Genomic DNA, 143,398 nt, shown 5'->3' with positions numbered 1-143,398 from the left:
CGTATCAGTTAGTTTATAAAGAATTACATATTTTATGGCTTAAGAAAAAACATTGCTGTTTTTGTTTGAATGTCATGCTCTTAAATCACAAATTTGAAAAAGTGTATAGATTTGTTAAAAGCATACTGAAGTTGGCAAGATGTTTTAAACTAAAAGCTATTGTTTTATTTGAAAGTTACTCACTTGGATTCCTCAAGCTCTTCAGTGCGCTGGATAGCATCAGTTTCATATTTAGTTCTCCACTGAGCCACCTCACTGTTGGCCTTGGACATACCACGCTGAAGCTCAGCCTTGGCCTCCTGCTCTTCCTCAAACTGCTCCCTCAGCAGATCACAGTCATGGCGGGCTGATTGCAGTCCATGGGCAAGAGCATTCTTAGCCTGGTTGAAACATGAAAATGAATTAGTAACATTTCTAAATGACAAACAAGTGAGAGCAATACACACTTAAATGTGTCTTACCTTGACCTCCTCCTCAACCTGCCTCTTCAGCTCCTCAATCTGCTGTGTGTAGGCCTGTTTGCCTCTAGTCAGCTGAGAGACGAGGGCCTCTTTCTCCTCAATCTGGCGGCTGAACTCACCTTGTGTGAAAATGGTCATCAGAGATTAGTTTGTGTACATTTTTGTGGTCATACACTGAAGCTGTGTGCAGTGAAACATTGTCTGGTGCATACCATTTTCTGTGAGGAGACGAGCTTTCTGTCCACCCAAGTCATTGAGCTGACGAACATTCTCATCAGACTTGGTCTTAATTTCGCTAAGTTGGTCCTCAAGAGTACGGCACATCTTTTCAAGATTACCCTAATGTGGAGGACAGAAATGGAATCAGTCAGATTTTACCTATACATGTCTTAATTTATTTGATTTAATAAGTACAAATGAATGCATTGTGTACCTTTGCTTTAGCAACAGCCTCCATGTTGCTGGAGAGGTCATCGATCTCCATCTTGTATTCACTCTTTTCTTTCTCAAGCTTCTGCTTGACACGCTGCAGGTTGTCGATCTGTTCTCCCAGCTCAGCAACGCTGTCAGCCTGCTTCTTGCGCAGAGCTGCAGCAGTGGCTTCATGCTGCAGAGTAGACTCCTCAAGGTCACGACGGAGCTTCTGGAACTCAGCTTCACGCTTCTTGTTCATCTCAATCTGAGTTGCAGTGGCGCCGCCGGCCTCCTCCAACCTCTCACTGATCTCCTCGAGTTCTCTGGACAGGTCGGCCCTCTGCTTCTCAACCTTGGCACGAGCAGCACGCTCAGCCTCGATCTCCTCCTCCAGCTCCTCAATACGGGCCTGTTGGATGTGGATATATTGTCCTTCAGTAATCTTTGAACTTTCAATACAGAGTACTGTGGGATTCAACACAATTAATCAGTCACCTGAAGCTCCTTGATCTTCTTCTGAAGCTGAGCGCCCAATGACTGCTCATCCTCAATCTTGCTGAGGAGCTGGCTGATTTCAAAGTCCTTCCTATGAAAATATGAATGTGCATTGTGAGAATTCATACATGTCGAGAACCACGCTGGAGTTTGAAGAAAAAAATCTACTCCTACTTCTTAATTTTCTCATCAGACTGCTGCTTGTCATTCTCCAGATCCATGATGGATTCCTGGGCCAGTTTCAGATCACCCTCCAGCTTTCTCTTGGCTCTCTCAAGGTCCATGCGAAGCTTTTTCTCTTGCTCCAGAGAACCCTCAAGCTGAAAAATGATGTGGGATTGTTGTTATCAGGTTCAATAAGAATCTTGTTTTGCCAATCTAGGAAACTTTAGAAACTTACATCATCAACTTGCTGCTCAAGCTTGGTCTTGGCTTTGGTCAGAGTGTTGACTTTGTCTTCCTCAGCCTGCAGGTCATCCAGAGTCTGCTGATGAGCCTCCTGAAGGGCTTTCTTCTCCTTTGTCAGTTTAGCAATGCTCTCATCCTGAGAGGCCATCTCCTCAGTCAGGTTCTTCACCTACATGTCCAAGAAAGATGTTGTTATCACTTGATGGCACTCTGTTCTATCTGATCTGCACGAACAGTTAAAAATGTCCAAACCTTGTTCTCTGTGGCATGTTTCTCCTTTTCCACTTTGGCCAAGGTAAGCTCCAGGTCATCAATATCCTTTTTGAGCTCAGAGCATTCATCCTCCAGCTTTCTCTTCTTGGCAGTAAGCTCAGCATTGATTTCCTCTTCATCCTCCAGTCTCTCAGTTGTCTCTTTGAGTTTGGCCTCCATCTGAATCTTGCTCTTGATAAGTCCCTCACATCTCTCCTCAGCATCTGACAGATTCTCTCCTTCCTAGTTTACATTTGAAAAAGTAGATTTGCACATTAACATTCCACAAACACCATAAAAAATCACAGCTCCTGATTGATTTCTACTCACAGATGCAACTTGCAGCTGCAGATCGTTCTTCTCCTGCAGAAGAGACACCATCTTCTCCTCCAGTTCCTTCTTCTTGGCCAAGGCAGTAGCCAAGTCGTTTGTCATCTTCTCATAGTTCTCCTTCATATTTTGCAGCTCCTTCTCAGTCTCAGCACTCTTCAGGAGAGGCTTGATCTTGTAGTACACCTTCATCCATGGCCAGTGTTTCACATTCATGAATGAGCGCACGTTGTACTGGATGGTATAGATGGCCTCCCTGTGGACACAAAGTTTCTGTTATAGACAAATGGACTTGATCATTTCAACATGACTGAATGTTCATAGTTTTCTGTTTTCCACATGCCTCCTCTCCATCATCTTGACAAACTCCCTCCTCATGAGGTAAGCACGGGCAAGAGCTTGAGTCATTGTGACCAAAGTTGCCAGCTTTTCATCTCTCATCTCCTCAAGGACACCCAGAAGACCAGCCTTGAAGAACACCTGAACAAACAAAGTATTGAAACATCTTGTGTCTGCTATATATACTAAACAACAAAAAGACTCAGAGAACTTACACAATCAATCAAGAAAACATTTTCAGAGATGCATGCAGTTGTGCTGAATTCTTGTCACTGTTTGAAAGGAAACTGCTCCTGGCTGGACCAACGAGAAAAATTATTTCAATTCATTTAAATTTTGAAGCCCAGCCTTTTAGCACCCTCCGCATCTTTTAATTTGCTGTCCCTCCTTTTCCCCATCTAACTTTTCAGTAAAATAGATTGATGCTAAAAGAAGAAAAAAAAAGGGATTTTGACATATTATCCTTTGTAACAAAATATTTATTGAAAAACTTACCTTGGTGTGTCCGAATCTGTACTCATCATGATTAACATCAATTGATCCAAGCAGCTTCTCTGAGGCCTTCTTGTTGTCAATGAACTGTCCCTCAGGGATGACGCTGGCATTCAATACCTTGTATCTTTTATGAGAGAGTTGATGGTCTCGGTTATCATTTCATTTTTATAGTTTTTCAAGAACAGAAGTGTAGTAAACATAGAAAGTGTACCTCTGCTTGAAGTCACCGTAGAGGATTCTGCTGGGGAAACCTTTCCTGCAGATTCTGATACCCTCCAGCACACCGTTACACCTGAGCTGGTGGATGACCAGGAAGTTCTCCATCAGACCTGTAGAATCAGATTTTCTCCGTTAGTGCAAGTATAAAAAACAAAATTAAATGGATCAAACCAGTACACACCAACGATAAAAGAATATATCTTTCGTACCTGGAGTCTTGGACTCATTGGGAATCAGGCAGCGCACAAAGTGAGGATGGGTGCTCCTCAAGTTTGTCATCAGCTTTCCCAAGTTCTCCTGTTGTATGTACAAAGTTTTTGTCATCAAATCCAAGAAAAATGGATGTGAGCATCAAAAGACTTTTAATGTATTTTTCAAACCTTACCCTGAACTGTGAAGACACAGTCTGCATAGAGCCACCCTTCTTCTTGCCTCCCTTCTTGCCAGCCTCTGTATTTCAGAATGTGATATCAATTGGAAACTTTGTGTTAGAATATGAGACTCCAAATTTACATTGAACACACACAAAAATGTAAAGTAAGTAGAATCTTCCAAGTGTGGTTTTACGTTATCAAAAATCATACCCTCAGGGGGAGGAGGAGGATAGAGAACAGCCAGCAGTTTGCATGAGGACTTCTGGTACAGCCCAATGACAGACTCGTTCAGTGGGTCCTTGTTCTTGTCCAGCCAACCAGCGATGTTGTAATCCACAGTACCAGCATAGTGCACCAGGGAGAAGTGGGCCTCAGCCTTGCCCTTTGCAGGCTTTGGCTTCTCAAAGGCTTTGGTCTTGCCAAGATGCTGGTCATACAGCTTGTTCTTGAAGGAAGTGTCACTAGCTTTGGGGAACATGCACTCCTCTTCAAGGATGGAGAAGATGCCCATGGGCTTGAGTAAAGGAGAAAGAGATAAGGTGTGTCATGAATCAACAGTACCCCTCTGTCACGCTGTAGTAATACCTTCACAATATAGAATCATGAGCTTAAAGTATACCTTTTCAATCAGCTCAATGCAGGCAGCCAAGTCCATACCAAAGTCAATGAACTCCCAGACAATACCCTCCTTCTTGTACTCCTCTTGCTCCAGGACAAACATGGTGTGGTTGAAGAACTGCTGCAGTTTCTCATTGGTGAAGTTGATGCACAGCTGCTCCAAGGTGTTGAACTGTGAATGGACAAATCATTAGTTTTAGTAAGAAAACCCACTGTCATGAAAATTATTGGATGTTGAATTAGAGGAATAAGGCCTACATCAAAGATTTCAAAGCCAGCAATGTCCAGGACACCAATGAAGTGGTTCCTTGACTGCTTAGTGTCCAACATCTGGTTGATACGGACGACCATCCACAAGAACATCCTCTCATAGATTGACTTGGCCACGGCAGTGACAGAGTTCATTACCTAAAGTAAAACAAGACCATGACTTGATGAATGTCGGCCAACTGTTTTGTAAACAGCAAGATCACCAAACCTGCTTCTAGGCTTGTAAGATTCACATTATATATATTCTCTATTAAAAAAAGCATCTCTGATGGCAGTTGATTTGTAATGAATGCACTCAGTGTTCAGTGGAAAAGTAATAAGTACGAGTAAAGGGAAAAGTGACATTGCTGTTATCTACTAAACTTTAATGTTTTATCTATATGGAAGTAGCATCAGTAACATTTGACTAAATAATGGCATTATTGATATGAATTGCTCATGTTTACCTGAGGCACTGTCTGTCCCTTGGTGACAAACTCATTTCCGACCTTCACTCTGGGATAGCACAGAGCCTTCAGCATGTCAGCGGAGTTCAGACCCAACAAGTAAGCAACCTTGTCGGCCTCTAAAAACATTTTATAGTAAACATTTATAATAAATGCATACAGAATGACACAGTGATTGTCTGTTATGAACATATACTCATGCGGTTGCAAATATTCAGAGCAGATATCCCACATGTCTTTCTCACCTTCATTGCCATCTGGCTCAGCCTGCTCCTCACGCTGCTTCTGCTTGAACTTCATGTTACCATGGTGAAGAACAGCACCAGTCATCTTGTAGATGCTCAGCTTCTCCTCATTGGTGAAGCCCAGGATATCGATGGCATTCTGTTGAAAAGAACAATCCACGTGAAATATAATCATTTAACTTCCACAATATAACTGATGTTTGAATGAAGAAGATCACTCACATCAGTGGCGTCCAGCTCTTCCTTGTCATCAATGCTGGCCACAGTGATCTGACCCATGCTGCACATGGGGAAGTCATAGGGGTTGGTTGTGATGAGTGCCAGATCTAAGAATCAAAAAGGGTGAAATTGTCAACACGTTGTTTTATAGGATGACTGAGATTCCATTTGACACGGCAAGAACTCAGCCTGCTTACCAATCAGCTCAGGTATGTGGGCTGTCATCATCTGGTAGAAGATGTGGTAGCCTCTCTCATCAGGAAGCTGGAATGTCACTCTAGACTTCTCCAGCAGATCTGTAAATTTTGTTCATTAGTCTCATGTTTTGCTCATTTAAGACTGTGCTAAATGGATTCACCTTCATTATTACATGAAAACTACTTACATGTCTCAATATCAGCACTAGCCAGTTTGCCGGTTGTGCCGAAATGAATTCTGATGAATTTACCCTATTTGGAACAAAGGAATCGTTAAGAGTCCACCCACATGGGAAATGTTGAACAACATGGAGAAACAATTCCATACTTACGAAACGTGAAGAGTTGTCATTCCTCACAGTTTTGGCATTACCATAAGCCTCCAGCAGGGGATTGGCTGCAATGATCTGATCCTCCAGTGAGCCCTATAATCCAGTTTTAAAGAAATGACATTAGAAAAAGATTTTCATCTGTAAGTATTCTGTATTTTTAGAAATGTTGTCATAACACACCTTGAACTTGCTTGGTTCTTTCTTTCCGCCTTCTCCTCCGCCAACAGAGATGGTGGCAAAGTACTGGATGACACGTTTCGTGTTCACAGTCTTTCCAGCACCAGATTCTCCTCTGGGTATAGACACAGACTTGTTAGTATTTGATCAGGATATTCAGTTAATATGAATAAAGTCAACGAATGTGAGACTTACGTGATCAGGACAGACTGGTTTTCCCTATCTGTTAAAAAAATAAATGGAGATATTCACTCTGTATGTCAGCCAAAACCACCAAATTCTGTATGAACAAATTCTTTCATGTTCAGGACATACCAGTAAGCATGAACTGATAAGCGTTGTCAGAGACGGAGAAGATGTGGGGTGGAGCCTCCATACGCTTTTTGCCTCTGTAGGCAGCGACAACTTCAGAGTCGTACACTGGGAGCCACTTGTAGGGGTTCACAGTTGCACAGAACAACCCAGAGTAGGTCTGAAAGAAATAATAGACATTTTAAGTTAATAGGGTTTAATATTTCCTTCAACTACAGTGACTCTCAATGTTTCTGTTTGCCTTTTAGTGAGTTTGTCTTACGTAGATCATCCATGCTGCATAACGCTCTTTGAGATTATACAGCACAGAGGCTTCATTGAGATAGGTCATCATGGCCATGTCCTCAATTTTGTCATACTTGGGAGGGTTCATCTGAAAGACTTGATCCTCTTTAACTTCCCTCTCCTACAACAGGAAATCCATCACGATTAGAAGGGATCCCGATTAACACCCATTGTAATGTGACCTAAATGTACCAACCTCATCGGTGATCAAGACTTTGACGGTGACTTTGTCACCGTCTCTCTTGGTGATCAGTCCCTTCAAGTACAGCTCTTTAACATCAGACACATAGCAGGCGTTTTTGGAGTCGAATGGTGCGGCTTGAGCCTCAATCCTCTCCCTCTCTGGCTTACGAAGGTAAATGGCAGCCTTGCCATATAAGGCCATCTCCGCGTCTGTACTCATGGTGGTAGCGTATGTCTGAATCAAGTCACATAACAACAGTCTAAGAAGTTTCTTACTCACCGAAGTGTTCTGCTGTTGTCACTGACCAGAAGCTATGGGCTTGTTCTTTAACTGTACAGTTAACTGATCTTCATCAAACAAGGTCTTATCAGAATTAGTATTCAGCTGATATATGAGAGACTGAGCCTGTGGTTCCTACTTTATATGCCATTTTTTTTTTGTAATTTGGAAATTGGAGATGTACACATTTGGCCCCTGATTAAATATACATATCTATGGATTAGAAATAAAAAAAACTATATTACATACCTTTCCTTTTCCTTATGTAAAAAGAATGTTTTAGTTCCTCCACCCTGTTAAAAAAAACATGTTTCAGTTAATAAAATAAACAACTAAAAATTGTTAAAACTGTAACCGTGCTTACTTTATATAAGAATGGCAGGAAACATAGATTTTTAGTTTCAAGTTGTGTGAAAAACAGAATGCATTAAAGTATGTATTACATTTGACACTCTTAATTTATCAAACTATGAATACTAGTTAATGCTTTTAGTCTTAATAGTTGTGAACCTCACCACAAGCAGTAACTTCACTGGTCTTCTACCACACTCTGAGGCTTCTCCTCTACTCCTTATATACGATCTATTTTGCATACAGGGCAAATATTGAAGCAGGCTATCTGGCCAAATAAGGTCAGAATGACAAATGATTTCTGAGACTAAAATAAATCCAAGCAAAGTAAATAGCTTATAAATTCTTTTCAAACACTGTAGAGGGACTCTGGGTTTCACATTTCAGGAGGCAAATAAAATGATAGCATCAATCAGGATCGTTTGGTGTAGCCAACATCTGATATAAACACCTTTGAAATAAATTCAATGAATGTTACTTGTCTACTCTGACTTCTTAGAATTCAATTCTCTTACATCAGAACTGATATTCTTAATCAGTTCAGTTCACTATTCAGTTCAGTACTACAATTTACTAAAACAGCCAACGTGTTATAAAAAAACTTTAATGACAAAAAAAAAAAAAAACAGCCAACGTGAGCCAGGAGAAAACCTTTGGTAACTCTTAGCTTCTATTTCTCTTTACTTTAGTAAAACAACCCAAAGTTCAGTGGCACTGAAACAGCCAAAGAGTTTTGTCTTTTTTTATATTTTTAAAAGTTTTATCCATAAGAATTAAGTGAAAATTGTTGGCAGCTAACATAATGGTCCTTATACGTACTGAGCCAGGGGCTCATAAAATAATTTTTATAGCGTGCTCTAAATGAAAGGGCAAAGAGGAGCTCTTTCTATTTTCATGTGTATAAAGATTCCAGTGACTTAAAATCTTGTTTTGACTCTTACAGTAAAAGTCAGATCAGGGTCTCGGTCAGGCAATTGTACACATTCATGGCTTACATTTATATTGGGTCACAATGTCTAAACGTCAGTAAAGTAAGAAACCCTGGCACATTTGAAACATTTTAACTGTTTACTACAAAGTATCTGTAATAAATGTGTCTGCAAATATTCAGTTGAACATAAAAAGTCCTGAATATTAACAGGTTATAGTATATACTATAGTTTTGTTTTCTGAGCCCAACCTATGTGAGGAGTTGTACATTTATTAATTTGTCAGATAACTTGTGATAAACTTGGGGACATGTGTCTTGTCTGTTCAGCATTTGTTAAAGGCCTATCATACTGTATCATGTAATTTAAGAAGTTGTGAAGGGTGTGGGGAAGCACAGAGTGTGGGGAAGCACAGAGTTTGCCCTTCAGTAGAGGACTTCATAAGTTAACATTGGTTAAACAAGAAGACTGTTATGATCATAACAGAAGCTTGATTTTGGGATTATGACACATAAAGGAAACATTATTTAGGTATTTGTAGGTCCATAGTTTTATTTCTTCAAAAGCAAGGTTATATCCTGGTGGGTTCTCTCACTCTCCTATAGAAGAGGTACTACAAGACCCTGAGCCCCGAAAACTGATAACCAGGTTATATGTGCTCTGTTGCCCCCAACTCAGATAGTGAGTGGGGTGATGTGTGGTTGAGCTCTCTCGGTTGTTTGTCCACTAACAAAGTTAAGGAATTTCAATTCAAAATTACCCACAGACTCCAGATTACACCAGTGCTAAGGAACAAATTTAACCCCACACTTTCCAAATACTGTAATGAATGCAAGATCTCAGAGGGATCATACTATCATTGCATCTTTGACTGCCCCTTCATTAAAGATTTCTGGAGAAAGGTCTGTAAAGACCTGGACCCAACCCCACTGTCTTGTATTCTTGGTTAACATTCTGCACTGAACCTAAATTCTTGTATGCTGAGACTGCTCGATGTTCTTCTGTTTGGTGCTAGACAGTGTTTCCTACTTCAGTGTGTCTCCGACAAACCTCCTAAGTTTTCACAGTGGTTGCAGAGTATAAGGGAACATATTCCCTTAGAAGCAATGACCTACTGGCTTAAAGGATAAGACCGTTTTTTTGACATTGGGCCCTTGATTTCACATTATAACATGATGTTCTACTCACCCCTGCTTGTTGTTTGTCATTTGGAGCTGTTCCGAAGATATTCGCGAGGCGTCTGGCTGCTCTCTTGAGATATTCGGCCATGAAACGGTTTCCTATGGGCAAGCTCATACAGGCACAAACTATGCTGTTTATAATTTATTAATTACTCTACACCAGCACTGATAACGTGGAGGTGCGTCGCTTACCTAAAAAAAATCCGGGTTACTAATTTTGAATTTTAGCCGAATGAATAAATAGGCAGCAGGTCTGTGGGCTGTCTGTGGCAGTAGCACGACGATGACGTCAGTAACACCCACTTTACGACAAAAAAATCAAAATTACAATAACCCGGATTTTTTTAAGTAAGCGACGCACCTCCACGTTATCAGTTCAGGTGTAGAGTAATTAATAAATTATAAACAGCATAGTTTGTGCCTGTATGAGCTTGCCCATAGGAAACCGTTTCATGGCCGAATATCTCAAGAGAGCAGCCAGACGCCTCGCGAATATCTTCGGAACAGCTCCAAATGTTCAACAACACGCAGGGGTGAGTAGAACATCATGCTATAATGTGAAATTAAGGGCCCAATGTCAAAAAACCGGTCTTATCCTTTAAGGACAAACCTCTGTTACAAAGTTTATAAAACTTGGAATCCACTTTTAGATTATATTGGTATGGAGGGTGCACAGACTCTACAGAAGGGCCTCTATGGACTTATCTGGTCTGACATTCCCAGAGGGAGCCACACTTGAGTTATGAAATCAACAAACATCATAATAACACTGTAATACCGGGATATCTGCTTATCCCTTTAACTGATTAACAAATTTGAGCTTTTAATGTTGTTGTATGGTTTCTTTTTGTTTTGGTCCTTGTCTGTACTTAAAGGTAGGGTAGGAGATCCTGGATTTTGAGTCCAGCGAAGCTGCATTTTGAAAATACACAGGTAAAAAGTCCCAACCCTTTTCTTCACTTTCCCCCCGAAGCCACGCCTCTAGAGTACATGAACGCGCACGAGCACGAAGGTGCACGAGCGCTGTTCTGACAGCAAGCATCGATCGTTGCCGTATTTAGTATTTAGTATATGCTAACTATATGTTTAATAATGCTAGGTGCTAGCCAAACTAGCTCTAGTTTAGCTTCCTGCCAAGCTTCTGGACGCGTAATTCGTTCACGGAGCAGGGTACGCGCACAGGGGGAAGGAGGGGGAGGGAGGAGCAGATTGCAGTTTGATAGATGGCATTGCAGTTTGTGAACGGACCGTTCACAATGATTGGATACTGTTTTTCTAGATTGTACGTTCTTGAGGCCACTAAAACTTTTCATATTTGTGTCAAAACTTTTAATTAATTGGTTGCAATGGGGGTGTGAAGAGTATTTCAAGCAATATGTAAAAAAAATGTTCCAGAAAAAGATCCCCAACCCCACTTTTAATATTGATCTGTTTTTCAAGTTTTCCTGTTTATTTTGTTTTGTTCTTTCCTTTCTTTCACTGTGTGGGTTTTTGCTGTTGTATGGTTGTTTGTTTGCTTGTTCACCATGTTCTGTGTAATCTGAGGGGCTTTCATGCTTCTGTACAAAGCTTTTTGTGTATAATTTGAAAAAGCAATAAAGATATTGTTGTGTTGGTTGTTCAGCAGAATCAGACATTAAACCACACAGTAGTATACGGAACAGAGAGCTTCTTTACTTCCTCACTTAAATTTTCATTAAGCCTTTTGATACAGCGCATCCCACAAGCGCCACCCCGTGTCCTGGATCCTAACAACGCATCACATTGAATATATGCATTAAACACATTGCATATGGACACAACATCTTCCCTCTTTGAACAAAGAATACTTCTAGTAACCTAGATGAACCTGACAGTATTAATAATGTATCAGTAACGCTTAACCAAAACCTGAATATTGCAAGCCACATTTCATCTCATTATTTCATAACAAAATCTTTGGTCCAGCTAGGTGCATTTCTAATCCTGACAGGTCTGGACTAGCTATCAGAGTCAGAGTCAGCTATTTGGTCAGTCCCTGTATCAATACAGTCCATTGCCCTATCAGAATCCGCATCTGTGGTCACTTCGGGAAGTACGGACAGATGTGAGGAATTCCAGGTTCTTCCATCGTCCAACAAGTATGTATCCGGTCCTTTCTTTGTCACAACAGTTCTGGGTTTAGAAAACTTCAGTTCTCCTTTCTTCACTTTCCATGGTTTTCTCACCCTCTGAAAGTAGTACATTAAATACCCCAATACAAAAAAAAATGAGTTCTCTAGGTCCCCTATATGTCCCGCTAGGTCCCTCCAAAGCCAGCAGGTTTGTTTACAAAATTGCAGACCGGACCGGTAAAAGGTAACCAATCAGGTTTACGAGCTGGGCTCTGCTGCCTGTCAATCACCGATTGTGCACGCGCGATACAAGGTAGGCTCGTCCCCACGCTTATTTATCTGGACTATTAAACTTCATTACGGGCTAGTCTACTTACTGTGTCTTCCATGATCGCAAATGACAGGTGAGTTGATGAATGAGGAGTCGTGTAGGCGCATCTGTCTACGTGCACGAGTTCTCATGTGTTTTGAAGGGGCGGGACAGGAAGTTGAATAACTTTTTATTTTTCGGTTAAAAAATAAGCATTTCTTGCATTTTGCGACTACGGAGGTCACCGTTTTCAACTTCAAGCGTTCTGATAGATCATGTAAACTCTTAAAATGCCAAAAAGTAGGACTTTACATATGACAACAACAAATCTTGCAGACTGCAGCTTTAATGCACGTTTCTATCTGAAAGTCCATTTTGGGCCACCAGTACAACTCCCTGAGGCGCTGTTTGGTACGCACAATACCCTGGTGGGTTTCATGGGCTAGAACAATGAGTCTTTTCTGCAGTGACTCGGGTACGAGCAGTCTGTGAGACCGTCTGACGATGCATTCATTCATGACAGCAAGCTCATGGCGCATTTTGAAGTATGGCTGTAAGTCAGGATCGAGTGTAGACATCCGTGACGGCCAGCCTCTCCGTATCTGTGCACGGAGTTTAGTGAGCACTGGACAGTCATTGCATTTTGAACGAAAGTCTTCCTCAGACACAGCACTCAGGTCAGTGAGTATGGCAGCCACTGACTCAATCTCTTCTGCAAATGCATTGTCAGTTTCAGGCAGTGGAAGTCTCGACAGGCAGTCAGCAACCTGGTTCAGTGACCCAGTTCTGTATTCAACGTCGTAGTCAAACTCCAAGAGACGAGCAGACCATCTGGCAATGCGGAGACCAGCACGGTTGTTGCCTTTGGTAGTCAGCAGCGTGGTAAGTGCTTGGTGATCAGTGCGTAACAGGAATCTTCTTCCCCACACCCATGTCCGCCATTTTTCAGCAGCCCAGACGCAGGCTAGCGCTTCCTTCTCGACGATAGAGTATTTCCTCTCCGCATCAGACTGCGAGATGCAAAAGCAACAGTCTGCTCTGCACCATTACTGTCCATCTGAGTCAAGACTGCACCTACCCCATAATCTGAGGCGTCTGTTGAAACGATGGTTGACTTACTGGGGTCAAACATCACCAGCGCAGTGCTATGCACAATCAACTGCTTGACTTTCTCGAATGCTGCTTGAGCTGTCTTGTTCCAGTGGAATGAGCAATTTTTTCGAAGAAGAACTCTCATGGGCTCAACGACAGTTGCATAATTTGGCACAAACTTGCTGTACCATGCACTCAGGCCAAGGAAAGAGCGCAAGGTTGCAGGATCGGAAGGAGACGGTGCATTCAGGATAGCAGCAACGTGAGAGTCATCTGGCAGCAGACCTTCTGGTCCAATCTTTTGGCCAAGAAAGCTTAGGGTCGTTTGACGGAGTTGGCATTTGTCAACATCGAGTTGCAGTCCAGCATCGTTGATTCTGCGCAACACCTCCCTCAGGTTGGCATCATGCTCCACCTCTGACGATCCATACGTGAGGACATCATCAAGATAGCATTGCACCCCCTTTGTGCCATTGAGACTCTGCATCATCATCTTTTGGAAAGCTGCTGGGGCTGAACACAGTCCATAGGGAACCCTGCGGTACTGGTACAGTCCTTCATGTGTAATGAAAGCAGTGAGCCCCCTACTCTCTTCATGCAGTGTCAGTTGATGGTAGGCAGATTTCAAATCCAGAGTTTAGAACATCACTGCACCACGCAGTTCTGACAGAATGTCCTCGATCAGTGGCAATGGATGGCTATCCATGATCACGGCCTTGTTGAGTTCTCTCAAGTCCTCACACATGCGTATGCCACCATTTTTCTTTTTGGTGACCACAATTGGAGAGACCCATTCAGACGCATCAATTTTCTCAATTATGCTGTTTTTTCCAGGTACTTGAGTTCCTTGGAAACAGCCTCACAAACTGAGAGAGGTAAATGTCGGAGACTCTGTCGCACTGGCTTCACATCAGGCCGAAGCTTCACTTTGTGCACAAAGTTCCTCGCACATCCAAAAGTGGCAGGTGACTCACCATCATGTTCACGATGAGTAGGTGGAGCTTTGGCTTGGTGGAGCGTTGCACAGATTTTTGACGCCTGTGTTAGTAACTGTCCTCCTTTCCATGCCCAGTATAGGTGTCCCTGTCTTCACTATGTAAAAGTCAGTGGAGACAGTACTGTCATTGTGAGTAAGATCAGCTCTAAGACACCCCATCACATTCAGTTTCTCCTTAGAATATGTCACAAGCTGCACCGTTGGACTATGCAACTTAACTGAGCTAAAATTAGCATTGTAAACACTCTCAGGTAGTATAGAAACACCAGATCCTGTATCAACTAGCAATTTCACATGACATGCATTAGCAGTATTTGGTACAGTAATAGTAACAGGGCATATTAGTTTAGTTGCATCAGCAGTGAAATTATTGTCAACACTTAAGACACACATTTCAGGCACAGTCACTTCATTAACTGGCTTTTGGGAAGATTTGCATACCCTTGAAAAGTGTCCCAATTTTCCACACGAGTTGCATTTAGCGTCATTTGCAGGGCACGACTTGTCATTTGCTTTGTGCTCAGCAGCACCACAACGGTAGCATGACGTAGCGGCATCAGTTTTACGAGCAGGTTTTTGTTTTGGGTAACGTGCCTTCTTTTGCACTTGCACGGCAGCAACGGGCCTTGTATCAGTCACAGAAAACGTCTTTGCATCGGCTATGGCAGCTTCAATACGCCTGGCTACATCCAGAGTTTTATCCAGTGTCAAACCCTCCTCCATTAGAAGTCTTTCATGGATGCGGGAACTGTTTGTTTTCTCCACAATTTGATCCCGGAGCATTTCATCCTCCATAGCTCCAAACTGACATTTTTGTATGAGCTCACGCAATGCTGCGACATAATGATCAATTGACTCACCGACAGCTTGTGCTCTTTGCCTAAAGCGGTATCTTTCGGCGACAATGTTCAGTTTCGGACTGAAGTGCTTCTCCAAAGCCTTTACAGAACCATCGTAGTCATCTTTTTCGAGTGGTAAGGTGCTGTAGATTCAGTTACCCTCCGTTCCCAAGCAGTGAATAAGCAAGGCTCTCTTCCTCCCGGCAGGAAACTCGCTTCCCCCGATAGCAAGCAGGTAGTTATCGAACAGCTTTTTCCAAGTAGCAAATGGAAGTTTCAGTTCGCCTGGGCAGTCCAGGAATGCAGCAGGAGGTTGTAAGGACAGCAGAGCCATTTCTGTATTTTCACTCCTCCCCTCGTCGCCACTTTGTTGTGTTGGTTGTTCAGCAGAATCAGACATTAAACCACACAGTAGTATACGGAACAGAGAGCTTCTTTACTTCCTCACTTACATTTTCATTAAGCCTTTTGATACAGCGCATCCCACTAGCATCACCCAGTGTCCTGGATCCTAACAACGCATCACATTGAATATATGCATTAAACACATTGCATATGGACACAACAGATATGTTTAAAACAAAAAAAAACAACTGGTGAGATATAATATCTCCTGTTAGATATCATCAAAACTCTGGCTTCAGCATTTTGGATCAGTTGGAGGCTTTTCAGAGAATCTGTGGGACAGCCCAATAATAAAGATTTACAGTAGTCCAGTCTTGAAGTAACATATGCATGGAGCAGTTTTTTTCATCACTTTGAGACAGGATGTTTCAGATTTTTTAATAATAATAATAATAATAATAATAATAAATTTTATTTTTAAAGAGTCGCCTTTCTGGACACTCAAGGTCACCTTACAAAGTGGATAAAAAACATCAAAATAAAACACATCAATATTAAAAGAAGTAAAACACCAGAAATCAATAAAATTAATAAAACACAGAAAATCATTTACAACAAAAAAGGGGGCAGGGAATTGTATCAGATGGAATAGGCAGTTTCTTGACGATATTATGAAGGTGACAGAGGGCAGTCCTATAAACCTGTTTTATATGTGCATTGAAAAACAGAGCCTGGTCCGAATTAACTCCAAGGTTCCTCACTGTTGTACTAGAAGCCAAGGAAATTCCAATCTAGAGTAATTATATAACTAAACAGTTTTCTCCATATCAGTACTAAAGAAAACATCTTTAGTTTCACCTTTTTTCTGAATTTATAAGCAGATAATTCAGTTATCCAGGTTTGTATATCTTTGAGTCATGCTTGAAGTCCACCAGTTTTCAATGGTTGATAAAGTTGTGGAGAAAAGTTAAATGATTTTTATGAATAAATGCATTACCAGGCTCGTTGCGTTAAGGTAGGCAATGTAGGCAATTGCCTAGGGCCCCCGAGTAGGAGGGGGCCCCCAAAGGACGACAGGTTATTTTTTTTATTTATTTTTTGTTTATTTTTTTAATTGAAAGAAAAGTCTGATACAAATGCAACATGAATCAAACAACATGCATACCAATAAGACAGGTTATGTATTCAACAGCAATGACGATTTTAAATAGCTTCATAATAATGCGCAGTCATCTGTATGAAGGGCTCTGCTGCGAGGGCAGCAAGAGCGCCTCCCTAGAGCATGTGATGGCCGAAAAGCTCAACGACAGTGTAGTCGAAATACCCCAGCAGCTGGGGCGGTTCTAGGGGCGGGGCCACAGGGGCATTGGCCCCAGCTGAAATCTGATTGGCCCCCTGACGTGCCCCTGTCCTGTCACTCATCTGTCTTTTGTCCGGTTCAGTTCCCGTCACAAAAACCAAAGAATAATGCTGTTTTAGAGGAGTGAAATGTACAGTAGTCACCCACATGCAACTTTGTGTATGTTTGTGAGAGAGATGATGTGTCACTTTACCATCATTAAAATTGCACTAACGAAGCTGCACTGTTGTTGCTCTGTATATTGGATACTGTGTATTGTTGTACACACCTTGTACATTTTATATACATATATTTTTATTCTTTATTTTTTATCATTATATCCTATGTTACATGTTTGCACCTTACGCCGCAGCAAATTCCTAGTTAGTGAACACTGTTCACTAACAATGGCAATAAAACGAATTCTGATTCTGATTTTGATTCTGATTTTGAACTGACAGTATTTGTGAAAAAGTAAAAATGTTTTAAAAAATGAAATAAAATGCTGGATTTTCTCACATGCTATGTGTGTTTGAGAGCATTTTGTCTATGTACAGTAAAAATGCATGTAAAATTGGTTAGGAGTTTTTTTTTTTAATTACGTGTTTAATTAAGTGTTTGAACATGGTGTGACTGGTGAAATATACAGTACCTTACTAAAACAGGGAATTGTGTGCAAGGGTGTTGGACAAATACTTGGCCCCTCTATGAACACTGTGGCCCCTTAATGGCCCCTTACTCAGAAATATCCTAGATCCGCCACTGCCCCAGCTCGAGCCGGGGGCCCCTCATTCCCATTGGTTGGCTGCATCAGCGACAGCGTCAAGTCAAGTGCAAATACCTAGAACTGACAATGAAGCGAAATTATCTCTCTGGGAACCAAAAAAGGAAGAAGAAAAAGGAAGAGGAGGAGAAAAAAAAACATGAAAATTCGCTCTGTGCACAATATGGCGACCGTTGACGTTCAAACTTTTGTGTGTGCGCCAGTACTTCCGGTGAAAACTTCCGGTGATTTGACAGCTATCGCGTCAGGTTAGGGCCAGTGGCCATAAACAAAGGTTAACTTATAGCCTAGAAGAAAGATGATAATATAACATAGCTAAAAAGACTAGCTTTCTTCAGTAACCTAATGCTTACCGATTTAGCAAGCCTAGCAGCCTAGTTGCGAATGCTAGCCGCAGTAACGTTACCAACCATACCCGACGTCAAGGAGTTGGCTAAGCAGGGGCAAGATTATGGAGGGGCTGGCAGAGTTAACTTCATAATGGGTGAGTGCAGGTTTCATTCGCTTGTTTTCATTCTTTCACAGGATTGATTAACTTCATTGGTTTATCCGATTGCTGGCCGCCGAGCCATTATGTGTCTGGGTTTGTGTAGGTTACTGATAATCAGAGGTGTCAAGTAACAAAGTACAAATACTTCGTTACTGTACTTAAGTACACTTTTTAGGTATCTGTACTTTACTCCATTACTTAATTTTCTGCCTACTTCTGACTTCTACTCATTACATTTTCACACAAGTATCTGTACTTTCTATTCCTTACATTTTCAAAACAAACAGCCTCGTTACTCTTGGCTTCAGTTTTTTTTTTTTTTTACTCTTGGCTTCAGTTTAATGTTTATGTATTTCACGTCATGTGCGCCATCCAATACAGATCAGTGGCGCCATCCACACCTAGTGAGAAGAACGAGTGTAATTGGATGAATCATATAACGCAAACACTCATCGGTTTGGCTATTCGTCAAATTTGTGCTGACACACAAGGAAATCGTCATTCGTCAGAAGCAAGCAGGTGTTCTACAAACTGCAAACGCCAAGCTCCGTGAAGTGTGTGCCACGCATCAATGTGGGATTCAGAAAAAGATGGCGAAATGTCTGAAAGGTCGGACACAGGCGAGAGCGTATCGGGAGATGGAGACGGAGACCAGCAAGACCTTCCTCATCCTTGGCCCTATCTCAAAGAATTTTTCAAAATAGTTGGGTGCAAAAATGACTCGTGGAAAATGCAATGATAACTCTGCACACCCAAGACCCACGTGTAGAACTAATCAGTTTTCAAATTAAGCTTGCAATTCATATAGTGGCATCTACCTTTTTGTGTGGGTTTTAAAAAAAAAAATATATATATATATTTTTATTTAAAGGTTACTTTATACTTTTATACTTTAAGTAGGTTTTGGAACACATACTTTTTCACTTTTACTTGAGTAAAGAGGTCAAGTTGATACTTCAACTTTTACCAGTGTTTTTAAACTGCAGTATCTATACTTCTACTTAAGTAACAAATGTGTGTACTTTTGACACCACTGCTGATAATGGTTGTTAGCAGTCGATAGTCAAGTTGTGTGATGTGTGTGTGAGTGTGTATTTTTTCTATGGGTACGTGCCATTGACTGTATGAGCGGTCTGTGCTCGTTTTTTTTTTATTTGATTAGATTGGAGATACTTTATTAATCCCGAAGGAAATTAAATGTTGTCGTGTGGTTTATGCAATGCAAAGTCACTGTCCATAGTCTGTGCTTCACGTGAGTTGTCCAAAGTTCTGGTTTAAATTAACTTGGGTAGTAAAATCGTTTTGGTAGTTGTAAAGGCACAGTAGACATAACTCGAAAATTAGGTTCAATTATGAATTTATTTTGCTCAGACAAACAGACAGACAAATGGCAGCGAAAACACGCTCCTTCGCAGAGGTGCGACAATCGGGCACGATTGTCCTGTAATGTGTGGTGTTCCCTTGTGCGTTCGAATCTTATGCGATCATGTTGACACACTGAAGCACACATTTCACACTGGACTTTTTTTCAACACGGTACAGTCGATCTGATGACAGTCGATCTGATGACAACCTGATGCACGGACAAGGGTGGTAAATAATTTTGATCGCGGCCACTAAAAATCTTGATCGGAGTCACCCCTCAGAAAATGTCATACTACTTGACAGCTGTCAAAACTTAGTGTCCGATAGCGATAGGTTATGTTTTCTGCGCCTGATTGAATCGTTACCTCTAGTTCTGAAAAGTTTGTACTTTTAAGGGTGCTGCGTTTTTGTTTAGGTCATATACACCTCAACTAAAAAAAAAAATAGAAAACTATTGATAATTCTACTAGTCTAACGTATCTACAGGACACAGTACATAGTTACTACTATAAATATCAGAGAGAGCGAGAGAGATCTATCTATCTATCAATACATACATACATACGTGTCTGGCTACTGCTAGCTAGTTAGCGATAGCACTGGAAGGAGTGGATCACACACTCGAGAGAGAGAGCGGAAGTAGAACGGAAGTAGAGTCTTGCACGGAGCGAATTGTGCCAGGGTATACCGTATTTTGCAAGAGTAGCGAGGTTGTAACGACGACTAGCTAGGAACTGTGGAAACTAGCTTACCTGAGCTGTCCCACAGCGTGGGAAAGTTCATGCACTTGTAGCATGGGACGTGCTTATCAAAAATGTCAATAGGAACTAAGGTATTATTCATTGTGTGCATTATTATAGCTCGTGTCTTGTGTTGAGGGCACATTCAAATTGCTCCCATACCGAGCCAATCATAACTATTTTAAACAAACGGCAAATAAGTTTATGACCGTGGTCAGATATTACCAATCTATTACCACCTATTACCATCTAAGTCGGTTTTAGTTCTGTTATACAACAGGACTGCATGGTAGGCTAATAGTTTTCTGGTAAGCTTTATTTGTTAGCAGTCTTTAGCAGTTAGTGAACACATTTCTTGTGACCCTGTTGGCTTTGTAATGGTGCGTCTGATCTATGATCATGTGACCAATATCTCGGCAATTTCAAGACAGCCACATCCCTATGAAACACTTACTTCTGTCAGGATTTGGGGTGAAGGTGGGGAAGGTAGGACACAGATGCGGATTTCAAAAAATAAAAGCTGATTTATTAACAAAAAAACAAAGTTCAAACTAAAAGCGCGGCTGAGCCGGATTCAAAAACATAACTGTGAACAAAACAAACAAACAAAGAACTTTCATGGCATAGGATAAATAAATACTTAGCTTCGCAAAGTCAACGTGGAACATGGATAGCAAGACGGGTGGTACATGAAGGGCATGAAACAAAGATAAAGATCCAACAAACTGACAGGGGAGGCAGGAAACTAAATAGGGACAGTGATCAGTGACAAGGTGCAGCTGGTGGGGAATAACGCAGGTGAATTGAGTGAACCTAATTAACAAAGTGCAGGGAAACTAAGGCATGACTAAAAACTAAACATGGACTGAAAAACAAAAGCATAACCTAAAACATGAAAACTAAAAACGAGTCCCTGGGTGTGACAACTTTTTTTTTTTTTTTTTAATAAAGGCTACTTTTCAGAGTATGTTTGACCTCTTTTGTGATTAAAATGCACGAAATTGCATGTAGGAAATACAAAATTTCCCCAGACCCCCCGTAAAAAAAAAAAGCCCTAGGGCCCCCAAAATCCTAGAAACGGCCCTGGACATATGCCAGACCATAATTATCCCCACTCAATAATTCCACTTTGCATTCCATATTTTCAAAGTACTGGCACCTAAAGGCTTAAAATTTGGGCTAAAAAGTTCAAATTGGCAGCTAAAGGGTACATTTTTTGAAAATAATTGAAAACTTGGTAGTTCTCATCAGAACTGAAGTGGAATAAAAGATCTATGAAAAAAAAGTGGACAAAAATATTAACATATGATGTTTTTAAGTTGTTTTAAAAGAGGACAAAAATGTCCCCTTTCAGAAATTAAGTTGTGTTTTAAATCAGGTATGAGGGTTAAACAAACATAAATATTTAAGCATGTACACAGTGTTTAACTGGCTGTTCAGGATACTTAAGAACAGCTTTAATGGTGCAGCTGATGCTATTTTATCTAATTAACTTCATGTGGCACAACTATAAAGTTAGAGTAACTCATGTTTGACTGAGATGTTTTAGTAATGTCAGTTTTGTTTCATATGTTCATGCAGCTGTACAATTTCTCCTTCAAACTTTATTTTAGTCAACAGACTGAAACTTGGACAAAGAAGTAATCACAAGTGCAATAACCATGCAATTATTATTTTTTTTGTTTGTTTGTTTTGTTCAAGGATAGCCCCTTGAGATGCATCATCTCATTTTCGAGGGGATCCTTACAAAAACATATATATAGTCATCAGTAGTATGAGATCATTATTACAGGTAAGTCCAAAACAAGATAAAAAACATTTAAACACAAAAATACCATACTACACACACACATCCACACACACACACACACACATCCACAATCACTCACACTTAATGCTCCCCTCTCTATTATGTATTGATAAATACATAATAGCGTGCAGCTAATGCACATGACACCATTTTGTTCATAGTGTAAAAAAAAACAAAAACTTGCATGTGTGTATGTTTGTTTGCAATATTTATATTTTTATTATTCATACTGTTGTTGTTACTTTAGCATCTCTAATGCAGGACTGTAATGAACCAATTGTCCTGCTTGAATTCAGAACATGTATCTAAATCATGTTGACTTGAATATGAACTGACAGGTTTAACCTTTTTAACCTTTTGTATACCCAGCTTAATATAGTTTTGGCAACCTCTTTTTGGTTTTGTGGCTGAAATGTCTCTGATCAAAGCCCTTTATTTAATTAAAGGTAATTAATGATCTTTTTTTCATTCTTATAGTGTTTTTTTTTAAGTTAAGTTCATTGTCACACATTTCATACCACATTTATCTCAGTAAATTGTTTTACAATTTTCAAATCATGTGGTACAATGTGTCGAAATCATTATGATTTATTTCTCTAATATTTGGTGTTTCTCCAAACAAACTAATCTGTATTTCTGACTGAAAATTATTTGGTCATGTAACCTAAAATGTTATTGAATTATTTTGGCTTGAGTTCTGGGCTATTGAATGGAAAAGAAAAATATAGTAATATAGACAGCAGTGTGAGAGCAGCAATATTCTTTATTGTTTCAGAATGAATGACATCATATTATATGATACATTTCTAAGAAACACAATGTGCTTTACTCAGCAACCTCCTTTCCCTGTAAAAACAAAGAAAAAGAATGTGGATCAGTGATGTTTAAGTTTGACATTGTTTTAGATTTAAGTTTGATTAGTTCAAACCTTACATCAAATATAGCTGCAAGCAGCAATGTGGGGGTCCTAGCAGAATGGCACAATAGGGAAGGCTTGGGCTTCTCAGGAAGGGGTCGTGAATCCATGCACCAAGTTTGGTATTGATACATCAATGCATCGCAGAGATACGGCCAAATGTCCCGTTTGTGCGTCGGCGTAGAGTTTGATTGGCTGCCGCGGTTAAACGGAAGTGAAATAAAAAAATCCACATGATAACTTATGTGCGGCTTGGTCTGAAGATTCTATGTGCCAAGTCCCGTGGAGATTGGACAATCTCAGTGGCCTGAAATGCTTTTTGAAGGTTTTCAATTAAATTCAAAATGGCGGAAAATCCAACATGGCGCAGATGACTTCATGAGGTGCGTTGACCTCGTCTGCATCCAGGGATTCCATTGGTACCTCATTTGTGAAATTTGGCCCAAGGGGTCCAAAGATATGAGCAAAAATGCATTTTTGCTACATATAGCGCCACCTATACGCCACACGTCACCAAACTTCTTGGGCCTCTTCTGTTAGTCTTGAGTCTGTGTGAGAAGTTTGACGTCATAAAATCAAATGGTTGCCAAGATATGGCTTCACTTCCGGTTTGGCGGCATCAACCTCGAGTTTGATTGGCTTTTATGGAAAAATGGAAGCCTAATTCAAAATTCCACACAATAACTTTTGTGCGGCTTGGTCTTAAGAGTCTATGTGCCAAGTTTCGTGAAAATTGGACAATCTCTGTGACCTGAAATGCTTTTTTAAGCTTTTTGATAAAATTCAAAATGGCAGAAAATTTAAAGGTGATAGAGAATGGTTGAATGGGGCATTAATCCTTGTTCTGTGATGTGATATGTAGCCCAAAAAAAATTGGTTGGGTCTGTAATGGCTCAGAACCTCCCTAAAAGGCTCTCTGAAACAGCTGTTACTATGCTGGGTTTAGAATGCGTCTTTTTCCCTTATTAGCGTCGTTTCAGAGCTTATCTGGCAACTTCATTATGAAATGCAGGTTGCCGTTGCTTGATTGGCTGCCCTTGCTCTCACTGAAAACAGAGCTATAGAGTAATACACTGACTGGAAAGAAAGCTCATCAGAATCAGAATTCGTTTTATTGCCATTGTTAGTGAACAGTGTTCACTAACTTGGAATTTGCTGTGGCGTATCCAATATACAGAGCAACAACAGTGCAGCTTCATTAGTGCAATTTTAATGATGGTAAAGTGACTGGGGCAGGTTATGAGGTGATTATGAAGTGTTCATAAGTCCAACTGCAAGGGGGAAAAAAACTGTTTTTGGGACGGGAGGTTCTGGTCCGAAGGGACCGAAGCCTCCTGCCCGAGGGGAGCGGTGCAAATAGTCCATGTGCAGCGTGAGAAGGGTCAGCTGTGATCCGACCTGCTCGCCCCATAGTCCTGGAGACGTGCAGCCGATCACCTTCTCAGCGGAGCCACAGCTCGCTGCAGTCTGTCTGTCCCTGTCAGAACTGACCATCTACTCTGATGCTCGGAATCGTGCAAGCTTTGTGAAACTGTACTCTGTGAAATGCGAAGAGCACAGGAAAAGTCGGCGGTTGGGGATGCTGATAAAAATAAATAAAAGATCGCGAACATTGCTTTCCGGGGGAGGAATATGTAACGATCGTAGTCCGCTTTCACAGCCTTGGAAGGCACACCTGTTCCTGTTTCTCGCCGAAGGGGCGTGTCTGAAACGTGGTGGCTGTGGACTTGGGTGCGGGGGGGCGATTGCTGAAAAAGTGACGTCACTTTTTCACAAAAACGGATTGGGGGATATTCTGGGGGCTATTCTAAAAAGGGGAGTACTTGAAACCGAGGTTATGACACTTGCTGGCACTTCGTGTGTACTCCCCACAGCGGGGAGACTCAGAACTAACACCAAAAACGGGAAAAAGACGATTTTGATTCTCTATCCCCTTTAAGTATACGCAAATTGACGCCATAGTGTGCGTTGGACTCGTCATCATCCAAGGATTCCAACGATGCCTCATTTGTGAAATTTGGACAAAGTAGTCCAAAGTTATTAGGCTAAATGCACTTTGAACTTTGGCGTGTTGGTGGCGCTAGAGAGTAGACTCTTGGGCCATGAAAATTCTTGAGTTTGTGATTGGCACTTGGCTAATTACGTGTGCCAAATTTCACAACTTTCTCGCATTGCGTTCATGGGGCTGCCATAGACTTCAATTGCAGCAGAAACTGAACAATAATAATAATAATAGGAAAAGCTACGATCTCAATGGGTTCCTGCAGCTTCGCTGCTAGGACCCCCAATTAAACAGGACACAAACAGTTTTGAAACAAAGCCTGAACACTGAATTCTATCTGCTTTAACAAACTTACATGCCCATTAAAGTGATATATATTTACCTTGCCAGAGTCACGGCTCTTTGCCCTCAGCTTGTTGACCTGAGACTCTGCAATGTCAGCACGCTCCTCTGCCTCCTCCAGCTCATGCTGGATCTTCCTGCACTTGGACAGATGAGCATTGGCCTGCTCCTCCTGGAATACACGACAGAATAAAATGCTTAACGTTGTAGAGGAATTGAAGACCGACAACATATGCAATACATCAAGTAGTCGTATGAAGACGACTTTTTTCCTTACCGCCTCCTCAGACTGCCTCTTATAGGCCTTCACTTTGAGCTGCAGCTTATCAACCAGATCCTGCAGCCTGGCAACGTTTTTCTTGTCCTCCTCAGTCTGTAATAGAAAATGTGAATTTAAATGTTTCATTTTTGTAAAGACAAGGATGGAATTAGAATAATATGTACTGTTTGTGTTCAGTGTTAATGTGATTGTAATGTGGTTACCTGATAGGTGAGCTCCTTCACTCTCCTCTCATATTTGCGGACACCCTTAACAGCATCAACACCACGTCTCTGCTCAGCCTCAACCTCTGACTCCAGCTCACGAACCTTCAGAAAATGAAAAAAAAAATGTGTGAATTAGAATCTGTGAGTTTTTGTATGTTTTTTGTATAGATTTGTTCCACCTCAGAAATCTCAACATAATCCTCTTACCCGAGACTCAAGCTTCTGGAGCTGCTTCTTGCCACCCTTCATGGCCAGGTTCTCAGCCTCATCCAGACGGTGCTGCAGGTCCTTAACGCCAACCTCGAGGTTCTTCTTCATCCTTTCCAGGTGAGCACTAGTGTCCTGCTCCTTCTTTAACTCCTCAGCCATCATAGCAGCCTAGAAAATAACATTTATGGATGAAATGTTTTCAAAGCTTAATAGCAGTTTAAAGGAAAACAAATTGAATTTAAACTTACATCAGTGATGGCCTTCTTGGCCTTGTCCTCGGCATTTCTTGCTTCCTGAACACTGTCATCTACTTCACCCTGGACCTGAACCAGGTCAGACTCGAGCTTCTTCTTGGTGTTCAGAAGACTTGTGTTCTAAAAGATCAGATTTAGCCAAGTTATTTTTTGCTTGACTGAATGGTTTAGATTTGTGAAATTTCAGAGAAGTTGTCAATTTTTTTACCTGAGAGTGCAGGAGTCCAACACGCTCGCTGGCGTCCACCAGTTCCTGCTCTGCGACTTTGCGGCTCCTCTCTGTCTGTTCCAGAGCAGCTCTGAGTTCCTCAATTTCAGCCACCATCAGACCGTTCCTGCGCTCCACCATAGCAGCTTGTTCCTTAATGTCTTCCTGGGCTCTGACAGCATCATCAAGGTGCAGTTGAGCATCCTGAAAAAAAAACAACAACAACATTTAAGTCCCATAATAACCAAAATGTCATCTAGGTCCCTGCCACGGCTCTGTGTCTGACAATACCTTGAGCTGTGCCTGCACATTCCTCAGCTGTTTCTGGGACTCAGCAGCCTGGCGATTGGCATGGCTCAGCTGAATCTCCATCTCATTCAGGTCTCCCTCCATCTTCTTCTTGATCCTCAGGGCATCGTTCCTGCTCCTGACCTCAGCATCCAGAGTGCTCTGCATGGAGTCAGCAATCCTCTGGCTGTTCCTCTTGATCTGCTCCATCTCCTCATCTTTCTCTGCAAGCTTCCTGTCCACCTCACCCTTAATCTGGTTGAGCTCCAGCTGGACACGCAGGATCTTAGACTCCTCGTGCTCCAGAGTTCCCTAACGATATCAAAAACAAAAGTATTTACTCTGTCCGCAAAGATTTTACAGAGGGTGTTGTCAGAACTGGACATTTCTTTTAAGAAGAACTCGCACAAAAAATTTACCTCAGCCTCCTCAAGAGCTGTCTGGATCTCAGACTTCTCTGTCTCCACCTGCTTCTTGGACTTCTCCAGCTCATGGATGCTCTTGCCAGTCTCACCAATCTGTTCAGTCAGATCTGAGATCTCCTCTGCAAAGACATGTTTGAATAGTTTTTAGTTTACATGTAAAAAAATATAATAATAACACAATGAGCAGACACAATCTGGTCAGAACTCACGTTGCAGGTTCTTGTTTTCACGCTTCATTGTCTCCAGCTGATCCAGGGATTCCTCAAAGGAGTTCTTCACCTTGAACAGTTCAGTGCTCATAGTACGAGCCTCTTTCTGAGCTCCCTCAAGCTCTGCCTGACCCTCCTCATACTTCTGCTTCCACTCTGCCAATACCTAGATAAAAACAATTTGTACACTTGAGTTATTTATTGATACAATTCATACAATACATTGATAAATGAATGAATGGGTTTATATCTTTGTCGCCCAAGGTCATTGATGCTACCTTGTCAAAGTTCCTCTGCTTCTTGTCAAGATTGGCAGCGAGCCCATTAGCTCTCTCCACATCAATCATGAGGTCCTCCACTTCACCCTGGAGCCTCTGTTTGGTCTTCTCCAGGGAAGCACACTTAGAGTTCACAGCCTCAATCTGTTCCTCAGCCTCCTGAAGACGCTGGGCCAGCTTTTTCCTTGAATGAAGAATAGCAAGATTGATCTTTGAGTGGATATACGTATCAGTTAGTTTATAAAGAATTACATATTTTATGGCTTAAGAAAAAACATTGCTGTTTTTGTTTGAATGTCATGCTCTTAATTCACAAATTTGAAAAAGTGTATAGATTTGTTAAAAGCATACTGAAGCTAGCAAGATGTTTTAAACTAAAAGCTATTGTTTTTTTTTAAAGTTACTCACTTGGATTCCTCAAGCTCCTCAGTGCGCTGGATAGCATCAGTTTCATATTTAGTTCTCCACTGAGCCACCTCACTGTTGGCCTTGGACATACCACGCTGAAGCTCAGCCTTGGCCTCCTGCTCTTCCTCAAACTGCTCCCTCAGCAGATCACAGTCATGGCGGGCTGATTGCAGTCCATGGGCAAGAGCATTCTTAGCCTGGTTGAAACATGAAAATGAATTAGTAACATTTCTAAATGACAAACAAGTGAGAGCAATACACACTTAAATGTGTCTTACCTTGACCTCCTCCTCAACCTGCCTCTTCAGCTCCTCAATCTGCTGTGTGTAGGCCTGTTTGCCTCTAGTCAGCTGAGAGACGAGGGCCTCTTTCTCCTCAATCTGGCGGCTGAACTCACCTTGTGTGAAAATGGTCATCAGAGATTAGTTTGTGTACATTTTCGTGGTCATACACTGAAGCTGTATGCAGTGAAATTTTGTTTGGTGCATACCATTTTCTGTGAGGAGACGAGCTTTCTGTCCACCCAAGTCATTGAGCTGACGAACATTCTCATCAGACTTGGTCTTAATTTCGCTAAGTTGGTCCTCAAGAGTACGGCACATCTTTTCAAGATTACCCTAATGTGGAGGACAGAAATGGAATCAGTCAGATTTTACCTGTACATGTCTTCATTTATTTGATTTAATAAGTACAAATGAATGCGTTGTGTACCTTTGCTTTAGCAACAGCCTCCATGTTGCTGGAGAGGTCATCGATCTCCATCTTGTATTCACTCTTTTCTTTCTCAAGCTTCTGCTTGACACGCTGCAGGTTGTCGATCTGTTCTCCCAGCTCAGCAACGCTGTCAGCCTGCTTCTTGCGCAGAGCTGCAGCAGTGGCTTCATGCTGCAGAGTAGACTCCTCAAGGTCACGACGGAGCTTCTGGAACTCAGCTTCACGCTTCTTGTTCATCTCAATCTGAGCTGCAGTGGCGCCGCCTGCCTCCTCCAACCTCTCACTGATCTCCTCGAGTTCTCTGGACAGGTCGGCCCTCTGCTTCTCAACCTTGGCACGAGCAGCACGCTCAGCCTCGATCTCCTCCTCCAGCTCCTCAATACGGGCCTGTTGGATGTGGATATATTGTCCTTCAGTAATCTTTGAACTTTCAATACAGAGTACTGTGTGATTCAACACAATTAATCAGTCACCTGAAGCTCCTTGATCTTCTTCTGAAGCTGAGCGCCCATTGACTGCTCATCCTCAATCTTGCTGAGGAGCTGGCTGATTTCAAAGTCCTTCCTATGAAAAAATGAATGTGCATTGTGAGAACTCATACATGTCGAGAACCACGCTGGAGTTTGAAGAAAAGAATCTACTCCTACTTCTTAATTTTCTCATCAGACTGCTGCTTGTCATTCTCCAGATCCATGATGGATTCCTGGGCCAGTTTCAGATCACCCTCCAGCTTTCTCTTGGCTCTCTCAAGGTCCATGCGAAGCTTTTTCTCTTGCTCCAGAGAACCCTCAAGCTGAAAAATGATGTGGGATTGTTGTTATCAGGTTCAATAAGAATCTTGTTTTGCCAATCCAGGAAACTTTAGAAACTTACATCATCAACTTGCTGCTCAAGCTTGGTCTTGGCTTTGGTCAGAGTGTTGACTTTGTCTTCCTCAGCCTGCAGGTCATCCAGAGTCTGCTGATGAGCCTCCTGAAGGGCTTTCTTCTCCTTTGTCAGTTTAGCAATGCTCTCATCCTGAGAGGCCATCTCCTCAGTCAGGTTCTTCACCTACATGTCCAAGAAAGATGTTGTTATCACTTGATGGCACTCTGTTCTATCTGATCTGCACGAACAGTTAAAAATGTCCAAACCTTGTTCTCGGTGGCATGTTTCTCCTTTTCCACTTTGGCCAAGGTAAGCTCCAGGTCATCAATATCCTTTTTGAGCTCAGAGCATTCATCCTCCAGCTTTCTCTTCTTGGCAGTAAGCTCAGCATTGATTTCCTCTTCATCCTCCAGTCTCTCAGTTGTCTCTTTGAGTTTGGCCTCCATCTGAATCTTGCTCTTGATAAGTCCCTCACATCTCTCCTCAGCATCTGACAGATTCTCTCCTTCCTAGTTTACATTTGAAAAAGTAGATTTGCACATTAACATTCCACAAACACCATAAAAAAGTACAGCTCCTGATTGATTTCTACTCACAGATGCAACTTGCAGCTGCAGATCGTTCTTCTCCTGCAGAAGAGACACCATCTTCTCCTCCAGTTCCTTCTTCTTGGCCAAGGCAGTAGCCAAGTCGTTTGTCATCTTCTCATAGTTCTCCTTCATACCTTGCAGCTCCTTCTCAGTCTCAGCACTCTTCAGGAGAGGCTTGATCTTGTAGTACACCTTCATCCATGGCCAGTGTTTCACATTCATGAATGAGCGCACGTTGTACTGGATGGTATAGATGGCCTCCCTGTGGACACAAAGTTTCTGTTATAGACAAATGGACTTGATCATTTCAACATGACTGAATGTTCATAGTTTTCTGTTTTCCACATGCCTCCTCTCTGTCATTTTGACATATTCCCTCCTCATGAGGTAAGCACGGGCAAGAGCCTGAGTCATTGTGACCAAAGCTGCCAGCTTTTCATCTCTCATCTCCTCAAGGACACCCAGAAGACCAGCCTTGAAGAACACCTGAACAAACAAAGTATTGAAACATCTTATGTCTGCTATATATACTAAACAACAAAAAGACTCAGAGAACTTACACAATCAATCAAGAAAACATTTTCAGAGATGCATGCAGTTGTGCTGAATTCTTGTCACTGAAAGGAAACTGCTCCTGGCTGGACCAACGAGAAAAATTCTTTCAATTCATTTAAATTTTGAAGCCCAGCCTTTTAGCACCCTCCACATCTTTTCATTTGCTGTCCCTCCTGTTCCCCATCTAACTTTTCAGTAAAATAGATTGATGCTAAAAGAAGAAAAAAAAGGGATTTTGACATATTATCCTTTATAACAAAATATTTATTGAAAAACTTACCTTGGTGTGTCCGAATCTGTACTCATCATGATTAACATCAATTGATCCAAGCAGCTTCTCTGAGGCCTTCTTGTTGTCAATGAACTGTCCCTCAGGGATGACGCTGGCATTCAATACCTTGTATCTTTTATGAGAGAGTTGATGGTCTCGGTTATCATGTCATTTTTATAGTTTTTCAAGAACAGAAGTGTAATAAACATAGAAATTGTACCTCTGCTTGAAGTCACCGTAGAGGATTCTGCTGGGGAAACCTTTCCTGCAGATTCTGATACCCTCCAGCACACCGTTACACCTGAGCTGGTGGATGACCAGGAAGTTCTCCATCAGACCTGTAGAATCAGATTATCTCCGTTAGTGCAATAAAAAACAATATGAAATGAATCAAACCAGTACACACCAACGATAAAAGAATATATCTTTCGTACCTGGAGTCTTTGACTCATTGGGAATCAGGCAGCGCACAAAGTGAGGATGGGTGCTCCTCAAGTTTGTCATCAGCTTGCCCAAGTTCTCCTGTTGTATGTACAAAGTAGAGAATTTTTGTCATCAAATCCAAGAAAAATGGATGTGAGCCTCAAAAGACTTTTAATGTATTTTTCAAACCTTACCCTGAACTGTGAAGACACCGTCTGCATAGAGCCACCCTTCTTCTTGCCTCCCTTCTTGCCAGCCTCTGTATTTCAGAATGTGATATCAATTGGAAACTTTGTGTCGAATGTGAGACTTCAAATTTACATTGAACACACACAAAAATGTAAAGTAAGTAGAATCTTCCAAGTACAATTTACGTTATCAAAAATCATACCCTCAGGGGCAGCAGGAGGATAGATAACAGCCAGCAGTTTGCATGAGGACTTCGTGTACAGCCCCAGGACAGACTCGTTCAGTGGGTCCTTGTTCTTGTCCAGCCAACCAGCGATGTTGTAATCCACAGTACCAGCATAGTGCACCAGGGAGAAGTGGGCCTCAGCCTTGCCCTTTGCAGGCTTTGGCTTCTCAAAGGCTTTGTTCTTGCCAAGATGCTGGTCATACAGCTTGTTCTTGAAGGAAGTGTCACTAGCTTTGGGGAACATGCACTCCTCTTCAAGGATGGAGAAGATGCCCATGGGCTTGAGTAAAGGAGAAAGCGATAAGGTGTGTCATGAATCAACAGTACCCCTCTGTCACGCTGTAGTAATACCTTCACAATATAGAATCATGAGCTTAAAGTATACCTTTTCAATCAGCTCAATGCAGGCAGCCAAGTCCATACCAAAGTCAATGAACTCCCAGACAATACCCTCCTTCTTGTACTCCTCTTGCTCCAGGACGAACATGGTGTGGTTGAAGAACTGCTGCAGTTTCTCATTGGTGAAGTTGATGCACAATTGCTCCAAGGTGTTGAACTGTAGACAAATCATTAATTTTAGTAAGAAAACCCACTGTCATGAAAAGTATTTGATGTTGAATTAGAGGAATAAGGCCTACATCAAAGATTTCAAAGCCAGCAATGTCCAGGACACCAATGAAGTAGTTTCTTTGCTGCTTAGTGTCCAACATCTGGTTGATACGGACGACCATCCACAAGAACATCCTCTCATAGATTGACTTGGCCAGGGCAGTGACAGAGTTATTCACCTAAAGTAAAACAAGACCATGACTTGATGAATGTCGGCTAACTGTTTTGTAAACAGCAAGATCACCGAACCTGCTTCTAGGCTTGTAAGATTCACATTATATATATTCTCTATTTAAAGAAGCATCTCTGATGGCAGTTGATTTGTAATGAATGCACTCAGTGTTCAGTGGAAAAGTAATAAGTACAAGTAAAGGGAAAAGTGACATTCCTGTTATCTACTAAACTTTAATGTTTTATCTATATGGAAGTAGCATCAGTAACATTTGACTAAATAATGGCATTATTGATATGAATTGCTCATGTTTACCTGAGGCACTGTCTGTCCCTTGGTGACAAACTCATTTCCGACCTTCACTCTGGGATAGCACAGACCCTTCAGCATGTCAGCGGAGTTCAGACCCAACAAGTAAGCAACCTTGTCGGCCTCTAAAAACATTTTATAGTAAACATTTATAATAAATGCATACAGAATGACACAGTGATTGTCTGTTATGAACATATACTCATGCGGTTGCAAATATTCAGAGCAGATATCCCACATGTCTTTCTCACCTTCATTGCCATCTGGCTCAGCCTGCTCCTCACGCTGCTTCTGCTTGAACTTCATGTTACCATGGTGAAGAACAGCACCAGTCATCTTGTAGATGCTCAGCTTCTCCTCATTGGTGAAGCCCAGGATATCGATGGCATTCTGTTGAAAAGAACAATCCACGTGAAATATAATCATTCAACTTCCACAAAATAACTGATGTTTGATCGAAGAAGATCACTCACATCAGTGGCTTCCAGCTCAACCTTGTCATCAATGCTGGCCACAGTGATCTGACCCATGCTGCACATGGGGAAGTCATAGGGGTTGGTTGTGATGAGTGCCAGATCTAAGAATCAAAAAGGGTAAAATGGTCAACACGTTGTTTTATAGGATGACTGAGATTCCATTTGACACGGCAAGAACTCAGCCTGCTTACCAATCAGCTCAGGTATGTGGGCTGTCATCATCTGGTAGAAGATGTGGTAGCCTCTCTCATCAGGAAGCTGGAATGTCACTCTAGACTTCTCCAGCAGATCTGTAAATTTTGTTCATTAGTCTCATGTTTAGCTCCTTTAAGACTGTTAAATGGATTCCCCTTAATTATTACATGAAAACTACTTACATGTCTCAATATCAGCACTAGCCAGTTTGCCGGTTGTGCCAAAATGAATTCTGATGAATTTACCCTGTTTGGAACAAAGGAATCGTTAAAAGTCCATCCACATGGGAAATGTTTAACAACATGGAGAAACAATTCCATACTTACGAAACGTGAAGAGTTGTCATTCCTCACAGTTTTGGCATTACCATAAGCCTCCAGCAGGGGATTGGCTGCAATGATCTGATCCTCCAGTGAGCCCTATAATTTATAGTTTTAAAGAAATGACATTAGAAAAAGATTTTCATCTGTAAGTATTCTGTATTTTTAGAAATGTTGTCATAACACACCTTGAACTTGCTTGGTTCTTTCTTTCCGCCATCTCCTCCGCCAACAGAGATGGTGGCAAAGTACTGGATGACACGTTTCGTGTTCACAGTCTTTCCAGCACCAGATTCTCCTCTGGGTATAGACACAGACTTGTTAGTATTTGATCAGGATGTTCAGTTAATATGAATAAAGTCAATGAATGTGAGACTTACGTGATCAGGACAGACTGGTTTTCCCTATCTGTTAAAAATAAGAAATGGAGATATTCACTCTGTATGTCAGCCAAAACCACCAAATTCTGTATGAACAAATTCTTTCATGTTCAGGACATACCAGTAAGCATGAACTGATAAGCGTTGTCAGAGACGGAGAAGATGTGGGGTGGAGCCTCCATACGCTTCTTGCCTCTGTAGGCAGCGACGACTTCAGAGTCGTACACTGGGAGCCACTTGTAGGGGTTCACAGTTGCACAGAACAACCCAGAGTAGGTCTGAAAGAAATAATAGACATTTTAAGTTAATAGGGTTTAATATTCCCTTCAACTACAGTGACTCTCAATGTTTCTGTTTGCCTTTTAGTGAGTTTGTCTTACGTAGATCATCCATGCTGCATAACGCTCTTTGAGATTATACAGCACAGAGGCTTCATTGAGATAGGTCATCATGGCCATGTCCTCAATTTTGTCATACTTGGGAGGGTTCATTTGAAAGACTTCATCCTCTTTAACTTCCTTCTCCTACAACAGGAAATCCATCACGATTAGAAGGGATCCCGATTAACACCCATTTGAATGTGACCTAAATGTACCAACCTCCTGGGTGAGCAAGAGTTTGACGGTGACTTTGCCACCGTCTCTCTTGGTGATCAGTCCCTTCAAGTACAGCTCTTTAGCATCAGACACATAGCAGGCGTTTTTGGAGTCGAATGGTGCGGTTTGAGCCTCAATCCTCTCCTTCTCTGGCTTACGAAGGTAAATGGCAGCCTTGCCATATAAGGCCATCTCCGCGTCCGTACTCATGGTGGTAGCGTATGTCTGTATCAAGTCACATAACAACAGTCTAAGAAGTTTCTTACTCACCGAAGTGTTCTGCTGTTGTCACTGACCAGAAGCTATGGGCTTGTTCTTTAACTGTACAGTTAACTGATCTTCATCAAACAAGGTCTTATCAGAATTAGCATTCAGCTGATATATGAGAGACTGAGCCTGTGGTTCCTACTCTATATGCCTTTTTTTTTTGTAATTTAGAAAATGGAGATGTACACATTTGGCCCCTGATTAAATATACATATCTATGGATTAGAAATGAAAAAAACTATATTACATACCTTTCCTTTTCCTTATGTAAAAAGAATGTTTTAGTTCCTCCACCCTGTTAAAAAAAACATGTTTCAGTTAATAAAATAAACAACTAAAAATTGTTAAAACTGTAACCGTGCTTACTTTATATAAGAATGGCAGGAAATATAGATTTTTAGTTTCAAGTTGTGTGAAAAACAGAATGCATTAAAGTATGTATTACATTTGACACTCTTAATTTGTCAAACTAGGAATACTTGTTAATGCTTTTAGTCTTAATAGTTGTGAACCTCACCACAAGCAGTAACTTCACTGGTCTTCTACCACACTCTGAGGCTTCTACTCTACTCATTATATACAATCTATTTTGCATACAGGGCAAATATTGAAGCAGGCTATCTTGCCAAAGAAGGTCGGAATGACGACTGATTTATGAGACTAATTATAGAAAAATCTAAGCAAAGTAAATAGCTTATACATTCTTTTCAAACACTGTAGAGGGACTCTGGGTTTCACATTTCAGGAGGCAAATAAAATGATAGCATCAATCAGGATAGTTTGGTGTAGGCAACACCTAATGATATAAACACCTTTGAAATGAATTCAATAAATGTTACTTATCTACTCTGACTTCTTAGAATTAAATTCTCTTACACCAGAATTGATATTCTGAATGAGTTCAGTTCACTATTCAGTTCAGTACTACAATTTAATAAAACAGCCAACGTGAGCCAGGAGAAAACCTTTGGTAATTCTTAGCTCCTAGTTCTATTTACTTTAGTAAAACAACCCAAAGTTCTGTGGCACTGAAACAGCCAAAGAGTTTTGTCTTTTTTATATTTTTAAAAGTTTTATCCATAAGAATTAAGTGATTATTTGAATAATTTTTTAATCCTCTAAATGTTCAGGCTACATGTTTGAGAGGAAATAGATATTGCAAATTGTTGGCAGCTAACATAATGGTACTGAGCCAGGGGCTGGGTACAAATACTTTGTATAGCGTGCTCTAAATGAAAGAGCAAAGAGCAGCTTATTCTATTTTCATGTATATAAAGATTCCAGTGACTTAAAATCTGGTTTTGACTCTTACAGTAAAAGTCAGATCAGTATTCCTCATTTGAAATGTACTTTCAAAAATAATCATCATTCAGATTTGATTATAGTGAGGGTCTCGGTCAGGCAATTGTACACATTCATGGCTTACATTTATATTGGGTCACAATGTCTAAACGTCAGTAAAGTAAGAAACCCTGGCACATTTGAAACATTTTAACTGTTTACTACAAAGTATCTGAAATAAATGTGTCTGCAAATATTCAGTTGAACATAAAAAGTCCTGAATATTAACAGGTTATAGTATATGCTATAGTTTTGTTTTCTGAGCCCAAGCAATGCCCTGAAAACTAATAACCAGGTTAAATGTGCTCTGTTGCCCCCAGCTGAGGGCATGGGTCGTCTTAAATTGCTCTGGGAGGCTGATCTGGGGGTATCAATCTCAAATGGTGAGTGGGTGATGTGTCGTTGGGCTCTCTCGGTTGTTTGTCCACTTACAAAGTTAAGGAATTTCAATGAAAAATTACCCACAGACTCCAGATTACACCAGTGCTAAGGAACAAATTTAACCCCACACTTTCCAAATACTGTAATAAATGCAAGATCTCAGAGGGATCGTACTATCCTTGCATCTTTGACTGCCCCTTTATTAAAGATTTCTGGAGAAAGGTCTGTAAAGACCTGGACCCAACCCCACTGTCTTGTATTCTTGGTTTACATTCTGCACTGAACCTAAATTCTTGTATGCTGAGACTGCTTGATGTTCTTCTGTTTGGTGCTAGACAGTGTTTCCTACTTCAGTGGGTCTCTGACAAACCTCCTAAGCTTTCATAGTGGTTGCAGAGTATAAGGGAACTTATTCCCTGGGAAGCAATGACCTACTGGCTTAAGGACAAACAGAGGTTTGTCCTTAAGTTTATAAAACTTGGAATCCATTTTTAGATTATATTGGTATGGAGAGTGCACAGACTCTACAGAAGCACCTCTATGGACTTATCTGGTCTGACATTCCCAGAGGGAGCCACACTTCAGTTATGAAATCAACTAAACATCATAATAACACTGTAATACCGGGATATCTGCTTATCCCTTTAACTGATTAACAAATTTGACCTTTTAATGTTGTTGTATGGTTTCTTTTTGTTTTGGTCCTTGTCTGTACTTAATATTAATCTGTTTTGAATAGATTTTTTCAAGTTTTCCTGTTTATTTTGTTTTGGTCTTTCCTTTCTTTCACTGTGTGGGTTTTTGCTGTTGTATGGTTGTTTGTTTGCGTGTTCACCATGTTCTGTGTAATCTGAGGGGCTTTCATGCTTCTGTACAAAGCTTTTTGTGTATAATTTGAAAAAGCAATAAAGATATGTTTAAAACAAAAAACAACAACTGGTGATATATAATATCTCCTGTTAGATCTCGTCAGAACTCTGGCTGCAGCATTTTGGATCAGTTGGAGGCTTTTCAGAGAATCTGTGGGACAGCCCAATAATAAAGATTTACAGTAGTCCAGTCTTGAAGTAACAAATGCATGGAGCAGTTTTTTTCATCACTCTGAGACAGGATGTTTCAGATTTTTTGACAATATTATGAAGGTGACAGAGGGCAGTCCTATAAACCTGTTTTATATGTGTGTTGAAGAACAGAGCCTGTTCCGAATTAACTCCAAGGTTCCTCACTGTTGTACTAGAAGCCAAGGAAATTCCAATCTAGAGTAATTATATAACTAAACAGTTTTATCCATATCAGTACTAAAGAAAACATCTTCAGTTTTTTCTGAATTTATAAGCAGATAATTCAGTTATCCAGGTTTGTATATCTTTGAGTCATGCTTGAAGTCCACCAGTTTTCAATGGTTGATAAAGTTGTTGTAAGTTAAATGATTTTTATGAATAAATGCATTACTTCACATTAAATGAAGTCCGATTTGAGTCAAAAAGCAGGTTCTGTAAAACTACATTTTCTGGTGAGTCGTGGCACTGGCTGGCAGCGTGGCACAACACTTTTCAATCGGTCTTTAACAATGATCATAATTAGCTGGTACGACATGTCTCTATTCTATTTCTCTTGGAAACGTATAACCAGCGTGGCTAATAATCAGTCATAGCAAGCCATCGAAATCAACCAAACTTCTCCTCATTGTGCCCCTGCAGCAGTGGCACCGGATCGGCTACTGCCTAAAAACGAAACTAAAACAATGTCCCTCTTCGCAAGGTTTCGTTTTCAAATAATAAAGAAGACTCTGGCTGCAGTGCGATGCAGTCTGCGACAACAGTTGTTGGTGAGTCCTTATTTTACGTCTGTCGATTCTTTGCACATATAAAGGAATAGCAGCTGTAGCCTGGGCTGCTTAAAAATGCGTTTTACTGAGCTGCTTACAAGTGACGCGGATGATCGTTACCTTAAACGACCTCGGCTATAAGTTATTTTAGGACACGGTGTCGGAGAGCAGGTGACAAGCGCGCAGTCAGCCCGAAGAGATTAAAAGCTCAATGTCTGCATATCTTTTAGAAGAACTAAAGTAAGACATGTAAGTGTGAATGTACATAAACAGGAATTAAACGCTGCTCTGACGCACAACGACTAAATATAGGTTGAACGCACGTTGATGCACGCATTCATTTTTCACTTGTCGAGTCTTCATAACCAAATAACAAATACATGTACCCTGTGTAATTACTGAAACTCTTCAACAAGAAAAATATAAACTTATAAGCTGATATTTTGTTAAAGTTGCAAGGAAGTCAGTCGATGCACGTGTTTCATAAATTATGACAAAAGATGCATCTGCCATTTGCCAGATGCTCAGTGAAGGATTCAGGGGCATGGCTGCTTCCTGCTTCTTTGGTTCACTTTATTCTGCCTAACTCCACTTTGCAAAGTGTCCCTCTCAATGATCTCTGACTTTGTTTTTTATTTTATTTTAGTTCCAATAAAAATAAATGAATAAACATTAGTGGTCATTACAATCGTTTATTAAGATAGGTAGCCAAATTTAAAAAGGTTCTTTATTTGTGAAATCATTTTCTTCATTGTGATTCAAGACTTTTATTTATATGTTTGTTTTTGTGTGTCAGCTGATGGAGTCTGACCATGGATGAGGAGGTTGACCCTGATGATGGAAATGTGAACAACGTCTTGGCTCAGGAATCCCTAGAACTGTCCCACATCCTTCGGAGTCAGTCGCCCTCAGTCAGAATGAATCTGTACAGGGAAATTGGGTGGCACAATCAGCAAGCCTCCAGCAGCTCTACAGCAGCATCAGGAACAGACCATATTGAAGCCATGTTAGAGTACTACAAGAACGCAAATGCTACAGATTGCCGCAACTTCCTTCAGACTGTTTGGGCCCTTTGTGACCTCCCCATGCGTCTGGAGTTGAGGCTCTTATCAGTGACTGGATATGCCGGCAGTGAGTACGAAATGATGCTATGAATGTTGACAAGTAATGCTGATCTTCGACTGGAAGGTTTCAACACAATGTCTGTTCTTTTTTTATGTTACAGCAAACAATTCACAATAACTTTATACACATATCTCAGGGTTTAGCAAAACAGAAAAAAACTGCAAAAGATTGAAAAAATATGAAATCTTTGCACTTTAAAGGGCATAAAATGGCAATATATGCCATGATATTATGACCACCCCCCTAATACTGTGTGTGTCTTCCCCAAAAGAACTCAAACCAGTTTTTGCATGGACAAAAAAATATCTGAGGTTGCCTGCTACCGGTTGCTATGTTAGCAATATATCCTTTGGGCCCAATGGGTTGAGGGCTGGAGTGTTTGATGATTGGGCCTCCTTTCCATGGATGCCTTCAGATCCCATCAAATTGGTATCTGAGGAATATGGAGACTGGATGAACACCTCAAACTTTTTTTTGTGTTCGTTTAGCTCTTTCTAAGCAAATTTAGGTCTAACTGATGTTCTGTTCTCTTAGTAGTCCTAAGTTGCATGGTATTTGCCACTTAAAGCCACAAAGACAGTAGCCTGGCGACGCCATCCTACGTACTTCCGCCCAAAGATTTTGGCTCCGCACATAGTCTGGCCAAATCCCCCTACCTCGGTTCGCTCAGTGTTTTGCCAATCAGCAAACAGTTGCGAGTGGTGACGCAGAACTCACGCGCGGAGTCCATTGTAGTCCATATAATTGTAGTTCAACCGCAGCGGAAATAAACATGGCGACGGAAGAACGCTAGAAGCTACCCATGAAGTTGTCTCAACTCTGGAGATCATTACACAATTAAAACGAGAGCAAGAGGAATGAGGAATGTTAGTGGCAAGGATGTCGTAGCTCTCCTTCCAACTGGCTTTGGGAAAAGTTTGATTTATCAAATGGTACCGGTATAATGAAAGCGGATGTGGGAAGCGTGATTCGCCTCGCGAGAGTAAGCATGAACCTCGGCGCATAACCAACGTCATTTCTAAACATTATGATTGGTTAAGGGAACTCCGTTACTCCAATGAATTTAAGTTTCTGGGTAAGGTCCCGCCCTCCATGGAAACGGATTCCTCTTGGGTTTTCCCAGACTGTTTGACAGAGTCAACAGTCGGCTTTCGCCCAGGCTACAAAGACAGTGCCATTTGCACACTATTGATTGTAAAAATGATAATGTTCATATTAATAATGACTCTCACTGTGATTGTGCTTGACTTGATTATTAACAGCATAAATTTCTGTTTGTGTAGTTGACGCTGCGCGTGCTGTACAGAATCCATCCTCAGAGTCTCTCACAGGTAGTACAGATTCTGTACAACTGTATAAAATATAGATACGATTTTGAAAATATGTTAAGATACCTCTTTTTATTTGAGCCTGGTTTCACTTTTTTTCACGATTTACAAGGTTTTTACAATGAAAGGCAAATATGGGAATTGTCCTTAATTGCCAAAAGAACAAGAAAGTTATGTTGAATATTTTCTTCAGTCAGTTCCTGATCTGGGGAAATGCCCAAATATTTCATAGCCTGAGATGAGATTCAACTTGATTGTTATTACACATATACAAGTATAGCATAACGAAAAGTAGTTTTTGGCATCTCACCAGAAGTGCAAATAGCAGCAATAAATAAATCAAGTAATGTGCAAGTGAAAACAATAATATAGTTCATTTTTACAGATTAGTAATTACAGATAGTGCAATGAAATACAAATAAATATACGGTTTAAAGTGCAGTGGTAATGTATATATCTATATACATCTATATTGAGAGATTTGGGAGCAGAGTTCAAAAGGCAGACAGCTCTGGGGAAGAAGCTGTTCTTCATTCCGCTGGTTTTGCTCCGGAGGCTTCGAAGGCGCCTACCAGAGGGCAGGGGGACAAACAGTCTGTGCGCAGGGTGGGAGGAGTCCTTGAGGATGCTGCGAGCCCGACGCAGGCAGCATTTCCTCTGGATGTCCTCAATAGCAGGGAGCGGGGACCTGGTGATGTGTTGGGCGGTTTTCACCACTTCCTGTCTGTGACGGAGCAGTTACCATACCCCACAGTAACACAGTTGGTCAGGATGCTCTCTATCACACAGCTGTAAAAGTTTCTGAGGACATCTGAACACAGGTGGTGTCGCCTCAGTGTCCTCAGGAAAAAGGGGCGCTGGTAAGCCTTTTTTACAAGACTGGAGGTGTTAGTGGTCCAGGAGAGGTCCTCCGAGATGTGGGTCCCCAGGAACTTAAAGCTGGAGACACGTTCAACAGCCATCCCATTTATGTGAATGGGGTTGTGTTTGCTCCCTCTTTTTGTCCTGAAGTCCACAATGAGTTCTTTTGTTTTGCTGGTGTTGAGGTGCAGGTTATTTTTTGAACACCAGGCGGCCAGATGCTGTACCTCCTCCCTGTAGGCTGTCTCATCGTTGTTGCTGATGAGGCCGATCACCGTTGTATCATCTGCAAACTTGATGATGGCGTTAGACCCATGTACAGGTCTGCAGTCATAGGTGAACAGGGAGTAGAGGAATGGGCTCAGAACACAGCCCTGTGGTACGCCTGTGTTGAGTGTGGTGGTGGTGGAGCAGGTGTGTCCTGACCTAACAAACTGGGGTCTGTTGGTCAAAAAGTCCTTTATCCAGTGACGGAGGGAGGTGCTGTAACCCAGGTCTCTAAGTTTGCAGTTTAACTTAGAGGGTATGACAGTGTTGAATGCTGAGCTGAAATCAACAAACAGCATCCGTGCATATGTGTTATTATTGTCCAGGTGTGTGAGCACAGAGTGTAGCGCAATGGAAACTGCATCCTCTGTGCTCCTGTTGCTGCGGTGGGCAAACTGGTATGGGTCCAGGGTTGGTGGGAGACAATTCAGGTGAGCCAGGACCAGTCGCTCGAAGCACTTCATAATGATGGATATGAGTGCTACAGGGCGGTAGTCGTTCAAGCATGTCGGTCTGGAGTGTTTTGGCATTGGAACAATGGAGGTGGCTTTGAAACATGCTGGCACAGCTGCTTGGGAGAGGGACAGGTTGAAAATGTCCCTCTCTTATCTACTTTTTCCTCATGAATCTAATTCTAACTTAATCCCCATAGTCTCCATTTTGTGGTCCATTTTGTGAAATAGTCACTATTCTGACGAATACAACTGCTTTAGGATATTTTTTATATGAGCTGTGTTTATTTATTTCACGTTAGTTTCATCTTTGTTGTTTAGTTTTATCGTAAAGGCCTCATAGCAGATATAATCACACGGACAAACAAGTGAAATTGAAAGTAGTAGATGTTCTGAACATATTGGCACACATGCAGGAAATAATTATGAGTCTCTTTCTGTTTCTTTTCATTCTGGAAATCCCCATAATTTTCCATGCTTAAATTCTTTTTCAATACAAAGATAATTTGAAAACTAGAAAAGAGAAAATTGAAGATGATTCTTGTGGTGCACCTCTTGTCTTGATATTTTCCATGTTCATAATGCAAAGCTTGTTTTTCACATGTTCATCTTTACTGTAGAAGGGTGCGACGATACTACTCGCCCTGCGATGGATCTGAAGTCATCAACACCACCTTCAGACGAGCAGCTCATCAAACGCCCACGGATAGGTGGAGCATACACGCAACCTTTTAACCATGTGACATTTTAGCTACAGTCACTTGCGCAAACCAAGCTGACAAATGGCTATAACTACCTAATACTTATCCTTCTGAAAGAATGAATTATACCGTAAAGAAACATTTTCGAGTAAGTAGTAGTTGTACAACTATCACTGGAAGGACTTTGTCTGAAAATATTGCATCCAGTTTTCATAACACATTAGGCAAGGCAAGGCAAGGCAAGGCATCTTTATTTATATAGCGAATTTCATACCACAGGCAACTCAATGTGCTTTACATAAAGACAAGGCATTTAAAAGAACAGCAAAAAGCAGCAATTTAAAGAAAAAAAAAATATAGAATAAAAATTAAAAACACAGTTAAAAGCAATCAAAGAAGAGGGGAAAAAGAAAGATATAAACTCAACCATAAGCACACCGAAAGAGAAATGTTTTTAACCTGGATGTAAAAGTGCTCACAGTTGGGGCTGATTTCAGTTCTGTTGGTAGTTTGTTCCAGTTGTGTGCAGCGTAACAGCTAAAAGCTGCTTCACCGTTACATTACATTACATAGATGTTCATGTCAAATTGGGTTTAACTTTTGGAGCCCATTTTATGCTATGCTGTCCCTGATGCCTGGAAATTATTACAGTTTATATACTAACATACCAGTATTAGGACTTGATGTTTGCTGCCAACATCAATATGAAACCACAAACCACAACTAAATTTTCTCACTATTAACAGTTCACTTTTATGGTGTTGAAGTCGGGGTTAACCAAGCATGTCATCAATGTTTATTTGATTCAGTACGACATTAAGATGGCCAGCTAAGTTATCAGGTTTAGATGTGTGTGATTCCAAACAAGCTGACTTGAATAGCTCAGAATTTGACTGGCTTTGTTTTTTTGGAGGTGTGCCCTAGATTACATAAATGTTTTTTTTATTTTATTTAAACCTTTCAAACAAAATTTCTTGTGCTCAGAGTTTTCTAAATGTTGGGTAAAAATAATATGAACTCCAATTAATGAGTTAAAAAGTAGCATATCCAACCTTCATTAAATATAAGAGAGTGCATCTGTGAAGCTGCTCATGGGGCATGCACTCTATTAATAGTGTATTTCTATAACTTTTTATACCCGCAGATCACTGGGAGCAGTATATTACTGAGGTGGTGAGTTTATTGCTGAGGCGGTGGAGAAGACTGACAGAGCGGCTGGTGAAAGAGGTTCAGCTGGAGAAAGTGTGGGTCAACATAAGATCTGCAAGCAGGGGCAGAGACAGGCCTGATCAGACCCCTAGCTCAGCTGACAGAGGGAGTAGAACACCAGGTCAGGGTACTTCCTCTTCATTTTATTGTACAACAGGAAATTTGCTGAATTTGTGAAAAAACCTGCTATTCCACTTCATTCATTTGAATTAAACGAATTGAAAAGCTGAATATGGAATTGAAATGTACATGTTAAAATGTGTACACGATAAAACTGTCTGCTGTTTTACAATAAGAACCATTTTTTCACCAAACTCAGAGCCTGATGGTGATTATGGCTATTTGGAGTCCAGACTGACTTTGGAGACCTTCCTACAGGGTTGTGCAGGAAAAGTGACAGTTCTTGTTGGAGAGGCTGGATCAGGAAAAACGCTGCTAATGTCTTGTTTAGGACAGCAGTGGGCAAATGGACTCGTAAGTCTTAGTAGTCATTTATTTCACCAGTATTATAAAAGATTAATCTGCATTTGAAATGATGTTTGTGTTTAGCTGCTAAGATTTAACCTCAGGGTGTTGCTGAATAATGCCACACACATTACAACATAACACCTGCAGTGCTTTTTTAAGATGAAGGATAAAAAAATGAAAGTAAAACTGAATGTTACTGTCCACAATGTAGTTTTACAGTAGCTGTGTTTTTATGTTTTTGAAAGAGCTTGATAGAGAGTGATGTGTAGTTGTAGAATATCAGGGAGGATTCAAACACAAAAAAGCATTTTTGTTGTTTCGGAATAACAGCAAGGGCACAAACATTGGGGATCAGTAATTGGATGTTTAATAAACATAAAGATTGCTCACCTGAATATCATACTTTAGTTTTTAATCAACTTCAGACCCAAGTTACTAACCAGGTTTCGCACATTGAACAGTTCACATTTATTTTCTACATATTTGGTGCTCTCTAATACTTGTAAACAGATTTTTTCATATCCTTGTGTCTCTGTTATTATCCAGGGTCCTATCCCTTCTTCCTACTTGTTTGTCCTGCTAGAGTTTCGTCAGCTCAGCTTGTTGTCCTGCCCTCTCTCCCTGTCTGAGCTGATGTTTCAGCACTACCTCCCTCCAAACGGGGACGAATATGCAAAGGTAAGTTGGTACTTTTACTGAAATAGTGCATTTACAAATATGTAATAGATAGTAAAGTTTTAAACACCTGAAAGCATTTAGAGCAACAGCTACTGCAGGATAACTCGGCACTAAAATCAATGTTGAAACCCTTTTCAGTTTGATTGAAAGGTCATATGGGTCTGCGTTCATTAAGCTAATAGTAGTTTAATTCTCGAAGGCAAGGAAGAAAAGTAGTTGAGCAGATTTTGGGGTAAATAATAGCAGTATTTCACATTATTTTTGTGTTTAAACAGGAAGGTATTATGGACTACCTCCTTTCCAATCCAGAGCAGAGCTGTTGGGTGCTGGATGGCTATGATGAGTTTCACAGGAAACTCAACAGACGAGAAGTGCAGAGTGAACCACTGGACTTCGAAAAACCTCTACCTGTGGCGGACCTCATCTCAGGGTTGTTGAGTCGTCAGCTTCTTCCAGGAAGTACCATACTGGTCACCTGTCGTGTACGTGATGTTATAGATTTGGATGGCTTTTCAGACAAAGTGGGGAACCTGCTGGGATGGGACCACCATGAGATCAAGGAGTATGTGGGCAACTTCTTTGGTGAAAACGGTAAAAATGGTATTCTGCTCGATTTGACTCTTTTTCAAACATAGTTGCTCAGTTTAAGTTTTCATGTTGTTACTGTAGAAGCGGACTTTGTAAGTGTAAACGTCCAAGTCTACCTTAAATTTTACACTTTTTTAAATTTTTCACTCGACAGACGGTCGTCTTGGAGCGCAGGCAGCAGATCTCCTTCTTTCCAATCGATACCTCCTTGCCATGTCTTCTCTCCCTGCCCTCTGCAACATCTGCTGCATCTGTCTGGAGAATTTACTGTTGGAATGCAGAAATGAAGGACACACGCAGATGCTAGAGGAAACAGGAAGTAAGCCAATGAAAAACACTCCAGAAAAAAACGAAGAAAGAGGGGGAGATGGCAGCAGAGGGGAGAGTCATCCACGAAAAGGAGAGCAAAGTAGAGATGCTGAAGGAAGCAGAGACATAAGAAGTGATGGTACAAATGGCCGAGCAAAGTCATCTTCTACATCAGTCCAAGTCCCCACCACCCTGACCCAGGTCTACCTCGCAGTTGTGGCTGCATTCCTCAGGCGTTACCCTGAGCAAGAAAGAAGAAATGATAGGCCAAAGACCACAGCGTTTCCTCAGAGGTAAAGAATACTCAGCAACTCATGCACAGCACATCGTACATAAGAATACATTTCAGTGTCATAACCAATGGTTGTTGCTTCGCAGCTTCACACATCTTTGGTTCCATGACAGCAAACGTTAACATATTTGTTGTGTGTCTCTATGGGCAGCACTGTGGGTGCACTCACCACACTGAGCCAGCATCGATCTGAGCTGTGTGAGCTGAGTCGGCTGGCATGGGGGGGCTTAGAGGAAAACAAGATCCTCTTTGTTGAAGAAGACATTCCAAAGCATGTTTTAAAGTTATCAATTCAGACAGGGATCCTCTCACAGGTCAGTCACACATATGTCATTGTTCTCTATATATCTGCAGATGTGCTGGTGATTTATTTTATACTAAGGATGTTTGAATGTATATAAGGGATAATGCCCGACAAAGTGTCCATTATCAGAAATGAATGGACGATGCAGAGGCATGAACCGTCCGACGCGAAGCCCTCGGAGCGCATTATCCCGCTTATACCATGGTCACTTATGAAAGAAAGAAATATTCAATCAATCATTAATACTTTACTGTGTTTTAGAGTTAAAATCGTGAGGTTTTTTTTTTTTTTTGGTTACAAGTCATAGCTGAGCGGACTATTTAATGTCTCCCTACCGGACAGTCGCATAAAATAGTAGCAAAATGTCATTGAGAGTAGGGGCAGTGTATCTTTCAAAGTTGATGTCCATGTCTTTGTCAGCCAGGAAGACTCTTCGTGTTTTAACTGCCAATGTCATGGTTTTCTTTGTGTTTATCTCGTCCTTGTCATCCTCTAATTTGTTCAATTCCTCTGGTGTCACCTCCTTGTATCGCTTCTCCTTTTTCTTTTCATATTCTCTTCTCTCGTTTTCTTCTGCTGCATCCCAGTCTTCAAAGTTACCAAATTCACTAAATAAGTTCAAAGAAATGATAAAAGCACTCATGTTTTTGTCTGTCTTGCAAAGCAGGTCAGTCATATAAAAAGTGTTCTGACAAATGGCCCTTGTGTTGAAATCCAAAGTGGATTTTCATTCATTAAAACCTTCACTGTAAAATGTATAGAAACATATCACTGAAAATGTGATAAAGAATAAAGAAAAATGTTAAAAGTTTTTTCGTTGTTAAATATAGTAATAGATAAAACCAAATTGCACACAGTAAAATTTGGTTGATTTCTTTATGCAGAACATGAGCAGTGTCATGGTTCGGTAAGGGAGGACCCAGGAGCAGACACGAACAAGAGCTAGAAATGAAGTTAAAGGATTTATTTTTCAATATAAACAAAAGGCGCAGCAAGTCTGGAACACTGAAAAACTACACTGAACATAAAACTAATAAAATAACAAAACCAGACTGAATACTTGTGGGACAGGACAGACGAGGAAAACCATGGACCAGGGGCATAGGACAGGAGTGAGACGAATAAGACGAGGAACTCAGACGAGGATCCGGCGAGGAGTGGTGGAACTAGAAAGACATATATACTGGGGAGGTGATTACTGGAGCAGGAAACTGATTAGTAACAGGTTGCAGGTGAGAGTGAAGAGAGCAGAAGGCAGGAGACAGACTGAGGAGAGAGAGAGATGGCAGAACACAGGGAGAGCACGCTAACTTTGAAAATGAATCTAACACAAAGAACACACAAGGAGCAACAAAACACAACTGAATACCGAGAAACAGAACCAAGGTGAAACAAAGACTGGGCCAACACAGAAAACACCAAGAACACTGAACAAAAACAACACCAATAACCAAGTCCAAATACCCAGATCCTGACAAGCAGAATGTTTGAATGAATAGTTACTTTTCTAAAACAGTTGTGATTAGATAGTGAATACAGCAGAGAGGAAATAAATGTTGCTACATCTAGTTAGAGATAAAGGAGGACAGAAAGTTTCGTAATTTCTTAGTTGATAGAAAGTAGTTGGCCTTGATCCTGCAAATGAACAATAAATTGAATAATTAAATGGAAAGAAATGTTGCACATTCATTTTCATGCCTAAGTGGTGAAGTTATGCTAAAAACTAAAGCTATACAGTAAACCTATAATAAAGTTTGGTTGCAGGTGCTGTTATTTTTAGCTATGTTAGCAACATGAGATATTAACAATGTAATTGTTCATAGTTACTGACTGGCTTGATGTTTCCTGCTGTCTTTTTTAACATTCTCATGCAATGAAGGAATCAATGAAAAACTACTGCAAATACTTTCATACTCACAATATGATATATCACTTTTAGTCATTTTACGGTGTTTATAACATCTGCTGAGTACGGTTGGCCTGATTGTGACATAGCTAATTCCGTGTAAAACCTCGTCTTCCTGTCAGGCGGAGCTCAGACGTCACGATGGGGTGCTTGTCGATGCCTTCTGCTTCATTCATCTCACTGTGCAGGAGTTTTTGGCAGCACTAAGAATCATGACAAGTAATGATGTTAGTGACGCACAGCTCAAGAAAAGGTAAAAAAACTGATCAAAAGAAGGGAAATGCAACTTGTAAAGAGCATGGTTAGATTTTCAAGCGGACTTCTTTTTCATGTAACCTAATCAGATCATAATTCTGAGGCACACACATTGGATCAGAGTTTGCTCCTTTCATTACTCCTTATTACGCAATCTTCAAAGTTTTATGTTAATATTGTCAAAGTCAAAGTCAAATTTACTTGTATAACACATTTCATGTACAAAACAATTCAAAGTGCTTTACATAAAATGATTATTATTGTGTTTATATAATAATTTATCAGTTTACTGGAGATTAATTTATTTTTACTTTACAGCATGTGACCCGAATATATACAGTGTCTTAAGTACCAAAGCCTTTCCTTATACTGCGATGGTTGAATGAAACTTGACCTTTTCACACCTCTCCTCCTGCTTTGCATGGTACAGTCTGTGCTTGGTCCCAAAATACCAAACATCTAACTCTTGTCCATTTAGGTTACTGCCAAATTTGATACAGCATGAGAACTGCTGCCAAATTATAGAACTACCATGTAAGGATGAAGAAAAGAAAATCTCATTTGCACAAAAAAATACGGTTAACAGTCAACCAATCTTTAAGCTTCAACTCAAAATAGACTCCTCAGTCTCATCAGCAAATGACACCAGGTATAAATGTGGCCGTGTAAGCAACATGAGCAGTGTAAGTTGAGCAGACAACCATGTTTCTGACGACCTTAAAAGGAGATCAGAAATACACTGATGTAGGCACAAAGTATAGCATCCAATCACAGTTGTGCTGGCTCGGGTATCTGTTGACCTGGGGAGACATAAAATGAGGCATGGCACGACAGATCGTTCAAGTGAGACGGGGCATTCCCAGGAACTCATGAGACGCATGCACATAGATGTGTGTTAAAAGCTGTTTTACCTACCTGTCTTTTATTTTTTTAAATGGTATCACGTTAAGATTGCTGCTGCTTCATTAGTCAACTAGGTGTTCAGATGACAGGAAAACTATTCCAAGCACAGCTTACAAAGACTCACTTTTGGCTATTAACAATTCAAAACCCAGTCTTTCTTTTTTTAAAACATAAAATGGTTTTATTCGGGGACCAAATGATGTTTAAAGGTGTTTGCTGGACCAGAGGTTGCAGCTGCTCTGCCTTCTGAAATCAAGTCGTACCCTCTCAGGGCTTTGCTCTGTCCCTCAGTATCAGTATCAGTATCCCTCAGTAACTATAACACTGCTTTTCCACCACATGCACCTCTATAGGGATGTGGTTGTTCTCCGTCCACACAGCTTCACACCACGCCGCGTTTAAACTGCATGATATTACTCACCTTCTACTCCCAAAGCTCCTGCAGTTAAATCCCAGGCCTTGATTTTTTTCTGTTTTTTTTTTTTCGCATTTTCATGGTGAAAAAGTAAGTGCTTGGCCTGTGCCATCGTTTATGTTCGTGGACGTGGAATATGATGATATTTGAAGTCGTGGCATTACTGTCAGCCTGCAACTGCTACAAACTGCTGCACCAATCCTATTTTAGCCCCATATGAAACCCAATATTTGTCGAGTTTAACCCTTCATTTGAACATATTTACTCTCTGAGTGTCTTGTTGCCCAAATATATATTTCTTGCTTTGTGTGCTGGCCAAAAGTCAACCTATAATGAATACTGATGTAAAAGGTCTTATTTAATCCTTTTATTATTTATTCATAATTTGCAAACAGTGCATAGCCAAATAAAAAAAAAACATTTATTTCTTCAAATACATCTGGACTTTCTAAAACCACCGGTTTGTTTTTCTGCTTGTGTCATTAACAGTGTATTAATATAGTGTCAAAGCATTCCATTAATCATATCATGTAGCTGGAAAGTAAAACAGAACAGTGCACCTGTTGTAAGACCATGTGAGTGTTTCCTTCTGACCGGAGTACCTAGAAGCTGCTGTCAAGAGAGTCATTAACAAAAGGATTGTGCCTTCATCACAAGCTAAATGTAATGTTGTTTTTGTCTCTCCCACTTCCTCTTTGCTCTCTCAGATTCAGTCTGAAAACTCGCTGGACAACCAAATCAGACCAGAAGACAGTGTTCACTGACTCTCTGTACCTGTATGTGTGTGGTCTGGCGTCCCCACTCTGCACTCAAGCTCTGGTTGAAATAGCCAGAGCTTCTGGTTTAAAAGGAGTTCAAAGTTGGGTCCAGAAACGACAAGCCCTCGTTCTTAAATTACTGAAACCGTTGTGTCAGAGTAACACTCTGACTGGACCAAAGGTAGAACATCAAAATAAAGCCTGATATACAACAAACAGATTTTTTTCTGTCTCTTTTCTACTGAACTTTCCTTGTTACGTTTTCACAGATCCTGCAACTCTGCCACTATGTCCAGGAAAGCCAGGACCAGCAGTTGGCGAAGCAGGTTGTGAGTGTGAGACCCACTCTGGAGCTGCGAAACTTCGGGCTATCACCCAATGATATTGATGCTCTGGCATTTGTAATAAACTCAGTAGGGGATAATGGCATTGGTTTGGACTTTGGAGCATGCTCAATGGAGCTGGAGTGTTTAGATGTCCTGTCCAGGTGTCAGTACATTCACTACCTCAGGTGGGTGAACAAAGACAACTGACACATACAACAGTATTCATATTTGAATCAATAGATATTGGGTTTTTTTTCTCAAAATAAAAATCTGTATGTAGAATTTGCCACTTAAAATGGTTTTATTAACTATATTTCAACAGTTCCACTGCATTGCCTGACTTTACTCCTGACTTTGAATTACTGTGTAGCCAGAGAAGTGGAGCAGCATCGGTGCAGCTTTAAGCTGACATTGTTGCACGGTGTTAAGTTGTGAAGAATCTGAAAACCCACGTTTAGCCTTTTGACATTTATTGAGAGTCCAATGCACCGTGAAAGTGAATGTGGCTCCGGAAAGAGCTGCTGCGTTGCCTTTGACATTCCTTAGATGACCGGCTCGGATGACTCCACTCCACCTGTCAGAGTCCGGACTCCTTATAATTAAATTTTATTTGACCAGCTTAAAGTCCAATGTGCTCCCACACATTGTGCACATTTCCATGTTACTTAAAAGGCGTTCTTGGTGTTGTGTGTGTGCACATGTGTTCTGGACAGATTACACAACTCCTTGAGATAAAACTTTTACTTGACTTTCATTTGGCAAGATAAACTAAATGTTACTGGTCAGATACAAGAACTTAGAAGCAAAGGCACCAAAGTACTCAAAGTGCTCAGTAAAACAAACTGAAGCGTTTGCACCAACACTTACTGAATATTGTCAGAATAGTGTGAAAAACTAATTTTCAGTGAGCAGAAAATGGTAGTGGTAGTGAGAGAATAAGTAGTCACATTAGACTTACTATCTATGAGTTCAATGCACTTCCTCCTTTAGAGGGTGAGAGATGTTGACAGGTTGCAAATCTAGAACTGAAACAAAACAAAGAGACAAACAGTCAACCTGCAATTCTTGTCTTCTGAATGTGGGACGAAGCACACGGAACAAACTTTTTATAGGAACGTCTGAACCCTGAAACTTCTTGTTGTTAGTTGGCAGCTCTAACCTCTGCTTTATCGTTCTGTACCACATAAGGCTCAGTAAACTCCTATAGCAGCATGCAAAGTTATTCAAGTGTGCTGGGCGCTATTTTGGCAAGGCTTAACATGACGTAAATCAAAGATAATGAGGAGAACGATCCAGTCGAGGCAAGCTGCAGATCTTGTTAGCAGCTGTCCGTGCTGTTGGTTTCAGTGTCAGTGTCCATGCTTACTTTGTTTGCATTTGCTATGCCAACCAGAGACAAGGAAAGCACATTGTCAAACTGACAAGAAGCCTTGAGCTCTGTTTATGGGACAATCCCATTAATTGCTTATTTATTTATTTATTTACCATATAAGCACAGCAACATAAGTAAATATTCCATGGATATATATATTTTATTTGTTTGAGTTTTGTTAATCAGAAAATATATCAAGATTTCTTTAACAAGCGTCTGAAACAGGCAACATCGTAGGTTGACCTTAACAAGAAACTAATTCTCAGGTTCTTTTACATCTTTTTTTGTGCATTTAACAAATATGTTGTATTTATTGACAGTTTTCTCAACAGTTATATTGATACGTTCTGTATCCATCTGTTTTGTTTTTTTTCAGTTTTCGCAGCCGCAAGTATGGTGACAAGTTTGCAGAAAAGCTGTCATCTATTTTGCCTGAATTCAAAATTCTGAAAAAGCTAGAGTAAGTTTCAGACTTTGTTTTCGCGCTGAGAGAAATGTAGAACTAATCTTGAGTTGAATGAGTCAATCTTTTTCTTTACAAGGTTTTGTGGTGCCAGTCTGACGGCTTCAGGAGCAGTGAGTTTGGTGTCTGGCCTACAGAACTCTCCCCACATCACTGAAATCAAGTATGTTTTCTGTCTTTCACCCATTTATAAAACTGTGACAGGTGTGTGCTCGACTAAAAGTTAACACGGCTAATGTTTGTTGTTTGGTGTGTGTTGCAGTCTTAGTGACAACAATTTGCAGGATGAAGGAATCATGCACATAGCTGAATTTTTTCCCAAACTACAAAGCCTGGCCTCCGTAACGTATGTTCATACTTCTCATGGACTTTTATTTCAGTACAGTAGCACAATTCTGCTGCTTCTGGAAGATTTGCATATGCTGACGTTCTTGTGTTTGTCCAGACTGGGACGAAACAACACTTCACTGAGAGCACTGGACTGTCTCGTTAAGAAAATGTCTTCCTGTTTTCACATCCAACATGTTCATGCAGAGTACGACTACACTCACTCACACATACACACACATATGCACAGTGCCGGTAACAGTACATCATACAAGCTCGTTTAAAGCACCGCAGCAGTTCAGCCACAAATATCTTATCAGTTACAGATTACAGTCTGTCAAAATCATTTGTAAAAATGAAATCTAGTCCAAACACTTATGATGTAACGGATATTTCTGCCTTTGCCTTTCGCAGTGGGATGAAAGAAATGACAGTAACTTTCTCTCAAAAATCAGATATAAAAAGGTGAGTTTTGTGGTTGGAAAAAGCAAATAAAAAGATCCAATGAGCATAAGATGCTGACATTTTTGTTTTCCCATCTGCAGCCTTAAAACTAAGCAAGCGTCAACGATCAGGTAAGATAATACACACTAAGTTTCTTATCACATGTTGATTGCTGTATAAAACTTTGCTCCTTTGCCAGTTTCCTTAAGGAACTTTGCTCCTTCTTTTATGTTAAATGGATGTAAGCAAAATAACAGTTACCTTGAGTTTTGGGAATCACCTAATCTGAACTAAAAATTAACCTGTGACTTAAGACAGACAGAGTACTTTATTCATATGTGAAAGGGTGTTAAACTGTGTTGCAACACTGATAATACTAGCAAAATGTACTTTATACGAAAGTCTGCTTAAATTTCAAACACACCTTTGGCCATAATTCCTGTGCTAACATGACAATATTTAACACAAACAACCTGGGTTGAATAAAGTAATCCGATGATTGAATTTTGCATTCATATGATCAAAGCTCAACTTCAATGTGACATAATTTTGTCCAAAAACACTTTTATTGCTGTTTTTCAGTTCCATAACACAGAAAAGGAGCTTTAGATGGATGTGAACCCACCGAGAGTCGTATAGCTGCAGGTTTTTATAGTTCGTTGGGGATATTTTTATAATTATGGTGTCATTTTTTTCCAGCTTGTTGAATCAGAAGTGGAGTAAGTCTGAGATGAAAAACCTTGTCAAGTCACTGGCTAACTGTCCTGCCCTCTCTGTCCTGGAGTAAGTAACATTAAATAGACCTCCTCAGTTTCAGTAAACACACAGATTAGAGTAAATCTGTACTAAATGAAGCGGACGAACACTTCTGTCCTTGGTTTACTTTCTGCAAAATGACTTTAAACTATTGAATAACTGTAATGTAAGCAGGTCACCACAACTGATATTTTGCACACTATTGTCTGACTATCAGCCTATCATGAGACTTTGTGACAGAAATTGTGTGTATGTGTTGTACTTTCTCTGTGTGTAATGCAGTCTGTCTGGAGGCCAGTGGCATGAGGAAACTTTGAGGGTATTGACTCAGTTTGTGCCAAAGTTCAGCATCACTGAAAAGATCATGTAAGGCTCTAATTCTGCTATAACTCAATTATACATAGATACACATCAATTATATGAGATATGAGAACAAAAATCTCAACCACATTTGGTGCACTGGTTTATTTTTAATGATTAATAGACACATTTAAACAACTGTGTGAAGCATTTAGAGTTTTATCAGCAGTAAGTGTTCACTGTCTTTTCTCAGCTTGAATGACAGCTGCTCATCAGTGGACTGTTTGGTGGTTCTGACTGCTCTGCTGTCTGACTGTCCTTCTGTGATGGAGCTGCTTGTCAGGTACAAAAAATACACATAAGGAACACTGCAAACCACATATGCACACATGCACACCCTCTATAGTTGCAGACACATTTAAGCACACTGTATCAACAAATTCATTATTACATTATTGCATCCTTGGATTACAAGTATACATTATTTAAATTTGGGCTGCAGGGGGGTGTGGTGGTTGGCACAGCAAGAGGGTTCCTGGTTCAAATCCTGGCAGGGGCCTTTCTGTGTGGAGTTTGTTTGTTCTTCCCGTGTATGTGTGGGTTCTCTCCGGGTACTTCAGCTTCCTCCCACTGCCAAAGAACATGCATGTCAGGTTAATTGGTGACTCTAAAATTGTGTGGATTGTTGTTTGTCTCTGTGTGGTCCTGTGATAGACTGGCAACCTGTCCAGGGTGTACCCTGCCTCTCGCGCAATGACTGCTGGGATAGAAAATGGATAGAAGGATTATTTGAATTAATAAAAGTAGTGTCACTTTTGCTTTTTAACTGTATTTTTGCTCTCTGTTTCAGACTACAAAAACCTCTCCAGGTGTCTATAGTGTTCCCTGGAGGGACAGAGAAGCCTGCAAGTGAAATATCTAAAAAGCTATGGTTTGTATGAAGTGTTTCACCTGTTCTGCTAGGAATGTTGTTAAAGCTTGTTTGGTAGGTTGTTGAATCTTATTAAAATTGTGCATATACTCACGAAGCTGTTGCCCTTGTCAGTCTAAGCTGCTGCAATCTGCTGCCTGCTGATCTCGAGAAAGTTTGGAGAAGTTTGGGAACCTCTTCGGATCTCACTGTCCTGGAGTAAGATACACAAAAAACATGAATATGCAAATACAATCAGAAACAAAGTAAAAAGTACACATTTACAATGTAAATATAGTCTAGACCTTCCCTTTGTTGTGCAGTTTATGCTGAGGGTATATTCTAACTCCAGGGTCAGAGAGTTATTGTACTGAAATGCAAATGGGGTAGGAACCACAGCCTGAAAACAACAATACTTTCTCAGAGTATAATCAGTGTGCATCATACATGTAGCTGTTGCTGCTTTAATGAGTCATGTGACTCATGCACTTTATGTCATGAATGACAGTTTGTTGTGCATAAACCTGCGTTTTCATACGAAATAAATATGATTAGCTTTTTCTATATTATGCTAAAAGTGTTCTATTACCGTGGCAACAGCCACGTTAAATGACTTTCAATAAGATTTGTAGTGTTTTTATTTTTTTCTGTCCAACTTTACTCAAGTGTTTGGCATTTGGAAGCACTCTCGTGTTGTACAGTGAACCCTCGTTTTTCGCGGGGGTTACGTTCCAAAAAGAACCCGTGATAGGCAAAATCCGTGAAGTAGAAACCTTTTTTTTTTTTTTTACAATTATACAATGAAATACTGCATAATGCATCGAAACCAAGGAACAAAACCTTTTTACAGGCCCAAGCATTTGTTTAACAAATAAAAGTACTGTATAAACGTTTTTTTTTTTTTTTTTTTACAAATAACTACTGTAGCCTACTGTAAAATAATCATTTTCATCATCAATACGAACTGAAGGCTTCAAATTGCGGAGATCAGCACCGCCCCACGGCGACCCGAGTCATTGAATTAGAACGGGAGAAAATGAAAAATGATTATGCAAAAAAATACAAAGCACAGTGGGACAAATAGCGACTGACGTGTATTTCACTGCTCTTCTGACTGAGCAGCTGCTGACTCCGCTCTGTAGCGTTTTTTTCTTCTAAAGCCCGCGGTGCAGGTGTGTTTTTTCGAGAGAAGAACATAGTTATCGGTAGTTGTTGTTGCTCTTTTTTTTTCTTCTGGGCAAAAGGATTTATATATACCGACATGCCACCATCGATTATGTTTGAGAACTGTAATGAACGTGTACGTGTACATATTAAACCGCAACGTTATTGACACACAGGTAGAGAAGAAGCGGAGAGACTGTTTAGCCAATCAGAATGCAGAACACAATGCACGATGCAAATCCGTGAAGCAGCGAGACCGTGAAAGGTGAACCGCGTTATAGCGAGGGTTCACTGTACTGTATAATTCTTCTAGGTCTCTGAAAATAAGTACTTTTTCTCTATTTTCAGCTTGTCCTTTAACCATTTGGGCGACAAAGGTCTGAAAAAGTTGTTGGATGTGATGACTTGTTTCAGCAAAATCCAGGAAATTAAGTAAGTTCACCAGTTATAATGACTATATTGTAACAGTTATAAAACCTACCTGAGAGATCTTTAGCTAAATGAATATTAAGATACTGACATACAAGTATAAGGAATCTAGTATCTAAATTTCTTACCATTGCTGCTTTACAGACTCTGCTTTGTGTTGTTAAATATGCAAAGTCATCTGGAAAAAGCATCACGGGTGTTATCTCACCAAACCGGTTCCAAACAGACACTTTGTTTACACTAAAGCAATCTACGACATGAATGTCTTATTTAGGCAAAATATTTTGTCCTACTGACTCTTTGTTTTTGTATTTTTCAGTTCCAGCAACAACAACATCAGCATGGAAGGAGTCTTTATGCTGGCTGGTGCTTTATGCTCCCATACCAGCCTAACACAAATTCACATCAGGTACTAGTTGATTTGCATTTCAGCCATTAAAGGATTTTATCAGAGCAGCAACAGCTGTTTCAAATGTGGCAGTTACCAAATGCTGTTCAGCACCCAAGTGTTTATGTTTATATACGAAAAAATGTACAATTAATTGATCTGTTGTTGTCCTGTTGTTTATTAAGTAATGGAGGCAAAGACCAGGTGATTCTGCACAAAAGGTAGAAAAACTCATCTTAACTTAACTTAACTCTTTATTTTGATTTGCTTGTTAATGAGTTGCTTCAGAGTTAAACTTCTTTTTCTCCTTTTTTAGTGATGGCAAAGAGCAGATGAAGATGTTCAGGTGCAGAAAGCTGATAAATACACAGTGGTGACATACTTCAGTCTTCTTTAAAACTCTTCTGGTATCAGTGTAGTGAAGAATTATCCTCCTGTTTTTTTTTATAGAATGCAGAACAGCAGCCTCCTACCATCTGATATAACCACAGTATGCAGAAGATTGGTCCAATGTCGCTCCCATTTGGAGTTGGAGTAAGCTGATTTGTTGTATGTTTTTTAAAATCTATGGTTGAACAGACATACATTTATGTACTCGTGTTGTGTCAGGTTCTCTCACTGCTCATTTGCTGACAGAGCAATTGAGAATCTTCTCAAAGTGTTGCCAAAGATGTCGTCGCTGCAGAGACTCAAGTAAGACTTACACAACTTCATGGACATTATACAGTATGAGCTGTGTATGGACAACGTTTTAGTTTGAGCATGAGCAGTTCTCATAACCTCATAAGTTACATGATGGAAGTCGTTTTTGTTTTGGAACATAATATAATAGATTTCCAACATTATGGAAAGGATGCTCACAGCAAAAACACACAAAAGTTTCTCCTTTTCCAGTCATTATTGTTGAGTAATATTTTTTAAAACATCCAGTTTTAATCAGATGTAACCATTTATTTGGGTCATCACAGCTGCAGGAAAACCAGAGCTATTAGTAGTTATCTTATTAAACCTTTCAGCACTTAATGGTCATTTCATCTGATGCTGGAGTATTTAAAAAGTTCAGTGAAATAGAGAATAACAACAGCCGGAGGTCTATCTGCTCTTGGAACAGCATTTTTTTCTTCCAAGAAAAGACGCTGTTGGTGTAAGATTTCCTTTGTGTTTACACTGATTTGTAAAGTTAGCTTGTGAAAGCTTGTCTGAGTGTGGCTCGACTTCAGCTTTGGAACATTACTCCCCTTCCCAGACATCGCCCTCTTCTCAGTTAAGTTACACTTTTTATTTATGCCACACCTCACTTCTCATGAGATTTTAGAGAAAGACGCAAAGATTGATGGCATCATGGCATTCTTACTCAATATGGAAGGAAAAACTCTTTGTCCTGGTCAATAATTGTCACCTAAATACAGGTGAAAATAGGACACAGGTTGAAAATTTCCAGCCTTTTCCTTCATAAAGTTATTTTATCTGGCAATTACCATTTTTGTTGAAAGCAGTTGCAATGTTGTATGAATCTTAACTGATAAAACTACATCAAGGTTTTTAGGATAACTGAAAAGATTTTATCAACACCTGCTTTATTTGTGTAAATGAATCGTCCCTTCTCTTTATCCTCAGTGTCAGCAATAGCATCACATCCACAAGCGATGCACTGATACTGATCAGCTGTTTGATTGACAACCAGAGAGTCACATCAGTGGAGCTGAGGTACTGCACTCATCTTTAAAAGTTTTAGCTTTTCGTTTCAGTCAACCACAGCTAGTGGTATAACTAACAGATAGATCACGATAGTATTTCTTCGAATCTTGCATGTTTATTTATATTTACATCTGTCATTGATGACTTTTTAGTTAAATGCTGCTTTGAACTCTCCCTTTAGTCCACAGAGTGAATCCTTCATCAGTTTCAATGGAGTGACAGCACAGCAAGTGAGCTGCAGGTCTGTTATCACGACATCTTATATAATCAGTCTGCTGATATGTCTTAAAAACACGAAGTGTGTTCCCTTCTAAGACTGTCTCAGGCTAAACAGCTTCAGACTTTTTCTTATTTTAGTTTCTGTTTTAATCCAGCTGCCATGTGGTTTGTATGACAATTATTTAAAATGAACTACGGCTGCAGTAGGGGAGGTAAAGAGGAAGGAAGAAGTTTGAAAGTAACTCTGAACCACAACTGGTAACTAATCAGCTGAATAAGTAATATGTTTTTCTCTATCTGTGCACACAGGTTAACACATTTTTGCTTTCAAAACTTTGCTTTAATGAAGAGACTCCTTGATATCCTGCAGCAGGGCCAGCAACTGTCTTATCTTGAGTATGAGACACACACGCACAAAAACACGTATTCTTTCTCATAACATTACAAACCGATGTGCACATGCATAAATATGTGCTTTCATGTTCTGAACTGATGCGTTGCTTGTCTTCCTTTTGACTGCAGTTTATCAGATAACCAACTGGAAGATGAACGAGTGAAGGTGCTGGTGGATTTTCTACCAAGGCTGAAAATCAGCACTTATCTCAAGTAAGCTACATGGATACTGATGCACTTCTTTCAGTTGCATCTTAAGTTGTAGATGAAAAGTAAAAATTATACTGAGATCAACTGTGATGTACTGTAGTTGTACCTGTGACAATAAATATTTTTTTCTTTTTAATCTTAGTCTCAGTAACAACAGACTGACCCAACAGGGCATATTGGATGTGGCCAGCACACTGTATACCTGCACTAATGTTTCTGATGTGGAAGTCAGGTGTGTCTCGGTGCTACAGTGTTCATCAAGCAACAGTCAACACAGATGGACAATCAATGGCTTTTTGAATGAATGACATGTCCATTTCTGTCTATTTTTGTCCATGGTGTGTTTGCTGGTAGTTTGGGAGAAAACAAAAAGTGTCTCATCTGGTTCAGACAAAGTGGAGATTGTGAAAAAAGTCTGAGGTAAGAATTTACTGTTACCACAATACCGCTGTGTCTCTTTGATGTGCTGAGCACAGTGTTGTGTGTTTCCTTACCATGTGACCTATTTCATCAAAAATCCCATCACTATAACTAAGATCTACTAAGATTAACTAAATATTAGAACTTCTATGCAGTTTTCAATCACTGTTGTTTTAATGTCATTAACTAAAACAACTAAAAAATTGAGGCATGTGCAGATGTCTAAACCCTCATCACAAGCATAGACAATTAAAGTATGTGGAGGACATACCAAACAAGCCGTAGTCATTTTGTCACGTTCTATGGACAGATGACGTTAAGAATTAGACCTTTGACAACAATACATTTTATTTAGTTTTCTCTTTGAAGTCAAAGGGAGGTTGTAAAGAAATTTAAGTTATGTGTTCTGTTTGAGTGGAGACATAAACAAGCTGCATCTGATGAAGATGTCACACGCTCCGGTTTTCACTAAATATCAGCAAAGACTGAAGCTTTTTTTTTTTTTTTTGTACGTTAAGAAAGCTCAACCACAACAGGACTTTCAGCAATAGGCAAGGCAATTTTATTTATAGAGCACAATTCGTACACACGGCAATTCAAAGTGCTTTACAGCTACATAAAATCACAAGAAGGCAATAAAATCCTTCCACAAAAAACATAAAAAATAATCATTAATTAATTAATTTAGAAGTGAAGAGTGCAGATAAAATACTTTCAGGTGTCATATGCACAGCTAAACAGAACTGTTTTCAGCCTGGATTTAAACATTGTCAGAGTTGAGGCCTGTCTCACATCTTCTGGAAGACTGTTCCAGATGTTAGGAGCATAAAACTGAAACGCAGCCTCACCTAGTTTAGTCCTGACTCTGGGCACCAGCAGGAGACCCCTCCCTGAGGTTCTCAGAGCCCGAGTTGGTTCATATGGCTTTAACATGTCAGAGATGTACTTTGGCGCTTGACCATGAAGACACTTGTACACAAGCAGAGCTGTTTTAAAGTCTATTCTCTGAGCGACAGGAAGCCAGTGCAGAGACCTGAGCACTGGACTAATATGGTGGTATTTCCTGGTTCTAGTCAGGACTCGAGCAGCAGCGTTCTGGATGTACTGCAGCTGTCTTACAGCCCGTTTAGAGCCCAGTGAGCAGGCCGTTACAGCAGTCTAACCTGCTGGAGACAAACGCATGGATAAGTCTCTCTAAGTCTGGTTTAGACACTATTCCTTTGATTCTGGCAACGTTTTTTAAATGGTAAAAAGCTGCTGATGTTACTGATTTCATATATCACACTATCACACTATCAATATCACTGAAGCAAACAGGAAGTGATAAAGCTCTTCCTCATAAGCAAGCATAAGCATTCCCCAGATCCCTCTGTACCCGTGGGGATTTTCATGCAGCTACATGTCAGAGCAGTTTCATATCCTTTTCTGGCATCAGAGAGTCTGCTACTGTGCAGTGTGGTGTTACGATAAAAAGGTTTCAGTGCACATCAGAATGAACAATTATGCTGTTCAGCCTTTAGTAATCTGTTGTTTTTTTTTCTTACAGTGTCAGAGAAAGCAATTTGAAGCCTGATCATCTGGTCAGATTAGCAGAGCTTGTGTCCAGCTGTCCCAGTCTGACCAAACTGCAGTAAGAACATCCTCACATTCATTCGATTTATTCGTTTCTTAGGGTGAAATGCAGGAAATGATGTAATTGCAGTTTCCCAGTGTTCAGTGAATAAATGAATACATATGTAATGCTTAGAAATACTATTTTTTTAATGAGCTTTCAGTAACAGAGGTAAATCCACTGATTCGGGTCCTGGCTCTATAGCCTGAGTGTGTGAAGTTGTTCAGTGTTTTTTTATTGTGATTGGTTCAGGTTGAAGAACAATTTGCTGCAGTCGGAGTGGATTGAAGACTTTGTCAAAGAGTTAAAGAGCAGTCAAAGGGGCTACACTGTCAGGTGAGTTATGAAGCAGATATACTCCAGATTTTTATAGAAAACGTTTCAGTCTACTTTACATTTCAGTCTGTTAAACAAACTATTAAACAGACTAATGTTGAACGGATGTATAACACTATTAAAATAATGTGTTGCACTTTGCTTTTTTGCATCAGCGTGGAGGAGTGCTGGATCAGTGCTGAGGAAGCTGTGCGCTTATTGTGTCGCTGTCTGGAGCTGAACAGCAACATTCAAACTATCAGGTGATGCATAAAAACTCCAACTGAATGCCCCAAATCATCATATACAGCAGGTATGTTCACACTGTCAATGTGATTCTTTTAGGGTTCACCACGGAATATTGCACCTGTCATTGGTGAAAACCACTGAGCTGACCTCACGCAGGTTAGGACTTTTTGATTCAGCAGACTCTGTTCTTCTTTTTCAAATGAAACTGGAAGATGTTCACAGCCGTGCTCTGTGCAAAAGGAAACACTCTGATGATGCTTTTCGTTTGTTTGCTTTTCTCCAGTGTTGTATCTGCACTTCCACCTCAATCAATGGCAACAAATATAGGGTACTTTTTCATTTTTAAATGTCATGGGCTCCTTTAGCCTTTGTTTGCCTCAAAGACAGAAAATAAATGTCATCTTACACAAAGGTTGTTTTTATGAGGATAGTGTTCAACAGTGATCTGTCTTCTCCTCAGCCTTGTGGACTGCGCTGTTGTCGGGTACCAGCTCGTATCTATGGGGAGCATCATCCAAAAATGTCCTCTGTTGGCAAAACTGGAGTTAGTACTTTCTATTTTAGGCATAAACATAATATGAACACCACAACATTCAAGGAATAATTAAAGTTCATTTTTGTTCCAACTTGTTAAAGGTTTTCCCACAACAGACTAGATATGGAAGGAGCTGAGTTTCTCTGTTCCCTTCTGCCCAGCTTGCCAAATCTCACCTCTCTCAGGTGAACATTTTCACACGTAACTCTTTAACCAGCATGTTTTTAAAGGTTCTTGCATGATAAGCACCTTGTTTTGCCCTCTGCAGGGTTGGAATCAAAGAGAGTACCGTTTCTGTTGCTGAGGAGATCTCACAGACCCTCCTGCAGTCTGCATCCATTCAGTGCTTAAAGTAAGAAACAAACACAAACTTGTTCTGTTGTCTCATTCTTTATCATTAGTGCACCATGAGTTGTTCAGGGACCTGGGAGATCAGAGCATTAAGGCTTCATTTACACTGCAAGTCTTGATGCCCAGATCTGATTTTTTGCCTAAATCCGATTTTTTTTTTTAACGTGTACTTTAATAATGTGACTCATATCTGATTAACGCGATTACACTTGCCTATCACCTGAAACATCGCGCATGCCTACTTAAGTGTTTACCAAACTGCTGAGGCAAATGGACGACGTTGACATAGGTGTGGTGCTAGACGTTCATGAGAAGTTCGCCCAACATTGGCAGGATTTTAAGGCAGAGAAGGAGGAAAAGGGCCATTATCGCATCCTGTGCACACACTGCAATTATTGCCTCCTCAGCTGTTCAGAGGAGTGTCTGGGTGCGTGACCGATCCCAGGACTGGTGGGAGAATGTTGTGGCGGGCTTTGATGAAGAGCAGTGGGTCAGCAATTTTAGAATGAGCCGACAAACTTTTGATATGCTGTGCGAGAGTTTGTCCCCATTCTTCTCCTACCAAGACACCACATTTCGTCGGGCGATTCCACTGAACATCCGATCTGCCTGTTTACACGGCGGTCGCATTGTCACATATCCGATTCGTATCTGATAAATTTCCACATATGAAGGAGGCCTGTATCCGATCTCAAAATATCCGAATGCATGCGTCCTTGTCCTATTTACATGGTCAAAAAACATATCCGATCTGTGTCACATGAGAGCAAAAAATCGGAATTGGGTAACATTTAACTGACAGTGTAAATGTAGCATAATTGTTAAGCAGTTCAGATGTCATAATGATGTGTATTTTGACAATGTATTTGATTGACTTATTGTTTAATCTTTAATTAATTTAGTTGTTGTTCAGATGTTATCTTAATTTGTGGAATGAGTGTTTCCTACTATCTTTCCCAGTCTGTCAGGTCATGTGATTAGTGACACAGCGGCTCAGAGTATGTCCACATTCTTGCCCCGCCTTCGATCACTGAAGTAAGCTTTTAGTTAGTGTACAGAATGGTTTATCTAAGTGAACTGTTTTACTGTCTAAGTAGCTATAGTTGCTATTGTCCTAAAGAATAATGTTAATAATTTGAACGTACTTATTAGATTGTGTAAAACATTTTAAATATGCTGGTTCAGTATATGAATGAATCCATTTAAATCTTCCACTTTAGTCTGTCCCATTGTGTATGGTCAGAAGCTGGAGGGCTGCAGCTCATCGCTGCACTGAGTCGGTGCGTCAGTTTGGAAGATCTTTGGTAAGACATGCATGTGCAAGCCTATGAACGGTTAATGAATGCATGTTTATGATCTCTGTGTATTCATTTGTGTTTGTGTTTCTGTGTTATCCCCAAGTCTTGACTCTGTGCAGCTGAATGAGAAAAGCCAAATGTGTTTGGCACAAGCGCTGAGAAACATCACCTCTGTACGAAGCCTCAAGTAAGAAACAGCCTGTTATGTGTAAAAACATTTGTTTCCAGACTATTAACCCAATTCTTTATTGTTAATTAAGTTTAGCGATAAAATAATCAGCATCTTGGTTTTTGAGACATTGCATTTGGCATTAGTTTGGCACAATAGTTGATTTATAATAGCTATGAAATTAAGTTTCCAAAATTGTTAAATAATAATTCATGTTCTCTGTCTTTCCACCAGAACAAATTATCCATCTTAATGGACAGAACTAAGTTTGTAAAAACTGAACCAAGAACATTGCATCTGAAATCAGAATAGAACAGTTTTAATATAAAAACCTGTCCTCGCTTTTAGTTTTGAAATAAGTTGCAGTAAATAAGGAAGCAGGCTTCTTATTAGTGGCTGTTACCGCTGACAATGCTGCACCAGTTCTCGGCGTGTTCACCAGTAAAAGTGGTCTATTCTTTTATTCTTTAATCCCAGCTGTCTGGTGTAAGTTTGTAAAACGTCCCACTTTAAAGTGATCACTAAACTGATTAATCTGCTGGGTGTACCTGGGTGAAAATCAGTCCACTTCATTGTCATCTTATCCCTGAGGAGCCTCAGCTCTTCTCCAGGGTTGTTTTGTGGTTTAACTCCACAGTCCAGTTCTGCATGGCAGTTTAAAGTCGGTTTATGGTTTCCACAACCATTTTCTAAGACGACATGGAGCCTGTTCCTGGCAGACATCTTTGCTTCATCCGCAGCGGCCACACTGGCACACTTTACTCGCTCATATCTGCACCACACTAATAATTCAGGCTATGCATGACGTAATGCAATTGTTCCCTCCTTTGCTGCCAAAGATGCTGCTCACATTGCAGCTACTGTTGCTGCAGCTTGTAATACCAGCATGTCATCAGCTCCAGATAACTTAATAGTAATTTATCAGGGTCTAATTCCACAATCCCGCCTCTTCCCTTGGGGGTGGGGAGAATTTATGATTCTTCATTCCATCTTATTCATAGTGTGAAGGTGTAAAGCACAAAGGGAGAGCTCAGAACATAGCCAGCAAATGTCAGATTTGTTTAATACAATCCAGAAATGCATTTCAGATTTAAATAGATATAAATCTTAATCATCCGAGATGGCTCTTCATTCAACATAACTACAGTCATCCCCAGTATAGATGAAACACATTTACACCTCGTAAAACCACTTCAAAAAAGATTGCCTGGTTTAACCATAAGGTTTCATGTGTGTGTTTGTGTGTGAAAGGCTGAATGAGATTGTAAAAGCAGAAGCTGACTGTGTGCTGGATCTCCTGGCTGGCATGGAGGCAATCACTCAAACACAAGAGTTAGAGTGAGTTATTTTACACCTACAAAGTGTGTGCTGCACATTCACAAATGTAACAAATGTGATGTTATCTTAGAAAGAAGTTGACCTCAGCAGGGTTGGATGTGTCTTTCTCAGGTTGGGGTGCTGGAGGATGGCTGATAAAGGCATAGAACAGCTGACCAGAGTCCTTCCTATATGGAAGGAGCTCAGGAAGATCAGGTAACACCATCACAATGCCCTCGTTGTGAATGTTCGGATTTGATTTATTCCAGTTTAATATACATAATATGCTGTGAGTTGTTAACTTTAGTTTGTTTCATCATATAAATACTAATTAATCCATAATTATGCACAAAAACAGCAGTACTTGTTCTGCTGTAGGAAACGTCAGTTGATCAAAAGGTTAATATTATCTAAGTTTTACTTTGTTAATGGGGTGTTTTATTGATGGATCCGCCACTACAAACAAATTCATCATTACAATGATCTACTGCTTTGGTATCTCAACCCAACTCAAGAGTATTGTTAAGCTGTACCTAAAGATTATAAACATGCTGTGTGGTCAAACTCATGTGGTGTAAGTGTAACTCAGTCTTGGCCATTTTGTTGGACTTCCATCCTCCTCTTTAAAGACACCAGCTGTTCAAAGAGACCATCTGTTCCCTCTGGGCAGCGGGGTCTTCCCTCACTAGGTTGGACTGACAACAACAGAAGGTCTCTTGGCTCAGTGTGTGGCATTGTTGCTAAAGATTTGTATCCATTACATGTCGTCTAGTTATGCTACGTCTTTTTTCTGTGTTCTGTCAGTGCAAATTAAAAACAACACTATATTGATATTACAAGCCTCAGAGCTCTGTTCTTAATTATATATTTTTCTTTGTTTTATAGTCAGATCCCATCTTAATTTGGATGGTTCACTGTCTTGTGTTGAATCTGGTTTCTCACCAGCCACTCATGGGCAGAACAAACTGAAACACCAGAGAATGTGACCTTTGTCTTCCTGGATCTGTCGTTGTCACTCTCCCTCATGAGTATTTTTTTGGAGCCCATCCTGAATCAATACGTGCACGCACAGAAAAGTTTGATGTCAGATAAATAATCTGAATTCCAATCAAGCTGCATATTATTAGAACAATGTGATGTTAGCATTCAAACGATTTATGAACTCTTGTGTCTTCTAAAGCTAAAAAAAAAGAAAAAAAAAGAAAACTTATGGCTGACATCTGTTTGTGGTGTCAGAACAACTTAACTTACCTACATTTCTCTTGTGTGTCCTCCAGTCTCCCAAAGAATCTCATCAGTGACCAGTCAGGAGAGAAGCTGCTTGATGCTTTGAGGAGCTGTCGCCACCTGCAGGAGCTCCAGTAAGAACATTTTTAGGTCTCATTTCTGCATGTTATTTATGGAACACCTGTCATGGGGACTTTTATTCCTTTTGTTCGTGTTTCCTGTTTTATTTTTTATTTTCCGTTAGCTTTACTGCAGTTTTCTACACCTGGTTTTCAGTTTCACTTCCACGCCTGATCCTTGTTTTGTTATCACTCCCCTCAGCATATTTCCTCCATGATTTCCTTTGTTCAGTGCCGGATCGTCAGTCTTCTTTGTTCTGTTAGTTAGAGCTTTTATTTCGGAACACCTTTCATTAGTAGTAATAAAGCGTTGTTCCTTTTCAATCACCCGTCCTGCGTTTGGGTCCTCTTCCACCTGCAGCTCTGCCATTAATCATGACAACACCAGTGCAACACTCTGGCTGACGTGTGAGCTACTGGTGTGTGTGGCTTAGTCCACATTTAGTAAGGCTGTCAATAGCTATCATACAATTTAATTTCCCATCTCTTAGGTCATGATTTGATTCTGTATCACTTTAGTTCCAAATTAGTTCAGAACTCTTAGTGTAAAAAATGGCACAAATGCTGAAAAATCTTTGGCAATTCAGGTTTTTAATAATTAAAAAATGTCCAAATTCATTATAAATTATTACATTCACTACTTTCCTCTAATAAATATGCTGTTACTTCATCAACGATGTCCATTTTTTCCTCTTTAACAATGAAAATGTTTGAGCCAAGGCTTCCTCAACCTTCAGCTTTGTGTCTTTGTACAGTTTAACGCTGCAATGATGTGATTTACTTTGGCTCAGTTGTCTGTATCAGAAACATCAAGGCCTTCATTGCTGCCTCCATTGTGCAGGTGTAGGTTAGCTTGGTGTCTTTCCCTGCTACATCCTCCTGTTTTATTTGTGCTCCAAATTCCAAACTAACATGCATCTTGCGACCTCCTAAAAAACAAATGTCGTCAGTACAAAAGCCTGAAGAGACGTGAAGCAACTGAACTTTGCTAAACAGAAAAAAAGTTTTTTCATCCGTTTTTCTAATTTGTGAAATGACTCTTAATCATACAGTTAAGAAGCCTAATTCTTTAACATATAGATCCATTCAGCACTCATCATAAGCCTCTTTATGATCTTATTCTCTTTTCATGTTTGATTTGTGGAGTTGTTTCAGTGTATTTGTGGAAGAGCAGAACAGAGTTAAGATGTTTGTTTCTGTTCTGCAGTCTGTCCAGTAACAGTCTCGGTGACCTTACTGCAGCCAGGATGGCCCTTGTTCTCCCATCGCTAACACACCTTACTGTCTTAGAGTAAGTTGCACACACTGAATTTACGCCTTTAACTCGAGTTAATCCGAGGTGTTTTTCTTCTTAAGGAAATGTTTCTTATGTAGTATTTCAGAAAACCGTATTGGGAATGAGGGGTCAGTAAGTCTGTCCAAAGCAGTAATGAGCTTGAAGAACCTCAGCAGGATTAAGTAAGTCCTGTCACTCTGATGCCTTTGAGAATCACAGTTCTGTTGTGTGACTAGATGTTCCGATTATTTCTTTTGTACCATCAGTCTGACCTCTGTTGGGACTTCTGAGCTGAGTGCCGTCGCTGCCAGTCTGGCTCATTGTCCCCTCCTACGGGATGTGGGGTAAGATTGAAAAATGAGCATAAAGTCATTAAAGCCAATAAACCGATGCGGTAGCACATGTAGGTAAAGTTTATTTATTATTTTTGTGTATTTAAAAACCTTTGCTGTTCTTAATCATGTGACGTTTTAAATGGTATCATCGGTTTGAACAGATTAAGACGTTAACCTGCTGTAACTGTAGGCACAAGTCAGACATCATGCGCTGATCGTGATACACTGAGATTTTTTCTACCCTGATATCAGCACAGTGTTAAAGCCCTCATTCATTCTTTCATCAACTCTCTTCTTCTGGTTCTAGTCTGGGATGGAATAACTGTGGTGACGATGTGGCGCTCGAACTGGCCGGAGTTCTGCCTTTCTGCCACAAGATGACCCGCATAGAGTGAGTCCGATAAAGCCCACATGCACGAAACCCCTACAAGGTTAATGTTTAGGGTTGAAGTAAGATGAAATTGTTTTGACCGAACCAAGCTGCTCAGATGTGATTCATTTAGGGAAAGAGCCTCAGTTATTCTGCCTTAATGCATCGTGGGTAATCCAACATAGTTCTGTCTTTTAGCATATTTTAGGTGTTTCCATGTAAACCTCCAAATATGCTTTACTCTAACTTTATGTGCCACGTTCAGAGTTATTAAGTCTGCCTGTGTTTATCTCTTGTAGTCTGGAGAGCAACAGTGTGAGCGTGATAGGAGTGGAGGCCCTTGTTAGAGCGTTACGGTCCTGCCCGGCTCCGGAAGTCATCAGGTGAGCGTGCTCAGAAAAGCTCTCAGTCACACCTGTTCTTTCATCTGTTGTCACCTTCTCTGTTTATGTGTCCTGTTTTTTCTATTTACTCCTTTAGTGTTGAAAATGTCCAGTTTTCCTCCTCTGTGCTTTCAGGTTGTGGAGGAACAAAGTGTCAGTGAGTGAAGCCCAGAAGCTCAGTCAGAAGGAGAAGAGGCTGAATTTCTCATCCACCTAATGTGATCTGTGCTGCTGGGCAGTGAAGAAGAAACCAGCGTCCATCAGCGTCTGCAGAGGTGAAACACAGCTGCATAACGCAGCTTCTGCCACAAACTGCTGAGCAGCCATGAGAGGAACACCCCCCCCCCCCCCCCCCCCCCGTTTGAATTTTATTTCTTTTCCATTTCTGAGTTTAACAATAGGGCAGAAGAATAAGATAAGATAAAATAAGAGATTTTCTGCTGAACATTGAATGAAAGCACATTCACAGCTGGGTGTGTTATTCAGGGAGTGAGAAAGCAGATGTTTTTGAGTATGACTGCACTTATCAGCCTAAAGTTTCACTGAAGTAAAGCGGTGCAATTAACCGACGGGGCTGCACCTTCCTTTTACTCTGGTGCCAACTTTATTCACAGATTTTATGTTCCACACTGGCTGTGGCGATGATTGAGTTGGTGTCATGAGTATTACGTGCACGGTGTGTACCACACCTGTGGCAGAAGTCTTCCTCGCCATCAGGTAACTGTGTGTTTGCACTAATACAGCACAATAATCTCACAATAATTGTGAGCATTTTGGAATCACTGAATCATAGAAGTTCTCCTGAATCCATCCATCTGGGATTAAAAGGTACAGAGTGCTCGTTGTTTGGGTCGGTGCACACTGCTCCACCGGTCCAAACTGATTTATGTGTCAGCGGTCAGGACACAGGACGTTTGATTTAGATATGAATGCAGACTCTGATGTAATGAGTCATTTTGCACTGTGGTGTGTTTACATTGGAGGCCACATAAGTGAAAACACAATTATTCATGAACTCTCAGCCAGGACAGAAATCTGCTCTTATCATCATTTTAGGTTGTGGTCTCTATCAAAACTACGTATTTATTTCTGCTGTTTATTTTGGAGAAGAAGAAATATGTATGTTTTTAATTATTTATCTGTCATTCATACTGATTTTTATTTTTGACTTTGTAAATTCCGAAACGATATTGACATTTATTATTAAGTATTGTGTATTTTTAACGACTCAAAACAGGGAACAGTTCACTGTGTTGCAGTCAGACGTCCCTGTGAGATTTCTTTAGGTTCTTGCTTTGCTGTCTGAGTCTGAAACTCAAGCACCTTATTGTATTCTTTTCCATTCTTCCATCCATTCTCTCACTGACACTGGATTGTTTTTTTGGTTTTATGTTCAGGTCATGACGTGAGCGCCCACAAACTGCACTGAGTTTTTGTCTTTATTCAGATATCATATTGTGAGCTCTTTATTTTTATATTTACAGTTTGCTGAAGTTTGATTTTAATTCTTGTCATTTCTGTTATCTTAAATGCTAAAAGATGAAGCTCTTTGAAATGCCAAAAGAGCATAAATGAAAATAACCTATTTTACTGTTTACTTTTTATTTTAACAGGCTTTTTGTTTGTCTGCATCCCACTGAAAATGTTTAATACACACAAATTTAAACATCTTACGTTTAAATGTTACAGTTTTTACTCTTCATTGACATCTAGTTTGTGGAGAAGATGAAGCCAGCTTGTTTTCTCCTTTCGCGTGTTTTGCATGTTGACCTCACAGCTGCCCACAGTGAGGAACTCTATATGTGTTCTTATGGCTCCCTCTTGCGGTTAGATCTGGTGGTGCAGTTATGATGTAGCTCTGTCGCTCTTCTCTGTCGGAGATGCTCCTTAACAGCAGCAAACTGCAGCAAACTGCCCGCTCTTCTTAATTTTATTTTAAAATGTATTGAACATTTAAAACACAACATTTCTTTTACAGGAAGTAAATCAGGTGTACGTTTTAATATAATAAAATAGAGTACATTCAACATTTTAGTTCAATGAGAAGAGTGCGTAAGCATAATCAGCATTGAAGTACTTCCAGAGTAAATTCAGATTTAAGCTGTGTATCAATATGATTTTATTTTCTAAGATGTTTGATTCTTTGACAGAACAAATGCAGCGTTGTGTTTAAAATGAAAATCTGTTCAAAGATGATGCTGATACCAGCGTTTACCACCCAACACATTTAAAAAAATACTCTTATCTGAGGCACGATATTCTCTCAAAATAAGACCAATAAGAGTGAACTCCACACAAGCTCACACTGGCTAACAAGGATTTAGAGGTTTTATATCTAGACTTACTCAGGAATCGCTCAACTCTCAGGTACAAGGAGCAAAATTCTAATGTGAAAAAATAGTGGTTGTAATATTGAAAATGGCCAAAAGGTGGAATTGTACGTTTGTTGCAAGTGTTAGTAAGTTTACAAAAAAAAAAAAATTATGTAAATGGCTGACAGGCTTCACAAAATAATCCTCAGTTCTACCATTTATGTTCAACATTTACAATTATGGAAACACTGACAAATACTGTCTGTGCTGCTCTGGGGTGGCCATGTGTCCCTACAGAAACAGAAGTACGGCCCCCTCCTTGTGGAGACGAATGGCTGACATCGCGATTTAGATTGGCAAGGACTGCTGCTGCAAATATGCAGCTCGCCAGAGCCACAACTCCAGAGAGAAACACGCCGATCAAACCCAATTCCACCACACATCCAGGTCCTCACCACCCTTGGATTTTTGGCCAATTTTGAGGGAGATTGGAGACAGATCGGGGGTGTCCCAGTCCTCTGCGAGTCGTGTGCTCCCCTTGGTCATCAAAGCTCTCATAGTTTATCACCCATGGTACATCACATCCCCACACACCGCTGTCCTACAAGTGCAAATTAAGAGGGACTTTCATGCCGTGGCTGGACTGCCAAACATAATCGGAGCAATGCACACATATGCGCATTAAAGCACCCGTGCTGCTGTGGCGCGCACTGAACTGAAGGCCAGGTGGGTGTTTCTCCATACAGCGGGGGGCAAACTGCTCTATAGCCCAGAGAAGGGATGCCAGATTTGCACAATACTGTATTGCCATGAACGAGGGTCTCCACCTGAACCAGGCAGACCAGAAGGTGTGGTGCCAGAAGACCCCCCTCATGGACCCCCCACCAAAGTGCCATCATGATGAGGCAACAACTGATTGCACGGCTTTAGCTGCCGTCATCGAGCGCCTGCCCAGGGCGAGACGTTTTTAAAAAAAAAAAATTTCATATTAAACCATTTCTTCTTTATTTCAGTGACATTACGAACTACAGGTGACACGGAATTAACAGCACTCGTAATCAGAGGTGTGACCAGAACGGCATGTGTGGGTGGGCAGTTAGCTCATCTGGGTGGGCAGAAAACAATACCTGAAAAAAATCGGTGGAAAAAAAAAACTACGACAACTTCAAGCATAATAATAATAATAATAATTCAATTCGGTAAAGAAAATATGGTCACACTAGCATAAATCATGACTGTCAATTTTGATAACTGTAGAATTTTTTTATTATTTTTTTATTTTTTTTGTAAAGAAATATAGAACTTGTATGATGCATGCAACCAACAGCAAGCTATCAATAAAATCAAAGGTATACAACATGATTACTACAGGAGAGCTAGAACAAATCAACAAGTAAATGAAACAAACAAGCTCAACTCAACACAAACTACTACCACTACTTTGTGAAGAGATGACAGAGAAGAACGAAATAGGAACATGAATCGAAGTTGTCAGGTATTTAAATTTGATTGACGAAAGCTCAAGCTGCCGTCACATGCACACTGTATGGGCTTAAAGGAAACTCCCGCACAGCGTTGTGCTATTTGAATGGAGGAGGACTGACAGACACGCCCCCTATTCAAACGAACCAACTGGAAAGCAGTTTTGACGATTGTTCTGCCCCTTAACCCCTTCGCCATGTTGCAAATATGTCCTATTTTGGAGAGGTTTTTAGACCAGGACTTTAGGATGCAATAGCTTTTGTTTAACATGCTCCACATTCTCCATTGAGGGTTTAAATTCAAGTAGATACTTGGGGCAAGACATCCAGCCAACTCCAGCTTTTTATTACCTTCATTAAGTCTACATTTCAGATCATTATATACAAGAAAAACATCCGAAAATGTGAAAATCGCCTTTTTTTTCAGCAGCAAGGGGTTAAGGTTACGGAGGGGGGTGGACATGATAACAAAAAAATAAATAAAGCTATAAACTTTGCAGAAATATGCTTTTTTAAAATCACCACCTGTATTTATTCTATCAATACAAGACACAAACAGAGATAATAAATCGTGGCCTTTTTTCTGGCCAGTTTTCTTTGGATGGACAGGGCATTTCTAAGGGGGGCAGTGCCCCCCCCACCCCCGTAGCCACGCCCCTGCTCGTAATTGCTTCCCATTTCTTCGCTTTAGCAGGTCCCATAATTCCACTGCTGACACTGCTAAAAATGACAGATTTTCCTTTCTGGATCTCTGAAAGCAGAACTTCAACCTCAGAGCCCCTAAAGTTGTTCTTTTTGCGCCTTGAGGCCGTTTTCATGACTCAAAAACAGGAGAGAGCAAGCGTAGCCTCATATGGTATAATTTTTAAATCTACTATCCTCGTGCACGTGCCCGGGTGGCATTCATCATTTACGCAGGTCGTTTACACACTTTTTCCCAAGTTAAAGGACAAGACCGTTTTTTTGACATTGGGCCCTTGATTTCACATTATAACATGATGTTCTACTCACCCCTGCTTGTTGTTGGTCATTTGGACCTGTTCCGAAGATATTCGAGAGGCGTCTGGCTGCTCTCTTGAGATATTCGGCCATGAAACATTTTCCTATGGGCAAGTTTATACAGGCACAAACTATGCTGTTTATAATTTATTAATTACTGTACACTAGCACTGATAACGTGGAGGTGCGTCGCTTACTTAAAAAAATCCGGGTTACTGTAATTTTGAATTTTTGTCGTAAAGTGGGTCTGTGGGCTGTCTGTGGTAGTAGCACGACGATGACGTCAGTAACACCCACTTTACGACAAAAGTTAAAAATTAAAAATTACTTAATTTTGCTTAAGCTCTAAACTCTGTAAACTTTAGCAACATTTGAAACATTTTCAGATGAGAAAGTAGTCGTTTAGATCCCCAACGTGTTGAAAACCTGACAAAATACCGGCTATTTACAATTCTGTTCCCACGAATTCGGCGCTACTAAAGCTAGCCGCAGTGAGCAACGCACTTCCGGTTATTTTCACAAAATAAAATACCCGTTGCCTTTTATCATAGGGAAAGCCATTACGATACAATTGGTGCTTTTGTTTTGAAAACAGGAAGTGAACCTACCCTCGTTGTAGCTAGCTTGAAACTGCCGTTTTGACAGGAAATGACGATCGGCGACGTCACGTTATGTTGCATCTTGGGTAGTTTGAGTATGAGTAGTAACCTCATGATGCATACCCAACATTTCAGAGAATCTAGTATGCATCCGGGAACTTAAAAAAAGTTAAAGTTAGTAGGAGTAGTAGGAGTAGTAGGAGTAGTAGGCGGTTTCGAACACAGCCTCTGTCTCCTCGACAGATAGGAATTTTGGCCGACGCACGCAAGCGACAGAGAGCGTCTCCGACGACGGAGAGGGCTCTCCGTGGCCTTTCCCGGACGACTATAAATCAGGCTTTCTTTAGCTGGACCCCGTGACCTTTGACCCCTCAGACGGCGATACATCAAGAACCCTCATTCATCAACAGCTGATAGAAGCACACGGACAAGGGACTACTGTGGGGAACCTTTGTCCAGCACTACGATCCAGAGTTCCATTCACAGACTTTACTGTGCAGAGAAGAAGCCTGATGTTAACCTGGTCCAGAGGCGGCGTCCCCTTCTCTGGGCTCGGAGGCGTCTGGGACGGAGCGTCCACTTCTCTGGGCTCGGAGGCGTCTGGGACGGAGCGTCCACTTCTCTGGGCTCGGAGGCGTCTGGGACGGAGCGTCCACTTCTCTGGGCTCAGAGGCGTCCGGGACGGAGCGTCCACTTCTCTGGGCTCGGAGGCGTCCGGGACAGAGCGTCCACTTCTCTGGGCTCGGAGGCGTCTGGGACGGAGCGTCACACGGTGGAAACATGTGCTGTGGTCAGAGCCATCAGTGTTCCAGATCTTTGTTGGAAGAAATGGAGCAAAGAGCCAAAGGAGCATCCAGCCTGCTGTCAGCACCCAGTCCCTGCAGCCAGGCTCTGGGATGGGATGGGCTTGGATCAGGGCCCCAATGAGCAAAGCTCATTTCCACTTCTGTGATGGCAGCATTAATGCAGAAAAGCTCACTGAGATTTTACAGCAACATGTGCCCACATCAGGACCACATCTGTTCCAGGGACCTCCGTGCATTGTTCAAGCAGACCGTGTAAAAGCACATTCTGCACACGTTTCAAAGGCACGGCTGAGGAAGAAGAAGGTGCTGGATCTACTGGATCTAAACTTTTTTTTTTTATGTGTTGCAGCCTGAAATCTGATATAGAATAGAATTAAGCTGACAAAAACAAGACATTAAATATCTCCAGCACCTGCTCACAGACTTAACCTGAAACGGAAGCGCTTTTTCTTCTACCTGAATTGCGGCTTTTATTTGTGAAGAAAACTTTATGCACTTCCGGTGTGAGGCTGACGCTGGTAACTTGGCGGAGCTTTTTCCCTCCGTTGCGCTCTGCGGACAGCGCAGTCCGGGCTCTGAGGATGATTTACGCTCGCACACTGTTGCGCCTCCCTGGATACCCAACCTCACCCTAAAGATGTCAACTCCAGTTTTTTCTCCTTTGTAGAAAAAGTGCCTCTGAGCTTTCTTTTCTTCCTCTTTACTGTGCGTAGTAATTACAGAAACTGTCAAGTGGAAAACGGTTTAGAAGTTGCTCGTCATTTACTGAGGTGAGTCAGTTCCGACGTTTTGTTCCTTCTGTGATGCACATTCGTGGAAATTTAACTCCAGGATGATGTTTTGCTTGATTTTAAAAAAGGCGCAGAGGAGCTGCAGAGAGCCAAAAGTGCATTCAAACTGCGGTTTAAAAACGGAAGGATGTGGAAAAGATCACTGACATTTTGATGGAAATCTCACATTTGAATAGAACAGGAAGCAAAGCCCATTCTGCAGAGGGGGGTTCTGATCAGTGTTCAGCTCAAGTTGACACATCTCTGTATGATTACTGTTTGCAGTCTGCTCTTCATCACTATTGGGGCAGTTTTCCACCAAAACAGCAGAGAGGACATGTAATTAGACTTAATGAGTGTGTGCAGTAAAGTGTGAGCCGCCCTCCTGCAGGCTGATGGCTGTGGAAGAGTGACTGAGGTGTGGGTCGGTACCAGGTTCATCGTGTTGGTATAGTTTGTGCAGCCCTCTTGGGAGGCATTCGCACAGAAAGTGTAGACACAAAGTGCCTGAAGAGATGCATTTTAGCTCCCAACATTATCTGTTTCTACTTATTTATTTACTTGGCTGCAGAAACTGGTACATTTTCAGTTGCTCATTTTGGTTCTTGTAATGTTCGATGGTTGTATTCTATCATGTGACAGCCTTGAGTTTGAGTTTGAGTTTATTTAAAGCCGGGACAGTACATATTAATGAACATATACATGTAAATATGCAAGATTATAGCCAATGGCTAATTTCCATCTTTAGTCCCTTCGGCAGATTGATGTCAACAACATAGGATAGTAAAATCAATAAAACAACAGTAACAACAATTAGAATAGTTAGCCTTCATGGCCAGTGTGAAAAGAGGGAATAATTACAGAGAGAAAACACAATAGGACAGAAAAGAAAAAAGAAAAGCAAGAACAATGAAGAGTTTAGTGGATCATAAAACACATTTTAGGCAGGATTGTGGCAACAGTGCTGTTCCTCCAATAGCTTTAAGATGTTTGGTAAAAGAGTCGGGAGTTCACGTATTGTGTGTGGTGTTGAATTCCAAGTGTGAGAAGCACGAACAGAAAATGTGGTTTGACTAAAGACACTCTTTCTGAAAGGAACCACACAGTCACCTCTAGAGCCAGCTCTTGTTGATCTGTTTGAGTCTTTTTTCACTAATTCTTGTAATGGAGGAGGTGCTTTGCCGTGGAAGATTTTGTAAATCAAGATAGCATCGCTTTGAACAGCCTTTGTTAACGTTCCTCTAACGTTTCCGTCTGCCTTCCTTTTTAAAAACATTTAATAATGTCGACGGTGTTCAATTATGTCATGATTTTAGGACCCAATTCTGATTCTGTGCTTAAATGCATCAGTTTCAGTTGATTTAGTTCAAATATTGTCATCACATCAAGCATTAGCTCTCCTTAGGGCCCTGTCCTTTCCCTCCTGCTTTTATTTTATGTACAGATTGCAGCCTATCAGGAAGGCAGCCACCTTGTCAGGTACTCTGACAACAACATCCTGATCATAGTTCTTCCCTACATGGATTTACCAAGTGGTGTGCCAATAAAGCCCAATTCACCCTTCAGAACTCTTGGTGCTCGTGCACTTTACTGGAGGATACGTCTTGTGTTGGCGTATTGAATTCTGGGTTCACTGCTTTGCGAGGGTAACTCGTGATGGAAAGTTTGGAATAGTTCAACTTTTCAAAAGACAGCGCCCACTTCAGCCAATCAAAATGCCTGAAATGAAACATGTCTCAACTTGTTGCCACCGTTTGGACCGCCCATGGTCGAGTTAAAGGACTGCATCCCTGTGAATTCTGCCTTACTTCCTTAATCTAACGATAAGTACACGTGAACACGGGTATTTTAAAAAAATGAGTTTTTGGTTCCTCTATTCCCAAAAAGTACATTTTTGACAGGACTGTTATATCTAGATCACAGTTTTTTCATTAGCTCACGATAGGAAAGCTCGTTTTATCACGATAACGGGTTAATTACGTCATTATCTTAACTGGTGCCGATGATGAGCGATGAAACTGAGTTTTAACACTGGAACAACTAAATTTCAAGCTTCCCGTCATCTCTTTTTCATCTCAAGAAATCAAACCACATTTTCTTGTGCTAACTGTCACGATCTCAAGGAGGCAAAAGGCTGATTACTTAAACGTAAAAATGATTTGATTTAACTTGTTATCATGCAAAGAGAAGCTGTATTATCTCAATATAACAGAATCATAAACTCGCGGACAAGACAACGGCATCAAGAATAATTATTTTAGATCTCAAACAGTTTTGTGCCTTTCAATCTACATATGGAGTCAGTGAAACTCCAAACTGTACAAATATTTCAGTACTTTGTTTCAGTGTGTGACTGGTAACCGAAATGGTAACTAGTGGAAAATCAGATATTCACTCGCCGAGGAAATTAAACCGTTTTGGTCTCTGTGAGAACCTTTTATCGGAGACTGTTATCAGACTTTTACGGAGCCTCTTTAAACTTTTTCATTTGTGTCCTGGTTCAACGGGTCATGTGACAGACACAAAGTGTTTTTAACAACATCGTCCAGCTAAATGAGCTTTATTCTCTCGTGTAGAAGAGAGTAATCCACAAAGCAGAGAGAATAATGTGTAAACCTGACCACGGCCTTTCATTTATGCCCAAAAGCTGCTGATAAAATGTGCTAACATGGAGAACTTTTAGTGAAGCTAAATGATCAGGATGCATCATACTGGTCTGTTGCATCCCACTGACCTGTGCACTGTTACCAGCAAGTTATTCATGTTTGACTGTTCCTTGGTATTCTGCTCTTCTTATTCTCTCTCTCTCCGTGATGATGGATTAAATTGTTCAAGATTAACTCGTTTTTGGGATTAATTAAGTATCTGAACCTGAATAGAACTGCTAACACTTGTGATTTAAGCCCTAAAAAAGGTACGTATTTAATGAGACTGCTTCAATTATGACTGCGTTGGTCTGACTCTGAAACCCGACACCTTTCATGGAGCATTTTCTTACTTTTGCAGTCAGAAATACCAAAATACAACCAATTAGGAACTTTGTGTAAGGAGCACAACACGACTGAGAGAATGCCGGAGTTCCCCAAACCTTTAGGGAACGTTCTGCTACTGAATGACGTCATGAAAACGCTGTATAAACATCAGTTTATTATTCTTATCAGTCTAACGGTAGATGAACCTTTTGTGCTTGCTGCTTCGAGGAAACGATGCTTCATAAGTTCATAACTTGGATCTGATCAACTAAGACAAAGGAGGTAAAAACGCATCTCTCGATTCCTTTTATAGAATTTACAGCTCCTTTATAACATATTATATGAAGTCATATTTCTGATGTTATGTTTGTTCTGCGCTGCCTGTTAAATCTAATCCCTGTTTATCTGTCAAACCAGTGAGTTTATCTCACCGTCTCCTCTGGAAACAGCCCCTTGATGGAGCCGCATTGTTCATTTTATCTGTAAACACAGGAGTGAATGAATCCATCGACAATGAGCGAGTGAGTAAAAGTATCTCAGCCAGACCAAACAAGCCTTTTCACCGCAGATGAACGATGAGGTCAGCGCATGAACATGCTGGTATTCTCAGTACATCACCACCAGCGGCGTGACATCACAGGCGTGGACGGGAGGAGCGCTGGTTATGACACATTTGTATCTTAGCAACAGACAGCATCCCTTTAGCATGCCGCTGTGAGAACAAAACAACCTGTGTAGACACAGAGAGCTTTATTTTTTGGAGAGCTGCTTGGAATTTGTTTTTACTTTGAACAAACAGTTTAGTTACACAGAGGAAGCGTTTCAGCATGCAGAAGTGTGCGTTTCCTGTCCATCTTCGCCCAAAACGTCTCTGTTTCGGGGCTTCTGCGGTGGCTTTGATCTGGTCTCGGGGCACATGTGTGATGTTTAATCCTGGCCGTGATTGGGGTCTTCTGAGGGCAGCCATGACCCACGCCATGTCCCATCCAGTGTGGCTTAATGTGTTTTGTTCTCATTCATTGGGTATTTTTAGCCTAACGGGATCATTAGTCTGATTAAGCTGAGGTCTCGAGTGGCTCTGACACCACAGGTGACTCACTGTAACAGCCACTTATTGATTATTCAGACTCACTTTTGTACTTTCTCCCTGCCTTTCTGATACGAATATGTAAGACTTGAAAATGTTGCCTCGCCTCAACGAATGTCAAAGCATTCTGTAAAAGCATTTTGTATTAATCAGCCCGTTTCTTGTGTGGAAACACTCATTTTGCCTAGCAGCAGATACACACCCAGTGTGTTGCCAGCATCTTATTTTCCCTCCACAGCAGTGTTTCCAGTCATTTGTGATTTTTCTGGCTTGCAATGGCAAACATGAAACACTGGCTCCTGTAAAATGTCAGAGTTACACAAAGACCTGTAAAAAACAAAGCTGGATACCAGCCATCAGTCTCTATCACAACAACTTAATAGTTTCACAGGTTAAACTATTATTTTATTGGCTGATGATCTCATTTTTGATTTGTTTCGACTTTAATTGGCATTGTTCAACAAAAACCCCATCCTGCTATCTGTTATATCTGAAATGGGAAAGTCGGGTTTCTAGCAGATCTCCCAGAACAGTGAAATCCCTACAGATGGTCCAGAGCACGCAGCACAACAAAAAAGGTCACATGTCCCTCCACCACTCCCTGATCTGAACTGGCAACCCATGGCTGCCTGAATCAAACTCAAGTCATTGATCCTGCCTACAGACTGACTTCAGCGCTTCAGCCCAGCAGCCACCTTTACCTGTGCTCCTTCTGGACCGCGGCGTTCCTCTCATGTACTGCCAACCCTGCAAACCAGCTCCAGGCTGCTCTCATTTGTCGGTGCGTCCCTCTCTACCTCTTGACGACTGATGTCGGAGAAGAACACCGCCTCGCCTAACGACTCCAACACCCCAACACGTTTGGATTTCGAGTGCTATGTGAAAGTGTTTAATTGGCACTCAGGCCCGTGTCACATGAGGTTTTTTATCTGCTTCAGCTCAGGTTGGAAATGATGGGAACACAGCACCGAGGTGCACACTAATTTCCACTCACGGTGCTGCTTTTCTTTACAAAGACAAACATTTACTGACCATCACGTCTCACATGGAGACTTTAACACTGACGGCAACAACTTCATCTGCTTTACTGTCTGACAGGCAGCTCGCAGCTCACTCTCTGAACCTGATGTGTTTGTGCTCTGTCCTTTAAATAGTTTTGGCACCTAATGCTTACGTGAAGGTTTATTACAGTAATGAAGGTTGAGAGTCGTTCCAACAAAAGGTGAAATCTCTTATTCTCTTACTTCTAAAAAGAAGACAGAATAAATCCCAATTCAAACCCATAACTCTGAGGCGGTCTGTGGCGTAGTGGGCACAGCAGGCGCCACATGTACAGAGGCAATAGTCCTCGCTGCAGCTGGCCCTGCTTCGAATCCCGCATCAAACAGCTCTTTGCTGCATGTTATTCCCCCTCTTTCTGCCCCCTGCTTCCTGTCTCTCTCCAATGTCCTATACAATAAAGGCATAAAAAAACATAACTCCACATTACTGAAAACACAGAACAAACTAAGACAAGAAAATCTAACCTTAAGTCATAAAATAACTAACACCCCCCTCCTGCTCTTTGGTTCAGTCCAGCCAATCACAGCTCACGACTGTTCAATCAAAGGGATTTTCCTTTCCACCTTTCACCCTGCCTGGATGCATTTATAATATTAAATGTTTACGTTTTTTTCCATGTTTTAAAATGATTGGTTCAGGTCGGGGGCTGCACGGTGGTGGTTAGCACCGTCGCTCCAGAGCAAGAAAGTTCCAGGTTGGATTCCCGGCTGGTGCTTTTCTGTGTGGAGTTTGCATGTTCTCCCCGTGTAAGCGTGGGTTTTCTCCGGGTACTCCGGCTTCCTCCCACTGTCCATAAAACATGCATGTTAGGTTGATTGGTGTCTCTAAAATTGTCCTTAGGAGTGAGTATGTCGGGTTGTTTGTCTCGTTTGTCTCTGTGTGGCCCTGTGATGGACTGGCAGGGTGTACCCCGCCTCTCGCCCGATGACCGCTGGGATGGGCTCCAGCCCCCCCACGACCCGACCGACGGATTAAAGGGATAATCCGGAGTAAAATGCACTTTAGATCAATTTACGGGATGTTGGGAGTACATACGTTGAGTTGACATCAAAATCATGTCATTCGGATGTGTTTTGAGAATTTCGATTTGACCGTTTTTAGCCAAAAGTTGTTAGCCTGGAAGTGATGAGGGCATATCGTATCGCCGCTACAAAACGCTATTTTTATACCTCTTCTACAGCTCCAAACAACATAACACTTACGTGGTAGTGAGTAGAGGGTCCCTAAAGCCAAACCGAAGTGTCCCGAGGTCTTCATGTGGTCGGATATAGAGTCCAGAATGAATTTAATCAAGCCATTACCTTTCCGGAAATGTGTCTGCTGCAGCTGCCGCTACAGACCGTGGTGAAGTTGGTTTGATATTGGATATACGACAGAAATGAATATAAAATAGAGTGTGCATTCAATTGGTGTACAAAAAGGTGTGTGTGGTTGGTACTACACTCACTAGGTCACAAGGCTTGGGAGGTATTGGAAAAAAAAGACACCTTATTTCCTTATTGTGAATATCTGTCGAATATCCAATATCAAACCAACTTCACCACGGTCTGTAGCGGCAGCTGCAGCAGGCACATTTCCGGAAAGGTACTGGCTTGATTAAATTCATTCTGGACTCTATATCCAACCACATGAAGACCTCGGGACACTTCGGTTTGGCTTTAGGGACCCTCTACTCACCAACACGTAAGTGTTATGTTGTTTGGAGCTGTAGAAGAGCTATAAAAATAGCGTTTTGTAGCGGCGATACGATATGCCCTCATCACTTCCAGGCTAACGACTTTTGGCTAAAAACGGTCAAATCGAAATTCTCAAAACACATCCGAATGACATGATTTTGATGTCAACTCAACGTATTCAATTCAATTCAATTCAAATTCAAAAATACTTTATTTATCCCAGAGGGAAATTAAATGTTGATGTAGCTCAATTAAATCAAGGAGTTATTATAGATGCTGATGGCTGTGGGCAGGAAAGATTTCCTGTAGCGGTCAGTTTTGCATCCAAACTGAAGAAGCCTTTGACTGAAGAGACTCTGTTTTCCGATAACAGTCTTATTGAGAGGATGTTCAGGGTTGTCCATAGTCTAATGTACTCCCAACATCCCGTAAATTGATCTAAAGTGCATTTTACTCCGGATTATCCCTTTAAGCGGGTATAGAAAATGGATGGATGGATGGATGATTCAGATTGGCCTTGTAGGGGAGAGCTGCCATTTTTGTTGATTGTACCTGTTTTTTTTTATGCCGAAGTTGGGGAGTTCAGTTGTAGTTTTGTGTATTTTTCCTTTCCTTTATGGTTTATTCAGAAATCTACAGTTAATCTACAGTTTTGCTTGCTATGCTGGCCTTGGCTCTTCCTGAAGAGATGGCGTCTTTCTGTTTTTAACAACCAACTGTAAAGAACATAATTAAAAAAGATAAACTGCTTTCTCCTCATGTTCTTGTTCTAGGAACGTGTTACACCCTTTCCCCCCCCTCGACTAGCCTGGGGATGTAACATATTAAATTAAATTAGTTTGCCCCAGTTCTAGATGGAACATTTCTGGAGTTCTGGTCTAATGGTTGCTTGTTTGGTGTATTTGGTGTTAATATGACCAGTGTCTTTAATGTCTTTAAACAAGATTTATATTCTATAGCGGCACGTTTTGGATTGAATGTAGCTAAACAATTGGTTAGGTTGCTTACTATGTCTGGTTCAACATGCTTCTCCTGACAGAGTTGCTGCTGTGTTGATCTTTATGTGTCCAAATGCTCAGAATGTGCACTGATAAGATATCTCAAGGAGTTCCCATGATCAGCTGAGAAGCCACCAGTGTGAGATGTGTGAAACTCAGGTTCACTGGACTTATTTCTCCCTGTTCTCTTTCCCTCAGAGTCGTGACCTCAGATCATGGCCTACACACTGGGCTCGGCCCCTGCTGGTCAGACCCGCACTGTTGGACCTCAGCACTGCATCACTCGGGTGGAGCTGTCCGTCACCGCAGCCAGCCTACTGGACCGAGATGTAGCCTCCAAGTCGGACCCGTTCTGCGTTCTCTTCCATGAAGTGGATGGAAACTGGGTGGAGGTGCGGTAACGGTAGGGGGGATAAAGAAAGAGAGATTATACAGAGAAAGGCAGGACCGAAGAAGAGGGAGAACAGGTGGAAGATGGTGCAGAATCAGGGACTTAAACGGCAGAGTGAGCTGAGATTTGATAAATGAGCGTTTGGATCATAAGTAATGACGCCTGGTGCTTTAACATGCTGTGTCTCAGCTGCAGGGAGGGGGAAGAAAAGAGGATAAAAGGGAAACAGAAAGCGCTTGCAAGGCCACGTCTGCAACGCTAACTCTAACGGCAAAGAAAACAACAAGAGGATTGTGACTGTAGTCTGTTCCTCTGGTGGCCTACAGGTTGTGAACCAGATCCAAACTCATGATGTCTTGACCATCTGGCATCAGCCACGGCATGCTGAGCCAAAAAGAACAGCAACAGCTAAATTTCTGAGTTTTATTGCAATGGAGGATAAGTGTTGTAGATACAGTTATAGTTACACAAGCAGACATGCTTTATGTAACTGAAACATATTAGATGTGTAGACATTACATTATAGTAAACCTTTATTTGGACATAAGGAAAGTTAAGACGCAAAAAGCAGGTAGAAATGTGGGATGCAGGCATTTTAGGAAAACCAGGGAAAGTTTAAAACTCTGTTTGAAGCAAGTTCGAAAGGAAGATTTAAAATGTACATGCAATTAGTTCTTTGCACGATTAAACAGAGGTGAAACCACATTTCCTATTAGACCTGCTGCTTTAATGTTGTGTAGGTTGGAGAGAAACTGAGAGACAATAATCAATGTTATCAATAATAATAATAATAATAATAATGGAGAACTTTTTATGCAAAAAAAAAGATAAATAAGAGGGTTTTTAGTTGTATTCACGTTGTAGTTTATGGGGAAATTAACTTAAAAAATGTGAAACCTGATCTTTTTAGCTTTATAGTTTGTCCAATGTAAGGACTGAAAAATGATTAAATCCCTCCGTGTTTGTTGTTTATTTCTGCCATAAAATGCGTTCATCTCTTCACCGATAACAGTTTGGTGAAAGTCGGCGTCCTTCAGAAGATATTTAGATCACTGGAGATCGGCGTATATCCATATAACAAGAGAGAACAGGGCAGAGACAATACAGCCTCTAAATAAGGCATTATCTGTCTTTATTTCATCAATACTTTAAGACGAATGAATGCGTACTATTACACTATTAGCTCAGAGCTGCCGTGTTGTTGTTATCGTGGGCACGCCGCTGCAGCACAGCTTATTTACTCCGTGACTCTGTGACGGTCGGCTAACTTCACACTGAGTTTGCTGCTGCTAGTTTTGTGCAACATGGCAGGATATTCATCAGATTTTGACGACGTGGACGACGACTTTGAGTACGATGGACGTCAATGAGCAGTGCTGCAGCGGCGCACGTTGATGACATCATCGAAGTAGACGCGATTGGATGATTGGAATGCGCCATGCAGGAGTTTGGGTTGACTTTTTTTAAATAGCCGGGTGCCAAATCTGTTTATCCACAAGTCAGATCCCCTACAGAACCCAACCACCTTTTTTTGGTCAAGCCAAACTAATTATTAAACTTAGGAAAACAGCCTGCTCTTTGGTCATTTTTACTGTCTCATAGACAGTAGTATCTTTTTATCCATAATCTTGAACCGTGTTGGCCTTAGATATGTGGCTATGTTGGGTAGAAATGGATTGAGACATTAGATGCGTGCATAAATCCATTATCATCAGGTTGGTAAGCAGGGTCTCTACATGAGCTGCTGTGTGTTCATTTTATTGACTCAAATAAAGTGGGTTTATCTATAATGGCTTTTGACTTTTCAACTAAACCCTTTTCTTTTATATCAAGAGACTTTCATCAAATTGCAGTAAGTTAAATGTTAGAGTAGTATCTGCCATTAAACCCTTCAAAGTTTTACCTCAACAAATCCAATCAGTAACGGCTCCATAATCGTGAGCACAAACTCAACAAAGATCTTTGGAGGAGATACAGTAAATGTCCTTATTTTGAGCATCAGTTGAGCATGAGAATTGACAAATTCTCACTCTGTTTTTTTAAAATTATGCCTTAGTAAATCACAGCAACGTAACAATGAGTCAGAAATAAAGCACAACTAATTTTACAGTCAGTTTTTCAACACGTTTTTGTAGTTTTAGGTAGCTTCTATGGTCGATCTTTACTTGGAAACCTTAAGAGTGACTCAGTATGGGGCTCCAAAGAGGAAGATGGTTGCTTCCACAAAGAAGAAAAATGTATGTAAATATGATTTTCCATTGGTTGAACCTGGCTGTTTTTATACAGATGAATGTTAATAACACCAGCAATCAGCCAAGATGAGGACAGTCGGATAAAATAGTTACAATCAGGAGATTTTTTAACGGCTCATCAGGCTGCTGATAGGACTGTGTGAGTACTTAATGTAGAGTCATTTCTTAATGTTTCTTAATTTCTTATTGAAAGGTCTGCTGAGACAGACCAGACATTACCATGAGAACACAGTGAAAAGGAATAGATGTATTTGAAGAAAGAAAGAATTCATGCGGTAGACATGTCCAAAAGCATCTGAACATCCACGTCAGACTTTCCCACATCACGAGTTTAGAAGCAACCATCGTTTAGCAGAGCCTGCAGCTAAATAACAGCTTTGCTCTGTCTGTCCTGCAGGAGTTGCTCATCGGTGAGTTTAACTGACAGGGGGGCAAATTAATGTTTGTAAGAATCATTCTTGCACAATGAGATCTCCTTCCAGAGTTTCCACACTCCCTTAGGGTTGCTTTTAGATGGGAAACAACTCCAGTTGAAATTTCTGGTTTCAGTTCTGTTTGTTTTTATTTGAGAGGCTGGTGGACCTTTGATTTAGCTACTGAGGCAGAAATAGATGCTCATCACGAGCACGGCAGCTCTGATGTGATGTAACATGTAGGTGAGGCTTTAAAGCATCTACCGGTTCAGCTGATTCAGATGTTGAATATAGAATTATGAATATTTTGACTTGTGCAAACAGTCCATGATGCTGTATTTTTATGGGGTAGAAACAATTTAACATGAGCACCAAGTTGAAGATGCAGAAGAAGAACCTGGCGATGAAGTTTGGTTGCGTGTAGGCCGCGGCTTCGAGGCTTCTCAGCGGCGAACGGCTGGTCAACAGGGCAAGCAGGCTTTTCTGTATGTGCACGCGTGTGTGTGTGTAGGCGAGTGCCTCGGGTTGCAGCTCGCTGTCGGTCAGCAGGGCATGTGGCTCTGATGTGAAATTGCCAACAGTTGCCTTGGCAACGGCAGGGGAAACAAAAAGCTTAGTGCTCCTGGAGCGAGGGAGCGATGGAGGAGGCGAAACGAGGCCCGATCCTTTTCTCGGATTGTAGCCACAGCTTGCCGCTTCTCTCACACTTGCCGCTTCTCTCACTTTCTCTGATCCCCTCCTGTTCGCTTTGTTTTCCCTCTGCTCCTTTCTCCGAACGTCTTTGCAACTCCTGGCGCCTCCCTGTCTCCCTCCGTCTCAATTTCTGTCTATTTCCATCTGTCTTGAGTGATAGAGGCATGTGAAGCAGCTGGGTTCGTCGAAGGAAGGGAACGGTGAGAGGGAAAGGAGACAAAGGTGAAGAGGATGGAGATGGAAGGATTAGAGAAAGACAAAAGCAGAAGAGCTGAAAGACAAAGAGCTGAGAGTGTCACTGAGAACAGAGCGACACCAAATAAATGAACAAAAACATGACAACTGGTGCTAGTGGAAAAGTGTCATGGGTCCACAGGAACACCAGTCTCATCTGTGTAAATGACATAGCAGCCAGTTAGCAGCCTACTTAGGACAATTTTCTAAATCCTGTGACTCCTTTTATCCTCTTCAAGTCCAAATCCGAATCTGCACACTTGCTATGAACGCACATATAAGCTTGTAACCCTACAAGTGAGAACTCACATGCAGCGGGATGTTCTCTCGGTGGGCTTTAAAATCCCACCTTTTAACACACTTTAACAGAAGTGCAGCCTTGTATTTGTTGGATGATATTGAGCTATGTTTTGTGTAACCTTTCTGCTGTATGAGACACACAGAAATTAGTTTTCCTCCACCTCTGTTTGTCATGTTTCTTTATTCCAGGGATTGAAAATAAATCAGTTTGAATTAGGCCGATCTTATTGCAGATGTAGCTGTGTAAATGTCACCCTGTAAGTGACACCAAACTGGGTTTGTCCTCCAGAGAGCACAAAATGTCCCACTCAGTGTGAATCTAGGTCACAGTTTAAGGAGCTACATCAGGATCCTCTGGGTGACAAACAAATATCTGGATTTTACACCTCTAAACTATCCAAATCAGTCCTGCTCTTAAGCTCCAGTTTAATTAAACACCAGCATGAAGGTGATAATAAAAACACACATACATCTCATGAAAATGTGCCCATTTGAATGCTTTTGAGCTTGTAAATTCAAATAAAACTCACCCCTACATGTATCACTCTTTAAGATTGATAAAAGCAGAGTCAGGGTTTCCAGATTTGGTGCCAGTGATCAGAACTTCCTTATGGAGTGCCAGGTGGAAGCTTTTATATTCAAACCCGTGACATTTTGGGGTCAGCTGGTCTGTTTGCTTGTGAATCTGCTGTTATCATGTCAGCTTCTAGCAGAATCCCACAGGCCTTCAGAGACACAGAACGAAGGTTGTGGATCTCCGTGGCAGTGCCTGGATATGTTTAAATGATTTTAAACGAAACGTTCAACTGTAAAAAAAAAAGTAATTTCGCATGTGGAGCAGACTTCAGTCAAATTCAGACCGGCAGCGTCGGCTGTTGTCAGAGCACTGCAGGTTTCTCAGTTACAGAATTAAAATAATTCCACACTTCACTCAAATACACAGCTCCAGAAGTGTCATTTCCTATTGTATATACTTAAATATATGTTTTGTATTTTTAATATAGTCCTACTGTATTTTTGCACATGCTGCCCTTTACTGTGCCCTTTCAAGCCAAGCCAATCTGACTTTCAACACATCAAAAATTTACATTTATTGATATTCTGGCTCAATGAATTATTCAAAATGCTAGTTTCTCTTGTGGAGTTGTGTAAGTAGAACACCTTTTCCAATGAGATTCAAGTTGTCGTACCCAAATGTATTCATTTGTTATCAGTTTTACATTGACTTCTGCTGCTCCTGCCGTTATTTAAATGAGCTGTTTTAAGACCGTACCCTCAGAACTGGACACTAAGTTAGGATATGACTGAGAAGTATGGGCCTGCATCAGCTTCAAGCATGGTGGCGGCAGCATCATGCTGTGGGGGCGTTCGTCAGTGGGCAGGGTCTGTCGGTAAATTTTCCATGACTGAAAGAATGTTGGATGGTGCTAAATATGAACAAATTCTTCAGGGAAAATCGTTTATCAGAGAATTGAAACTGTGACCGAGGTTCACTGTTCAACATGGCAGTGACCCTGGAGAAGATTTAAATGTTCTGGAAAGTTCTAGTCAAAGCCCAGAACTTAAACCAAATTAGAATCTGTGGTGTGACACATACCAGCAGATCCTGTCCAGATTTAATGAGCAGAGTACTTCTGTCTTAAGGAATGGACAAAAATCCCAGTTACCCGGTTCAGACCTGTTGCTGACTTCCTTTCTGGGTGATGCGATCAGAAATGAACAGCACTAAAGACAGATAGAGATAGATTTAGTATTCACCTAGATCTGGTCACTCAGGCCTCATTCAGAGGTGGTCCAGGACACCAATGTCCGTATTCTCATGATCTGAACACGCAATGAGCCCAGCTCTAAGCCTTCAGATCTGTCCGGACAGTCCCGGGAATCACCTTTTAACAGGCCTCAACCATTTCAGGCTCGTCTTTAACTGGCTTGGTTCACCCATGCCATTTCTATTGCTGCACAGTTGGGTGTTGTAACCTTTATGTACAACATCGAAGCTTCTTTAGTCCCAAATGAAGTCAGCCAAAAGCCAGCGGCACTGGTTACATTTTTTAATTGACCGTATCAAGAATGTTTACATGTAAATCATACTTATAAGAGAGAATACATCAAAAATCTGCCGCAGCTGTTGGCTCATCGAAGATGATGCAGCGGTAATCTTGCTAAAGAAAGTAATCTTTTTTTTTATTATTTATTTTCATTTAACCTTTATTCATACAGATAATCTCCACTTGTCAATAATGTGCCACTTTCAAAAAGCCTCTCTGTAAATTATTGCAACCGTATAGTAGTTTTGTGACTTTTTTGTAATTGCATTCAGGCGAAAACTGGGTTAATGTATCACATTTTTATTGTTGAAAGAATGTGTTGGTAAAGCCAAAAGTTGGGTATATATATTATAAGTTGAAGCACTTGTCAGTTTATATGGATTTGTACTGATTGCTTGTTTTGGTTCTTTTTAGCGGGGTTCATTTCTAAATCCTAATGCATGTTTATCTTTAAGCCATGCACACGTTTGGCAAACACGTGTGTCTTTCCCCTCAGCGTAAATAAGGTGGCTGGACTATAGAATAATCACATATTATTACTGTAGCCCTGTGGGAATTTTAGATTTGCATCCAGCTGCTCATTTTGCTGTCAGGCATTGCTTGTATTCCTGAGAACAATTCCTCCGTCTGAAACAGTTTCAGTGACCTGTTTTGCTGGTTCTTTTGTTGCTTCATCCGTGCGATAGTAAACATGAACAGATGAAAGAGAGATTGGAAAGAGGATGAAGTGCCGCAAGGGTCTGATTCATTTCCATAGCCCAGTGAGCCAGGTTCAAATTCACTGTGACACACATATGAGCTGCACACTTCAGCCCGCTGGGCTGCCATGATGTCCCAGTAATTTCAGTGTTGAAGCGGTGGAGTGCAGCCATTCTCCTCCATGCGTCAGACAGAAGGATAAGTGCTGTAAGCGCTCGGAGCGGGCTGAAGACAAAACCCTTTTTGGTTTTGAAGCTTCTCTCAGTTATTCACTCATAACATGTTCCACAGTCAGTAATGTAAAGGCATTTTTGACAAAATCATTCATAATGGTATGTTGGATGAATATTCTTTCTTTCTAATCGAGCCCGTTCTGGTGATACTAACGAAAATGTACGAAGGATTCGTGTAAAACAGTGAAAAATGTTGGTGGTATGCAGATTTTCTCCTGAAAACAGTCAAATAGAAGAAAAGAAAAAGATAATGCGTCATAAAAATAGGCTGTAATTTGGAGAAGAACAGCTACAGAGCAGAAGCATTGTTCTCTGAATGGGTCATTAACTGGATGGTTGTTGAATGGAACATTTTTAACATCTCCAGAAGTTGGGGAGAACGAAACCGTCTGAGCTCGGAAAAGAAGACTTCATGCTTAATGCCAAACAGTCAAAGCTGATACTGTGACGTGTTGTTGTGTGTCATCTAGTCAATCAGAAGCACTCATCCACCCGTAAAACAGAAAACAATTCAAGTCTATTAACAATTCTTTTTTTCTCCTTGAAATTTTCTATTGAGCTTTTTTCTGTAGAAACACAGAAATCTGAAACACTTGTCTCTGCTGGTTTGGATGCGGTGCTGCTGGAAGGACTTCTGCTGCTAACTAATTTTTTTACATCTCAAATGACGCATCACCATAGCAACAGGAAGGCTGTTAACCTGTCGGTGCAGCTAACTCAGCTTTCCAAAGTCCAAGTGATGCCTGGAATTATCCCCCAAATCAAGTTGAGCTGAAGAGGAGATTCTTCAGCTCTAAATGGGATGGTGGGGAGCATCAGCTTATAAACAGAGCGGGTCGTTACGGTCACGTGTGTCACTGGACCCCCTGACCTGTGACCCCTGTGCATGTCATTAGAGTCATTGGAGTCAAAAGGGTAAGTCCTGGTCACAGACATTGCTCATCTTTATATGTTTATGCATTTGGCAGACACTTTTATCCAAAGCAACTTACAGGTAGGGTAAGGCGGTCTTGCCTAAATACCCCTGCTGGAGGTAGTACCTTTCATGCAGGGGATTTGAACCAACACAAAAGGTGGCAATCTTACCACTACCCTATACAGGATTTTGACAGTTCAATGCTTTGCTGGTGCCTTTGACACTTTTCTACCTACCTAAACATTTTTGCAGACCAATCATACCTTCTAATATGGCAACAGCAGCAGCCTCACCCAGCAGGAGAGCAGATGGCCTCTCAAAAAGTGGATTTTTAAGGGTGTTTTTAAGGGGAAACTCCTGTTTTCCCTTTTGGTTTCTTGGACTTTTGGTGTTTTGTCTGTTTTACTCTGCTTTAGACTCACAATATGTCTGTTGTGAACTACACCATTGGATAAACTCTCAAAACTGAACCATTAATACATCAGAAATGTGAATCCAAACAAAGGTTTTCAAATTTAACACTGGAGACGCTACTTAGCCGAGGCAGTGACACGCTTACCTGCTGAACTGCATTTCTGAATGCCCAGAACATCATTAGTTGTCTGACAGTGTTGCAACCAATAACCCTGTATTTAAACAAGGATATTGTCATTCTTATAGCTAATAGGTTTTTGGTGTATTCAGCACTCTCTGTATTGGCTGAGAAGCTGCTCTCCACATCCCAAACAATGTAATAAAATAAGACAACTCACAATGTACATTGTTTAGCTTGACGCATGCAGGCAGATGTAGTTCATTACCGTGATGTTTTTATTTCACAGTCGTTATCTCCAACATATCAGTACAGTGGCCATTTAAACTGCTTCTTATATCTGCTCCAGTTCAGAAGTGGTGACAGGCTAAACAAGCACCGACCTCATCTAATGGTTGATAAACTCTGTGTGTCCCGTATGAGTCAGACTGGAGAGTATCGAGGCCAGTGAGTATTAGTCATCCAAGCACCTTGTTTAGAGGAGTCAGAGCAAAGAACGTGACTCTCATGGTGTTTGCAGATACTCCCACTAACCCCAGTCTGTGTGTGAACACAGCACGTTGGACAACATTGACTTAAAGGATTGGAATATGAATGGACCCTTGCTGGGGAGAAAGATTTATCACACAACTCTGCATCATTAATGAAACTGCTGGACTTTTATTGCTATTTGTTTTTGTTTTTTATTGCACATTTCACATTTGATAAATAGTTGCATGCTGCTGTGTTAAACTGAAAACCTCAGATCAGCCTCATCTACTTCATTAGATCATGAAGTTAAGACCAGCTTTACAGACAGCGGTTATTCATGTGGAGTAATGAGAAAAAGTCTTGAGCCTTCCTTCATTTCTCCATATATTGATGGAAATAAAACAAATTGTTGCAGATATTTATTGAAATGTGTAAACATACATTTAAATATGGGATATGAGTCATTTGTAAGATTTTACAGTTCTAAGCAGCTTTAAAGTGAATATCTGCTCTGAGCTCCTTTATTCTCCAACACAGCCTGAACCCTCTCAGACGAGCTTTCTGTCCTTTCTTTAAGGAGTCTTCAGGAATAGTTCTCCAGGCTTCTTGAAGGACATCCCACTGTGGACTGATTTTCAGCCCACTTCTTGTGTCCTTTGGCACAGCTCAGCCTTTTCTCCCTGTTTCCCTTCCTTAATAACGGCTTCTTGACAGCCACCCTTCCATGGAGCCCATTTCTGATGAGGCTTGGGCCAACAGCAGATGGATCAGCTGAAGGTCCAGATGCATCTCTCAGCTCCTGTGTCAGGTCTTTGCTGGATGTTTTTCCTCTTTCTTAAGGACATCACTTTCAGATCCTGTTCATCTGCTGGAGATAGTTCTTTAGGCCTGACACTTCTTCTTCTGTCCTCCACTTGTCCAGTTTCCTCAAATGTTTTAAGGACACACTGCACACCATGCTGAGATATGCCAAGTTTTCAGCTAATAGCTCTTTGGGAATCACCTTGTTGCTGCAGAAATCCTGTTTTCTGTCTGTCAAACTGTGTTATCTTTGCTGTTTTAAATAGATGCAACTAAAGAAATGGGAACAAATGATGTGACTCTGTGACAGGCTGCTGGGAACAAAGTGCCTAAAGATCCAGTTTAAAATGGCTTCTTTGCTAAGTTGTCTGTTATGTGTGGACACAACACTGGTTCATCCCTTGAGTTAGGAGCCTTTTTCCTGCCTGAATGGTACATAGGTCAGAGTTAAGTGGCTTAAAAAACAAAAAAACATTAATCTGAAAATGCTCATGTACAAAGACTGGACTGAAGATGAGTGAAAAAGCACAACATGTCCAAATAGATACTTTAAAACTCAGAGTTTCTGTGTGTACAACATAACGTCAGCTTCTTTGGAAGATATGGAGATAAAAACCCTTTCTGGGTCTTCATCTCAGGGCAGATTTAACTTTGCTATAGATCATGAAAAACAGCAAAAAAATTTCTTGATGAAATAATACTTAAAGCAATACTATGTAACATTTCTACCTTAAAATAACAGCTTGAAAAAATTTGTGCGGCTAGAATGAGTTTTAATATTACGATTGGCCTGTCTCCTATGCCCTTCAGGGGTCTGAGTTGGAAAAACTGCGCTATGTAACTTTGCTGGAGCGGCCCGGTGGCGGCCCGGGAGCTGAGCGGAAGTACTTTAACTTGCTTTCTGGCACACCTACCGCAAAAACAAATAGACCCCTCTCACGCTCCCAGGTACATTTGATCACTCTTACCTTCTCGGTCGACATAGCTTGCACCTTCTGACTCCTCGCCGGTTCGTCAACAAACGTGAAACGTGAAAGCGAAAGGGTGTTGTATTTACGACAGTGTAACCGTACATTACCTCCAAGCCTGTAGGGGGAGCTCCAGAGTGGGCTTTTTGAGAAGTTACATTGTATCACTTTAAGGCCTTGGTATACTTCTCCGTCTGTATTCGTCAATCCGACTCCGTGGTCACGCAGAACCTTTCGAAGTTCTCCATCGGGATGTCGGATACACAAGGCAGTTCACCTCTCGACCAGTAGGTGTCGCTACGTTAAACGACCTAATCTCGCGACGTCTATCGTGAAAGTCGTTGATTGATTGTTTACCTTCCGGCTCCGTTCCACTCCTCACAGTGAACGATGGCGACCGAGAGAGAAAGACTGTTGTTGGAGTTGGAACTTGTTGATTTTGAAATGCAAATAATTTTGACCAAATGTTGACCGGCACACAGTAAACTCTTTCAAAAATGGTGGTGTTGTTGTTCTGAGAGGAAGGAGCTAAACCGGAAAAGTGATTCCGGAAATGATGTCGTTAGCCGACCAATCACAACCCTTGCGGACTCCTTCGCCTCGACTCGACCAATAGATAGGAATGTTGGCCGACGCACGCAAGCGACGGAGAGGGTCTCCGTAGCCTTTCCCGGACGACTATCAGGCTTGAGAAAATCTTGTTTTGCACAGCAGTACCATAGTAAATATATTGTTCTAACAGTGAAACACAGAGGTGGGAGTGTGATGATATGGGTGTGAATGAGTGCAAAAGGTGTTAAAGAAGCAGCTGAAGGAGTTAAAAATCTCTCAGATTGTGCCATTTTGCACTAAGGAAAGTCTTGTATGTTGAGAAATTAAAGATTCAAAAGCTACATTACATCAAAGGTGTAAATAATGTGATAATAATGCTGTTTGCCAGACCTAAATATACTTTCAAAGAGGTGATAATGAAGCAGTTTCATTTTCATGTGAACATGAATACAATTCAATAAAAGTCTTTCTCCTTGTTTGTCTTTTAGCTTGCACGCACCGAAACAGCCGTAAACAACCTGAACCCAGTGTTTGGAGTGAAGTTTCAGGTGGACTATCACTTCGAAGAGATTCAGAAGCTTCGGTTTGCCATGTTTGATGAGGACAAGTGCGCCACACAGCTCTACGAACATGACTTCCTGGGAGAATTCGTTTGTACACTGGGAGTGGTACTGACTCATTTCTTCTCTTCCCTTCAATCTGAAACAGAAAGGGTTACACGTATTGTTTAGGGAAAAGTATAAAGGTTTGAAATTGTTGCCAACTACTAAACCGAACTGGAAGGATTCAGGTGATTAGCTTTAGGCTAATATAGAAGATGGCACATGATACAGACATCCTGCAGTTCAAACCTTTTCTTCTCATTTCTGTGTTTTGTCTGATTTAAACATGAAGTCGCTGATTCATGTCCTGCTTTTCTCCACTAGATTGTGTCCAATAAGAAGCTCCACAGACCGCTGATCTTAGCCAATGGGAAGCCAGCTGGCAAAGGATCCATCATGGTAAAAATCGCCTTTAATCTTTAAAGGCGCTTTCTTTACTCTCTTGGTTGCTGTTCACACATCTGTTTTGACACATGAACAACACAGATGTTCAGGAGAAGGTGTGGACAGGTGGGTCCCGACTCTTCCTGTGTGCACACGTGGGAGATGAGCTCGAACAGCTAGGACAGGAAATCATGCAAAAAGCAAGCATACTGTGGAAAATGTTTTCCTTTACAATAAGTTAAGAAGAGAAGATGAAGCTGTGTCTACCAAAAAGCAGCACACAGATCAGGAGAAAAGAGAACCAACTTTTATCAGCGCACACACCTGCTCACTCGCAGTAAATGCTGCAAAGGATTAGCTGCTACATTTACACATTTGTTACATCCTTTGTTTTTTTTTTTTACTTGGGTTACTTCCCGAAAAGGAAGTCTCTAGCGACAGTCGTGCATGTGTGAAAACAGCTGTATTGACCTGATCACAAACTCTGATCAAAAACATCTGTTCACACCTGTTATTAAAATGCAGAAAGCAGTAGATCTTATCTTCCGATTTCACATGCACACATTATAACTGCTATGATGAAATTTCATTCATGTCCTCTAAACAAATCATAAAAGGTATATGGTCACCTGTACACGTTATGTTGAGTAGGATGCAAACCACACATGGAAACCATGTGATTACTTTAGAACTCTATAGAACCTTAAGGATGATGTTTGTCCAGCACTGGATAGTGATAATTAATGCGTATCTAACCTAAAAGCTTGAATAAAGCTCTATTTGAAGCTTCAACTGTGTCTCCTCATATCCTGTAATTTCTAACACATCTGATCTGCCTCAGGCACATCAGCAGCTGTGCTTTGGCAGACATTCTGGTATTTAATGCAACAGGTGTGATATAAGAGAGGATAATATACTTTGTAGTAAAAGCAGTTTTCATTTTGCAGTAGTTACTGTGCAGAAATTTAAAGAAAAACCACTCAATATACAATAAAAACTCATTTTACTTCTGTCAGAGAAAGTAAGACTTAGGGGCTATTTATCCACATGTGATCAGATTTGGGTTCTTTTCTGTGGAGCAGGAATGGTCAGACTGTACTCTTCATTTCGCCTTTTCTTGCTTTCTGCCCCCAGCTGGTCTTGCTTGCTTACATGCTGTATGACACTGTGGAAGTCATTTGAGACCTCATAAAGATCATATATGTTGTACTGAAACAACAGTTTTGAAGCGAAGCATTTAAGTCAGGAAGTAAAGGGCCCCGTGTTTCGTTCCGTTGCTGCAGAAGTTAACACAAACATTCTGTGAATAGATGATCTCGTGCATTTTTACTTGGTTTAAAACAGCGTGCTCCCTCTTTTAAATCACGGACACCTGATCTGTCCTGTCCCATAGAAGGTTGGTCTCTATTTTCATGATACTGGCATTAAATGGTGCTTTTTACTCTGACTTCAATTGAAACGCTGATTGTAGCATCATCACCAACCTAAAAAAGCGCAACATTTCATGGAAATTCTCCTTAGATTAATGAGCTTTTCTTTGAGTTTTTTTAAGAGTTTCCATAAGCAGTGAGTGATTATTAGAGCCAGAATAAGTGCCTGCGATTGTTAGGCTGTAGATCTGTGCTGCTGTGTCTGTGGAGTTTCTTTGTGCTTTCGTTGCCTTTCTTGGACTTTACCTGTATTCTGATTATTTAATTGAATTATTTGTTTATTTTCATTTTCAACTCCCTCTGATTGAAATGCACTTGACTGTCCCTGATTATGGCCGGCCTAATTATTCTTATTACATGTAAATTTTTTATATTCTCTGGGTCTGAGTGTGGGCTTTGCAGCTAATAAGTCGAAGTCTGAAAGCAACACTTGTCTTTTGCCTGCAGCTAAATTTGTTTTTAATCTAACCCTCTTGAGCGTTTGTTTTTTTGCACCACGAGAAGTACCACAAATATAAATCCTGTTAATAAGAAGTGAATGATGATTGCTGACACACACATACTGCAGTGCATCTGCAAAGGTGATGCTGTCGGTGATATGGATGTGGCTCGTGGTCATGATGACAGTCAGGATGTGTGAACGTTCAGAGTTGCTGGTATTTGTGTTGTAACCGCTGTTGTGTTGTGCTGTTCCTTTAGATAACAGCACAGGAGCTGTCTGACAACAGAATCATCACTTTGACCCTGAGTGGGCGTAAACTGGATAAGAAGGTAGGCAGCTAGCACACCCACACACACACACACACACAAGCAAAAAACACACATTCAGTTCAGCTTATTCAAGCAAAGGAAACTCCATTCGATGCACAAACAAAGCCCACACAGGCTTACGTTAAAACTTACAATAAAGGTTTTCACTTTCTTCACCTTTGTCTGCAAACTAGCGGAACACAATTTGAAAATTCCCAAATAATGTAAATTCATCGCATGGGCCAGTGGAGTTTTGAATAGAAGACACTTTTTAATAGGAAATTATGACAGTGATTGTATTGAGGAGGACCAAAGTTCTGGTGCTTTTTTCTGGCTTTTTTGCCAATCTGATTGCAAGCAGCTGCTCTCGTTGCTTCAGTTGAACTGAATTTGAGCTGACTGGCGTACCTGATAGGAAGAATGTCTCTATGATTTCAATTCACGCAGGTGTGTACCTGCTGTGTACGCCTCTGTGAAACCACCAGGACACACAAAGAACAATACATGCAAGAGTTTAGGCCATGTTTTGTCAGCACTGCAGTAAGGGGGGCAGTTTGGCATTTGCTTTGTTTGGGAGGATAAAAATGACAATAAAACTGGGATTCTAATTAAAGACGTGTTGACTGTGTTCTCTGCAGGACTTCTTTGGTAAGTCCGACCCATACCTGGAGTTTCACAAACAGGGAGAAGACGGTAAATGGATGCTGGTGCACAGGACAGAGGTGAGTCACGGCCAGGGACAAAAAGCACCTTCGTCTGGTCATTACATGAGCCGCATTGTCAGCTGCAACAGGTCATGCAGAGGGTTGTAATTGTCATTACGGACAAAAATTCAGGTTATTCTATCGTGGCTTTAGCTGCAACGTAAAACTGCAGCTGTGTGATTTACCGTTAATGTGTCTGTTTCTGTGACTTCAGGTCATAAAGAACACTTTAGATCCAGCGTGGAAGCCTTTCACTGTGCCTCTCATTTCTCTCTGCAATGGAGATGTGGACATAAATATCAAGGTTAGTGAGGAGGGATTGAGCTTCCTGTAGTAAAAGGTCCTGGAACTGATAGGATTATTAAAGTTATGTGTGTTGATGTGTAAACGGGGTATTTGGACAAATCTGTACAGACCTGGTGAAGGACACAACAATGCATGGTGTGATGTGCTCTGCTCAATGACAGGTGCTGTGCTATGATTATGATAATGATGGAGGCCACGACTTCATCGGAGAGTTTCAGACCACAGCTGCAAAGATGAGTGAAGCCCAGAACTCGGTGGAGGTAAAACGCTGATGTTGTTGTGTGTTTTGTCTTATCAGTGCATAAACTCCTGCATGTTTCCAGAAATCTACTTGAGCTTATTTACAGAGAAACCCAAACTAATAAAAGTCAGCGTTCCAAACCACTTGTGTTTATTTTTCTCAAATTAGAATCGCATTGTAACTTTAATGCATCAAACCTCCTTTATTCGTCATTGGCACCGAAAAGACGTCCTCACAGGATCCACCTGTGCATCCTCACTTATGGATGCTCCAGAGAGCCTCAGGGCTGAGATGTCCTTCATGCTGAGGTTGATTTTTGGGTCAAAAGCAGTTAGAGGACACAAGGTAGCTCAAAACTGAGAGTTGAGAAGAATCCATTGTGTGGTCACAAAGCAGAAAACTTTTAACCACTCTGACATAACACAGCCCGAGCACTTTGTATGTGACCACGTTGGTCTGAAAACAGTTGAAAAAACGTGCATGTTTTGGAATGTTTTTAACACCTGAGGTGTAGTTTGACCAGGACTCTCGCCCGGGGGCGGCTGGGATAGGCTTCGGCCCCTCCTGTGATCCTGAAAAGGTTAAAGCGAGTACAGAAAATGAATAACTGCTTCCATAGATGACTCTTTTTCAAATCATACTCAGTAGGGTTACATGGCACTGTAAAAATCGAATTGAGGGCTAAATTACAATAAGACTGAGTTATTAAGTTCATGTAGACACCTTAATCGGACAAGAAATTGGATCGGATCGGGTTACTCGCGATTGGACTATGACCCGAGATAACTCGGTTGAAAGTCAAATTAAACGTGCTTGTAGATGGTGAAGCACGTGGTGAATTGGACTTTGTGTTCTGTGCATGCTCGAGTCGGCGCTGTCGGAAAAAAAGAAACAACGCGATGGAGAATGCTCCGTTGGGCATCGAGTTTGAGCAACAAGCAGCTCATCACAGACCAAATGTAGAGGGACGTAGCTTCATCTGGCTCTGCGTTCTCCATCTTTCTCCAATGCCTGAGTTTGTTGTTGTTGTTGGTGGTGAAGAGGTCAACAGGAAGTGCCACCTATCATACCGGGGTATGACACGCTGTGTGCCTCTGATCCCATTCATTCACCGCCATATATCCAAGGAGAATTACCCTCGCTCAAATAAGGAGCATAACCCCACTATAGCTATAATCGAATTAATCTCATCATGTCGACCCACTGACTGAGTAACAGTTCTAGGATTTTTCAATGCTCGGCACCATAATGCTGACGAAGCATTGCATTACCAGATCCTGTTCTCTAGATAAAAAGTGAAGCTAAACTATTGAATCCTGTTGGAACAGGGGGCGAACGGTTTCATTTAGAGACTTTAAAAATAACTCCACGTGTCTGATCTTGGGTGAAATAAATGTGAATCATTCTGTGCCATCAGCCAGTGAACAGCATCATTATTTCACTGACCATGTATCCCCCTCACACTGCTTAATCGAGAGTTTAAATGGATTTAGTGACATCTATCTGGAATAATCGCGATCGCACAAGCAGTTTTGTCATTCTCCTGAGATTTATTCTTTTTGCTTCAGAATTTACGGCCTGCCAAAGATTATTAAGATGCACAGATCAGAGAACAGTTCATTCATTAGCAGCTCCATGTGTGCGCGCATGTGCCAAAGCAGCCTCATGACTTGTTCTCCCACTGAGACCCTTCATGTTTGGTAATGATGTCTGTGTGTGTGTGTGTGTGTGTGTGTGTGTGGTGGGGGGGCAGAATAACAAGCAAATAGCAACACAAGCAGGATGGAGAGATGGAGTGTGTGAAAAGAAGGATCACAAAATGAGAGTTGCTTTTGAGATGTAAAACAGTCTTTGGCTGAGCTCTAGTAACACGACAAGGCATTTAGAGCGACCTGGTTTATGAATCAGGGAGTTAAAACACGTGTGTATGTGCTTGTCACTGTGTCAAACGTTTCTTTTGATCAAACACTTCCAATCTAAAGTGTGTGTCTATGTGGCTTTGTGTTCTGTATTAAAGGCAACCCCATTCCTAATCTTGCTTTCATTTTCATCATTAGTTTTCTCCACACACGTTGGGGGCAATATAAAGGGGATACTGTATCACTACTCTGCAGTTGTCTGTCAATCAAGTTGAGGTTACCGTAGGTGGTATTTGGAAACATGCCAGTTACTGCCTCTCAGTCATCTTCCCATCTCTGCTATTATCTCCACTCTTGTTTTCTATTTCATTTTTCTCCTCTTTCTTCTGCTCTCTCTACAGGTGGAGTTTGACTGCATCAATCCCAAGAAACAGAAAAAGAAGAAGAACTATAAGAACTCAGGAGTTATCGTTGTCAAGTCCTGTAAGGTGAGGAAGGAGGAGAGGAGATCACTTTTCAGTATCATTTATGCAGCACTACAGTCTCTGGTTGCATTTAAATTCTAATTACTGTTATGGACAGATACTGCAGAGCTCTCACTGTTAGACTATAATTAGCTTGGCACATTAGACCTGTGGAATCGCATATAGAACACGTTTCCCACATCTCAGATGTGCACATTTCCCCTTTGAGTATTTGTATTACCTTAGAAAAATTGTGTAAAAATTCTAAGCTTTTAAATTGCAAAGCAAAAACAGTGAGTGAGAAACTAAGTGAACCCCTGATCCAGCAGCTGTTAGCAGCAGCTTCAGCAGCAGGTAGCAGCAGCTTCAGCAGCAGGAAGGTGAAGTAATGGTTTCCTGTGGGACGTTCTCAGTCTCTCTCTGGTTCAGGAGGAATCTCGGCCTACTCTTCTCTCCAGCGCTGCTTCAGCTCATTGAGGTTTGCAGCTCTGGTTTCTGCACAGCTCTCTGAAGGTCCCACCACAGCATCTCAGTCAGGCTGAGGTCTGGACTCTGACTGGACCGTTGCAACACCTTGATTGCACGGCGTGAAGCCCTCCACCACCGTGCTTGACAGCTGGTGTGAGGTGTTTGTGCTGATATGCTGTGTTTGGTTTCCTCCAAACGTGCTGCTGTGCATTATGAGCAAACATCTCCACTTTGGTCTGCTCTGTCCAAAGGACATTGTTCCAGAAGTCTTGTAGTTTGTTCAGATGTAGCTTTGCAGCTGTGCTGCCATGTTCTTTAACCTTTAACATGCTAACTAAAGCCTGCAGAGTCTGAGATGTAGCTCTTGGGTTTCTGACCTTGGGGTGACCTTGCTGGGACGTCCACTCCTGGGAAGATTGACAGCTGTCCTGAATGTTTTCCACTTGTGAATAATCTTTCTCTCTGTAGAATGATGGACTCCAGATAGTTTGGAAACGGCCTTATAACCCTTCCCAGGTTGATGGGCAGCAACAATTTCTTCTCTAAGATCGTTGCTGATGTCTTTCCTCCTTGGCATCGTGTTAACACACACCTGAATGCTGCAGAATTTCTGCTTTTATAGAGCTGCTCACTCTGGCCCCTTTCACACTGCCGAATAACCCGCGTTTAATCCGCGAATTTAGCGTGTCCGCTGCTGCGTTCACACTGCCGACCCGGGCTGCCGCGTCAACTCGACTCGCCTTTCGACCCGCGTCGGACCCTAGTCTTTTTGCCGAGCCGAGTTTGGTGTGAACGCAATCGACGCGGGTCGGACGTGGGCGTGACGTGAGGAGTTTAAAAGACAGAATGGAGAGCTGATTCAGAACAACAGCGACAGGTGAGGACAAGTTTCACTGTCCGGCATCCGACGTTGTAACCATCCACACCCCGTAAAATAACATCTCCATGAACTGCATATACAATTGCAAAAACGAGTCCTCAAGGTGTATTTAACCCTACCTCTGACGCATGGCTTGTGCCTACGTTATTGTACACGCACAGCATTTTATGTGTTTCGTGTGACGCTCTGCCACTAGGCAACGCCCCCTGAACTCAGCTTCAGGCGACACGGGTCACCAACACGCCAAGCGTTCACATTGCTCGACGCGGGTCGAAGGTGCAATTTGGACCCGCTAAGGTAGCGGGTCTCAGTGTGAAAGGGGCTACTGACTGATGATCAGTTAATCAGAGCATTGATCAGCAGCTCCTGGCTGATACTTTCCCTCTTAACTCCTGTGGAAACGGTTTGGGTTCACTTAGTTTTCGCACACTGTTTCTGTCTTTTGTCTCAGTTTAATAAATAATGACACAGTTTAATATATCATGTGTTTTTCATCTGAGGTTGTATTTGCCTCATTTTGAGACCTGATAAGAAGGTGGCTTTGTTTCATGGCTCATTAGTTTTAAAAAAAATCCAAAAATCCATTTGGCCATATGGCAAAATAGTAGAAATGCCTAAAGGATACTTTTTTGTTTTTGATCAAGAGATTTATTTTGTTTTAAAACATCAGCACAATAAATTTTATCGATTTAAATACAAAGCTGGTGGAAACAGAAATAACTCCGCACATGAATCTGTAAAATCATTCAGCTTCCACAAGCATCTTTATGAGAGATTCTCACACTCACGCTCAGATGACAGCCTTCTAACTGGGCGTTTACAACTACTTGTAAATGAATAATTAGTGCTGTAGCTCAGAGCCCCACAGAGGACACATAAAGCTGAAACATGGAGACTTCAGCTGGCTATTGGAACAACATTACAGCCGTGTGTGTATGACAAGCTTTCATAATTGATTATTTTCCTTCATCCTCTTTCATGATGAAAAAGCCTTTGTACAGACACACACGTTCAGTACAACAAATGAAGAAAATTGCTAATACAGTAATTATATTTGTTGGCTGGCAGCAGGGATTAGACTAATGAGAGTAAAATCCATGCTAAACATTCATTGTAACTGGAGTGGAAATTGTGCTCAAACAAGATAATAAGTGGTGCTGCATTGGTGGAACATTAGAAAAACACAGCCTGTTTTTCATTGTAATACACTGTCAGATTAATAATATATCTGATGACCTGCAAATTATCACACATCAACCCTCACTGCTTGTGTTTTTTTTTAGATTACACGGGATTACACCTTTCTGGATTATATACTGGGAGGATGTCAGCTCATGTTTACAGTGAGTATCATGTCAGCACGTCCGTTTTTCTGCCTCTGCAGCGATGTGTTAATGAGGCACATGTTTCCACATGCTCTGCTGTTGAAAAACGGATGGAAAACGGTCAGATTTTCTATTTTCATCTCCCAGGGTTACAGCTGGATAGCAGTGATTTACATACAGAGAGGAAAAGTGTGAGGGGCAGGCAGGAGGTGCAGAGTGTGAGAAAATGAGTGCATCTGAGAGGAGAAATGGAGTATTGTAAAATGCTGCAATGTGGATGCAAATGATGACACGCAAATGGAAAAATGAGAGTGAGATTAACACAGAGGAATGGATACAAAACAGGTAAACAAGAAACAGAGATGTCTTTTACCAGAGGGAGGCGTGAGGAAGAGAAGAGTCATGGTCTATTTTTGTCTCGTGAAATTCGTGTGTCCCTGATGATGTCACTCCTTTTTGTAACTGTGTGAGTGATGGAATTATAATGGCCAGCAACAATCATTCACACACATCAAGTTGTTATATTCTTAGCAGGAAAACACACACAGACACACGAACAGTTTTGCATTTTTCCCTCTTCTCTGTCTCTGCAACAATTTCCCAGATTTGTGAGCTGGAGACAGATGCTCCAGATGTTGCGGCAAACCGATTATGTGGCGACTTACATGCTTGATATTGTGTCATTTTCCTCAAGGGGATATTTCCTTTCTTTGAAGTGGGGTTGTGTGAAGTGGATGTGAGCAGTCAGTGTCTCACCTACATCAAAGTCCTCTCAGTTTGGGAATGTACGGAGGAATTTTGAAGAGGAAGCTACGCTAAGAGCTACCATCTCAAACAACTTGTACAAATATGCACAAGTATAGCTTTGGACATGACTTATGTCTTGTTGTCATCTGACTCAGCTTTGAAAAATTGTAAATATTCTGTAAAGTATTCAGAGAATCTGGAGACATCTCTGCATCAGGCAGCTCTGCATTAAAAGCAGACCTGATTCTGTCCTGGAAATCACTGCATGAGCCTCAGGAAAACTTCCAGGAATCATTGTCTGTGAACACGGCTCACCGTACCATCCACAGATGCAGGTTAAAGCTCCATCATGCAGAGAGGAAGCCACATGTGAACATGATCCAGAAACTCTGCCGCCATCTCTGGACCAAAGCTAATTTTAAATGGACTGAGGCAAAGTGGGAAAACTGCTCTGAAATCTGAAATTAATTTAGGAAATCATGGACGCTGTGACACTGGGAACATCCAGCTTGCTATCAGCTCTCAGTTTAAAGCCTGCATCTCTATGATGGTATGGCGGGAGGCATTGGTGTCTATGGAACTTGGAACCTGCACATCTGGAAAGGCTCCATCAATGCTGAAAGGTACATACAGGTTTTAGAGCAACACCTGCGCCCCTCCAGTGCTGTAGAGACCTTTCACCAACTGAAAACACAAAGAAGACCCAGAAATGCTGAGCAGCTAGTATCCTATATCAAACATTCCTCTCCCAAAGCTCCAGCAGCTGGTCTCCTCAGTTCCCAGATGTTTACAGATGTTGTTCACAGAAGAGGGGATGCTGCACAGTGCTAAATATGGACCTGTCCCAACTATTTAGAGCTACATTGAGCTGATATTTTCCATGAAATAGTAAAATGTCTCTCTTTCACTGTTTTTATACTTTAATGTAAATCACATACTGAATTAAGTTGCTACATTCTGTTTGTTGGGGATTAAATCTGAGTGAAGCGTAATTGCAATGATATAAATCTTCCAAGATATACTGTAAAAGCTTAAAGAGTTTCATCACTCTCTGTGCAGTGATACAGTTGATGGTTTTCTTTTGATAAATGAGAAAAAAGTTCCAAAATTAAATTACTCACAAATCTGTGGATGTGTATGCGTTACCCGGTTTTAATTATTTTTTGTTTGAGACATTAATGTTGAGTTTTTAAAATGTACTTTTTGCCATTTTATGAGAGAGGAGCAGCCTTGCAGTTTGCACCAAAACAGTCTAGAAGGATAGAAAACATGTCGACAATAGTCACCAGTTGCATGGCCAGTGCTCAAATAAATAACCACTGAGAAGGGTGAAATGATCTGCATCACACAACAACAGCTCTCATCTGGTAAATACAGTGTCATCTCTGTGTCATCAGAGCTATTTCTGTCATGTCATACTCACCTCTGCTCTGTCCTTTGTGGTAATCGTGATGTTTATCTGCAATCAATAGAACTTCCTGATGATTGACGATTGCCTTTCACTTTAAACCCCACTTAGAAAGGCAAAGCTGCAGACCTTTAAGTGTGAAAAGTTTGAGGTGGGAGTTGAAGGAGGTGAAGAGCAGGCATGAGTCCTGCTGGACTGATAAAATTAGTGCTGAGGAAACTCACTGTATACTGAAAATATCAAGACAACAGGTTAACACGGAGGATGCTGGGGAAAGTAAAAGCCTGTCCTGGGGTTACATTGTTTTAAAAAGGTCCAAAGTTTATTAATCATATTAAATCTCAACTGATACTAATTCTGTTTTGGGAAAAAAAGACAGCAGTTCTGTTTATGGGCTCTGATGTTTTCTTCGTAAACACCTGCTGGTTGCACACAATTTTATTTATATTCTACTGAGTATACAGTGCATGGTCCATTTGGGCATGAAATTACTACATGCAGATGTTAAAGTCACAATATGTCTACGAGGACCATCGTGGCCGTGAGGCTACGGTGTAATTTGAGCTTTATCCAGCGGAATGCTGAACAGCACTGAGCCACAAACCAGTGGTTTGAGTTGTATTTCCAGCTGCAAGTTACTTTTTAAGGGAAATAGTAGAATGATTGAATTGCAAGCGTTTCAGTCATTACTTCCATTGTGTTATCATCACATGTTAGCTGTAGCGAGCCTCAGCTGATCCATAACCTGATCAAATTGAGCTTATTTCTGTTGATTTGTCTGTTTTAACAAGAACAGCCGAGGAACTCTCAATCAGCTGAACATTTAACAAGACGAATGGCTTATTTCTGTCTGGATACTGGAAGTTTTAACCTCTCCAAACCTGCTGCTCTTATCAGCTGGATGTTCTACGTTGCTCAAGGTGTTGGTCCAGTTCAAAGACATTTGTTGTTGTGCAGAGATGCCATTGTACAGCGCACAAACTCAGACACAGACAATGACCGTCTCCACTGTCACAGGCTGCTTTTCACCTCGTCTTGTTGGAAATGAGGCAAAGAGCATAGTTGTTGTTGCCATAGTGATGCTCTGTGCTCTTGATGATGTTTGAGTGTAGATTAAAAACAGAGAATTAAAGCAGAAAGACGTAATGTGTGTTTATGTTTTATTATTTTATTCAAATGACCAAACTCACAGGTCAAACAGCAATTGTCCATGTGTGACACGTGGCTGCATGTTTGCAGTGTGCGTGTTGTTGTAAGAAGATCAGAACATTGTGTAAATTGGCAGGTTTGAGTTTGAACAAATGTTGGTCTCATTGAATACCACTGCTACTACCAGAAATGCTTCTCCTAATGAACCATCAGCTGGTGAGGATACAGCCGTTTAGGTCATGGACATGCAGCTTTTTACCTCAGTGTTTTAATACATTCATGTTGTGGCAACTGGTGGTTATAAATGTGGGGAGGATAGACAAAATGGGGGGCTGCATTCCCACCAATGAGAAAATATGTCATTGTGGTAGCTGGTGAATTCTAGGGGGCATTAACTTTAATTCACAGAAGCAATAGATCAATCTGAGGGGTCATAAAGTGATGAATTAGAGCGAAAAGTAGACGTTAGAGTAAATGAACCCAGGTGATAAGAGGAGATATAACAAGTAAAATCTAGTGAAAGGAAAATAAGATTAGATTTGATGTGAGATTTTGAATTTTTGCCAATGCTGTTTGTACAGCTTACTCTCAGTTACTCTGAGAAATATGCAGCTTGAAGGTTTGTGTGTGGGTTTGATTTAATCTAATTAAGCTGATATTTTCTGTGCATCGTTTGAAATCACAAGCTGTAAAATGGGTTTTGTACTGCGTAGGAATGGAAAGCTTAAGGCAGCTGTTAGCCAAATTTCACCTGACGATGCATCTATGTGAGGCATTGAATCAAAATTCCTCCCTGTTGAGAGGCTATAATGCAGGTGCCACTTCACTGCTGAGCGTCGGATCATCCCAGTATTTATTGGGAGATAAAATGGTTTTAGTAGCAGCTAACCCCCCCCCCCCGACATGCACCACTCAGCTTTTGATGACCTGTAAAAACCAGAATGGGGACTTCTTATTGACCAGCTGTCAAGAGCTTTGAAGTTTACAGCCATTAGGAGTCTCTATATCCAGTCTGCTCTCTTCTGGTTGACTGAAGTGAATGAGAAACGCCCTCCTGTCTGCACCGATCCAGAATCACTAAAAATTTAACACTTTGTTTCACAGCTCTGGAAATTCCATAGCAATAACACAACATTTTGGGAATATATGTTTACGGTTGCCTTTATTTCTTGACTGACAGGCTGCTGTGCTCACTCCTTGTTCTGTTTGTGAGGACTTGGATTTGGATGAGGAACATTTTCTCGTTCAGTTGGTGATATGAGCGAATTTAAGACAGAATGCTAGCTCTTAAATCACACGCTCATATACCCAATACTGTCTCAACAGAGATACTTCTTGCTTCTCCGTTCAAGCTAATTTACACACAAACGTGAGCACAAACTCACTCTTCACTCGATTTACATGCTAACTCAAACTTTGATGGACACACACACACACACATATTCAAACATGGACCTTCCCTGCATTCCCCTGAATGAGTTTGACTCACTCTGCATAATCTCTTGCAGTTGTTCAATCACAGAATGACATCTCTTCATGTACACACTGCCACTTTTACACATATATATACACACACACACACACACACAGAAGAGCTTGTGTACAAAAACACGCATTCACACATGCAGAAAAAGCTGTTCTGCGGTGTTCAATCAGTCTTACTGAGGCTCTAATCCTAATCTCCAGCAGGAGGAAGTCTCTCTTGTGGGCTGTGGGAGCTGGTAGAGAGAGCAACATTCCTCCATTACTCACTCCAGCACAAAGCAACAGCCTGCTACTGCTGACGGGCTGTTTTCGAAAGGCTCATTTCAACTGAAAAAGTGTTCATATTATTCATAACTAATGCTTGATATCATTCAGAGCAGTGCAGACAACTGGTGGGAACTGGTTTTGGTGAGAGCATTTTCAGAGTTTGTAGAAGACAATCAGAGGCTAAAAAGGTTGTATGATTGTGTTAAAGGTGTGACAAACATTAAATACTGTACGGAAATGCAACAGACGCATAAATCTGTGATGTTTTAAATAGTTTAAACTTTATTTAACAGATACAAGAACAAATGATTTTCAGTATTTTTACTGTCCAACTTCACTGTATTCAGGAAACAGAAACAAATTTAGAATCTGATGCAGTAACACACTCAGTAAAAGGTGTCAGAGTCATGTTTCCCATCGTGTTCCATCAGCTTCCTTTAACGACCCTTCTTAACGCTTTGGGAACTGAGGACGCTGATTGTTGCAGTTTTTCAGAGGAATCTGGGTCCATTCCTGCTGAATCCCAGATTTCAGCTGCTCAGCAGTCCCTGGTTGTTGTTGTCTGGTTCTCCTCTTCATGAAGCTCCGTACATGTTCAGCAGGAGACAGATGTGGACAGATGTGGGCTGCAGGCAGGCCGGTGGAGCTCACACCCTCTGTGTGTATGAAGCTGCTGGAAGTCCTGCAGAATGAGGTCTGGCGTCGTCCTGCTGAAATAACCACGGAGCTCCCGGGGAAAGACGTCACCTGGATGGCAGCATCTGTCTCTCCAGAACTCCAACATCCAGCTCTGCATCAGTGGCACCTTCACACAGATGAAGCCCTCCCTGCCATGGACCCTGATGCCCCCCCACACCTTCACACAGATGAAGCCCTCCCTGCCATGGACCCTGATGCCCCCCCACACCATCACAGACGCTGGCTTTAAACCTTTCTCTGAGAACAGCCTGGATGCTCTTTCTCAGCAGTTTTTCCCAGAAGCAGCTGAAACGTGGACTCATCTGCCCACAGAACACGTGTCCACTGTCTTTCTGTCCCTCTGAGACGAGCTGGTGTCCAGAGAACTGGGCCGTGTTCCTGCACAGAGCTGATATATGGCTTCCTGCTGGTGTGGTGCAGCTTCAGCTCACATTTCTGGTTGCAGAGGTGGACCGTGTTGAGTGGAAATGGTTCTCCCAGCTCCTCCTGAGCCCATGTGGCTGTATGGATCATGGTGGCGTGATGACGGTTTCTCCTGCAGTGCTGCCTGAGGGCTCAGCTCATCCAGCAGGGCTTTCTGTCCTTGGTCTTTCCACGCTGAGATTTCCCCAGACTCCCCGAATCTTTTCACAATATTCTGCTCAGACTAAAAGACTAAACCTTTGGTGGATGCTCCTTTTGTACCCAATCCGGACACCCTCACACAGTATGAAATACCATCACATTGAAAGCTGTTGCTGTACAGTGAAATCCTAGACTTTGGCTTCTCCCAACAGCCACTGTGAGAGCTCCATTAGTGCAATGCTGTATTTGTTACTGTTTTAAAAACGTACAGTGGATTTATTGGTGGTTCATGAAACCAAAAAAAAAAAAAATTACAAATACAACCAAAAGAATCAAAGAGCATCAGCCTGAAGCAGACTTTCCCACATTAAAAATCCGGCAGGGGACGGCAGCTTCTGGCTGTCACAGTCAGAGTGAGAAAGAATAAGATGTTCACACAGGCTCGAACACCCTCATCCACCTCTCCGGAATAAGAATGGGCTGATATTAAAATGGAAACTGCTAAGAAAAATCTTCCCAGGTGTTTCGCAGTAATTTGGTAATAGTGGAATCTGTTTAATACAGCCACAGGCGTTTTCTGCCTCACTGTGAAATCTACAGTAATGAGACGCCGCCTTGATTTATTTTATAAATCACAATAAATTTGCTAGTTAAAAACGCGTTTTTATGTTGTATTTAGCCTACTTATGCGGTGGCAGTTACTGGTAGCCTGAAGCGACAGAAAGTAGGAGATAGAATGGCTTCATTTCCTGCTTTCAACAAATTTACAGACATTGCAAATAATAGCGTCTGTAACTAGGGAGGCACTGAAGGAAAATACTGTTGGTTCAGGGGTAAATGGTTCCGTCTAGATAGATAGATAGATAGATCTCGAGGAGCTTCTGCCTGAGACCCGTCTGCTGTGAACACACCAATATGTGTCGGGAAATGTTGCAAAAGGTGATGTCAGGTGATCGCTGTCAGGTTGTGGTGTGGAGGGAGGACATGGCTGCGGATTTTTCAAAGCGTAAAGGGTGATTTATTAACAAAAAAAACAAAGTGTAAACAAAAAGCGCAGCAATGCTGTATTCAAAAGACTTAACTGTGGAAAAATAAACAAAGAACTAAGCATGGCATGGAATAAATACTTAACTTGGAAGGGTCGAGGAACATGGAACAAACAGGAATCATGCATGAAGGCCAAACAGGTCAGGTAGATAGACAAGGAACCAACAAACAGACAGGGGAGACAAGAGACTAAATAGAGGGCTGGGAGTGATTGGAGAGTGGGTGCAGCTGGAGACAATGGACAGGTGAGGGGAATGAACTAATTACCTGGGTGAGGGGAAGTGAAGGGAAAAACCTATGGCAAAACTAAAAACCAAGACATGAACTGAACACAAAAACGTAACTTAAAACATGATATTAAAAAACACAAGTCCATGGGTGTGACAATCACGACTCCAGTTTGGGTGTGAAAACATATATACAGTCTCAGTTGGAGTTTACGGGGCGGTTGATGGTGCCCGTTTTATTTGGAGGCAAGAAAAATGTAAATCTTTTGGCTTAGTGAGTCAAAATTGGTTGAGAAAAGACAATGTTTTAGTAGAAGAAAAGTGTAGCAAGATTAGACACTCAAGCTCTAAACACCCTGTCCATATCAATAATATGACAAAAGATTAAAGTTTTTGGCTTCAGCATGTTGTCTCCGGTCGATCTCCTGTGTCAGTTAGACAGCAAATTGGTTATGTTGACTCTGGCATGTAAGATTTTGACCCCTTTATCTCTGAGATGAATCCTGGAATCAATCCTGTTTTGAAAAGAAAATGTTAAAAATGGTTTTCTGTGAAAAATATTAATAGAAAAAGAATGCAGGGATCTGCAAATCACTCAAACCTTAAATTCTAACAGAAAAAAGGGCAAAAAAATAGCAGATCCAAATGAAACTCAGAGAGTTTAAGGGATTTTGTAACACTTTGAGGTCTCATTTGATGCATTTTTGTAGCATAACGCCCCCAAAATTTGTGAGGTAACTTTAGGTAACTTTTGTAAGGGCTCACAAACAGCCATCACCATATTTGGCAGATCAGGTTTTTTTTGAGGATTTAGCCTGTGTGCTTATATTATCCCAGAATGACTTCATAATGCATCAGGATTGTGGGGAACAGACTATCCACCGCAGAGCTCCTTGTTCTTCTTTTTCTTGAAGATCGGCACTCTTGCTGCAAATTGAGGCTCATCAAGCTGCAGAATTCACTGGAACCAGTCAGAAACCTCCTAGTTTATCGCTCAGTGAATCCAAAACCTGAACCAAGCTGCATGTTGCTCTCATGTGTTTGTCCACACTTACACAAAATTTGCAGAAGAGCCCTAATTCTGTCACCTTGTATCTCTGTGTCCATCACTCCTGCTGCTCCTTCTGCCCCCTCTGCTCATTAATCACTAACCCTTCATCCCATTCTTCACCCCAGTTTCCAGCTTCCTCTCCTGCCCTCACACACGTCTCACTCTTTTCTCTAGCGTTATCTTTATTGAATCAAAAAAATGTTGTTATATAACACTCAATGGGACTCCAAACAAAGCCAGATGGAATGAGATGGTGTGGTGGAGAAGGTGGAGATTCTTGGTGAGATTATTGCCAGCACACGAGCCACTACTCCCCGCCGGAGGAAAAGCTTGTCACTCTTAATATAGAGTTGTGTTAGGCTTGTTTTCTCTGTGTGTGTCAGCTACAGTTGTGTTTGTGGATGCTGTATGTCATCATGATGTCACCTTGAGCTTAAAATATACCTCTGTATGGTTTCAGGGTCATTGCTTTTTATGTAGACTCAGCTGCACAACAGCCCTTTGATTTTTTTTCCTCAATTTGCCTAAAGAGTAAAAGGATACATTCAGTGTTACTTATAAATAATTAATTGTGCATGTCCTCGAGGATCAACAAAAGTGATTAGGGCATTTCACTCATGTAAGCTCATTTTCTGTATCAGTATCAGATGTAACACATCATATCAGTTAAGACCCTTAAATAAGCTGTATCAGTGATGTAGAGTGAGAGCCCAGCAAGACTTCTTTAAAAGGTTCTTTTAAGCAAAGATAATGAGATGTTCCAGCTCAAATACCTGCCAGGTAACCACTGCCGTTTGTGACTCGCACCTGGAAGATGTGAATAAGACAGGTTGATGAAAATTAGCTTCAAACATTGCCCTGTTTGAAAAAAAGACTTTATTTGCAGCACGTGGGAATTGAAACACAATTGAGTGACTGACTTGCTGTTTTACAGACTGAGCTGGCAAACAACAAACTTGGGTGGCTTCCCAGATACTATATGATTTCCCAGAGATTAAAGTAATTCCTGTAGAAGAAGAAATTTTCTCTCAATTTTCTACTTGTGGATGTCCACCGCAGCTGTTGTTGTTCCTCCTGCTCAAGGTTTGTTTCTGTTTACAACAACTACTTCCTCGACTGAGTTACAACCATTAGTGACCTTGCCTGTCTTGCCAACATATGGCAACACCACACAGACTAGTTCTTTCACTTCAATCCAGTCAGTGGAAACGTGTCTTGGTTCGTTTGTTTCTTTTTTGCGGCTATTAAAAATATAGCTTTTGGATTTGCTTCACGAGTGAATGGAAACTAGGCAGTTTCTCCAATTTCTCTTCTTTTTTTCGGAAGACTTTCGCTAAAAACAGCTGTGCTTCCATCCAACTGTCAGGCAAACCCACTGAAATGTTGCTACATAGAAAATGCACAACCTGATTTTGTCAGGAGGTGGCGGTACAGAGCTACGCATGGCTGTAATACACAAAGAGCTTGTCGCTAACTGGAAAGACAAACACAAAAATAAGTGGTTTTAGTCATATAAAAGACAAAGAAAATTTTATGTGCAACTTTGCAATAAAATTCCTATGATGTGATTGGAGTGGTTGGAGTCATGATGAAGTCTTTTTTTTAATCGATCAGTGTCACTGAGTATCTCTAAACTCTGATGTCTGCTGTTTTTACGTCATTCTCTCATAAATAAGTAGAAATACTTTTAAGTGAAGAACCCAGAGCAGCCCATCACCATCTTGTAATGTCTGTGATTTGAGTATTTAATGAAGTGTAAGTGACCGAGCTTTATTCAATGCTGCCGGTTTTATTAGACTCCTAAAGTTTAAACACACATCTGAATGCAAGTTTTTCAAGCTAGCTCAAACTGTGGCTCAACAGAAGTAGAGCCCTGCAGTTGGCTTCCTATTCAGAAAAGGTCTCTTTCTTTCCACTAAATGGCCAAATCAGAAGCCATGATTGTAATTTCAGCATCACGGTCGAAACCACAAACTAGAGGAAACTTTAGATAGAAGAGCTTCAGCAGGACAGCGATTGGGCAAAAAGGATTACAGGCTGGATGACCGGTGCTTCTGAGGTTGAGAGCATGGGTTTTTATTAGGACTGGGTGAGTTAATTCGTTATTATCGCGTTAACTCGTTAATTATTTAACGCCGATAAATATTTTATCGCACATTTATGCAGTTTTTTTCATTTTTATTTATTTATTTGTTTTTGGGGCTTTTGTGCCTTTAATGGATAGGAAAGTTCAGAGAGACAGGAAGCAGGGGGCAGAGAGAGGGGGAACAACATGCAGCACAGGGCCGTCTGATGCGGGACTCGAACCGGGGCCAGCTGCAGCGAGGACTATAGCCTCAGTACATGGGGCGCCTGCTCAACCCACTACGCCACGGACCACCCCTGTTTTATTATTTATTTTATTATTGTAAAAGTCTGTCGCTCACAGGCTTTTATTTTGTAAAAGTCTGTTGCTGTCTGCTGCGGAACCGGAAAAGAAAGTAATCGGCGGATCCATCAAACATGGAGAAGGGTACGGAACTTTTACTCGGCCATTTTCATTTTAAAGTTCTTCCAGACGGCGGAGTCGACAGAACCAAAGTCACCTGTAAACACTGCCAAGTTGAATTATCTTCTCAGCGTAGTAGTTCCAGTCTAAAATATCACTTAAAGGCAAAACACACAACTGATAGCAGCAAGTCATTCAAGGAAACAGACAGTGGAGCGAGGCTTCTACAGAAAAACTACAGAAAGATGCTGATGTTAAAAGTGTGTTTGCACAACAAATGTTATGGCACTTTCATTCATATGGCAGCACATTTAAAATAAAGCTAAATGCTAAAAGCTATACACTACTTTTGGATTCATTTTTGGATTTTGCATACAAATGCGATTAATCGTGATTAATCAGGGAAATCATGTGATTAATTAGATTAAAAATTTTAATCGTTGCCCAGCCCTAATTTTTATCTTCCTATGGAGGCAACCCACTCAACACTAACAGGATTATGTGAACTGTACACAGCAGTTCACCCCCAAGAGGTGTTTCATCTGATGTGGCTGCTACTTGCTTTACTACCAATGCTTGATTTTCTGACGTTTACCCAGGTTCGTTGCTTAGCTTCAGTGCACACTTGAAGGATTTCTCATTTGATCGAAACAGTGCAATGCTGCATAACCATGACATTAACATCAGCTCTCTGCCTCCAGAGAGTAGAGAATGCATCCAGCTCTGAAGAAGCATGTGTGCTCAAAAATCTTCTTTTCCAGGCAGAATAATATATATGGCCAATACTCACTCAATGAAGAATAAGAATGGTTGAGAATAATTCTTTGTGACATTTCGCCATTTTTCTGTCATTTATGCCCAAGGAAACTGTTTTTATCATTACATCAGCAGCAGACACTGATGTTTTCTGCTATCTGTGGGATTTTAAGGTGGAAATAATCAGTTTTAAACAAGCACATTTCCACCGCCTCAAAATTTACATTTCTAAAAGTGGAAACTCTGTAGAATTTAACTATAAAACATATGAAAACTCATAGCTTGTATGGTCGCCGCATGTCTCATTCTGTCCTTTAAGTGATGCATCAAGGGAAAACTCTAACAGCGGCTCCTCCAGTGACACTTTTTAATTAGTGTCCAATAAAACGTGTCACGTTTTAACCAAACTGTCATTCAACACATCCTTTAGAACATTACAAGTCCATTAACAAAGATCACAGTTTTATGAACATGCCACTTCAACAACACGCTGGATCTCTAAGATGCCTTCTAATCTCTCACTTCTCTTTATTTTGATAGGTTGGTATAGACTTCACGGCGTCTAATGGGAACCCTCGAGAGGCATCCTCCCTGCACTACATCAATCCGCTGGGAAGCAACGAGTACCTCTCTGCCATTTTAGCTGTTGGACAAATCATACAGGACTATGACACGTGAGTAATGAAAGCAGACTTCAGGGTTGTTGCATTGATTTCAGTCAGTTGGAACTACATTAAGATGGTCCATTTCACTGTTTAATAACTTGAGTGAGGCTGGCTGATGTATTGCACCTATGGGAGTGAGATAATGTGTGCTGCTCGGACAGGAATTACATTAAACTGATCGTGACCACATGAGACACACGAGGATTTGTTGGTGTCTCCACAAAGACAAATGGCAGCTTAGATCTTTCAGTACTTGAGTTTTTTTAGAGTTAATGTCAATGTGAGCTCTTTGGAAAGAACTAAACTGTCATGTTTTGTAAGTTTTCCTTTGTTCCTTCATACTTCTCTATAAATAAGCTTGCTCTTCTGTACTGTACTTCACATTATTCCTGCTTTGCTTCTCCTGTTCGTTGCAGTTAGTTTTGCCTTAGTTTTAGTTTCACACCAGGTTTCAGTTGCCAATTTCAGCACTTCTACACTTGTGATAACTCTTAGTTTAATGAGGTTTTTCATCGTTGTGAGACCTGCTGTTGGTACCTTATTGGCCAAGTCAAGCTCTGTGTTTGGTTTGTTCTCATTTCATGTTTTTGACTGCAAATACCTGCCTTTGCAGCCCTTTCGATTGGAATTTAGTGCAGTAAAAGTCTATTTGTTCTACAGTCTCCTGCCTGAGAGCCTGTTTTTAGGTTCTCAGTCATCATAAATCATCATGTACAACACTGTGCAAAAGAACTACTCGTTTTGTTCATATTTTGCTTCCAAGGAGCCAGATTTGTTGTTGTAAGATTTAAAAGTGGTCTTTTGCAATAGTTTTTCAGGCTTTCAAAGTTTCTCTTTGGACATTGGCTGCTTTTTCTCTCATTTTCAGCCCAGGCCTTGTACCTGACCCTTTTTTTGTTCATTAAGAAGCTGAACACTGACCGATGAACCATTCAAGCTTAAAAAATCCACTTAACTCAAGATGTGAACCAGTGTTATGTCTATTCTTAACAGAGAACTTAGCAAAGACACATCATTTGTTCCCATTTCTTTAGTTGCATCTATGAAAAACAGCAAAGATAACACAGTCTGACAGACAGAAAACAGGATTTCTGCTCCAACAAGGTGATTCCCAAAGAGCTGTTAGCTGAAAACTTGGCATATCTCAGCATGGTGTGCAGTGTGTCCTTAAAACATTTGAGGAAACTGGACAAGTGGAGGACAAAAGAAGAAGTGTCAGGCCTTAAGAACTATCTACAGCAGATGAACAGGATCTGAAAGTGATGTCCTTAAGAAAGAGGAAAACATCCAGCAAAGACCTGACACAGGAGCAGAGAGATGCATCTGGACCTTCAGCTGATCCATCTGCTGTTGGCCCAAGCTTCATCAGAAATGGGCTCCATGGAAGGGTGGCTGTCAAGAAGCCGTTCTTAAGGGAGAAAAGGCTGAGCTGTGCCAAAGGACACAAGAAGTGGGCTGAAAATCAGTGGCAGCAGGTCTGATGGAGGGATGAATCCTCCCCAGAGCCCGGAGCTCAACATTACTGAAGCAGTGTGGGATCATGTTGGCAGAGAACGGAACAAAAGGCAGCCCACATCCAAAGAAGAGCTTTGGGATGTCCTTCAAGAAGCCTGGAGAACTATTCCTGAAGACTCCTTAAAGAAAGGAGAGAAAGCTTGTGTGAGAGGGTTCTGGCTGTGCTGGAGGAGAAAGGAGCTCAGAGCAGATGTTCACTTTAAAGCTGCTCAGAACTGAACAAACTCTGCTTCTGCCTCAGATTCTGGGTTTATATTTATCTTTGGACATATTTCATTAAATCCCTGCATCTATTTCATAATTTAAATTTCATTCAATTCAGTTTAATAATACTTTATTGATCCCCAAGCAGAAATTATATTGCCACAGTGCAAATTATTATTTGTGATATTCTGCTGTTATAGATGAATAACAAAATGAATAAATAGAATAAAAATCAGTCGAAAAATATGTAAAAAGTTGATGTGTAGCAGAGACAGGTGTGGAGGAAATCACCATGAATGGGTTGGGGTGTTATTTTAGTAGCTGATGATGTCACACACAGCATTAACCAATATATAAAGAAATGAGGGGTGGATCAGACTTCTGCACGGTACTGTGAAGTGGTTTATCAGCTCTCCAACTGCACATCTTAATCTCACCATCTCAAGCATCACGGTACAGAGAAGGTGTCCATAACCCACAGCTGGTTTTCCTTTCTTTTTTACTAAAGGACAATAAATGATGTCAGACATTGACAACAGACTGAGACCAGCAACAGTGCATTGACCAAACCCTTTTTCCTCCAAGCCGTTTTTTCGCTTCAGTTTTTTTCTTCTGGCTCTCTTGTTTTTCTGTAAATGTTTGAGTGTGTTTCAATCAGATCACGGTGACAGGATTTCTTCTGCTGTCAAACCCCAGCTTGTTGCGTTTGTGTGAGAAAAGAAAATCAACTAACGTTCCAATCTGTTGTCATGGTTTCCTCCTCAGCGACAAAATGTTTCCTGCTCTGGGATTTGGAGCCCAACTCCCACCGGACTGGAAGGTAAGTGTGTGCATCGATTGTGACGTGTTTGTGTGCCACACACAGCAAGGAAGGACAGCAACATGGGTGGGCTGTCATGTGCAAACTCACAGCCAAAGCATGGCTGTGCTGTACGTGTGTTTTACACCCAGATAAAACTGTAAGCATCATACATGCATATTCAGATGATTACGCAACTGTCAACCCATCTGTGTTGCCATGGCGCTGAGCTGATGAAAAAGGACAAAGAAGGAGTGAACAGCGAACAGAGAGGATGGGAGGGAGGGGGAAGATGTGGGAGAAGTGGACTGTATTTTTTACAGTATTCTACTGTTTATTGAAGAATTTGCATAAAAATAAATGTTGTGTTGTCTTTGTAGGTGTCACATGAATTTGCCATCAACTTTAACCCCACCAACCCCTTCTGTTCAGGTGAGTTGTTGTGTCGAAGCTGCAGGTCATCAGTGACCCCCCCCCCCCAGCAGCCTTTGACAGTACAAGTGTGTCCTATCGTGTCGACTGTAAATTTGATTTATCTTGCATTGTTTAATCTCTCCGATCTCTAGCGTTACTGGTCTATGTTGACATTTTTGGTGGCAAACGTAAGCTATGAGCTTAATTTCTGTCTTCTATTCTAATCTTTGTTCAATTATCAAAGCAACAAACTCTGAACAGACTCAGACATTTTACATTTAGAGAATATACTTGTCGGTGGTTTTTAAACTGTTGATAATAATTGATAATAGATTATAAAAGCTGAAAAATGTATCAGTTTTCTATACCCGCTTAATCCAAGTCAGGGACACAGGAGGGCAGAAGTCTATCCCAGCCACTATCGGGCAAAAGGTGAGGTACACCCTGAGCAACACAGGGGCAAACAACCGTGCACGTTCACACTCTATCCTACAGTCAATTTAGAATCATCGATTAGTCTAATATAATTTGGGACTGTGGGAGGAAGCCATGGTACTCATATAGAACCAATGCATGCAGAGGGAGAACACGCAAACTCCCCACAGAAAGGCTCCAGTCGGTGTTTGAACGGGGAACCACCGAGCAGCCCGAGCTGAAAACACGATCACTTATCTTTACTTGTTTTCCGACCTTGTCTTTAACAGAAATCTTTGTGTAAAAACACAATACATGACTATAGTGTGCTGTAACAGAACATTACTCCATCCACCAATTTTTTTTTTTATGCATAAACCAAAAAAAGTTGACTGAAGTAAAATGTGACTGAAAACAAAATGGAGGTTTAACAGCAAAGCAAGCCAGAAAGCACTGGGCAGGACGAGAATTAGGACTCAGACCTTTAGCTTGAAAGTCAGGTGTTGCTCCTCTACCGAAGCCCAAAGTTTCACTCCTTTAATGTAGCAAACCAAACCAATCTCACAGCAAACATGAAATAGCCAGAAGAACTTTTGATTTGTGTTCACAAACAGGACTTTTGCTTTAGTTGTGCCACGTTTGATCAGATAGTTACTGAACAACTGTTTCATCGCGTTTAATGATTAGCATTCATGTTTCCATCAGAGACGTAGGTAAAAGGGAACAAAAACTGCCCTGATCGATAGATAAGTCATATTATTATTGTGATTTCTACTTGTATTAATGTCGCAGTATTTTTGGGTGAGTCATAGAGAAGTGATGCTGTGATGCAGACAAGTAATCATTCCTAATCACCTGACATTATCTGGATATGTAGATGACAATATCCTATTGTTAGTTTATTATTTTATGAATTGATGATTAATGGGCAATGAAAAAAACACAGTTGTCCGATATTCTAAATAATCATTCAGTCCACTGGAGCGTTTACTCTTTTCTAAAACACTTTTGTCATTTCACTATTGTCATTTCACTCGGTGTCGAACTTCTCTGAGGTAACATAATAAGAATGAATGAAACAATTTTACTGTACGCTTAGTGTTGGGGAAAAAAGATCTGCAGATCATGTGACAGCAGCAGGTGTTGCACTGAGTAAATAACTCTTTAACACATCACATACACTTGTTATTTTGGACATTTGTCTACAACTGACAGCAGTAAGAAGGCTGATGCTCACCATGACACCAAACAGCTCCTCACATTCCTGCTTTGCATTTATTATCTGCAGGCGTTAAGAGATTTTTCCTTTTTGCCAGCTGAGATTAGATAGTACGATACTTTTGCTCATTTTCAGTCCGATCTAAAGATCTTCTTTCACTGTCATCCGTTATACTTGTTGTGTTTATCTATTTTCTGCATTTATCCGTCTGCCTATGCATTTGTATGTTTTCTTTGTATGTATGTATGGCACTGTGCATGTCTTGAACAACCTCTCATCATATAAAACCAGGGAATAGGTGCAGTGATCAGCCTGAACCCTCCTAGACAAACCTTTTAGTAGTTCCATCTGCTATAGATAGTTCTTTAGGCCTGACACTTCTTCTTTTGTCCTCCACTTGTCCAGTTTCCTCAAATGTTTTAAGGACATACTGCACACCATGCTGAGATGCCAAGTTTTCAGCTAACAGCTCTTTGGGAATCACCTTGTTGCTGCAGAAATCCTGTTTTCTGTCAGACTGTGTTATCTTTGCTGTTTTTCACAGATGCAACTAAAGAAATGTGTCTTTGCTACATAACTACACATTATTTTCCTTTCCTTCTTTATTATATCTTGACATAGACTTTTAAATTGTCGTCATTCTGCATCTTTCTGTAACGACCCACAAAGTAAATGCACCTAATATCTTGTACAGCATATTTGCATCTGTTACTGTCCATCAACATGTAAAACGTGTAGGACGCAAATGTGTGTATTGACAAGTGCAAAAGAATTTGAGTGCCAACTGCTGAGAGCGCAACTGTGAGAGCCAGAAGGAAATTAGGTAACACATATTTTCGTCTGACAGAGACAGGAATTGTGTTAAATAAATTAATTTACACTGATCTGCTCGAGAAGATCTGATTCAAAACATTAAATATGTGTAGATTCTGAGCCGTCCATTGTCTTTGGGTCAAAAACATTAAGTCCAGTGTATTTCTTCAGAATGGATGCACCACTTGCTGTTATTCAAACATCTGCCTCCACAAACGGCCTCTTTTTTGGCTCGAATGGCCTCCAGTTGGACTGCAGTCTGCTGTAACTGTTACAATATATATACAATACAAAACTGTTCAATATATAATTTAAAGGGATAGTTCGCCTCTTTTGACATGAAGCTGTATGACATCCCATACTAGCAATATTATTTATGAACATCTTCTTACCCCCTGCTGTGTCCTGTGAGCAGAGTTCCAGCCTCGTTTTGGCGTTGAAGGGGGTAGTCCGGCTAGTTGGCTGGGGCTTAAAAAATAAAGCGTTTTGCTCACAATCAGACCTCACAATCGCTTGGTGCTATTTTCTCTCCCTTCGTATCACTGCCTGCTGTGTAGACCGTGCAGACCGAAATGCATACCGAGCAGTAAACACCGTAACATGCGCGGCTGTCGGCAGCAGGCAGTGATACGAAGGGAGAGAAAATAGGGCCAAGTGATTGTGAGGTCTGACTTTTTCCTGGAGAACGATTTTGTGATGCAAATGTATTACTCTGTTGAACGCATATTGTTTTGAGAAGCAAAACGCTTTATTTTTTAAACCCCAGCCAACTAGCCGGACTACCTTCATCAACGCCAAAACGAGGCTGGATGATATTGCTAGTATGGGATGTCATACAGCTTCATGTCAAAAGAGGCGAACTATCCCTTTAACTAATCTGACAGCCAAATGTTTTATTGGTCTCAACAAAAATTTGCAATCTCTTGGACTGTATTTTTTTTTCTCTTTCTTGTTGTACAAAGTGTATATTTCAAACAAATTTAGATGCATGTGAAGAAAATATTAAGTTAACCTTCAGGTAGCTGTAGAGGGTTGAGTTTCCCAAATGGATCATGTCTGAATGTAGTCTGAAACAGCAGTGTAGATGAGTTTCTGGCCCTTAATTTTACACATTTTTCCCTCTTATCACGCCCTCCTCTTCTCCCGTCACGGGGCATTCTGCATCTCCAGGTGTGGAGGGCATCGCCCAGGCTTACTCTGCCTGCCTCCCTCACATTCGTTTCTACGGCCCGACCAACTTCGCTCCAATCATCAACCACGTAGCGCGCTTTGCCACCCAAGCCCTTCAGCAAGACAAAGCAGCGGTGAGTGACGACAGTTTTCCTGTTTCTCTGCCTTTCAGTGAACCTGTTGAGACGCAGATGCTGAGACCATAACCACAGATCTATCCGGAAACCTCCTCTGACACACCTGTCCATAAACAGTGTGCAGGTGTGCTCTTCACAACACGATTTGGGCTTTTTTGTCAGACTACAACACACTTTCTTTTTGCTTTTCCCTAAAAAGGGCTTGAATTGTTTGGATTCTTAAATTCAAATTTATATTTAGATGTTTTACGTCTTTTAGATTTCATACTTCCACTTGAGTTTTTCTCTTCTGATCCGCTTCTGTTTAGCAAGGACACAGCTTTAAATGTCTAATCTATTTAAATCAGGTTCAGTTTTTACCAGTTAAGCGATCTTTAGCTTGATCTCCTGCTGTTATATGTTTATATGTTTACATGATGTTTATATCACAGACTGTGCTTATAAATCTAACACCTCATGCACACGGATGCTTGGTCAGGAGCCCTCTGTGTCAACATACTGAGAATCTTTTTGGGTTACTCATCAACATCCACATCTTGATGGGCGAGAACTGTTAATGACCAGCAAAGTCTGTATTCTGGGGGGATGGATGAAGATTTGGACACTCACTTCTGATTTTTGTGGTTGGAGCTAAAATTCCTTGTTTTGTGACATTGTAGTTGTCTTTTTCATTAGTTTAACTTTCCACTATAAAAAAGGTACTAAAAGATGTTTTAGACCTTTCTTCTCAGTCCATATTTGGTTTAACAGTGCCTCAACAGGGCTGTATTAGTTTGTGTGCTAATTTAAAGGGGAAGTTCGTTTTTTTGTTTTTTTTAAACCTGGACCTTATTTCTGGCATAAAATACGTTCATCTGCTCACCGATAACAGTTTGGTGAAAGTCGGCATCCTTCGAAAGATATTTAGATCACTGGAGATCCCATATATCCATATAACGGGAGTGAACAGGGCAGAGACAATACAGCCTCTAAATAAGGCATTATCTATCTTTATTTCACTAATACTTCAAGACCAATGAATGACTGAACGCGTACTATTGCACTGTTAGCTCAGAGCTGCCGTGTTGTTGTTATCGGGGGCTTATAGGAAGCTTTCTACACAGCGGTGCGCGTCAATGACGTCATCCCACTGTCACGCAGTATTGGTGAAACAAAGACAGATAATGCCTTATTTAGAGGCTGTATTGTCTCTGCCCTGTTCTCTCCCGATATATGGATATACGCCAATCTCCAGTGATCTAAATATCTTCCGAAGGACGCCGACTTTCACCAAACTGTAGATGAACGTAGAGTTTATGCCGGAAATAAGGTCCAGGTTTAAAAACAAACAAACTTCCCCTTTAAGTATATAAACCCACTTAAGGGTAGATGTCACGGATGTCATACATCCATCCTTAACTTTATTCCAACACAATAATTAGACAAGAAAAGACAGCCATAAGTTTGTCAGAATACAGTTGATTTGGAAAATCCCACACAAGCAATTCTTCAGATTGTTTTCCCATTTCATTTCAGTATTGCAGACTCATCACTGTCTCTTTCCAAAGTGATTTTGAAGATCTTCTTCTTGCTCAAAACTTAAACCTTTCTCAGTTGCATTTGACAGTTCAAAGACTGTAGAGTCTACTGGCTGCTTGCCTGTTTCTGGGTTTACTTTATCCCCCAATGTCAGTTTTGATGCCCCATTCCTGCTCTATTGCACTAAATGTGGACTTCTTAGATGTTATTTTTATTAGTCACTGCAAAGCATCTTCTTCTACTTCACTTACTTTGCTCTTTGCTTTAGTTTTGTATTTGTTCTGATCTTTTATGATATTCTTCTTCACATCACACCAAAGAAAAGGAAACATTAAACCTTTTTTGTTTCCTCACCAGTCGTTGAAGAGCTGTTTGTAGTGCAGGCCTGTCAGGGGAGTTTGTGCTCATGATTTATCTTCTCTTACGGCTGACGGGACAAACAAGCGTGTGCATCTGTTGGCTCAGGCTGGTGGCATGTGGATCACAGTGCCACCGAATACGTGGCAGACTAGAGTGACAACTTCTGCCCTATCTACATCTGTGTTACACCGGTTTGCTGCTGAGACACTAAACTCATTTACATGACTAGAAATAAACAAACTATAGTATTAGTCTGACTAGTAAGTGCATGCAAACATGTTAGTCTGGCCAAAATTGAATGAAATCAAACAGACTTAAACACCCAGAGAATGGAATTGATGTATTTGACGTATAAACTTTACTAGACTTCCATCTTTTTGTAAAAACAGTGAAGTTTAAGTGTTTATTAATACAGCTGAATTGCCAATAAAGCTGCTCTCCCTACTCACTTAAACTCAGTGCTTTTCTAGTCTTGTTGACCATTTCAAATGGTTTACACTACATTTATACACATTTCTATATTATACAAACATTCACAGACCATTGAGGACATCATTGGAATTAGAGTGGAGAAGCCAGGGATGGAGCGACTAATCTCATGAAAGTTGGATGACTTCTGATCTTCTGAACCACAGGTGTCTTTGTCCTTACATCAATATATTCATCAGAAACGAAGTGCAGCTCAAAGTGGGCCATAGTCCAGGAGGAAACTAAAGAACAAGACCTGGAGTTCTCTAACAAAGAGTGGCAAAGACACTAAGAAAGACCTTCTTGGATCAGGGCCTTGTTCTGGTCTTGAATGGTCTAGTGATCCTCAGGGATTTATTGTTGGCAGCTAAATGGGTCGAGACAAATATGAAACATTTAGACCAGGGCTACCCAAATCCGGTCCTCGAGGGCCGACGTCCTGCAGGTTTCAGATGTTTCCCTGCTTCAACACAGCTGATTCAGATGAAATGGAGCTCTTCAAAAGGTTGTTAAACCAGCTGATGAAGCATCGATCTGATTCAGGTGTGATGGAGCAGGGAAACATCCAAAACCTGCAGGACGTCGGCCCTCGAGGACCGGATTTGGGTAGCCCTGAATTAGACCCTTAAGGCCAGGGACTTTAAGATACCGTGACCCTGTATGGAACAGAAACCAGGACCTTACTAGGTCTTTTCACATCGAACAGAAAGAATTTGTAAAAGGAGTGCGACTTCTTAACGCCAAACAATCTATGGAGGACAAGCTTGTTGCTTTCCGTGTTACTGACATTAACTGCCTCCATCACATAATGTGGTATTCAGAGGTCGTGCCCATCTCATGTGATCTGCATAACCTACCTGACATGTGTGCAGATGTGCGACGCTCACAGAAGCTTTAAACAAATGGTACGTGCCCCCCTCTGGTACGTATCCAGTGGCATGTCTCCTATATATCTGAGGAGAATGCAGTAGCTGGGTATCATTATGCTCCCACGGTGCTTTTTGTCCCTAATTGTACCCTGTCACCATGTGGAGAACAAATACACACAAAGGATTGTACTCGTCTGTGTGATGTGTGCCAGAATCCTTTTGTTTCTGTAAGGAAATGATTGCAGACCCTTTTCTTGTTTTATATTACAGCGAGTTCAAACATAGGAATGAGTAACACACAATGAGATGTGACAGCTGCAGCGCACGTGTGTGTGCGTGGACCACATGCTGAGCTGGTGGTTGGAGCAAGTGGGCGGGAAGGTTTTAGGCTGCACAAATTTCTGTTCCTCACATAATGAGAGAACCTGCAGACTCCGAGCCCATACAGATACACCCTCATGCTGCAGGGCAGTGCAGTCCTGTGCGTGTCCCAGTGTGTGAGCGACCCTGTCTGCCTGTGTGATAATGATTCTCTAATGAGTGCTGCTGCGAGCACATTAAAGAGCCAGGCTTCAGTGCCCTTCCTGTGCTGCGTTTGTGCCGCATGGAAGTGAGATTTTCTTCCAAGCAAAGGCAGTGTGTGTCTTCACCTTGTCTGTTCTTATCACCCATTCGCATCGTGCTATGTGCCTCTTTGTGTTCATGTCAACGAAAACACAGGAAAAACACCTCAGACCAGAAGTGTGCTGCACATTGCGTGCAAAAAAAGAGCCAAGTGTCAACCTCAGCACAGTACAGAAGCAAGTGTGTGTAAAGTAAACACAGTGTGTGGAGTCAGGGGACAGCCTGTTCTCCTAAACAACTTCACTGCACCCACAGTAAATTGTCGTTATATGGCTTCACTAACCCCAACAATGGTGATCACACAAAATTGAATTCATTCTTCCCTGTCAGGTCCGCAGAGCCGACGTTCCAGCTGTCAAACCCTTAAGCCCTTTTCACGGTTGAGGCTTATCTGAGCAAAAAAGACGTCCTCAATTACCCGCCACTGTTCTTGCTTTGTAATTCACTCAGACCAAACACAGGAGGATCAGACCCACGTCGGTGTTGGCTTCACATTAAGCCGATGTCACAGAGTCCGCACCGTCTTTGGTTAGAGTGTGTTCCATGATACCAGCTAGCCCTTACACACATGGCCACGTAAGGCTTTAAGTAACAGCCCACACCTCAGTGTGCACCTCCCTGCGTGTAACTCCCAGCGGAAATGGTCACATAAACTTAATCTATTGATTTGTTTCCACAGACACAAAGTTTGTGTGCATTCTGATGCTATAACTCCACAGCGTCACAACATTTGATCAGTGAGTCAGTGAGCTGCATCACCTTTAACTGGTGAAAAAGAGCATGTTTGGAGGTCAGAGAAGTTGATGCTGCACACGATGTCACGATGAGGTGACCAGTATTTTCAAATCACTTTACTTTAATGTTGTTTTTGCATTTAGTCACTGTTTCCTTGCACTTTAAGTCACAGTTTCGTCACATTTTTACAAATTACAATAACTTGGATAAGTTATTTAAAACAAGATGGTTAGGGTTAGGAAAACGTAACAGCTTGCATTAAGACAGACACTGTAGCCCAATGATTTATCCAGTCAAACACTGGATTACTGTCTGCCTACTCTGACCCAGGAGCAGAAAATGTGCCGGACACACAAACCTGACGTCCTACTGACAAATTATTTTGCAGGTGTGTACAGATTTCATCTTCATCAGCACAAATACAAATACAAAGTGTTCCGTGAGACTGAGCCCTCGTGTTGCAGACATCGACAACTGTGATTGGTCTGCTTGGTATGTTGTGTTCACACAGCAAGGGCTTAGCTCAGATATATTGAGTCTTTAAAACAAAAATGCAATATGAGTCTAATTGTTGCAGGTTTGCTGTATTTTGCCTGGCAACAGGCAACAGCAGGGGCACCTCTGTTGTGTTGTTTTGGGTTTTTATCTAAGTTTTGTTGGTTTTGATTGTTTTTGGGGACTTTATGGTTTTGATAAAGGTTAAATTCGGGGCTTTCTTTTGTTTATTTCTTTTGTTAAGTCTTGTTTTGTGTTTAGTTATTAGCTCTCTCTATATATATATATATATATATATATATATATATATATATATATATATTACATGCTAAAAAAGACTTCTTTCCCCCACAAATGTATTTTGTTGACAGGACACAGATCCTTAAAGTAAGTATTTTATCGTGTTTGTTTGTAAAGAGGAATGACAGAAAAATCCGGTTGAGTTCACAGGATGTCTTCAAACTCAGCCAAGAAAACCTCTTGACTTTTTTAATAGTTTGTACGAGTTAAAACAAACTGCACAGAAAGAGCTCGGATGCTGTTCACGTCTCTTCATTCTGTACATTTCTGGACTCTTTTGTTTCTGAGGAACTGACGGTGGATGAATGGAGCCAAATTTCTAAAATGCAGAGAAGCTTTCGTTCTGATTTCTAATTTTCTTTCCTTCCGTCCCTCTTTTTTTTTTACATCATCCTCTCATCCTTTCCACCACCTCTGCAGCAGTACTTCACCCTCCTCATTATAACAGACGGTGTCATCAGCGACATGGATGAGACGCGCGACGCCATCGTACAAGTGTCTAAGTTACCCATGTCCATCATCATCATCGGCGTTGGAAACGCAGATTTCGCTGCCATGGAGTTCCTGGATGGAGACGCCAGTGTCTTGAGGTCCAACACTGGAGAGGAGGCTGTCCGGGACATCGTGCAGTTCGTCCCTTTCAGGGATTTCCGTAACGTGAGTATTCTTCTCCATCTGTTCCTTATTTTATAATAATCTGCTTTACTTTTAGAAAGTATCCACCTTGCCAGGCTCTAAGCCATCAGTTATGGGTGTGTCAACTAATAAAGCTCATACTCACAAACTTGAAAGAGATGCGTGGAAAAGTCTTCGAGCTCAAAGGCTAAAAAATATACATAAATTACCTCCTTGGAATCAAACAGACTGATGATATTTTCCTCAGGGAATAAAAGCAGCATAAAAATATTTTTCCATTTTAGGACCTTAAGGCCAGGAATCTGCTTGCTTTTTACACACACGTTCACGTAAGCAACTTACTCCGTTACATCGTAAAGATGTAGGTAACTGCGGACTTTCTCTACAAGCTAGTCTTTAAAACTTCCCCCATTTTTACTAGAGATGGGACCAAGTCACACATGTGCAAGTCTCAAGTACGTCTCAAGTCTTAGCTTTCAAGTCTCAAGTAAGTTCCAAGTAATTTTTGCTTGGGCAAGTCAAGTCACCTTATTTTTGCAATTTTACCTTCAGAATCTGATCTTAATAAAGTGAAAACACAAAGATATAAGTAACTGTCAGTAAACATCATTGGCCAATGTGTCCAACCTGTCCACCCCGTATCATATCAAGCTAACGTTAGCTAACTACCGACTAGGCTAACAGGATAATATTAGCTAATTTGACAAGCACTTACTGGTCAGAATGGATCTTCAAATGACGAACAAAGTTGGAAGTTGTCGTCTGGCTGTCTGAGATGTTGATGCCGCATGTCTTGCACTGTGCTGTTCGTCTTTTGCCGTCAAAATGGTAATTACGAAAGCTGAAGGCAACGACTCTCGGTCCCCCTCCTGCTGACATGTTGATGCATATCTGATATGAGTTTATTCTCTCCAATAAACACTAAGGTATGTAGAGAGGGCATGGCTGACTGACAGGGTAGGGATCCAATCATGACGCCATTCTCAGCCTGCGCTCCTACCGGGTAATCCATATTATTTTTTTAATTAATTTATTAATTTTGTATTCAAACTGAAAACATGAACTGAATAACACTCAAGTCATTCAAGTCATCGTGTCTCAAGTCAAGTCAAGTGCCGAGTCTTTAATTCCGAGTCGAGTCTCAAGTCTTTTATTTTTTGTCAATTCAAGTCACAAGTCATCAAAACAGCGACTCGAGTCGACTCGAGTCCAAGTCACAGTGACTTGAGTCCCCATCTCTGATTTTTACTGATGCCAACCCTATGACCCTGCATCCGGTCCAGTATGGTCCTAACACTGCCCCTACAGGTCACCAACATATTGCAGCTTAGGAGCGAGTGGTGTGCACAAATGACGCAAGGCAGCCGTGATAAGTACAGCCATGAGTAGAGTGTTTTTATCACTCAAAAACAAAAAAATACCTCTAGATTTCAGCCATTTTTCTCTCTGAGCAACACAAAGAGACTAATGAATGCTTCTATAACTGCCAGGTCACACTCCTGTAATGCCCTCCTGTCTGGGACTCGGGCTCAATCTCATGGCCCTGAATGTTGAAAATAAATCATCCACAAATCAATCAACTTTTGCAGCTTCCCTTTGACTCCATTTCAGCTCAGCAATGTGAGGCTTTTCCTGATGACGCGACGTCATGCTGTCTGAGTGTAAATGTAAATGGCCGTCTGTTGCTTCAGATTCTCGTTTATCACGCACAACACACAGAGAGCGCACAGGACTGGCTGTTTGAGGGGAACTGCTTGGTTATCTCAGCCTCGGCAGAGCCACTGTGACGGGCGCTGATCTGATGAGCGTATGACTGGTGTTTATGTTAATGAGGGTCTGTGCGTGTGTGCTGCAGGTGAGCACGGAGGTTAATTAGCGTGTGCTCATTTTCAGGCTGTCCATAGGAGAACTCATTAGTGCATCGTGGGTGTTTTTGTCATTTTTTTTGTGTATGGTTTGTGCGTGTGTGGGCTGGAGGTGGGCGAGCTGACTTCCACTGTAGTGGGAAGAACAGACAGTGTTTACTGGCTCCATTCCAGGTTGTTGGTGGGAGGGCGAGAGACGGCAACAAACTAAAAGAGGCTAAATGAAGCTGAGACAAAGAGGAAATGCAGAAATTAGAGCGACCCGAAATGAGGTCCTGTGCTGCCAGGATAACTTTCATTACTAATTATTGACATAAGACTGAAAGTTCACAACTTCTGCTTTAGTAAAAACAAAAATAAAAGAAAATGTTTCAATCGTAAAAGTTAAGCACAGAAAGCATGCAGAGAACAATGGTTTGGGTGTGTGGACAGAGTCTTAAATGATAAGCAAAATGTATTGACAGCATGTGTGATGTAGATGCCCAGCAGAGTAGTTTAAAGTTTTGAAAACTTTGCACGCTGTTTGGTCCGCTGTGTCACCTGGTTTCACTCCCCTCAGCATTTATACTCCCAGTCTTCTGTTGAGCCTTGTCTGGATCGTGGTTTCACTCCTCTCCTTTTTGTGCTGCCGGTATGTTTCTCCATGTGCTCTCGTTTTGTTCTTCCCAGCGTGTTTCGGTTTGATTAAAGGGATAGTTCGCCTCTTTTGACATGAAGCTGTATGACATCCCATATCAGCAACATCATTTATGAACATCTTCTTACCCCCTGCTGCGTCCTGTGAGCCGAGTTCCAGCCTCGTTTTGGTGTTGATGAAGGTAGTCCGGCTAGTTGGCTGGGGCTTAAAAAATAAAGCGTTTTGCTTCTCAAAACAATATGCGTTCAAAAGAGTAATACATTTGCATCACAAAATCGTTCATCCAGAAAAAGTCAGACCTCACAATCTCTTGGCCCTATTTTCTCTATACCTTCATATCACTGCCTGCTGTGTAGACCGTGCAGACCGAGCAGTCCCCTGCTTCCGAGCAGCAAACACCGTAACAGGTGCAGCTGTCAGCAGGTGGCTGAACACATTGATATGAAGGGAGAGAAAATAGGGCCAAGCGATTGTGAGGTCTGACTTTTTCTGGAGAACGATTTTGTGATGCAAATGTATTACTCTTTTGAACGCATATTGTTTTGAGAAGCAAGACGCTTTATTTTTTAAACCCCAGCCAACTAGCCGGACTACCTTCGTCAACGCCAAAACGAGGCTGGAACTCAGCTCACAGGACGCAGCAGGGGGTAAGAAGATGTTCATAAATGATGTTGCTGATATGGGATGTCATACAGCTTCATGTCAAAAGAGGCAAACTATGGGGCGGTCGGTGGCGTAGTGGGTTAAGCAGCCGCCCCATGTACAGAGGCTACAGTCCTCGCTGCAGCTGGTCCCGGTTCGAGTCCCGCACCGGACGGCCCTTTGCTGCATGTCTCCCCCCTCTCTCTGCTTCCTGTCTCTCTCCAACTGTCCTATCATTAAAGGCATAAAAAGCCCCAAAAAATATTTAAAATAAAAAAAGTGGCGAACTATCCCTTTAAAAGCTTCAGAGATTATCAGTCTTCGCCTCCTCCTTCTTCTTAGGTCTGCTTTTGGGTCAGTTTTTCCTACTATCCGTGACACGTGTTTGCCACCAACAGCTCACTGATGTTCCAGCTGAAGACAGCAAAATGCATCACCCAAAAACAAATCAGCAGAATGCTTCTGCTGCTCAGACTGTACGCCCTGCACGCACAACCCAAGTATGTTTAGAATCCCTTGAATTACACATTTTTATTCCCAATTCGTCGTATACAGAAGAGCCCTTTAAGTTAGTTTTATTGCGTAGGTACCTCTTTATCATCACTTCCGATACAGGGAGAACTGCTCGACAGCAACATATTACCAGTTATCTTTCAGAGCAGTAAGGGACACACGAGCTGTGCAAAAAGAAAACGGGCAGCAGGAAAACATTATTCTATAATGCTCGCTTCACATTAAGTAAAACCGACAGCATAAGGAGGTCAGAGAGTAGGAGGGGGATAAGCATCTGATTCCAAAACATGACTCGTGACTTTCATTCTGCTCCTGCACTACTTTGGCACACATTAAAAACTTTGATTAAGGTTGAAGGCAGGTCATGTTTTCCACATCCACTCATGCTTGAGGCCTGTGTGACTTAAATTTCATCATCCTCGCTTGTCCGTCATGGTCTACCGGGTCCGAAGCCGACAGCGTGCATCCTGGTATTTATAATCACATGAACTGAGCACGCCACCTGCACTCGGTCACCATTCAGAACAAAACAAAAGCACACCAGACAAAGAAAACAAGAAGTTCAGCAACACCATGAACACAAACCTCTACAATTTACTGTTGGCTGATTAAATATCCATGCATGGAAGCTTTATTCACAGCTGAGTCCCAATCACAAAGTCACGTACCCAGCCTTAAGTTTTAAGAATACTTGGTTAAAGGGATAGTTCGCCTCTTTTGGCATGAAGCTGTATGACATCCATAAATTATATTGCTAGTATGGGATGTCATACAGCTTCATGTCAAAAGAGGCGAACTATCCCTTTAAGGTTATAAAGACGTCATGGTTAGGTGTTAAAGTACACAAGGAAATGCACCTGAAATTGAATAGTTTCTTTCATCTAGCGAAGCCTAGCATGTCCAAAAGTGATGCTTTTAAGGGTCCAAACCAATGTGTTGGGAGTTGGTTTTAAAGAGGAGAAATGATCAGGACCAAAGTGATGTTACACTGAAAAATGAAACCCAATCAGGAGCCTGTGTCCTCATGAAACAACAAAACAACTCAGACACCATACTCAACTCCAATTTCTTTGTGTGGCTTAAATGTTCCCCACGCTTACATCAAGCAACAAGTCTTTAAGCACTGATACAGAGGACAACGATGACTACAGTCGCAATACTTTGAGCAAACTTTCCACCATCTGAAATATTTTATATCTGTGCGTCTTACAGGTGGTGAGTTTGTCAGAGGCAGCTGAGCTCCTTGCTACCGAACTTTGCAAAAGTCGACAAAAAGCTAAGAATTTCAGAGCAGCAGTGTCATAAAGACATGTTTAGTTTTGTATTTATGCTACAGGAAACCAAAATGAGGCCTTTCAGACAAAACAAATCTGAACCTTTTTGATTAAATTCACCCTCTTTTTTTTTTTTTTTACAGCCTTCATTTCCTCTCTGATTTTTTACTAGTTTTGCTCATCGTCTGTCTGCATGTGCCTGGGAGTCCCCGCTGGGCAGCTTGAAGCAGCCAAATTTCCAGATTTTCTTGTGTGAAATAAACCTTGCTCTTTGCACAAAGACCTCCCACAAAGAGATGAAACTGGAGTCATCCCTGCTTTGGTTTTCTCTGAGATACTTGAGCTACTTGACTGACTCATAGTTTGTTTTTAAGGATTTAGATGTGTGCACTGCTCTGGTGCACCTTTATGTTAAACTACAGCAAATAAGATTAAATGAAATAATAATTATAAGTTTCCATTAAATTAAATTAATATTTCAATTGAAGAAAAGAAACATGCTTAACGAATGAAAACAGCAGCGTTTGATCAATAAAGCACCCTGGGGTATAAAACACTGGAAGATGTGATTCACAGCAGTCAGTATGAGACTGTTCAAGCTTCATCCAGTTAAAAGGTTTTTTTTAAGCTAAAAGCACCTTGCAGCTGATGTGGAATGATGGACGGTGCCAGCTCAGGCCTGTGAAATCGACCAGTCAGAGCAAGTTGTGTTTTTTTTTCAGTTGATCAGCAGACAGGACACCTAAGAGAGTCTTTTTTCCTTGTCCCAGAGTATCGTGATTTGGACATAGTTCAAGCTAAATATCACATTAGCCACACTAAGTGCTTTCGTATGGTTTCGTCAAAAACATTAATCCGCTGCCAGACTAGCTGCTAGACAGGCGTGATGCAAATGCATTTAATTATCACATGGACTTTTTCACACATGCACTGCAGTCCTGAAAGATTCTAGAGATGTTCTGGAGGGGAGGCATGTGTGAACTCAGTAGTCAGCAGCATTCGGACTCATTCTGGAGATTTTTCCACAAAGTCCCCTTGTGAAAGAAGAGATTTTCCACTAATTTGCCATAAAGTTTATGTCCTCTCTTGAAATGACCTGTTTCGAAGAAGACCTGACACACAAACAACTTTGTTTGTTTAAAATCGTTTACGGTCTGTCCTTGCAAACAATAACCACTATCATCACAAGCAGGATATGATATCCCTGATATTCCCGGAGATTAAAGTAATTAGCAAAGCAGAGCTCCCTCCATTTTCCTCTCGTGGATGTCCACCACAGCTGTTGTTGTTTTTTCCCTTGGGGTTTGTTTCTGATTAAGACAAACACTTCTTCTATTGAGTTACAACCACTTATATATTCATATACATAGATGTGTGTGTAGTTTTTGCAACAGTCTTTAGTCTTTATTGAAACAAAATTGAATAACCTACAATCACCTGGTTTGTAATCTTTAATTTCATCACTAGATGTTAGGGCTGGGCAACGATTAAAATTTTTAATCTAATTAATCACACGATTTCCCTGATTAATCGCATTTGCACGCAAAATCCAAAAATTAACTCAAAAGTAGTGTATAGCTTTTAACATTTGTTGTGCAAACACACTTTTAACATCAGCGTCTTTCTTTAGTTTTTATGTAGAAGCCTCGCTCCACTGTCTGTTTCCTTGAATGACTTGCTGCTATCAGTTGTGTGTTTTGCCTTTAAGTGATATTTTAGACTGGAACTACTACGCTGAGAAGACAATTCAACTTGGCAGTGTTTACAGATGACTTTGGTTCTGTCGACTCCGCCGTCTGGAAGAACTTTAAAATGAAAATGGCCGAGTAAAAGTTCCGTACCCTTCTCCATGTTTGGTGGATCCGCCGATTACTTTCTTTTCCGGTTCCACAGCAGACAGCAACAGACTTTTACAAAATAAAAGCCTGTGAACAACATACTTTTACAATAATAAAATAAATAATAAAACAGGTGGTCTGTGGCGTAGTGGGTTGAGCAGGCCCCCCATGTACAGAGGCTATAGTCCTCGCTGGAGCTGGCCCCGGTTCAAGTCCCGCATCGGACAGCCCTGTGCTGCGTGTCGTTCCCCCTCTCTCTGACCCCTGCTTCCTGTCTCTCTGAAGTTTCCTATCCATTAAAGGCACAAAAGCCCCCCCCCCCCCAAAAAAAGAAAAAAAACTGTGTTAATGTGCGATAAGATATTTATCAGCGTTAAATAATTGACAATAACGAGTTAACTCGCCCAGCCCTACTAGATGTCATTAGATGGGTTCCACAAAAGAGGGTTCCTGGTTCTCATCACAGCTGGGGCCTTTGCATGTTCTCCCCGCGTATGCGTGGGTTCTCTCCGGGTACTCCGGCTTCCTCCCACCGCCCAAAAACATGCATGTTCGGTTAACTGGTGACTCTAAATGGACCCTAGGAGTGAATGTGAGCGTAGATGGTTGTTTGTCTCTGTGTGATGGACTGGTGACCCGTGCAGGTTGAGCCGGGATAGGCGACCCTGAGGAGGATTAAGCGGGTATAGAAAGTGGATAGATGGATGGATGTCATTAGATGTGTCCTGCACACTGGAATTTAAAAGTTTTGTTTTGTTCTTTTTCTCTTTAAGGCACCAAAGGAGACACTTGCCAAATCAGTTTTGGCTGAGCTGCCTCAGCAGGTCACTCAGTACTTTAAGCAGCGGAATCTACCGCCCACTAACCCGGCGCCGGAGTGAGCCGCCCTGAGGACCGGGGCCCATATGCTGTACAATAGCTTGACAAAACCTTCTTCTCGTTAATGGAAAACAAAACAGAATGAAAGTGTGTATGTCAGCCGTGACCAAAAATGAGATGTGGAACTAAAAAAAAAGAAAATGAAAAAAAATCCTCTTTGCCATTTTATCTGTAAAGTTTTACTGGTTAAAGAATGTTTCCAGTGTGAATCCATCAACAAACAGATCTGTGACCATGTTGTGGAGCGGGCCTTTGGAGCGCATGCAGGTAAAGCTCTGCCCCTTTTTCTAGAGGGATGAAAAATATCTCCATTCATCAGGATCTAGTTTTTCAAAATGTTTTTTTTTTTTGCTTTTTGCATGTGTGTGTCTTGTGATCGAGACCGTGTGATACATACAACTCCCTTGTGTGAAGTCCTTTCTAAGTTGAACAGTATCGGTGGTTGAATCCTCTCCAGTTGTTGTTTGGATCCTTTTAAGGAAGCAGAGGTGATGGAGGCTGTTTGCTTTTGTGCTGACTCACAGAGTTTGAACAGAGCTCTATTTCTGCACCCTTCACCGGGGGATGATTTGTATTTGTATTTTTTGTAAATTTGAGGGGCGTGTTGCTCAGAAAGAATGGAATCAGAGGAGAATGAGGCCACAGTGGCAGCTGTAGCACGAACACAGGATGGATGTGGGATACTATGTGAACAATAAGGAGCCATGTTGCTGATTTTTTTCTTATGACTTGAGTTGATCCTGCATGTTGCCTATATTAACTGTTTACAAACTGATGCCGATGATCACAAATGCATGTTTTTGTATTTAGAAATTATTTATTGAATGTAAATAATTGAGATTCTGTTGAAACTAAACTAAATATTAACTGATAAAGAAGGATGAAACTGTTATGTTTTGCTGATTGGAGACAGTAAGAGCAGAGGAGTTTCAGATATGCATATATCGAATGTTCATTTCTATTACGCTGTTTCTGTAATGATAAAACAATGTTTTTGCCATGTTTATTGTACTTTTTATGCGGTGAATTGAACTATTGTGTATTGCTGTGCATATTTGTACCTAATGTGTCTCTATTGATTTTCTAAAGATGTGTTTGTGTCCACACTTAATAAAGTGAAGGAAAAGTTGAAGAGCCTGTTTGTGTCTGTGGACATCAGAGCAGATGGCGACAATGACGTGCTAAATTGTCACAAAGATGATGCAAAATGACCTCAGATGTAAGCGATGCGAAACGACTGCAGAAGCCAAATGACCAAGAGATGCAAAACTATTACAATAACAAACAAAAGAATCTCAAAGCGAAGCAGAATGACTCAAATAAAACCCAAAATGATCACAATGAGAAGCCAAATTCTTAATAATTAAAAGACTGAGACTGTCCTCTTTCCCAAAATGTGTCCATGAGTCGTTTGTTCATACAGGCAGACACGATAATTATGGATAAAAATATGAAGTATAAAACCATGAAGGTGACAGTTGCATTGTAAAAAAAAAAAGTATTTTATCTCTAAACATGATTGTTAAAAATCATAAGAAGTCATTTTATTGTCTAAACCCAACCAGTAAGTGACTAAAGTGTGTTTGAATGTTGACCACTACTACTGCTGATAATAATAATGACAATGAAAAACAATCATCATAGCATGTGCATAAAATATCAGCCACACAACAAACACCAGTGTGTTTAACCACTTGTTTATTGTAATATTTAACTTGTGACTTAGAGTCGTCCACAGTGTTTCTGGGAGGCCACTAACTGACTCGTGGACTTAGCAGCAGTCAGCCAGAAGACTCACAGGAACGAGTTAATAGAGACCTCAGACTCCTGACTCCTGATTCAGTCGGAAGATAACGAATCATTAACCCGGGTGATTTAGGAACCGACCAGCTCTATTGTTCTTATGTTTTCAGTTCTGGTTGTTTTACGTTGGATTTGTGGTTGATTTAGTTTATGTTGGATCGTTTCATGTCCTGTATTCTTGTTTTATTTCCTCAGTTTTGTTCAGTGTTCTGAGTTAGTCCTGTTTTCTGCTCCACTTGTACACCTGAATTCAGTCAGCCAGTTATCACCACCTGCCTCATGCCACCGGTTAACTCCCTCAGTATGTGTCCTCCTGATTTTCCTTTGCGTTCCATGTAACTTTTTTTGTTAGTTTTTCAGTCGTCCTTCCAGCAGCGAGTCCTCTTTGTTTTGTCAGTTAGTCAGCTCTGTAATTTCTGTCTTTGGTTACTACCCTGCCTTTGCAGCGCCTTCTGTTAGTTTTAATAAAGAAACCTAAAATCATCACCATCTTTCTTCGCCCTATTCCTCTGGAAGTTCTGCTTTTGGGTCCTAACTTCTACTAAACCTTGAACCTTGAAACAGAGATGCAACATCCTGAGTTTAGGTTCGAAAGAAAATCAGATCACCTTTAAAGAGGCACTGACCCAACCAAAGCTGAGATACGAACCGACCACGTAGCTGTAAGTGATTAAAAATGAAAAGAAAATGAACACAACAGCTATTAAGGAGTACACAAATATTCCAAAGAAGGGCAGAAAAATGTGCACAGAGGTACCTGGAAACCAAACTAACCACAAACATATGAAAACTGTAAAGAGACAAACAACCACGAAGTGCTGTTGTACAGGAATAAAGTTGTGGCAGAGACATCCGTCTTTAAATCCACATGACTCGCCTCTTATTGGGCCTGGTGGTTTTCCCTGGACTCAAGAGACAATGAAATCATCCAGCTGCTGCCAGTTACACAGACTGTGCAGAGGAAAATGACTTTACACTAACTGAGGCAGGAGAGACGTCTTATAAATATGACAGAGAGGGAATAACTCCTTTGAATCATGCAGCCTGTGCTGCCCAAACCGCTCTGAACTTACTCTGTTACGTATGCCTCCAAACTGATCTCCTTTTCTCTGTTTGTGTGTGTGCACGTTGTTGGTCATATATTTTTTGTTGTCAAGGCAACTCCCTTCACAACTTCACCAGTGACGCTGAGCTCCATCTCTCAGTTACACCCAGAAATCCGTGTTTGCCGTGCAGATAACAGTGAGCTGACCTGTAACAAACCTTCTTATTCAACAGGAACACAGGATAAAATTATCCACCGGTCTCATCTTCACACAGCGCGTACAGAAGCTTTGAGGCAGCCTCAAACCTTTAGCAACGCTCACCCACAGAACCTGCTTATCCACTTAAGTGAATCACCAACACTGAACTGTTCAGGTTGTTTAATCGCACTGCCTTCGTGACTTTATATTTCAAAATCTAGCACATTGATTGCCAACCTGTTTTTTTTGTTTTTTTTTAATCTTAATCAGTGAACTGAGCTCAGCTATAGATGCACAACTCTCCTGCCAAGGCCTGAATGAGAACTGAATGCACATCCCTTAATCCAATTATCTGAATTTGTTTTGTTGTTGTCCAATTTTGCACATTAATTTCATGGCTGTTTGTGTGGCGCTGAGCCACAGCTGTGCAGAACCACAACGAGCACATTCACACAGCCACCGTTACACAATACCATCTACAGTGGCTGAAAGAACAGCCGGTTGAAAAAACAATGCAAAGCTGCTCGCACAGCAATGATTCGGTTGATTTTTTTTCATGTTTACGGCTTTTTGTGTGTCGTGAATTGTTCATTAAAAACCATTTTAGTTCAACACTTTACATCTCAAATAACCTCCTTTTTTCAGCAGTGATGTCATCTTCAATCTTAATCTCTGTTGTTTGGTTTTCTTTTTATTTGCTTTGTTCGTCTCCATTGACCTGTGTTCATATGGGTTAACCTCATCTTTTACTGAGTCTGCCTGGATGTAATTCTCCAAAGGTTTTAAGACTTTAAAAGAATATCTGATATATTTCTTATTAAAATGTGTAACATTTGT

The 143,398-nt window shown here is 41.1% G+C and overlaps 4 protein-coding genes across 7 annotated transcripts in view; 2 read left to right on the top strand and 2 right to left on the bottom strand.

Annotated features, from left to right (window-relative positions):
* The window catches only part of LOC142384447 (myosin heavy chain, fast skeletal muscle-like), a 10,771-nt gene extending 2,839 nt beyond the window's left edge, over positions 1-7,932 (bottom strand). Inside the window, exons 1-30 of the mRNA XM_075470698.1 lie at positions 7,867-7,932; positions 7,601-7,644; positions 7,085-7,306; positions 6,866-7,009; positions 6,607-6,763; positions 6,487-6,514; positions 6,295-6,406; positions 6,115-6,207; positions 5,971-6,034; positions 5,783-5,881; positions 5,589-5,692; positions 5,367-5,505; positions 5,122-5,240; positions 4,664-4,813; positions 4,407-4,577; positions 3,998-4,301; positions 3,799-3,863; positions 3,623-3,710; positions 3,406-3,523; positions 3,195-3,318; positions 2,700-2,840; positions 2,361-2,612; positions 2,031-2,273; positions 1,771-1,947; positions 1,545-1,690; positions 1,371-1,461; positions 895-1,284; positions 674-800; positions 462-580; positions 184-380 (exon numbers count right to left, since the gene is read on the bottom strand). Coding sequence (XP_075326813.1) covers positions 184-380; positions 462-580; positions 674-800; positions 895-1,284; positions 1,371-1,461; positions 1,545-1,690; positions 1,771-1,947; positions 2,031-2,273; positions 2,361-2,612; positions 2,700-2,840; positions 3,195-3,318; positions 3,406-3,523; positions 3,623-3,710; positions 3,799-3,863; positions 3,998-4,301; positions 4,407-4,577; positions 4,664-4,813; positions 5,122-5,240; positions 5,367-5,505; positions 5,589-5,692; positions 5,783-5,881; positions 5,971-6,034; positions 6,115-6,207; positions 6,295-6,406; positions 6,487-6,514; positions 6,607-6,763; positions 6,866-7,009; positions 7,085-7,291 — 4,169 coding nt within the window. The 5' untranslated portion in view covers positions 7,292-7,306; positions 7,601-7,644; positions 7,867-7,932. The remainder of the gene's footprint in view (positions 1-183; positions 381-461; positions 581-673; positions 801-894; positions 1,285-1,370; positions 1,462-1,544; positions 1,691-1,770; positions 1,948-2,030; positions 2,274-2,360; positions 2,613-2,699; positions 2,841-3,194; positions 3,319-3,405; positions 3,524-3,622; positions 3,711-3,798; positions 3,864-3,997; positions 4,302-4,406; positions 4,578-4,663; positions 4,814-5,121; positions 5,241-5,366; positions 5,506-5,588; positions 5,693-5,782; positions 5,882-5,970; positions 6,035-6,114; positions 6,208-6,294; positions 6,407-6,486; positions 6,515-6,606; positions 6,764-6,865; positions 7,010-7,084; positions 7,307-7,600; positions 7,645-7,866) is intronic.
* A 14,909-nt stretch (positions 7,933-22,841) lies between these two features.
* LOC142384902 (myosin heavy chain, fast skeletal muscle-like) lies at positions 22,842-35,760 on the bottom strand. Its single transcript, XM_075471208.1, has 41 exons — positions 35,719-35,760; positions 35,453-35,496; positions 34,938-35,159; positions 34,719-34,862; positions 34,460-34,616; positions 34,339-34,366; positions 34,147-34,258; positions 33,965-34,057; positions 33,821-33,884; positions 33,635-33,733; positions 33,441-33,544; positions 33,219-33,357; positions 32,974-33,092; positions 32,516-32,665; positions 32,263-32,433; positions 31,854-32,157; positions 31,657-31,721; positions 31,474-31,561; positions 31,260-31,377; positions 31,049-31,172; positions 30,563-30,699; positions 30,220-30,475; positions 29,890-30,132; positions 29,630-29,806; positions 29,404-29,549; positions 29,230-29,320; positions 28,754-29,143; positions 28,533-28,659; positions 28,321-28,439; positions 28,043-28,239; positions 27,635-27,818; positions 27,357-27,522; positions 27,142-27,266; positions 26,726-27,034; positions 26,435-26,638; positions 26,221-26,346; positions 25,970-26,140; positions 25,760-25,864; positions 25,554-25,649; positions 25,290-25,448; positions 22,842-22,862 (listed from the first exon to the last, which is right to left on the bottom strand). The coding sequence occupies exons 3-41, from the start codon at positions 35,142-35,144 to the stop codon at positions 22,842-22,844; spliced, it is 5,835 nt and encodes a 1,944-aa protein (XP_075327323.1). The 5' UTR covers positions 35,145-35,159; positions 35,453-35,496; positions 35,719-35,760.
* Positions 35,761-38,678: 2,918 nt separating this feature from the next.
* Positions 38,679-71,291, top strand: nlrc5 (NLR family, CARD domain containing 5). Of its 4 annotated transcripts, none has more exons than XM_075470692.1 (56): positions 38,679-38,751; positions 39,548-39,882; positions 41,160-41,207; positions 43,405-43,494; positions 44,630-44,815; positions 45,014-45,168; positions 45,709-45,840; positions 46,116-46,431; positions 46,583-47,030; positions 47,181-47,343; positions 49,362-49,492; positions 51,520-51,751; positions 51,867-52,081; positions 53,645-53,728; positions 53,811-53,894; positions 53,994-54,077; positions 54,177-54,266; positions 54,473-54,523; positions 54,604-54,633; positions 55,202-55,285; positions 55,541-55,624; positions 55,812-55,901; positions 56,409-56,489; positions 56,604-56,687; positions 57,981-58,064; positions 58,381-58,470; positions 58,635-58,670; positions 58,766-58,795; positions 58,900-58,983; positions 59,059-59,142; positions 60,067-60,156; positions 60,329-60,388; positions 60,676-60,762; positions 60,889-60,972; positions 61,112-61,201; positions 61,324-61,389; positions 62,936-63,019; positions 63,254-63,337; positions 63,493-63,579; positions 63,662-63,721; positions 63,849-63,893; positions 64,026-64,109; positions 64,202-64,285; positions 64,369-64,452; positions 65,412-65,486; positions 65,672-65,755; positions 65,853-65,936; positions 67,170-67,256; positions 67,368-67,451; positions 68,513-68,596; positions 69,789-69,872; positions 69,956-70,039; positions 70,124-70,201; positions 70,500-70,583; positions 70,862-70,945; positions 71,081-71,291. In XM_075470692.1, exons 2-56 carry the CDS (start codon positions 39,564-39,566, stop codon positions 71,160-71,162), a joined length of 5,772 nt encoding a protein of 1,923 aa, XP_075326807.1. In that variant the 5' UTR covers positions 38,679-38,751; positions 39,548-39,563; the 3' UTR covers positions 71,163-71,291. The 4 variants fall into 4 exon arrangements, with proteins under 4 accessions (XP_075326807.1, XP_075326806.1, XP_075326805.1 ...); XM_075470691.1 differs by having other exon boundaries at positions 51,840-52,081; positions 64,217-64,285; XM_075470690.1 differs by having other exon boundaries at positions 51,840-52,081.
* Positions 71,292-77,683: 6,392 nt separating this feature from the next.
* Positions 77,684-140,646, top strand: cpne2 (copine II). Its single transcript, XM_075470701.1, has 16 exons — positions 77,684-77,912; positions 85,906-86,099; positions 97,699-97,878; positions 98,137-98,211; positions 100,326-100,397; positions 101,015-101,098; positions 101,295-101,384; positions 101,548-101,646; positions 103,888-103,974; positions 106,582-106,641; positions 119,052-119,185; positions 121,661-121,715; positions 122,075-122,126; positions 125,725-125,858; positions 131,651-131,887; positions 139,409-140,646. The coding sequence occupies exons 2-16, from the start codon at positions 85,923-85,925 to the stop codon at positions 139,514-139,516; spliced, it is 1,644 nt and encodes a 547-aa protein (XP_075326816.1). The 5' UTR covers positions 77,684-77,912; positions 85,906-85,922; the 3' UTR covers positions 139,517-140,646.
* The last annotated feature ends 2,752 nt before the right edge of the window (positions 140,647-143,398 follow it).

This window comes from Odontesthes bonariensis, chromosome 7, assembly GCF_027942865.1.
Source record: "Odontesthes bonariensis isolate fOdoBon6 chromosome 7, fOdoBon6.hap1, whole genome shotgun sequence".
In the NCBI taxonomy this organism is placed as follows: Eukaryota; Metazoa; Chordata; class Actinopteri; order Atheriniformes; family Atherinopsidae; genus Odontesthes; species Odontesthes bonariensis.
The sequence above is the reverse complement of the archived record's forward strand: the minus strand, read 5'-3'. Positions and strand labels throughout refer to the sequence as shown.

Coding starts and splice junctions, on each gene's coding strand:
- LOC142384902 (XM_075471208.1), bottom strand. CDS start 35,144: ATGAGTACGGACGCGGAGATGGCCTTATATGGCAAGGCTGCCATTTAC. Junction 31,562..31,656: donor CGGTGTCTTCACAGTTCAGG/GTAAGGTTTGAA, acceptor TACATACAACAG/GAGAACTTGGGCAAGCTGAT. Junction 30,133..30,219: donor TGCAGCTGCAAGTTGCATCT/GTGAGTAGAAAT, acceptor AATGTAAACTAG/GAAGGAGAGAATCTGTCAGA.
- cpne2 (XM_075470701.1), top strand. CDS start 85,923: ATGGCCTACACACTGGGCTCGGCCCCTGCTGGTCAGACCCGCACTGTT. Junction 86,100..97,698: donor TGGATGGAAACTGGGTGGAG/GTGCGGTAACGG, acceptor TTTGTCTTTTAG/CTTGCACGCACCGAAACAGC. Junction 119,186..121,660: donor ATCATACAGGACTATGACAC/GTGAGTAATGAA, acceptor TTTCCTCCTCAG/CGACAAAATGTTTCCTGCTC.
- nlrc5 (XM_075470690.1), top strand. CDS start 39,564: ATGGATGAGGAGGTTGACCCTGATGATGGAAATGTGAACAACGTCTTG. Junction 54,267..54,472: donor ATCCAACATGTTCATGCAGA/GTACGACTACAC, acceptor TGCCTTTCGCAG/TGGGATGAAAGAAATGACAG. Junction 60,763..60,888: donor CAGCAACTGTCTTATCTTGA/GTATGAGACACA, acceptor TTTTGACTGCAG/TTTATCAGATAACCAACTGG.